General features: G+C 46.0%; 3 protein-coding genes, 1 long non-coding RNA gene and 1 pseudogene across 9 annotated transcripts; 4 read left to right on the top strand and 1 right to left on the bottom strand.

The window, feature by feature from the left end:
- Positions 1-53,177: 53,177 nt before the first annotated feature.
- On the top strand, positions 53,178-56,224 carry LOC123063338 (uncharacterized). Of its 3 annotated transcripts, XR_006430258.1 has the most exons (6): positions 53,178-53,609; positions 53,709-53,813; positions 54,430-54,486; positions 54,876-54,946; positions 55,074-55,175; positions 55,909-56,224. It is a non-coding gene; the product is annotated as an uncharacterized lncRNA (long non-coding RNA). The 3 variants fall into 3 exon arrangements; XR_006430257.1 differs by lacking the exon at positions 54,876-54,946; XR_006430256.1 differs by lacking the exons at positions 53,709-53,813; positions 54,876-54,946.
- A 16,194-nt stretch (positions 56,225-72,418) lies between these two features.
- On the bottom strand, positions 72,419-84,148 carry LOC123059250 (uncharacterized). The gene is made up of 2 exons (XM_044481859.1): positions 83,658-84,148; positions 72,419-72,619 (listed from the first exon to the last, which is right to left on the bottom strand). Exons 1-2 carry the CDS (start codon positions 84,033-84,035, stop codon positions 72,488-72,490), a joined length of 510 nt encoding a protein of 169 aa, XP_044337794.1. The 5' UTR covers positions 84,036-84,148; the 3' UTR covers positions 72,419-72,487.
- A 4,268-nt stretch (positions 84,149-88,416) lies between these two features.
- Positions 88,417-99,017, top strand: LOC123063337 (E3 ubiquitin-protein ligase BRE1-like 2). Of its 4 annotated transcripts, XM_044487096.1 has the most exons (20): positions 88,434-88,541; positions 89,343-89,403; positions 89,495-89,656; positions 89,741-89,828; positions 89,937-90,167; positions 90,272-90,439; positions 91,883-92,076; positions 92,176-92,259; positions 92,366-92,485; positions 92,565-92,751; positions 92,851-93,011; positions 94,081-94,152; positions 94,986-95,062; positions 95,872-96,066; positions 96,902-96,974; positions 97,063-97,149; positions 97,617-97,754; positions 97,930-98,132; positions 98,229-98,391; positions 98,596-99,017. In XM_044487096.1, exons 3-20 carry the CDS (start codon positions 89,495-89,497, stop codon positions 98,725-98,727), a joined length of 2,535 nt encoding a protein of 844 aa, XP_044343031.1. In that variant the 5' UTR covers positions 88,434-88,541; positions 89,343-89,403; the 3' UTR covers positions 98,728-99,017. The 4 variants fall into 4 exon arrangements, with proteins under 4 accessions (XP_044343032.1, XP_044343031.1, XP_044343033.1 ...); XM_044487097.1 differs by lacking the exon at positions 89,343-89,403 and having other exon boundaries at positions 88,417-88,541; XM_044487098.1 differs by lacking the exon at positions 88,434-88,541 and having other exon boundaries at positions 89,340-89,403.
- Positions 99,018-101,008: 1,991 nt separating this feature from the next.
- Positions 101,009-103,066, top strand: LOC123063336 (F-box/LRR-repeat protein At2g43260). The gene is made up of 2 exons (XM_044487095.1): positions 101,009-102,349; positions 102,507-103,066. The coding sequence occupies exon 1, from the start codon at positions 101,104-101,106 to the stop codon at positions 102,247-102,249; it is 1,146 nt and encodes a 381-aa protein (XP_044343030.1). The 5' UTR covers positions 101,009-101,103; the 3' UTR covers positions 102,250-102,349; positions 102,507-103,066.
- Positions 103,067-114,860: 11,794 nt separating this feature from the next.
- On the top strand, positions 114,861-121,192 carry LOC123057203 (L-type lectin-domain containing receptor kinase IX.1-like; annotated as a pseudogene).
- The last annotated feature ends 22,987 nt before the right edge of the window (positions 121,193-144,179 follow it).

Below are 144,179 nucleotides of genomic sequence, written 5' to 3'. Positions count from 1 at the left end.
GATTGTCCGAGGATTGCTATTTTGTAATAAAGCTCTCTGAATTGCCCGCAAAGAAAAAACAATGAAAACTGTGGTCCCACTCCACGAAATCAAAGATCATCTCTAGTTTCTCTAGTCGGCGTTCAGTGCAGTCCCAGTCTTTTCTAGAAGAATACCACTACTAACTCCTCACCAAAAATAAATCTAAAAAGAAATACAACTACAACTCCTGGAAGGAGACAAATATAATTATGTCCTATTCTTGCTATAGTTCTGACCTACCTAACAAGATGCAATAGATGCATGAAGAAAACAGAACTATAAGTAGAACACTTTTATTGAGAAGTTGACTATTATGATGCAACATGGAAGCATTTAATTTAACAAGTAGTGCTCCAAGATCTTTTAGAAGTCAAGTGCAAGTTGCAGGTCAGGAAGGAGGAAAATTTTCCTCTTTTCACTGCCAGCTGCAACAATGGGTCAGAACAGGAAACTCGCTACAACTGACTATTAGGAAGGCCATTAGATTAAGTGGTAAACTCAATTCTTTGGTCCAAGAGATAGGGATATATATGATCCAGCCCACTCATATACCTGCCAGGAAAGATCCAATCCACTCATACGATACTCTGGACAGATTATAGCGACAGTACTGTACAACACCTGCCCTACAGAAATATGTTAACATCAGAATCTACACAACACAGCTGAAGTCATTAACCGAAATTGTGCTACAAATTGTGTTTCTGCAGTAGCGCAAAGCAAGAATTACAAAAATAGACGCATCATTACGCTTGCATCTTGTTCTAAGCCCCACTGCAGCATACATCAGTGATCACAACTAAGAAAAATCCAAAACCTGTTTCTCGCCTAGAACAAGACATTGCAAAATGAACAAAGCCAACATGGAAGAACAAGGCACAGTGTCAAAGATTCAACTGCAGATTCAGAATTCAGAAAGGGAAAAAGTGATCCAACACTTTCTAATGCACAAATAAACAGCAGACTGCATTGCTAAGAGGCAGGCAATACAAGGGAAGAACAAGCTGATAGACAGACAAAAGGAAGAATCAAGCAGTGAAATTGATAGAGCATTAGGTTATTGATATTATTGCCCTAATTAAGACAACAAACAGTAGTTCCACTTCCGCCACAGGTGATCTCACCTAGAGTGAACCTGTTTCTTGCTTGCTCGGAACAAGTCAAGGTATAGGAAATTAACAAAACAAAGGACCAGAGTCAAAACAGGAACAGTTTTGCTAATGAAAAGCCTAATTATACAGAACACTAACCAGATGCACCAGATGCATGAAGAAAACATAATTATTTTCGAAACGGGGCAGTAGCCCATTGGCTAGGGTCACAGTGTGCGCCCGGAACCAGAGTTCGACTCCTGTGTGAAGCGAATGTCTCGGATTCTCACTAAGGACGCGCATATGTCGGCTCTTTCCTGTCCGTTCAACAACATTTTCACCTACCTGACCGTTTCGAAGAAAACATAATTATAACAGAACACTTCATTGAAAAGTTGACTATTATGATGCAATACGGAAGCATTTAATTAACCAGTAGTGCTCCAAGGTCTTCCAGAAGTCTGGTGCAACCTGCAAATCAGGAAGGAGGAGAATCTGCCTCTTTTTGTTGCCAGCTACAACAAAGGGTCGAAACAGGAAACAACTAAAAAACTGACTATTAAGAAGGCCAGCGGATAAAGTGGTAAAATCAATTCTTCAGTTCAAGAGATAGGGATATATATGAGGAATATATAGATAGCAAAAAATTGAGTACTGAGAAGACCACTAGAAAATAGAGACATGCGGCAGAACAGTTGGAAAATACTTCAAAAGCAGATCCAAATGTCATGGTAATTTTAACATCAACATAAACAGTTGTCACTTTATCCCAAAAGGATATCGGAACAAGCATAGATTTCATGCAACCACATAACAAAAGTCACTTCAGATCATAACTTTTTATACAACAACACAAAAGGAAGAAATCAGCAGGCTCATACTTGATCCAATTACTAGACATTGTAACTCATCAGGATATTAAGAACCTCGCCAAACATCCGTCAGATGAAAGGTGAAGCATCCACGGCATAGCCTTCCAGTGTCATGAAGAAATCATGCGGGACAAGAGTTTGTTTGAGCCGATGTTCACCAACATGTAAGTATCGGAAGCTAGCAACCAGTTCGCCACCAGTGTCAACAAAAAACAGTCTATTACCAAAACTGACCAGCAAGAGCACGACACCATCACCTGAAACAACGGTCACATACCAATAGCTATCAGCATCAATGCCTTCAAACTTCCCCCAGATTTCTGCGGTTGGCAATTCAACCCGGTACTTTAAGTCCCAAACCTCACTTTCATAGTTCTGCAGCACCCATATATCGACAATTTTCTTCGCCTTGTTGCGGCTATAGATACCAAGCATGTCATCCATCTCAAAGATACTTGAGTTGGTGGGAACAAGGGGAGCACGGATCTGCCGAAACGACTCAGCCATTGTGTCGAATACTATTACAAATTTGTATTCAGTCTCAAAAAATTCAGTGTCTTCCTCCACCTGGGTATAATACACTGGGCGCCAATGGAAGCTATCAAGCACCCGGACAGGTGCCTTGAAGATCGCCGAACCCAATTTGGTCTTGGAGCACCCAACGTACTCCGTCACTAGAGAAATAGCAGGTGCCTTGTCGGAGCGAAGCTTAAAGACATAACAGCCAGTTCGGTCACTAGACGAGTCCATGAAGCTCGTTCCTTGCAGTAACAGCCGGTACCCACCGGTAGGGCGGTGTTGGTACATTCCCAAGATGTTGAAGTCCCAGTCCCACAGTGGCTGCGTGAGGGATACATCACTAGTAAAAAACAGGGCTTTGGTCCAGGCCGGGTCAGCCCATTAGTCCCGGTTCTGGACTGAACCGGGACCAATGAGGGCATTGGACCCGATTCGTGAGCCCAGGGGGCCGGCCGGGCCACGTGGGCCATTGGTCCCAGTTCATTTGGATCTTTTGGTCCCGGTTGGTGGGACGAACCGGGACCAATGGGCCTCGCTCCTGACCCACCACCATTGGTCCCGGTTGGTGGCTTGAACCGGGATCAAAGGCTCCCCTTTAGTCCCGGTTCATGCTACCAACCGGGACCAATGAGGTGCCTATATATACCCTCTCGCATAAGAGCAGAGCACACTACTCTGTTTTTTTCTGGCCGAGGGGGAGAGGGCTTGGTGATGCTCTAGGTCATCTCCTATGCACACAAGGTATTCGATGGAATGCCCGAGCCACACTACTTAAGCTTTCTCCTCTCCAAGCTCGACCTCCAAGCTCCATTTTCCTTAATATTTGTCTAGATTTAGCGGTACGTCACGCCCCGTCCCCGTCTTCACCGCCGTCGATCACCCGCGCCGAGCTCATCGCCGGCACCATCGTGGTGAGCCTCTTGTTCTTATCTTCTTTCTGAAAGGAAAAATATTCTTAGTTGTATGTTTACATAGATACTTGTATTATTTTCTTACTTTTATTATTGCATTTTATATAGTGCGATGGTTTTGGTATCCGCCCCCGTCGGCCCTCGTCCTGTCTATGATTCGGATGTGGTATATATATTATCTTTATAACTATTGGTTCATTTATTGTTTATGAAAATTATGCCAACCAACATGACATAGATTTTATTTATGTAGGATGTATGTGAATGGGAAATGCCAACCGACCCTATTGTCGAGAGGTTAAATTTAGTTGAAGAAGAAAACAATTTGTTGAAGGAAAAAATAAAAAAAATTGAGGAGGAGAAGATGATATTGGAGTTGCATGTTGCGGATGTCGTCGATGATCACAAGATTAAGATGGATCCAATGCGCTTGAAGATTAGAAATATTAGAAAATATGCCATTCATACCGAGGCTTGGTATCATTATGCCGTTGGATCAATTGTTATCTTGGTTGCGATTATGATCGCATTTGTTTTCGCATTGAAATGTTTTACATAGTTTCAATGTATGGTTTAATTAATTAGATGCTCTGAAGAGCTATATGTTGTTAGATGAGAACTATGTATGCACTTTGGTTTTAATGTGATGATGAACTTCTATTAATTTGGACACTTAATTATATATAATGCACGCAGATGAACCGGCAATGGATGTACGGTGACAGACACACCTCCGAGTACATTAAGGGCGTGCATGAGTTTCTCGATACGGCTGAGGCAAACAAGCAGAATGGTTTTATGTGGTGTCCATGCACTGAATGTGGGAATACGAGGTCTTACTCTAACCGGAAAATCCTTCACTCCCACCTGCTTTACAAGGGTTTCATGCCACACTATAATGTTTGGACGAGGCACGGAGAAATAGGGGTTATGATGGAAGACGGCGAAGAAGAAGAGTACGATGACAACTATGTGCCCCCTGAATACGGTGATGCTGCAACGGGGGGAGCTGGTGAAGATCAAGAGGAACCAGACGATGTGCCCAATGATGCTGCAACGGGTGAAGCTGCTAAAGATCAAGAGGAACCAGACGATGTGCCCGATGATGATGATCTCGACCGGGTCATTGTCGATGCAAGGACGCAATGCGAAAGTCAAAAGGAGAAGCTGAAGTTCGATCGCATGTTAGAGGATCACAAAAAAGGGTTGTACCCCAATTGCGAAGATGGCAACACAAAGCTCGGTACCGTACTGGAATTGCTGCAGTGGAAGGCAGAGAATGCTGTGGCGGACAAAGGATTTGAGAAGCTACTAAAAATATTGAAGAAGAAGCTTCCAAAGGATAACGAATTGCCCAACAGTACATACGCAGCAAAGAAGGTCGTACGCCCTCTAGGATTGGAGGTGGAGAAGATACATGCATGCCCTAATGACTGCATCCTCTACCGTGGTGCATACAAGGATCTGAATGCATGCCCGGTATGCGGTGCATTGCGGTATAAGATCAGACGAGATGACCCTGGTGATGTTGACAGCGAGCCCCCAGGAAGAGGGTTCCTGCAAAGGTGATGTGGTATGCTCCTATAATACCATGGTTGAAACGTCTGTTCAGAAATGAAGAGCATGCCAAGTTGATGCGATGGCACAGTGAGAACCGAAAGAAAGATGGGAAGTTGAGAGCACCCGCTGACGGGTCGCAGTGGAGAAAAATCGAGAGAAAGTACTGGGATGAGTTTGCAAAGGACCCAAGGAATGTATGGTTTGCTTTAAGCGCGGATGGTATTAATCCTTTCGGGGAGCAGAGCAGCAATCACAGCACCTGGCCCGTGACTCTATGTATGTATAACCTTCCTCCTTGGATGTGCATGAAGCGGAAGTTCATTATGATGCCAGTTCTCATCCAAGGCCCTAAGCAACCCGGCAACGACATTGATGTGTACCTAAGGCCATTAGTTGAAGAACTTTTACAGCTGTGGAATGGAAACGGTGTACGTACATGGGATGAGCACAGACAGGAGGAATTTAACCTAAAGGCGTTGTTGTTCGTGACCATCAACGATTGGCCCGCTCTCAGTAACCTTTCAGGACAGACAAACAAAGGATACCACGCATGCACACACTGTTTAGATGACACTGAAAGTATATACCTAGACAAATGCAGGAAGAATGTGTACCTGGGACATCGTCGATTTCTTCCGACCAACCATCAATGTCGAAAGAAAGGCAAGCATTTCAAAGGCGAGGCAGATCACCGGAAGAAGCCCGCCATGCATACTGGTGATCACGTACTTGCTATGGTCAATGATTTACACGTAATCTTTGGAAAGGGTCCCGGCGGACTAGCTGTTCCGAATGACGCTGAGGGACACACACCCATGTGAAAGAAGAAATCTATATTTTGGGACCTACCCTACTGGAAAGACCTAGAGGTCCGCTCTTCAATCGACGTGATGCACGTGACAAAGAACCTTTGCGTGAACCTGCTAGGCTTCTTGGGCGTGTATGGGAAGACAAAAGATACACCTAAGGCATGGGAGGACCTGCAACGTTTGCACGAAAAAGACGGCATGCCTCCGAAGCAGTATAAATGTCCTGCCAGCTACGCTCTTACGAAAGAAGAGAAAGAAATCTTCTTTGAATGCTTGCTCAGTATGAAGGTCACGACTGGCTTCTCGTCGAATATAAAGGGAATAATAAATATGCCAGAGAAAAAGTTTCAGAACCTAAAGTCTCATGACTGCCACGTGATTATGACGCAACTGCTTCCGGTTGCATTGAGGGGGCTTCTACCGGAAAACGCCCGATTAGCCATTGTGAAGCTATGTGCATTCCTCAATGCAATCTCTCAGAAGGTGATCGATCCAGAAATCGTACCAAGGCTAAGGAGTGATATGGCGCAATGTCTTGTCAGTTTCGAGCTGGTGTTCCCACCATCCTTCTTCAATATCATGACGCATGTCGTAGTTCATCTAGTCAACGAGATTGTCATCCTGGGGCCCGTATTTCTACACAATATGTTCCCCTTTGAGAGGTTCATGGGAGTCCTAAAGAAATATGTCCGTAACCGCGCTAGGCCAGAAGGAAGCATCTCCATGGGCCATCAAACAGAGGATGTTATCAGGTTTTGTGTTGACTTCATTCCTGGCCTTAAGAAGATAGGTCGCCCTAAATCGCGGTATGAGGGAGACTGACTGGAAAAGGCACTCTTGGAAGTGACTCAATAATATGCAGGGACGGATATTCTTGGTCTCAAGCACACTACACAGTTCTACAGAACTCTACCTTGGTGACCCCGTATGTCGATGAACACAAGAACAGTCTGCGCTCCAAACACCCAGAGCAGTGCGACGACTGGATTAAATGTGAACACATCAGGACTTTCTGCAGTTGGTTGTAAACACGTCTCAGAGGTGACAACACTGTTTGTGATGAGTTGTACTTGTTGTCCAGGGGACCATCTTTGACTGTATTGACTTACAAAGTATACGAGATAAATGGGAATACATTTTACACGATCGCCCAAGACCAAAAGAGAACCAACCAAAACAGCGGTGTCCGCTTTGATGCAGCAACCGAGAGCGGAAAGGACACATATTATGGTTACATAGTGGACATATGGGAACTTGACTACTGACCTGATTTTAAGGTCCCTTTGTTTAAGTGCAAATTGGTCAATCTGTCAGGCGGCGGGGTACAGGTAGACCCACAGTATGAAATGACAACAGTGGATCTGAAAAATCTTGGGTACACTGACGAACCGTTCGTCCTAGCCAATGATGTGGCACATGTTATTTATGTGAAGGACATGTCTACCAAACCGAGAAAAAGAAAAGATAAGGAAGCGAATACATCATACGATGAGCCAAAGCGCCACATAGTTCTTTCAGGAAAAAGGGACATCCTGGGAGTGGACGGCAAGACAGACATGTCTGAAGATTATGAAAAGTTTCATGAAATTCCTCCCTTCAATGTCAAGGCTGACCCAAGCATCCTGATAAACGATGAAGATTATCCATGGTTACGGCGCAATAAGCAAATGACACAAGTGAAGAAAAAGTGAAGACTTTCTCCCACAACTATTATGATGATACCATGCCAACTTTGTAACACACGAGTATGCTATGCCAACTTTTTCAGAGTTCATTTGAAAACTATGAATTTAGGTCGAATTTTCTCTATAGGTGCATCTATGTTCATTTTTTAGTAAAGTTAATCACAAACTTGTGATTCACACAAATTTCAAAGAATTCAAATTTTAACTATTCAAATTTCAAAACTAATGGCACTAACAAAAAGTTTATAATTTTTCTAAAACTAATGGCACTAACAGAAAGTTTATAATTTTGCTGACCTAAAAGCAAAAGGAAATAAAAAATAAAGCAAAAAACAAAAGAAAATAAATAATGTAGAAAACAAAACAAAAAATCTGGAAAACAAAAAATAACAACAATAAGTTTTTTTTTGTAAATAGAAACAAAATAAAGTAAATAAAGCAACAAAGAAAACAAAAAAAACTAAAAAAGTGTTTGCAAATTTGAAAACTAATGGCACTAACAGAAAGTTTATAATTTTTCTAAAACTAAAAGCAAAAAGAATAAAAAAATAAAGCAAAAAATAAAAGAAAATAAATAATGCAGAAAACAAAACAAAAAACTGGAGAAAAATAGCAACAATAAGTATTTTGTTGTAAGTAGAAACAAAATAAAATAAATAAAGCAAGAAAGAAAACAAAAAAACAAAAAAAGTGTTTTCAAATTTGAAAGCTAATGGCATTAACAAAAAGTTTATAATTTTTCTAAAACTAAAAGCATAAAGAATTAAAAAATAAAGCAAAAAAGAAAATAAAATAAAATAAATAAAGCAACAAAAAAAGAAAAAAGTGCCACCTACTGGGCCCCCACGGCCTGAATACGACTAGAAACCCATCCAAGGGCCAGGATTCAGGCCCGCAGGAGGCCCAGTAGGCCCACAGGCATAGCAGTGACAATTAGGCCCGTAAGCCTGCAATGGAGAGAAGCTCGAGAGGGGTGCGGCAGTGAGGCTTATAAACCACTGCGCACCCCTCTCAACTAGCGAGGTGGGACTAAACTTTTGACGCCATAGCAGCACAAGGCCTTTGGTCCCGGTTGGTAGCACCAACCGAGACTAAAGGGGGCATTGGTCACGGTTCGTAGCACAAACCGTGACCAATGCCCCACTTTAGTCCCGGTTGGTGCTACCAACCGGGACCAAAGGTCGCCGCTTCCCGCCCTTTGGGCTGCTGAAAAGAGGCCTTTGGTCCCGGTTGGTGGCACCAACCGAGACTAGAAGAGGCCGTTGGTCCCGGTTTGTGCCACGAACCATGACCAATGCCTTTGCTATATAACTAGCACTTGTGAAAATTTCCATTCAGCTCGTCTTCCCCGCCCGACGCCGCCAGGCTGCCCCTCTGTGCCTCGCCGTCGCCGTCGCCGCCCCTGCCTCCGACGTCGTCCCGCGCCGCCCAGACGCTGTCGCCAGCCCGCGCCGCCCCGACTCCGTCGCCGCGCGCCACCCCACGCCGTCGCGGTCACCTCCCCGCGCCGCCCCGACGCCGTCGCCGCCCCGCGTCGCGCCCCTACACCGTCGCCGCCCCGCGTCGCCACCCCAACGCCATCGCCGCCCCGCCTCTGCCTCGCTGTCGCCGCCCCGCGCCGCCGTCGCTTCTCGCTTTGGTCAGGGCCGGCACCGCCCCCCTCTTCCACCCTGTTTTTAATTTTTTTGCAAATTCATATATGTTTTTTCCTGATTATATCTATATGTATAGTATATGTATGTGTCTATATGTATGCAAAAGATAGATTAACAGAAAAAATAGTATTTTCTTCTTTTTTTTTCTTCGACACATGGGGGGGTCGATATACCCCCTCCCGATAACTTCAACACGAGGGGGGGGGTTGATATACCTCCTCCTCGATAATATTATTTTCCCATGTACGTATGTCGTGTCGATATAAACTCCCGATAACTTCAACATGAGGGGGTCGATATATATACCCCCTCCCCGATAATATTATTTCCCCGCATGTACGTATGTCGTGTCGATATAAACTCCTGATAACTTCAATATGTGGGGTGGGGTCGATATACCCCCTCCCGGTAACTTCAACACGTGGGGTGGTTGATATACCCCCTCCCGATAACTTCAACACGAGGGGGGTCGAACATGAGAGGAAGAAGAGGATAAAAAAAGAAGAGGAAGAAGAAAAAAAAGAGGAGAAGAAAGAATAGAGGAGTTCTTCTCCTCTATTCTTTCTTCTCCTCTTTTTCTTTTCTTCTTCTTCCTCTTTTTTTATCAGGAACGAGGGTCGTCGAGGGTTGCCGAGCGGTAGAGGAAACCCTAAATAGCAAGTATCATCGGTGTGAGATACATGTGGCCGTCGGTGTCGGACAGTAGTTACACCCACGATACTTGCTATTTAGGGTTTCCTCTACCGTTCGGCGACCCTCGACGACCCTCGTTCCCGATAAAAAAAGAGGAAGAAGAAGAAAAAAAAGAGGAGAAGAAAGATTTCTTCTTCTCTTTTTTTTCTTCTTCTTCCTCTTTATTTTATCGGGAACGAGGGTCGTCGAGGGTCAGGGTCGCAGAGCGGTAGAGGAAACCCTAAATAGCAAGTATTGTCAATGTGAGATACATGTGGCCGTCGGTGTCGGACAGTACATCCACGTCCCACAAGTGACGCGGGCTTCGACGCCCACGTCACTTGTGGGACGTGGATGTAGTGTCCGACACTGACGGCCACATGTATCTCACACCCACGATACTTGCTATTTAGAGTTTCCTCTACCGCTCGGTGACCCTCAACGACCCTCGTTCCCGATAAAAAAAAGAGGAAGAAGAAGAAAAAAAGAGGAGAAGAATTAAAGAATAGAGGAGTTCTTACTCCTCTATTCTTTCCTCTCCTCTTTTTTTTCTTCTTCCTCTTCTTTTTTTATCCTTGAAGCGTTGTCGAGGCCACCCCAAACCCTAGAGAAGCAGCGTCGAGGCCACCCCAAACCCTAGAGAAGCAGCGTCGAGGCCACTAATTAATATTAGTTCTACGTTTGCCACTAATATATCCATCTGTCATGTTTGAATAATAATTGCCATGTTGTAAATATTTGTAGAAACTATGGGCACCGCCCGAGACGAAGTACAAGAAGAATTGTTGGGGGACATAATCGCACGAGGAAGTGATGCCGTCTGCTCGTTGTTTCTCAACGACACCGATGGTCTGGAAGCAGCTGGCTATGGTTATGATGGCTCCGGTGACCTAATGCCGGTGCAAGAAGGAGACCGCGAGGATGGCTCCGGTGACCCAATGCCGGTGCAAGAAGGAGACCGTGATGAAGTCTCCGGTGACCGAACCGAGTCCGGCCAGGTATATATATTAGTTAAGCTTCTGCTGACTAGCTAATTGATGCATTCATCGTTTTGGTATGTACACATATTAATTAAGTCTTTGTTCTTTTTTCTAGCCCTCCGGATCAAGCACAACTTCGGTAAAGAGACGAGGCCCAAAGAAAAAGTTGAGCTCGGATGAAAAGTTTGAGATCATAGCAATCGCGCCCGACGGCCAACCGATTGAACCCCTCCGGACAAAGAGCGCATTTGTTGCTCAGTGCGGGGTTTTGGTTAGGGACAAGATCCCGATCAGCATCCAGCAATGGTTAAAGCCGGCTATAGAAGACCTTGAGGTGTCTTATGTTAATGATATGCAAAAAAATGATCTTTGGACTGAGCTGAAGTCAAATTTCACCCTACCGCCAGACGATGATCCGGAGAAGCCAGTTAAAGAGCAATTAATCAAGTCTTTTGCTCTTAAGAGGATGGCAGAACTATTCAGGAGGTGGAAGAAAGAGCTGAATAAGTTTGTCGAAAATAAAGAGACACCAGAGTTCAAGGGCAGATATGAGAAGATCAGAGATCACTGGCCCGCATTTGTGGCCCACAAGACATCAGAAAAGAGTAAGAAGATGTCGGTGACAAACAAGCAAAATGCTGCGAAGAAGAAGCATCACCATCGCACGGGGTCAGGTGGCTACCTCGTAGACCGGCCTAAGTGGGCCAAGACTGAGAATGATCTGGTTGATAAAGGGATCGAACGAGAGACAATTAACTGGCCAGACCATTGCCAGACTTGGTTCTTCAGGGCTGGCGGAACCTTGGACCCTGTATCGGGGAAGTGCATTTGGACGAACGATCAAATGGACATACCAGTCAAGAAGCTTCAGCAGTATATCGAAGCAGCGCATCAAGGGACGTTCTTTCCAGACAGAGAGAACGACGAGCTCACAATGGCCCTCGGGAATCCTGAGCACCCTGGACGGACACGAGGCACGCCAGGCTCCATTCCGTGGAAGGTTGGGTTTCCGGGCGCAGGCGGTTACAAATGCCAGGAGAGGAGGAAAAAAGTGCAGCAGACCCAAATGCAGGCGCTGCAAGCAAGGGTACAAGCGATAGAGGAACGAGAAGCAAATTGCAGCAAACGAACTGCCGAAGCTTCCCCCGAAGCTACCCCGCCATCTCAGCGGAGAAGCAGCGTGGCTTCCACCGAGCTGCTTCAGCCAGAGCATGTCTTGACGGCTCCTGCCAGCTATGCCATGGATGCTATCATGGAGTCTCAAAATTGCCACCTTATGACGCAATGGATGAATTTGAAGGTCAAGGCGGCTGTTGGCTCTGTTTATCCTACTGAACCCGGCGCAACTTTTCACTGCCGACCGATTCTAGAAGGATATGCTAGGGTGATGATGGATGAAATAACGGAGGGATTTGAGGACCTCCAGCTTGACCACTGAGGGAGTCCTGGATTAGGGGGTGTCCGGATGGCCGGACTATACCTTCAGCCGGACTCCTGGACTATGAAGATACAAGATTGAAGACTTCGTCCCGTGTCCGGAAGGGACTTTCCTTGGCGTGGAAGGCAAGCTTGACGATACGGATATACAAATCCCCTACCATTGTAACCGACTTTGTGTAACCCTAACCCTCTCCGGTGTCTATATAAACCGGAGGGTTTTAGTCTGTAGGACAACATAGATAACAACAATCATACCATAGGCTAGCTTCTAAGGTTTAGCCTCTCCAATCTCGTGGTAGATCTACTCTTGTACTACCCATATCATAAATATTAATCAAGCAGGATGTAGGGTTTTACCTCCATCGAGAGGGCCCAAACCTGGGTAAAACTTCGTGTCCCTTGCCTCCTGTTACCATCCGGCCTAGACGCACAGTTCGGGACCCCCTACCCGAGATCCACCGGTTTTGACACCGACATTGGTGCTTTCATTGAGAGTTCCTCTGTGTCGTCGTCGTCAGGCTCGATGGCTCCTACGATCATCAATGGCTAAGCCTTTATCTGAGTCGTTTCATTATCCCACCTCAGCGCGTTATGCGAGGCGGTTTCCTTGGCATGTCTTGTCAAAGCAGAGATTGTGTCCCCTTATTCCGGGATTCTCATCAATACGGGCGTGGGTAACCCAACCGCGCCATTGATTACGGCGCTTGGAGATAAGCGAGTTTTACCAGGCTGGTGGGGACATGTAGTTGCGTCCACCCATATAAGGGGATAAGGATCCACCTTTTCACCTACGCCTTCTTCCTCCTTTGCCTATCCATTCTTGTGCACTTGAGCTCCAACGCCCAAGTCCGCACTCACACCTCAACCTTCTCCAGCCATGTCCGGAGCGGGAGGCAAGTGGATAGTCTCCTCCGTCACGGAGGGTCACATCAAAAAGCTAAGGAAGGCCGGATACCTGTCTAACGACATCGCGTACCGGCTTCCCGAAAAGGGGCAGCTCATCCCCACCCCTAGGCCCCATGAGAGGGTGGTGTTCCTCCCCCATTTCCTCCACGGACTGGGCTTCCCTCTTCACCCATTTGTCCGGGGGCTCATGTTCTACTACGGCCTGGATTTCCACGATCTGGCCCCGAACTTTGTCCTCAACATCTCGGCGTTTATCATCGTGTGCGAGGCTTTCCTCCGCATCCGCCCACATTTCGGCCTATGGCTCAAGACTTTCAACGTCAAGTCAAAGGTGGTGCGCGGCAACCAGGGAGGCAGACAAGCCACGCCGCATTACGGAACTCACAGGTGGTCTCTATCACGAGCAGTATACCTGTTTCACATACTATTCCGCAGCTTGCCCCTGGAGCAGACATGTTAAATAGTCCAACTTTTTGTCGCATTATTTGTATCGTTCTGCTTTGATCGCAGCTATTTTTAATAAACAATGCATAGCTTTTGTCTATTTTTGCATTACCTTTTTATAAATATATGTTCCTTAACGACATGTTGCACCCGTACAATTTGGTACGGCCAAAATATGCCAGGGGCTTTAGTACCCCTCAATATGGTGTGAGAAGTCCGAACACTTTAACAAGTGCGGCACCCTGAACTTATAGCATTATATGCATCGGCTCCGAATCATGTCTTGGGTCAATAGTTGGGTTTGCCCGGCTCCTATGTTTTGGTGCCTTACATTCCGCTATATCGGCTAAGGTAGCACTAGGAGAACCACTGCGATTGTGCCCCAGTTGAGCTGGGCCGAGCACCTCAGTGGAGAAAGCTAAAACTGACTGTCATGATGAGGCGAGAGTTGGTCGCTGTTCGAGTCCCTAAAGACTTATGCCGCTTAGGGCGAGGAGCCAGCTCTGTCCGCCCAACGCGTGGATCGCTCCCCGAACTCGGTCTTCCGAATACCAGGGGCTTCGCTAAAATTTAAAATTATAGAATTCTATGGCTAAGTGAGAGTGTTCACGCATTATAGTCCGATTGCCTTGTTCGTTGGGCTGAGCGCCTCCCTCGAAGGACCCAAACATGGGAAAAAGAGCGCTCAGGTTTATTCCCGAACACCCCAGCACTAGCGGCACGGGGGCAGAAGCCGACGACTTGCCATCTCTCAGAATTGATAAACAGCCGCACAGAAGGTAATATTTTAAATTACAAATAGCATTGCTTAGCGCATATGAACAAGTTTCCAGCGCATAGGACAAAACGAGCAAGTTTCAATCAAAAATTACATCCCTAGAACATTCATCCGCCACAAGGCAGGCACACTTCAGAACATCCTTATAGTAATTCTTGGGCTTGCGATGCTCTTTCCCCGGCGGTGGCCCGTCCTTCACAAGCTTCTCGGCATCCAGCTTGCCCCAGTGCACCTTAGCACGGGCAAGGGCCCTATGGGCACCTTCAATGCAGACGGAGCACTTGATGACTTCGAGCCTTGGACAGGTCTCCACCAGCCGCCGCACCAGCCCGAAATAGTTCCCAGGCGAAGCCTCTCCAGGCCACAGTCGGACCAAGAGGCCCTTCATGGCCTGTTCGGCCGCCTTGTGGAGCTCGACTAGCTGTTTCAGCTGGTCTCTTGGGGGTACGGGGTGTCCGGCCTCAGCATAGTGAGACCAGAACACCTTCTCTGTCGAGCTGCCCTCCTCGGCTCGATAGAATGCGGCGGCATCGGACACACTCCGGGGAAGATCTGCGAACGCTCCTGGAGAGCTCCGGATTTGGGTAAGTAACAAGTAACTCACGTTTATATGTTTGCTTTGCATAAAGAATGCCTTACCCGCCGCTATCTTCTTCACCTCATCCAACTCCTGGAGGGTCTTCTGGGATTCGGTCTTGGCATACTTGGCATTTTCAATAGCCGCCGCAAGCTCGGACGCTCGCGTCTTCGAGTCAAGCTCCAAACTCTCATGTTTCTTCATGAGAACCTGGAGCTCTTGCCGCACTTTGCCAACCTCGGCCTCATACTTCTCCCGCTCGGTGCGCTCTGTGGCCGCCCTCTTCTCGGCCTCGGCCAGCGCCTGCTTCAGGGTCACCACCTCAGACGTGGCCCCTACAATAGCCATGATAGTCCTGTCATTTTTTGCAATTGCACCTTTTTTATACATATTCAGACAAGGTATTTCTTACCTTCCTTCTCCTCGAGCTGCTTCTTGGCACGCCCGAGCTCTTGCTCGGACTTCTCGAGGCTCTGCTTCAGCGTGTCCACTTCTACAGTCAGTGCGGCGGACGCCAGCAGAGAAGCCTGCATACGCATATTGACTCCTTTTGTTAGACTCCTGTGAATTCTTTGATCCTCTGTTCGGCTTTTCTTCCCGAACGCCCAACAGAGCATCAAGGGCTACTGTCTATGTGGTAATATTATTTACACATTCTTTACTTACCTCAAAGCCTGTTAAGAGGCTAATACAAGCTTCAGTCAGTCCACACTTGGCGGACTGAACCATCTGGACCACCGCACTCATAATAGTGCGGTGCTCCTCGTCGATGGAGGCGCCTTGGAGTGCCTCCAACATATTATCCGGCGCCTCCGGTTGGACGGGGGTCACCTGCACGGTGCGCTTGCTCCTCTTAGAAGGAGGTCCCCCGCCGGACTCTGGAACCTTTGAAGGTTCCGGAGTGGTGTCCGGCCTGGAGCCGGACTTGGAGCCCTGGGGGGTTTCATCCCCTTTACTCTGGGGTCCGGGAGGTCGCCTTGCGACGCCTCCAGGACCACCTCCTCCTGGCTTGGGACCTGTCGGGACAACACTTCGGTGTCGTCCATAGGGCGGGGGAGGAAGTCGTCGGAAGCGAGTTCACATCCGACGAATCCAGTGAGCCGCTCGATGATGCGTCGAGCCGGTCTTTGGGCGGGCTGCATAAACGTATTCGGCGTAAGGGAAAGCTGTGCAATAAACGAATACTATAAATTACTCCGGTATCCGGATACTTACGAGTTTGCCAGGGGCTTGGCCCTGGGCTGCCACTCCTCTTCGCCGTCGTCGGCATCGGTGGAGTAGTCCGGAGGAAGGGTTTTCCCCTTCTTGGACCCTCCGGCCTCCCCAGAGAGGGCGGCCTTCCTTTTCTTCTCTCCTTCCGCTGGAGGGGGAGAGGTCTCTTCTTCTTCCTCCTCGTCTTCACGAGAGGAATGCGCCTCGGAACCGCCGGATGATGGATCCGACACCTCCTGGCGCCGGGCACTCTTTCGAGTCCCCGTGGCCTTTTTTGCGGCCTTCTTCTCCGGCACCACATAGGGTGCCGGAACCAGCAGCTTCGCCAAGCGAGCGTCCGCTGGGCCTTCGGGCAAAGGAGCCGGACAGTTGATCTGTCCGGACGTCACCTGCCAATCCTGTCAAAGGTAAGGGAGCTTAGACCCCGCATGGAGTCAAACTATGAAAAACTGATACCCTGTAAAAGGAAAAAAAAATAGCTTACCACGAGAGCGTGACGCTGCGCACTGAATCCGCGATCCTCGGCAGCGGATGCGGGAGCCTCAGCGCCTTTGAAAAGCACCTTCTAGGCATCTTCGTACGTCGTGTCGAAGAGCCTACTCAGAGTTTGGTGACGCGCCGGGTCGAACTCCCACAGGTTGAAAGCCCGTTGTTGACACGGGAGGATCAGGCGGATGAGCATAACCTGGACTACGTTGACAAGTTTGAGCTTCTTGTCCGCCAGGGTTTGGATGCATGTTTGGAGTCCGGTCAGCTCTCCTTTTTTACCCCAAGACAGGCCTGTCTCCTTCCAGGAGGTGAGCCGCGTAGGGGGTCCGGATCGAAACTCAGGGGGTGCGACCCATTCGGCGTTGCGTGGCTCAGTGATGTAAAACCACCCCGATTGCCACCCCTTCAAGGTCTCCACAAAGGAGCCCTCAAGCCATAAGACGTTGGCCATCTTGCCAACCATGGCGCCTCCGCACTCCGCCTGGTTGCCACACACCACCTTCGGCTTGACGTTGAAAGTCTTGAGCCATAGGCCGAAATGGGGGCGGATGCGGAGGAAAGCCTCGCACACGACGATAAACGCTGAGATGTTGAGGACGAAGTTCGGGGCCAGATCGTGGAAATCTAGGCCGTAGTAGAACATGAGCCCCCGAACAAATGGGTGAAGAGGGAAGCCCAGTCCGCGGAGGAAATGGGGGAGGAACACCACCCTCTCATGGGGCCTAGGGGTGGGGATGAGCTGCCCCTTTTCGGGAAGCCGGTACACGATGTCGTTAGACAGGTATCCGGCCTTCCTCAGCTTTTTGATGTGACCCTCCGTGACGGAGGAGACCATCCACTTGCCTCGCGCTCCGGACATGGCTGGAGAAGGTTGAGGTGTGAGTGCGGACTTGGGTGTTGGAGCTCGAGTGCGCAAGAATGGATAGGCAAAGGAGGAAGAAGGCGTAGGTGGAAAGGTGGATCCTTATCCCCTTATATGGGTGGAAGCAACTACATGTCCCCACCAGCCTGGTAAAACTCGCTTATCTCCAAGCACCGTAATCAATGGTGCGGTTGGGTTACCCACGCCCGTATTGATGAGAATCCCGGAATAAGGGGACACGATCTCTGCTTTGACAAGACGTGCCAAGGAAACCGCCTCGCATAACGCGCTGAAGTGGGATAATGAAACGACTCGGATAAAGGCTTAGCCGTGGTGTGTCGCACTACGGAATACGTCAGCAGATTAGATTTGTGTAAATATTGTTCTCTCTATGGCAACATGTGGAAACTTATTTTGCAGAGCCGGACACTATCTTTGTGTTCAAAATCTTATATGAAGTACTTGGAGGAGGAACCCACCTTGCAATGCCGAAGACAAACTGCGCCGGACTCGTCGTCATTGAAGCCTGGTTCAGGGGCTACTGAGGGAGTCCTGGATTAGGGGGTGTCCGGATGGCTGGACTATACCTTCAGCCGGACTCCTGGACTATGAAGATACAATATTGAAGACTTCGTCCCGTGTCCGGAAGGGACTTTCCTTGGTGTGGAAGGCAAGGTTGACGATACGGATATACAGATCTCCTACCATTGTAACCGACTTTGTGTAACCCTAACCTTCTCCGGTGTCTATATAAACCGGAGGGTTTTAGTCCGTAGGACAACATAGATAACAACAATCATACCATAGGCTAGCTTCTAGGGTTTAGCCTCTCCGATCTCGTGGTAGATCTACTCCTGTACTACCCATATCATCAATATTAATCAAGCAGGACGTAGGGATTTACCTCCATCAAGAGGGCCCGAACCTGGGTAAAACTTCGTGTCCCTTGCCTCCTGTTACCATCCGGCCTAGACGCACAGTTCGGGACCCCCTACCCAATATCCGCTGGTTTTGACACCGACAACCACCCTACCGGTGAAGGGGAGACTAGGCTGGGTTCTGCTCTGAAGACTCCATGCCTATGGCGGAAGGAGCTCATCAACCTTCCGAACTGGAAGCCTCCGCCTCCTCCTCCTCCTCCGGCGAGTCAGGGCACTCCGCCTCCTCCACCGCCTCCTCCTCCGGCGAGTGACGATCAGGGCACTCGGCCGGCTCCTTCTCCAGCGCGTGGCGGCACTCCGCCTCCTTCTCCGCCTGCGCCGGCGCGCCCGAGCAGCCAGCCTCCTCCTTCTCCACCTCGTCAGCAAGGGAGGAAGAGACCTGCCGCCGCTCCGGCTACTCCGGCGCGTCGTAGTCTTTCTCCTCTGCCTCGTAAGCAAGTAAAGAAGACAACCGCTCCATCTGCTCTGCCGGCGTCTAGCAGTACAGCCAGAGGCGGGAGGACATACAGATTCGGTCCTTCTCTGAAGACTCCAGAGAAGTTACCATATGAGAGGACCCCGGAGGAGAATGCCAAGATCACGCGAGAAGAAGTGAGGAACTTCTTTGAAGGGGTGAAAGCAAAGAACATCCACCTCCGGAGGAGAAGGTAGATCCAGTGAAAGCGAAGCGCACTCTGGCAGCCCTGACAAAACCACCCAAGTCTCCGCCGAAAGGAAACTATGAGCGCATTATTGGAAAGGAATTTGTCGAAGCGGAGCGGTCGGGAAGTACTGTCAGTGATCAAAGGCTGAAAGAACGACGAGCTGGGAAACAAATTGCACAGCTCGGCGAACAAGCAAAGCAATCGTGCCCCCCGCTCAAGGTGCCTAGCGACATTGCCGCTAATGATCCGAGGATGGTGCCCGGTTATAGCAATCTTGGAGATTACCTGCCCGACGATGTACATTATGATTTCATGGAGGTGCAGATACAAAGATACGAGTACGGGAAGCCTCTCGTCAAAGATGAAAGATCTCTATCAACGATGATGCGAAGATTGCATGATTGGTACTTGAAAATCTGCAGAGAGTTTGGGGGGAGGAGTACTTTGTATGTGAGAGTTAAAAAGGAGCATGACCTCGTTGGAATTGATCTGTTGCCTGTTCCATTTGAGGAGTTCTTTCAGTTTTTCAATCAATTGGCCCTCGAAAAAGCAATAGTCACCTGCTACTATCTGTAAGTAGTACTACTTCTGTCATTAAGTCTCTCTATATAGCTCAACTCTTTCATTGCATGTATTTATAATTATCCTCACTATATTATGCAGATTGAAGATCGTCGAATTGAAGAAAAGACAAGTCGGTGATATTGGGTTCATTAACACATATCTCATAGATGAAACTGAGGTTAAATTTCATCCCGCAGATACCGAGGCCAACTTGCTACGATCGTTGGTAACAAATGAAACTAAAGATATAATATTCCTTCCTTACAACTTCAAGTGAGTGTTACTGTCTTGTGCATATTCGGTTTCCCTTATATATTAGTCAAGGTTATAGTAATGTAATTGATGAGTTATGCATGCGTGTGAAGTTTCCACTATATTCTCCTAGAGATTAAGTTTGAGCAGGGACTAGTAACCATCTTAGACTCAAGACGAAAAGATCCCCAGGACTATGCGGACATGACTCAAATGCTCGAGAAGTAAGTTAAATCGATCATTATCCACCACATCAGCAACTTTGTTCATTTCCTGATATATCAAGTAATTGTTTTCTTTGTCTGGCAGGGTTTGGAAAAAATTCACCAAAAAAGCTCCAGGACTCCCGAAGAAGCTGCAATTTAGACACCTGAAAGTAAGTACTATAGTAGCATGTTCTGCGCATCTCCCATTGATTCAAGTGCTAGTTTCATCAATACCATTTGGCATTCTTGCTTATCAGTTTGATTAACCTCTATTTCTTGTAAAGTGGTTGTGGTAGGAACAAGGGAATAATTTCTGTGGATACTACATTTGCGAGTCCATCCGCCACACGACCTGTGAGCGGGGCTACTCTGACGAACAATATGAAGTGCGTAAATAACAACATTCACAATTTTATTTTATTACCATCATTTGTGTTGAGTTTCATTCATTCATATATATATATATGTATTGACCCCCTTCTTCAAATTAGATGTTTCGGAAGCGGGATGAACTCCTAGCACCAGCTCGCATGCGAGCAATTCAAGAGGAATTGGCGGCATTCTTTCTTGACCACGTGATCGCTGAAGACGGAGAATACTATGTGGACCATGAGTCCGTATGTTAGGAGATTATATTTGTAAGAGATAATTATTGTATATATGTAGCCGGTAGTGTCGGATAGATATACGAGAACTTGTTGTTCGACCAATCTCTTGGAGAAGGAGAGGTGGTCGATATCACTTCTCTCTGTATGCATATATGTTCATGACGATCTTCTGTTTCCTTCGTTTGCTTACTAGCTAGCTAGCATGTCTAGTCCTCTCTATACGTACGTATAGTACGTAGCATCAACCAAGCACGGACATAAGAGAGGACACTTCTCTCTATTAATTATAGCTAGCTAACACAATATATGAAACACCTAAATTAACCCCCCCCCAAACCCCAAACCTCCCCCCCTTTCAAAAAAAAAACAAAAACCCCAGCCACAGAAATGCTGACGCGTGGATGCCTATTGGTCCCGGTTGGTGCCACCAACCGGGACCAAAGGGTCTCCTGCCCGGGCTCCGCGCACAGGCCACGTGGAGGCCCATCTGTCCCGGTTCTGGATTGAACTGGGACTAAAGGGACAGGGCATTAGTACCGACCCTTTAGTCCCGGTTCAGGAACCGGGACAAAAGGCCCTTACGAACCGGGACAACATGCCCTTTTTCTACTAGTGAAATTTGTAATATATAAGTATCAAAAAAATATTCATACCATGTTTAACTTACTCGCTTTTGCGCAATGTTTCGCATGTTTTCTCGGAGTCTTTTTAACATAAGGAGATTTCTGCCACTTTGACGCACTCCGCTTTCGCTTCCCTGGAACACCTCCATCTTCTCTTCTATCTCGCTATTACCATCTGACACGCCCTGTGACACTTCTTGCTTATTTTGTTGCACTTGCCATCTTGTTGCTTCTATTTTATAGGTTTTTAGAGATGATACTTCTTTTTTTCCAAATGCTCTGGGACATCTATAGGATCATCCCTCTCACCTTTATAGCTACTCAAGTGACCAGTACTTAGTTTGAACGAACCCCCTCCTTCAGAATCCAAATCATAATGCCCACTGCCATTTCGGCCATTAGGTGTGTGTATGCCATCATATTGAAATTCTTTTTTAGGATACTTGTTTTCATACCTGGACTCACTATTCTGTCCAAACAGATTTTCTTCCTCCTCTGCCATTGTGCCTGGTTTGTACCGTACACCTGTTTTATTCATTTTCTCTAATAATCTCTGCAAAAGTAAGCCCAGTTACATGTTATATTTTTTTGTCAATTTATGGAGTTTAATAGAGTGCATAACAGAATTGCTACATTTTTACTTGTGCGCATAACTCCGGCATACGAAAAATTCCTTGCGAATTTCCTTCATATCATTCATAACTCGGTCCATAAAAGTCTTTAGGTTAGCAGGGACCTCGGACACACAGTCCACTTTTTTCTTTCCCGTAACGGATGACTTTCGGCTGCTATGTTTCTTACTGCTTTCAGCTTGTTCATCTGCAAGTTTTTTCATTCTATACTCTTTCGTAATGCAGTCATCTATCTGAAAAGTGAGTATGCAATGAAAACATGAGTACATGACATTCTCAATAGATAATTAATGTATTGTTAAATAAACATTACAATATTACCAATCCATGACCACGACCATTTTCCAGGTCGTACTTGTCTCGTTTCTCCGCTTTAGATTCAGTCCAGTTTTTTATTAGGGGAACTTGCAACGGCAACGGGTCATTTTTCGGGCCGATGGTTGGTTGCACCTTCTCCCAATACAAGTACTACAAAACAAATCACATAATAAATTACTAACGCATAACATGAAGGAATATTAAATAGCATCAATTAATACCATACCTGGAGTAGGGCTAGGTTACCACATGGCCATTGCCTCACACGGCCGTCCTGCTTGAGTTTACCAATCTTCGTCAAACAAGTTCGCAAAGTGAACACGTTAAAATTCAACGTGCTTATCCGCTTCACGTCATGCACCAACGCGTAGTACTCCTTTGGTATGGAGACAGCCGACATCGGTGCAATAATAGTCCCCAACAAAACAAGAACAGTCATCCGAAGAAACTCATCGTCGATCGGTGGATTTATTCCTCACAATTTTTTGAATCAAGTCATCTATCATTATCTGACCATTTTTTTGTGAACGTACTAAATAGGAATTTTCTTTATTAACTCTTTTCCTTCCGTCGCAAGAATGCCAAAAACATCCTCACCTTCATTCTTAAACCCAAATATTGAAAACACGGCGTGCGGTCTAAGTGAAATAAGGCCTTTACTGCCACTATCTTCTTGTACCATGAATTCTTTGTTGTTTGGGTTGTAACCTAACATCATAAAATGCAGCAAAAATCCCTCATTTGTACTGACGGAATGATCAACATCTCTTGCAAGTTTGTTTCGTAGAACCTAAATCGCTGAGCGGTTGTTAATTTCTCAACAAGACTTATCCACTTCTCTATGGAACATGGAACCACACCATCAATGTCCATACTGCATGTTAAATTTTTCCTATTAATAAATTTAATTATGCCATAGCGTCCGAAGAAATTACACGAGACGGGAAAATGTGACCTTAATCCGGGCGGCAGCCGCCGAAACAATGGCTGTGGCGGAAGGTAAGCAAGCAGCCGAGCGTCGGCGATCTGCGCCGGCGGACTCGGGGGCCCAATGCGGCAACGTGCGGTCTTGATGTCGACAGCAATGGACGGCGATGGACGGTGCTACGCAAACGGGGCGATCATGGTAGGGCGTCTTGGGGGCACGGGGCGGCGTACGGGGGCGACTGGTGGGGTTGGGTAGGGTTCCGCCCGTGCGTGGCGGTATACGGCGATGGAGAGGGAAAACGGGCGTCGGGCGCCGATTGGGCCAGGCCCAATACCGCCCAACCTATCTGTGCAACGGCGGCCACCGCCCGACCTGCTAATGTTTAGTCTTGTTTATTTATTTTTTATGTTTCCATGAAACGTCACAATTTTTTTATACTTCAGTAGGTGTTCCCTTTCGCAAAGCCACGAAACGTCGGGATTATTTTTTCACACGCTACAGTATGGCACACAAGCACGCCTGCAAAATTTGTGTGCGTTTCGACACTCGATGTATTTACTACGATTTTCTCCGTGAAAATACCCAGAAAACGTCTCCCGACATGACGCAACTTCCGTTCGTACTCCGATTCCATCATAATCTGGCGTGGAAGACCGTGGGGGTCACTGACACGCGCACGCAAAAGTTGGGTGTGTTTCGTCCATGTTGACATGTAGTCACAGTACAAACCAATGATATCGGTTTGGGGTGTGACATGCGTTCAGTAAGTGTTCCCTTTCGCAAAGCCGTGAAACGTCGCCATTTTTTTCACACGCTACAGTGTGGCACACAAGCACGCCTGCAAAATTTGGGTGCGTTTGAACACTCGATGCATTTACTACGATTTTCTTCATGAAAATACCCAGAAAACGTCTCCCGACGTGACACAACTTCCGTTCGTACTCCGGTTCCGTCGTAATTTGGCGTGCGAGACCATGGGGGTCACTCACACGCGCACGCAAAAATTGGGTGCGTTTCGTCCATGTTGATATGTAGTCACAATACAAACCTCTGATATCGGTTTGGGGTGTGACATGCATTCAGTAGGTGTTCCCTTTCGCAATGCCATGAAATGTCGCCATTTTTTTCACACGCTATAGTGTGGCACACAAGCACGCCTGCAAAATTTGGGTGCGTTTCGACACTCGATGCATTTACTACGATTTTCTCCGTGAAAATACCCAGAAAACGTCTCCCGACGTGACGCAACTTCCGTTCGTACTCCGATTCCGTCGGAATCTGGCGTTGAAGACCGTGGGGGTCACTGACACGCGCACGCAAAAGTTGGGTGTGTTTCGTCCATGTTGACATGTAGTCACAGTACAAACCGATGATATCGATTTGGGGTGTGACATGCATTCAGTAGGTGTTCCCTTTCGCAAAGCCATGAAACGTCGCCATTTTTTTCACATGCTACAGTGTGGCACACAAGCACGCCTGCAAAATTTGGGTGCGTTTCGACACTCGATGCAATTACTGCGATTTTCTTCGTAAAAATACGCAGAAAACGTCTCCCGATGTGAGCAACTTCCGTTCGTACTCAGATTCCGTCGTAATCTGGTGTGCGAGACCGTGGGGGCCACTCACACGCGCATGCAAAAGTTGGGTGTGTTTCGTCCATGTTGAATACAAAATATAAATTAGTGCATGAAAAATACAAAATATGCAATGATTTTTTTAACAGCCGGCGCGCGCGGCGCAAACTGCCGGGCTAGGCAGGCGACCCACGGCGGCCACTTGGGCGCCGTTTGCGGCGCACACGTTACGGCCCATGAAAGCCGAAAATCCACGGCGGCCACCGCCCAACCTGTTAATTGTTTAGTCCCACATTGCTTTTGAACACGCTTATTCACCTGTTTATATATCGTTCTCTGCATACCGTATTAATTCGTTTAATGTTGCGGTCTTTCCTCATGAGGATAATGTGAATGATGCTCTAGCACTCCATAATCATGGAGTGTCACAGCAAAAATTCACATTAATCTTCGGTGGTAAATCCGTCAACACTACAGGAATTTTTATTCTATTTTTTAATATTTACAAATACAGTACTTTTTAGACACATTATTTTTATATTTATTAAAAAAAAGTTCGCCCATAATGGCCTAAAAGGCACGCAGGCGCGACCCACGGCGCGCATGGGCCAAAGCAGGGGCGGCCCACGGCGCACATGGGCGAAGAGGTGGCGGCCGGCCGTGTGTGCGCCTCTAGTGGCGCCAACCGCCCACAGTGTTGTGTTTTTAGTCCCACATTGCTTGTTTTCACGGCTAATAATGTGTTAAATAGCTGCATCCGTCTACAACATCAAATCTTTAATCGTGGTGGCCATACCTCATTATGCTTATGTACGTCCTGCTATGTCACTTCACAATTATTATGGACTGATATAGCATGACCTGTATAAGTGTTGTAAGGTATGACTATCCGCGCTTAAAGATTTTTTTTTGTACGTCCCGACGGAGAATTTTGTTACATCCTTCAAATTGCGTATGGTTATTCTGTGTGGGAGTGCTCTTCGTATGGGAGTGGGCATACTAACTCACATGCAAAATTTCAAGCCATTCTGAATATGTCAAAAAATTGACCTCCTTCTCCGTAGATCGTTCGGGTAGGAGCAAAGGCCCTGTCCGAAAACGAGGTATTTTTTGACATCCTTCAAATGAACCCAATTTTTTTCCATATTCTTGTAGCATCATGAATATGATGCATGACATGTTTCGTGGCTTTTTGCCATTTTATGAATTTTCTATAATTTTTTCGGTCGAAACACTTATAACGCTGACCGGACATGACGCAACGTGCTCTTCATATCGAAATACCATAAATTTTTGGATTCTGTGTGGGAGTGGGCATACTAACTCACATGCAAAATTTCAGGCCATTCTGAAGATGTCAAAATTGACCTCCTTCTCCTAGACCGTTCGGGTAGGAGAAAAGGCCCTGTCCGAAAACGAGGTATTTTTTGACATCCTTCAAATGAACCCAATTTTTTTCCATAGTCTTGTACCATCATGAATAGGATGCATGACAAGTTTCGTGGCTTTTTGCCATTTTATGAATTTTCTATAATTTTTTCGGTCGAAACACTTTAAATGCTGACTAGATGTGACGCAACGTACTCTTCGTATCGAAATACCATAAATTTTTGGATTCTGTGTGGGAGTGGGCATACTAACTCACATGCAAAATTTTATGACATTCTGAAGATGTCAATAAATTGACCTCCTTCTCCGTAGACCGTTCGGGTAGGAGAAAAGGCCCTGTCCGAAAACGAGGTATTTTTCGACATCCTTCAAATGAACCCATTTTTTCCATAGTCTTGTACCATCATGAATAGGATGCATGACAAGTTTCGTGGCTTTTTGCCATTTTATGAATTTTCTATAATTTTTTCGGTCGAAACACTTTAAATGCTGACCGGACGTGATGCAACATGCTCTTCATATCGAAATACCATAAATTTTTGGATTCTGTGTGGGAGTGGGCATACTAATTCACATGCAAAATTTCAGGCCATTCTGAATATGTCAAAAAATTGACCTCCTTCTCCGTAGACCGTTCGAGTAAGGAGCAAAGGCCCTGTCCGAAAACGAGGTATTTTTCGACATCCTTCAAATGAACCCAATTTTTTTCCATAGTCTTGTACCATCATGAATAGGATGCATGATGAGTTTCGTGGCTTTTTGGCATTTTATGAATTTTCTATAATTTTTTCGGTCAAAACACTTTAAATGCTGACCGGATGTGACGCAACGTGCTCTTCGTATCGAAATACCATAAATTTTTGGATTCTGTGTGGGGGTGGGCATACTAAATCACATGCAAAATTTCAGGCCATTCTGAAGATGTCAAAAAATTGACCTCCTTCTCCGTAGACCGTTCGGGTAGGAGCAAAGGCCTTGTCCGAAAACGAGTTATTTTTCGACATCCTTCAAATGAACCCAAATTTTTTCCATAGTCTTGCACCATCATGAATATGATGCATGACAAGTTTCGTGGCTTTTTGCCATTTTATGAATTTTCTATAATTTTTTCGGTCGAAACACTTATAACGCTGACCGGACATGACGCAACGTGCTCTTCATATCGAAATACCATAAATTTTTGGATTCTGTGTGGGAGTGGGCATACTAACTCACATGCAAAATTTCAGGCCATTCTGAAGATGTCAAAATTGACCTCCTTCTCCTAGACCGTTCGGGTAGGAGAAAAGGCCCTGTCCGAAAACGAGGTATTTTTTGACATCCTTCAAATGAACCCAATTTTTTTCCATAGTCTTGTACCATCATGAATAGGATGCATGACAAGTTTCGTGGCTTTTTGCCATTTTATGAATTTTCTATAATTTTTTCGGTCGAAACACTTTAAATGCTGACTAGATGTGACGCAACGTACTCTTCGTATCGAAATACCATAAATTTTTGGATTCTGTGTGGGAGTGGGCATACTAACTCACATGCAAAATTTTATGACATTCTGAAGATGTCAATAAATTGACCTCCTTCTCCGTAGACCGTTCGGGTAGGAGAAAAGGCCCTGTCCGAAAACGAGGTATTTTTCGACATCCTTCAAATGAACCCATTTTTTCCATAGTCTTGTACCATCATGAATAGGATGCATGACAAGTTTTGTGGCTTTTTGCCATTTTATGAATTTTCTATAATTTTTTCGGTCGAAACACTTTAAATGCTGACCGGACGTGATGCAACATGCTCTTCATATCGAAATACCATAAATTTTTGGATTCTGTGTGGGAGTGGGCATACTAATTCACATGCAAAATTTCAGGCCATTCTGAATATGTCAAAAAATTGACCTCCTTCTCCGTAGACCGTTCGAGTAGGAGCAAAGGCCCTGTCCGAAAACGAGGTATTTTTCGACATCCTTCAAATGAACCCAATTTTTTTCCATAGTCTTGTACCATCATGAATAAGATGCATGACGAGTTTCGTGGCTTTTTGGCATTTTATGAATTTTCTATAATTTTTTCGGTCGAAACACTTTAAATGCTGACCGGATGTGACGCAACGTGCTCTTCGTATCGAAATACCATAAATTTTTGGATTCTGTGTGGGGGTGGGCATACTAAATCACATGCAAAATTTCAGGCCATTCTGAAGATGTCAAAAAATTGACCTCCTTCTCCCTAGACCGTTCGGGTAGGAGCAAAGGCCTTGTCCGAAAACGAGTTATTTTTCGACATCCTTCAAATGAACCCAAATTTTTTCCATAGTCTTGCACCATCATGAATATGATGCATGACAAGTTTCGTGGCTTTTTGCCATTTTATGAATTTCTATAATTTTTTCGATCAAAACACTTATAACGCTGACCGGGCGTGACACAACGTGCTCTTCGTATCGAAATACCTTAATGGTGTGTTTGGTTGCGGTCACAGACTGGAATGTCATGGGTCCAACCCGTTCCCGAGCCTCGTTCTCGCGTTTAGTTCACATATGGAACCGGAACCCACCGATTCCCTGGAATGGCATATTCCCTCAATATGCGGCATGGGGTCATACCTCCGAATCGGCAGAACGATGCGGAACGGCTTGCTCTCACCCTCCCGACGCACTCATCCCGCAACTCCCTCGTCTCTCCCCCCTCTCGATATGCGACTCCGGCAGCCACTCCCACCTCTCTCCCTCTCCGGCGCGGCCTCTCCCTCTCCGGCGGGGCGACGGCGAGGTACCAACAGGGCGAGCGAGCGGCGAGCTGCCATATGAGGAAGCTACTCTCCACAGCCGCTCTCCCCTCTCTCAATCCGCGGTGGCGCTGCTGCCATGGAAGCAGTGGCAGCTGCCACGCGAATGACGGGAGGTGGCGAGTGTTGGAAATATGCCCTAGAGGCAATAATAAATTAGTTATTATTATATTTCCTTGTTCATGATAATCGTTTATTATCCATGCTAGAATTGTATTGATAGGAAACTCAGATACATGTGTGGATACATAGACAACACCATGTCCCTAGTAAGCCTCTAGTTGACTAGCTCATTGATCAATAGATGGTTACGGTTTCCTGACCATGGACATTGGATGTCATTGATAACGGGGTCACATCATTAGGAGAATGATGTGATGGACAAAGACCCAATCCTAAGCCTAGCACAAGATCATGTAGTTCGTATGCTAAAGCTTTTCTAATGTCAAGTATCATTTCCTTAGACCATGAGATTGTGCAACTCCCGGATACCGTAGGAGTGCTTTGGGTGTGCCAAATGTCACAACGTAACTGGGTGGCTATAAAGGTACACTACAGGTATCTCCGAAAGTGTCTGTTGGGTTGGCACGAATCGAGACTGGGATTTGTCACTCCGTGTAAACGGAGAGGTATCTCTGGGCCCACTCGGTAGGACATCATCATAATGTGCACAATGTGATCAAGGAGTTGATCACGGGATGATGTGTTACGAAACGAGTAAAGAGACTTGCCGGTAACGAGATTGAACAAGGTATCGGGATACCGACGATCGAATCTCGGGCAAGTATCGTACCGCTAGACAAAGGGAATTGTATACGAGATTGATTAAGTCCTTGACATCGTGGTTCATCCGATGAGATCATCGTGGAACATGTGGGAGCCAACATGGGTATCCAGATCCCGCTGTTGGTTATTGACCGGAGAGTCATCTCGGTCATGTCTGCATGTCTCCCGAACCCGTAGGGTCTACACACTTAAGGTTCGGTGACGCTAGGGTTATAGAGATATTAGTATGCGGTAACCCGAAAGTTGTTCGGAGTCCCGGATGAGATCCCGGACGTCACGAGGAGTTCCGGAATGGTCCGGAGGTAAAGATTTATATATGGGAAGTCCTATTTTGGTCACCGGAAAAGTTTCGGGTTTTATCGGTAACGTACCGGGACCACCGGAAGGGTCCCGGGGGTCCACCGGGTGGGGCCACCTGCCCCGGGGGGCACATGGGCTGTAGGGGGTGCGCCTTGGCCTATATGGGCCAAGGGCACCAGTCCCAAGAGGCCCATGCGCCAAGAGAAGAGGGAAAGGAAGAGTCCTAAAGGGGGAAGGCACCTCCGAGGTGCCTTGGGGAGGAGGGACTCCTCCTTGGCCGCACCCTTCCTTGGAGGAAGGGCCAAGGCTGCGCCTCCCCCCTCTCCCTTGGCCCTATATATAGTGGGGGGAAGGGAGGGAAGCCCAACCTAGAGCCCTGGCGCCTCCCTCTCCCTCCCATGACACATCTCCCTCCTCCCACAGCGCTTGGCGAAGCCCTGTTCGAATCCCGCTACTTCCACCACCACGCTGTCGTGCTGCTGGATCTCCATCAACCTCTCCTTCCCCCTTGCTGGATCAAGAAGGAGGAGACGTCGCTGCTCCGTACGTGTGTTGAACGCGGAGGTGCCGTCCGTTCGGCGCTAGGATCATCGGTGATTTGGATCACGACGAGTACGACTCCATCAACCCCGTTCTCTTGAACGCTTCCGCGCGCGATCTACAAGGGTATGTAGATCCACTCCTCCCTCGTTGCTAGATGACTCCATAGATAGATCTTGGTGACACGTAGGAAAATTTTGAATTTATGCTACGTTCCCCAACAGTGGCATCATGAGCTAGGTCTATGCGTAGTTTCTATGCACGAGTAGAACACAAAGTAGTTGTGGGCGTTGATTTTGTTCAATATGCTTACCGTTACTAGTCCAATCTTGATTCGGTGGCATTGTGGGATGAAGCGGCCCGGACCGACCTTACACGTACTCTTACGTGAGACTGGTTCCACCGACTGACATGCACTAGTTGCATAAGGTGGCTAGCGGGTGTCTGTCTCTCCCACTTTAGTCGGATCGGATTCGATGAAAAGGGTCCTTATGAAGGGTAAATAGCAATTGGCATATCACGTTGTGGTTCTTGCGTAGGTAAGAAACGTTCTTGCTAGAAACCCATAGCAGCCACGTAAAACATGCAAACAACAATTAGAGGACGTCTAACTTGTTTTTGCAGGGCATGCTATGTGATGTGATATGGCCAAAAGGATGTGATGAATGATATATGTGATGTATGAGATTGATCATGTTATTGTAATAGGAATCACGGCTTGCATGTCGATGAGTATGACAACCGGCAGGAGCCATAGGAGTTGTCTTTATTTATTTATGACCTGCGTGTCAACATAAATGTCATGTAATTACTTTACTTTATTACTAACCGTTAGCTGTAGAAGTAGAAGTAATAGCTGGCGAGACAACTTCATGAAGACACGATGATGGAGATCATGATGATGGAGATCATGGTGTCATGCCGGTGATGATGATGATCATGGAGCCCCGAAGATGGAGATCAAAAGGAGCAAAGTGATGATGTCCATATCATGTCACTATTTGATTGCATGTGATGTTTATCATGTTTATACATCTTATTTGCTTAGAACGACGGTAGTAAATAAGATGATCCCTCATTAAAATTTCAAGAAGGTGTTCCCCCTAACTGTGCACCGTTGCGAAAGTTCGTCGTTTCGAAGCAGCACGTGATGATCGGGTGTGATAGATTCTTACGTTCGAATACAACGGGTGTTGACGAGCCTAGCATGTACAGACATGGCCTCGGAACACATGCAAAACACTTAGGTTGACTGGACGAGCCTAGCATGTACAGACATGGCCCCGGAACACAAGAGACCGAAAGGTCGAGCATGAGTCGTATGGTAGATACGATCAACATGAAGATGTTCACCGATGTTGACTAGTCCATCTCACATGATGATCGGACACGGCCTAGTTGACTCGGATCATGTAATCACTTAGATGACTAGAGGGATGTCTATCTGAGTGGGAGTTCATAAGATGAACTTAATTATCCTAAACATAGTCAAAAGGTCTTTGCAAATTATGTCGTAGCTCGCGCTTCAGTTCTACTGTTTAGTTATGTTCCTAGAGAAAATTTAGTTGAAAGTTGATAGTAGCAATTATGCGGACTAGGTCCGTAAACTGAGGATTGTCCTCATTGCTTCATAGAAGGCTTATGTCCTTAATGCACCGCTCAGTGTGCTGAACCTCGAACATTGTCTGTGGATGTTGCGAACATCTGACATACACATTTTGATAACTATGTGATAGTTCAGTTAAACGGCTTAGAGTTGAGGCACCGAAGAAGTTTTGAAACGTCGCGAAACATATGAGATGTTTCGAGGGCTGAAATTGGGATTTCAGGCTCGTGCCCACGTCAAGAGGTATAAGACCTCCGACGATTTTCTTAGCCTGCAAACTAAGGGAGAAAAGCTCAATTGTTGAACTTGTGCTCAGATTGTCTGAGTACAACAATCGCTTGAATCGAGTGGGAGTTGATCTTCCAGATGAAATAGTGATGGTTCTCCGAAGTCATTACCACCAAGATGCTTGAGCTTCATGATGAACTATAATATATCAGGGAGATATATGATGATCCTTGAGATATTCGCGACGTTTGACACCACAAAAGTAGAGATCAAGAAGGAGCATCAATTGTTGATGGTTGGTGAAACCACTAGTTTCAAGAAGGGCAAGGGCAAAAAGGGATGCTTCATGAAACGGCAAATCAGCTGCTGCTCTAGTGAAGAAACCCAAGGTTGAACCCAAACCCGAGACTAAGTGCTTCTGTAATAAAGGGAATAGCCACTGGAGCAGAATTGCCCTAGATACTTGGTAGATGAGAAGGCTGGCAAGGTCGATAGAAGTATATTGGATATACATTGTGTTAATGTGTACTTTACTAGTACTCCTAGTAGCACCATGGTATTAGATACCAGTTCGGTTGCTAAGTGTTAGTAACTCGAAATAAAAGGCTGCGGAGTAAACGGAGACTAGCTAAAGGTGAGCTGGCAATATGTGTTGGAAGTTTTTCCAAGCTTGATGTGATCAAGCATCGCACACTCCCTCTACCATCGAGATTGGTGTTTGCGTTGAGCATAGACATGATTGGATTATGTCTATCGCAATACGGTTATTCATTTAAGGAGAATAATGGTTACTCTGTTTATTTGAATAATACCTTCAATGGTCTTGCACCTAAAATGAATGGTTTATTGAATCTCGATCGTAGTGATACACATGTTCATGCCAAAAGATATAAGATAGTAATGATAGTACCACCTACTTGTGGCACTGCCACGTAAGTCATATCGGTATAAAACGCATGAAGAAGCTCCATGTTGATGGATCTTTGGGCTCACTCGTTTTGAAAAGTTTGAGACATGCGAACCATGTCTATTGGTGTATATGCATGAAGAAACTCCATGCAAATGGACCGTTTGGACTCACTTGATTTTGAATCACTTGAGACATGCAAATCATACCACATGGGCAAGATGACTGAAAGCCTCGTTTTCAGTAAAATGGAACTAGAAAGCAACTTGTTGGAAGTAATACATTTTGATGTGTGCAGTCCAATGAGTGCTGAGGCGTGTAGTGGATATCGTTATGTTCTTACTTCACAGATGATTTGAGTAGATGTTGAGTATATTTACTTGATGAATCACGAGTCTGAATTATTGAAAGGTTCAAGTAATTTCAGGGTGAAGTTGAAAGATCGTCGTGACAAGAGGATAAAATATCTATGATATGATCATAGAGATGAATATCTGAATTACGAGTTTGGCACAGAATTAAGACATTGTGGAAATTGTTTCACAACTAATACAGCCTGGAACACCATAGTGTGATGGTGTGTCCGAACATCATAACTGCACCCTATTGGATATGATGCATACCATGATGTCTCTTATCGAATTACCACGATAGTTTATGGGTTAGGCATTAGAGACAACCACATTCACTTTAAATAGGGCACCACGTAATTCCGATGAGATGACACCGTATGAACTATGGTTTAGAGAAACCTAAGCTGTCATTTCTTAAAAGTTTGGGGCTGCGACGCTTATGTGAAAAAGTTTCAGGCTGATAAGCTCGAACCCAAAGCGGATAAATGCATCTTCATAGGACACCCAAAACAGTTGGGTATACCTCCTGTCTCAGATCCGAAAGCAATAAGGGATTGTTTCTAGAATCGGGTCCTTTCTCGAGGAAAAGTTTCTCTCGAAAGAATTGAGTGGGAGGATGGTGGAGACTTGATGAGGTTATTGAACCGTCTCTTCAACTAGTGTGTGGCAGGGCACAGGAAGTTGTTCCTGTGGCACCTACACCAATTGAAGTGGAAGCTTATGATAGTGATCATGAAACTTCAGATCAAGTCACTACCAAACCTCGTGGGATGACAAGGATGCGTACTACTTCAGAGTGGTACGTAATCCTGTCTTGGAAGTCATGTTGCTAGACAACAATGAACCTACGAGCTATGGAGAAGCGATGGTGGGCCCGGATTCCGATAAATGGCTCGAGGCCATAAAATCCGAGAGAGGATCCATGTATGAAAACAAAGTGTAGACTTTGGCAGAACGGCTCGATGGTCGTAAGGCTGTTGAGTACAGATGGATTTTAAAAGGAAGACGGACAATGATGGTAAGTATCACCATTAAGAAAGCTCGACTTGTCGTTAAGATGTTTTCCGACAAGTTCAAGGAGTTGACTACGATGAGACTTTCTCACTCGTAGCGATGCTAAGAGTCTGTTGGAATTATATTAGCGATTACTGCATTATTTATGAAATCTTGCAGATAGGATGTCAAAACATTGTTTCCTCGATGTTTTTTTGAGGAAAGGTTGTATGTGATACAACCGGAAGGTTTTGTCAATCCTGAAAGATGCTAATAAGTATGCAAAGCTCCAGCAATCCTTCTAGGGACTGGAGTAAGCATCTCGGAGTTGGAATGTATGCTTTGATGATGATCAAAGATTTTGGGTTTATACAAAGTTTATGAGAAACTTGTATTTCCAAAGAAGTGAGTGGGAGCACTATAGAATTTCTGATGAGTATATGTTGTTAACATATTGTTGATCCGAAATGATGTAGAATTTCTAGAAAGCATGCAGAGTTATTTGAAAAGTGTTTTTCAATGGAAAGCCTGGATTAAGCTACTTGAACGTTGAGCATCAAGATCTATAAGGATAGATCAAAACGCTTAATGGTACTTTCAAATGAGCACATACCTTGACATGATCTTGAAGGTGTTCAAGATGGATCAGTCAAAGAAGGAGTTCTTGCCTGAGTTGTAAGGTATGAAGTTAAGACTTAAAGCTCGACCACGGCAGAAGAAAGAGGAAGGACGAAGGTCGTCCCCTATGCTTTTGTCATAGGCTCTATACGGTATGCCATGCTGAGTACCGCACCTGATGTGTGCCTTGCCACATATCTGGCAAGAGGGTACAAAGGTAATCTAGGAGTAGATCACCAGATAGCGGTCTAAATTATCCTTAGAGGAATAAGGATATGTTTCTCGGTTATGGAGGTGGTAAAAGAGTTCGACGTAAAGAGTTACGTCGATGCAAGCTTAACACCTATCCGGATAGCTCTGAGTAGAGATACCGGATACGTATAATGGAGCAACAATTTAGAATAGCTCCAAGTAGAACAGTTATTTGAAATGGCTCCAAATATAGCGTAGTAGCTGCATCTACAAGATGACATAGAGATTTGCGAAGTACATACGGATCTGAAAGATTCAGACCCGTTGACTATAACATCTCTCACAAGCATAACATGTTCAAACCCAGAACTCATCGAGTGTTAATCACATGGTAATGTGAACTAGATTATTGACTCTAGTAAACTCTTTGGGTGTTAGTCACATGGGGATGTGACCTTGAGTGTTAATCACATATCGATGTGAACTGGATTATTGACTCTAGTGCAAGTGGGAGACTGTTGGAAATATGCCCTAGAGGCAATAATAAATTAGTTATTATTATATTTCCTTGTTCATGATAATCGTTTATTATCCATGCTAGAATTGTATTGATAGGAAACTCAGATACATGTGTGGATACATAGACAACACCATGTCCCTAGTAAGCCTCTAGTTGACTAGCTCGTTGATCAATAGATGGTTACGGTTTCCTGACCATGGACATTGGATGTCATTGATAACGGGATCACATCATTAGGAGAATGATGTGATGGACAAAGACCCAATCCTAAGCCTAGCACAAGATCATGTAGTTCGTATGCTAAAGCTTTTCTAATGTCAAGTATCATTTCCTTAGACCATGAGATTGTGCAACTCCCGGATACCGTAGGAGTGCTTTGGGTGTGCCAAACGTCACAACGTAACTGGGTGGCTATAAAGGTACACTACAGGTATCTCCGAAAGTGTCTGTTGGGTTGGCACGAATCGAGACTGGGATTTGTCACTCCGTGTAAACGGAGAGGTATCTCTGGGCCCACTCGGTAGGACATCATCATAATGTGCACAATGTGATCAAGGAGTTGATCACGGGATGATGTGTTACGAAACGAGTAAAGAGACTTGCCGGTAACGAGATTGAACAAGGTATCGGGATACCGACGATCGAATCTCGGGCAAGTATCGTACCGCTAGACAAAGGGAATTGTATACGGGATTGATTAAGTCCTTGACATCGTGGTTCATCCGATGAGATCATCGTGGAACATGTGGGAGCCAACATGGGTATCCAGATCCCGCTGTTGGTTATTGACCGGAGAGTCATCTCGGTCATGTCTGCATGTCTCCCGAACCCGTAGGGTCTACACACTTAAGGTTCGGTGACGCTAGGGTTATAGAGATATTAGTATGCGGTAACCCGAAAGTTGTTTGGAGTCCCGGATGAGATCCCGTACGTCACGAGGAGTTCCGGAATGGTCCGGAGGTAAAGATTTATATATGGGAAGTCCTATTTTGGTCACCGGAAAAGTTTCGGGTTTTATCGGTAACGTACCGGGACCACCGGAAGGGTCCCGGGGGTCCACCGGGTGGGGCCACCTGCCCCAGGGGGCCACATGGGCTGTAGGGGGTGCGCCTTGGCCTATATGGGCCAAGGGCACCAGCCCCAAGAGGCCCATGCGCCAAGAGAAGAGGGAAAGGAAGAGTCCTAAAGGGGGAAGGCACCTCCGAGGTGCCTTGGGGAGGAGGGACTCCTCCTTGGCCGCACCCTTCCTTGGAGGAAGGGCCAAGGCTGCGCCTCCCCCCTCTCCCTTGGCCCTATATATAGTGGGGGGAAGGGAGGGCAGCCCAACCTAGAGCCCTGGCGCCTCCCTCTCCCTCCCATGACACATCTCCCTCCTCCCGCAGCGCTTGGCGAAGCCCTGTTGGAATCCCGCTACTTCCACCACCACGCCGTCGTGCTGCTGGATCTCCATCAACCTCTCCTTCCCCCTTGCTGGATCAAGAAGGAGGAGACGTCGCTGCTCCGTACGTGTGTTGAACACGGAGGTGTCGTCCGTTCGGCGCTAGGATCATCGGTGATTTGGATCACGACGAGTACGACTCCATCAACCCCGTTCTCTTGAACGCTTCCGCGCGCGATCTACAAGGGTATGTAGATCCACTCCTCCCTCGTTGCTAGATGACTCCATAGATAGATCTTGGTGACACGTAGGAAAATTTTGAATTTATGCTACGTTCCCCAACAGCGAGCAGCGGAGTGGGGAGGCAAGCAGCGCATCGGCCATCCTTGCGTGGATCATGGGGTCAAACATCATGCGGATCCACAGGGTCGTCAGGCTCGGAGGCTAGCGAACCGGCGATGGATCTGCCAACCTTCATCCCGCCGTCCATGCTCCACATCATCTCGTCTCGCACTTGGCGCCGCCGGTGGGAGGCCCTCGCCTGTTGGTTAAGGCACTGGATCGATTCATACAGAGGAGAGAGATGTACGTTCAAACCTAGCTCAAAGCACCTTGGTTGATTGACCCAGTAGCTTGATGTGAAGCCGGCATGGGCTGCCTTGCTCACATCGATCCGGTCGATCAAATTCAATGTTTATCAAAGAAGGAAATCTTTCGTGATTTTGTTTGATGCTGGTCGATGTTTTTTAAAATCTTTGTATGTGTTTTGCTTGTTTCATGTCGAAATTCAATTCAATGTAAATATTCAGTCGAAAATGCCGTTCAAACTATAGTTATAACTGTTCATATTATGCATAGTGTTAATGTCACTATTTCTATACACAAGATAAGCTGAACTAAATCCATTCCATTCCATCTCCAACCAAACACTAAGACGTAATCATTCCATTCCACTCAATTTTCCCAACTAAACACAGGAACGGAACCAACCCATTCTCGTGGAATGGAACCATGACATTCCATCCTACTTCGTTCTCAAACCAAACACACCATAAATTTTTGGATTCTCTGTGGGAGTGGGCATACTTGTTGGGGAACATAGTAATTCCAGAAAAAATTCCTACGCACACGCAAGATCATGGTGATGCATAGCAACGGGAGGGGAGAGTGTTGTCTACGTACCCTCGTAGACCGGCAATGGAAGCATTGACACAACATAGAGGAAGTAGTCGTATGTCTTCCCGATCCGATCGATCCAAGTACCGAACGTACGGCACCTCCGAGTTCTGCACACGTTCAACTCGGTGACATCCCTCGAGCTCCGATCCATCCGAGTGTTGAGGGAGAGTTTCGTCAGCACGACGACGTGATGACGGTGATGATGTTCTACTGACGCAGGGCTTCGCCTAAGCACCGCTACGATATGACCGAGGTGGAATATGGTGGAAGGGGACACCACACCCGGCTAAGGAACGATCACGAAGATCAACTTGTGTGTCATGGGGTACCCCCTGCCCCCGTATATAAAGGAGGGAGGGGGGAGGTGCGGCCGGCCCCTAGGGGTGCGCCTGGAGGAGTCCTACTCCCACCGGGAGTAGGACTCCCCCCTCTTGCCTTATTGGAGAAGGAAAGGGGAAGGGGGAAAGAGGAAAGGGGGGCATTGCCCCCCCCCTTCCTTGTCCTATTCGGACTAGGGGGGAGGGGCGTGCGGCCTGCCCTGGCCGGCCCTCCTCTTCTCGCTTAGGGCCCATGTAGGCCCATTCACCTGCGGGGGGTTCCGGTAACCCCCCCCCCCCGGTACTCCGGTAAAATCCTGATTTCACCCGGAACAATTTCGATATCCAAATATAGGCTTCCAATATATCAATCTTTATATCTCGACCATTTCGAGACTTCTCGTCATGTCCGTGATCACAACCGGGACTCCGAACAACCTTCGGTACATCAAAACACAAAAACCCTAATTACGATCGTCACCGAACTTTAAGCGTGCGGACCCTAGGGGTTCGAGAACTATGTAGACATGACCGAGACACGTCTCCGGTCAATAACCAATAGCGGAACCTGGATGCTCATATTGGTTCCTACATATTCTACAAAGATCTTTATCGGTCAAACTGCATAATAACATACGCTGTTCCCTTTTTCATCGGTATGTTACTTGCCCGAGATTCGATCGTCGGTATTCCAATACCTAGTTCAATCTCGTTACCAGCAAGTCTCTTTACTCATTCCGTAATACATCATTCTGCAACTAACTCATTAGTTGCAATGCTTGCAAGGCTTAAGTGATGTGCATTACCGAGTGGGCCCAGAGATACCTCTCCGACAATTGGATTGACAAATCCTAATCTCGAAATACGCCAACCCAACAAGTACCTTCGGAGACATCTGTAGAGTGCCTTTATAATCACCCAGTTACGTTGTGACGTTTGGTAGCACAAAAAGTGTTCCTCCGGTAAATGGGAGTTGCATAATCTCATAGTCATAGGAACATGTATAAGTCATGAAGAAAGCAATAGCAACAAACTAAACGATCAAGTGCTATGCTAACGGAATGGGTCAAGTCAATCACATCATTTTCTAATGATATGACCCCGTTAATCAAATGAAAACTCATGTCTATGGCTAGGAAACTTAACCATCTTTGATTCAACAAGCTAGTCAAGTAAAGGCATACTAGTGACACTCTGTTTGTCTATGTATTCACACATGTATTATGTTTCCGGTTAATACAATTCTAGCATGAATAATAAACATTTATCATGAAATAAGGAAATAAATAATAACTTTATTATTGCCTCTAGGGCATATTTCCTTCAGTCTCCCACTTGCACTAGAGTCAATAATCTAGTTCACATCGCCATGTGATTTAACATCAATAGTTCACATCACTATGTGATTAACACCCATAGTTCACATCGTCATGTGACCAACACCCAAAGGGTTTACTAGATTCAATAATCTAGTTCACATCACTATGTGATTAACACCCAAAGAGTACTAAGGTGTGATCATGTTTTGCTTGTGAGAGAAGTTTAGTCAACGGGCCTGTCAAATTCAGATCCGTAAGTATTTTGCAAATTTCCATGTCAACAATGCTCTGCACGGAGGTACTCTAGCAAATTGCTCCCACTTTCAATATGTATCCAGATTGAGACTTTGAGTCATCTGGATCAGTGTCAAAACTTGCATCGACGTAACCCTTTACGACGAACCTTTTGTCACCTCCATAATCGAGAAACATATCCTTATTCCACTAAGGATAATTTTGACCAATGTCTAGTGATTTACTCCTAGATCACTATTGTACTCCCTTGCCAAACACAGGGCAGGGTATACAATAGGTCTGGTACACAGCATGGCATACTTTATAGAACCTATGGCTGAGGCATAGGGAATGCCTTCCATTCTTTCTCTATCTTCTGCCGTGGTCGGGTTTTGAGTCTTACTCAGTTTCACACCTTGTAACACAGGCAAGAACTCTTTCTTTGACTGTTCCATTTTGAACTACTTCAAAATCTTGTCAAGGTATGTACTCATTGAAAAACTTATCAAGCGTCTTGATCTATCTCTATAGATCTTGATGCTCAATATGTAAGCAGCTTCACCGAGGTCTTTCTTTGAAAAACTACTTTCAAACATTCCTTTATGCTTTCCAAAATAATTCTACATTATCTCTGATCAACAATATGTCATTCACATATACTTATCAGAAATGTTGTAGTGCTCCCACTCACTTTCTTGTAAATACAGGCTTCACCGCAAGTCTGTATAAAACTATATGCTTTGATCAACTTAGTGTATATTCCAACTCCGAGATGCTTGCACCAGTCCATAGATGGATCGCTAGAGCTTGCATATTTTGTTAGTACCTTTAGGATTGACAAAACCTTCTGGTTGCATCATATACAACTCTTCTTTAATAAATCCATTAAAGAATGCAGTTTTGTTTATCCATTTGCCAAATTTCATAAAATGCGGCAATTGCTAACATGATTCGGACAGACTTAAGCATAGATACGAGTGAGAAACTCTCCTCGTAGTCAACACCTTGAACTTGTCGAAACCCTTTTTGCGACAATTCTATCTTTGTAGATAGTAACACTACTATCAGCGTCCATCTTCTCTTGAAGATCCATTTAATATCAATGGCTCGCCGATCATTGGGCAAGTCAATCAAAGTCCATACTTTGTTCTCATACATGGATCTCATCTCAGATTTCATGGCCTCAAGCCATTTCGCGGAACCTGGGCTCATCATCGCTTCCTGATAGTTCGTAGGCTTATCATGGTCAAGTAACATGACCTCCAGAACAGGATTACCGTACCACTCTAGTGCGGATCTCACTCTGGTTTACCTACGAGGTTCGGTAGTAACTTGATCTGAAGTTACATGATCATCATCATTAGCTTCCTCACTAATTAGTGTAGTAGTCACAGGAACAGATTTCTGTGATGAACTACTTTCCAATAAGGGAGCAGGTATAGTTACCTCATCAAGTTCTACTTTCCTCTCACTCACTTCTTTCGAGAGAAACTCCTTCTCAAGAAAGGATCCATTCTCAGTAATGAATATCTTGCCTTCGGATCTGTGATAGAAGGTGTACCCAACATTTTATTTTGGGTATCCTATGAAGACGCACTTCTCCGATTTGGGTTTGAGCTTATCAGGTTGAAACTTTTTCACATAAGCATTGCAACCTCAAACTTTAAGAAACGACAGCTTAGGTTTCTTGCCAAACCATAGTTCATACGGTGTCGTCTCAACGGATTTAGATGGTGCCCTATTTAACGTGAATGTAGCTGTCTCTAATGCATAACCTCAAAACTATAGTGGTTAATCGGTAAGAAACATCATATATTGCACTATATCCAATAATAGTACGGTTATGACGTTCGGACACACCATTATGTTGTGGTGTTCCAGGTGGCACGATTTTGTGAAACTATTCCACATTGTTTTAATTGAAGACCAAACTCGTAACTCAAATATTTGTCTCTGCGATCAGATCGTAGAAACTTTATTTTCTTGGCACGATGATTTTCCACTTCACTCTAAAGTTTTTTGAACTTTTCAAATGTTTCAGACTTATGTTTCATCAAGTACCCATATCTACTCACATCATCTATGAAGGTCAGAAAATAACGATACCCTCCGCGAGCCTCAACATTCATCGGACTGCATACATCAGTATGTATTATTTCCAATAAGTCAGTTGCTTGCTCCATTGTTCCGGAGAACGGAGTCTTAGTCATCTTGCCCATGAGGCACGGCTCGCAAGCATCAACTGATTCATAATCAAGTGATTCCAAAAGCCCATCAACATGGATTTTCTTCATGCGCTTTACACCAATATGACCTAAACGGCAGTGCCACAAATTAGTTTCACTATCATTATTAACTTTGCATCTTTTGGCTTCAATATTATTAGAATGTCACTACTAGGGAAAACCTTATACACAGAATCTTACCAGCAGCGCGGTATAAAAACAAACGCTACTGCTAATTAGCAGCAACGAGCTTTAGAAAAGAGCGCTGCTAATGACTGAGTAGCAGTAGCGCTCTAGGTGAAAACAGCGCTACTACTATAATTGTCACGGTGTTGCCTCCAGGCTAGATATAGTAGTAGCGCCCTTCCCGTGGACGCGCTAGTGCTAAAGAACTTAGTAGCAGCGGTTTTGCTCAAAACTCACTGATGGTAAGTATGACCGCAACTAATTAAGTTTAGTCCCATACTGCTAAGCGAACAAGGTGTTTACCACCTTAAATATGTTGCTTCTCAACCTATCTCGAGCACTTGGTCTTCATTGAACTATATGTGTATGATTTGTGGTTGCAATATGAATCCTCGCCTGTACCTATACAGGTACAGTGAGGATTCATGTTGACTATTTAGATTATACACAAAAAGATCAATGATGACCAATGTATATTTTTGATGTTTTTACTAAACAAAAGAAATAACTGCTTCCATTAGCAGTAGCGGTTTTTCCCAAAACGCGCTGTAGATAAGTTAGCTATAGCGCGTTTTCTGTATGTGCGCTATTGCTGGTTCGAGTTAACCACCCCCGCATCAAAATTTTGCTAAGTCCTCCTTTCCCCCCACCGGCATGTTCCCCTACTCCCTGTCGCCGCCGCCCGAGCCCGAGCGCGCCTGCGCCCTCACCGCCGCCGCCGCCGCCCGCCCTCAACCTCACCGCCGTCGCTCTCGACCACACTGTCACCGCCCTCGACCTCACTGCCGCCGCCCTCGACCGAGCCCGCCGCCCTCCCGATCCCGAGCCCGCCCTCGCCGCCCCTCCGTCGCCGAGCACCTCCCCGCCACCATCTCTCCCTCTGTAAGCCCCCCACCCCTCCCCAACCCCCTCTCTCTTTGCTTAGTTAGTAGATGATTTTAGCAGTAGTAGATGTTAATTTAGGGTTCATAGATAATGATTTTTAGAAGTAGTGGATAGATGTTAATTAGTAGTAGATGTATAATTAGCAGTAGTACATGTTAATTAGTAGTAGATGTAGTAGTTAGATGTAATTAGTAGTAGTAGATGTGCTAGTTTCTTCCTATTTATAGTAAGTTTATATTTAGTAAGAACTAGTTGAATTAATAGAACTAGTTTAGTTTTAGTTGAACTAGTTAAGTTTTAGTTGAACTAGTATAGTAAGTAAATTAATAACTAGTTGAACTACTTCATTTTTAGAAAGAACTAGTTTTTTCTTTTATACTAAGTTTATATTTAGTAAGAACTAGTTGAATTAATAGAACTAGTTGAACATGCCATATTTGGTGTTATTTTTTAGTTTAAGCAATTATTTCATGTTTTGGTTACACCTCCGAGTGACCTATGTTTTGCCGGAGTGTTGATTAATTTCCGTTCCGGCAAATTTCAGGCGCTCGATATGTCCTTTTTTAGCAAAGGTCATGCCGGATTTTTCCGTGAATTCTGGCATAACTTGTGCTAGAATATGTGGGAAATATCGAGTGGCCTGGATTTTCTTTGAAAAATAATGATCTAATTTAGGTTTTTTAGTACATATATTTAATTGTACAAGTTTAATCTTTGAATTATGAACGTAGGAAATGTCGTACTCGGATGACGACAGTCTCCCGGGGGAGTGCAGCTGGTGCCACGACGATCGGGGTATGTGCGACAGGTTCGTTGAGCTGGACGAAGATCGGCGCTTCAGCATTAAGATCGAGGAGACCTTCGATGTTGAAACGGTACGCAACAACGACAAGTGTTTTTTTCGTAATTAAGCATGACTTCAACTATTTGAACGTCTAATTTTCATCTTTTACCATTCGACTAGCTTATCCCATGCCATGCAAGACGCTATGTCTTGGAGAGGATGGGTTTTGAAGACCATGAAAATTTTCAAACAAAGAAAATACACCTAAGGACCCATCATGATATCGATTTTGAAGTAAATCTGTATAATTCTCAGAGCGTAACCCATTTTGGTTGTCAAAATTGGGAAGCACTTTGCAAAATGTATGGTTTTTATGAGGGTATGATTGTCACCATGGATCTTGGTCATCCTGACATCAAGCAAGACAATATGGACATTTGGGTCCTTGTTGATACGCTTCCGATTCTACCGCAATGTGAGTTTCTCAAACGTAGTTATTAACTAATTTATATTGTTTATTTCAAAATAGTTGACAGCTTATTTCCATTGACAGCTTATTATGAATCTTCAAAGAATGTGCAGAAGATGGTAGACAAAACCCACTACACTGATGGCTCCGAATTAACTTATAAGGAGAAAAATCATCTGATTGCTTATTATACTTTTTTTGAGAATTACAATACCTATTAATGAACTCCTCCAAATTATGGTGAATACGTGCCACTAGTGCACGTGTTGAACCACGATAACTTCTATGGAGATACCCTGGTAAGATATTTTACTATTACGACATCCGTGCATCTTTTGCATACTTCTAAAACTAGTACATCATTGCTAACTACGAAGTTATTACTATGTTTTTCAACAGAAAATCCTGATGGATTGTGTGCCTCATCTGATGTATTACAATGGTCGCCTTGAAGTTCTGAACCTACAGCCAGGTCATCCTACGGATCTCACCTGTGCATATCGAATTTCTGAAACCGGTGAACACATGCTAATCAAAGAGTGGAAAAAATGTTTGGACATTCGTAAGGAGGTTCTTGGAAGCAACATTAAGCGGAAGGCAAGAATTGGAGACAGGATAATCTGCATTCTCCATAATGGAGAGGGAGGGGCTATCTTGTTTTTTGCTATTTTACCTTGGAGAATATAGTAGGTCCTAAGAGAATATAGTAGGTCCTATGAGGTACAATATGTTTATTATGTGATACAATGTGTTAGAGTTGAAGATGTCAGGAGTACTTGTGATTACGACTAGTGACCAATGATATGATGATGATGATAAGTTGTTAATGATGATGATGATATTTATTATATCATTGGGTGAAAGAACCGCGGATTAGTTTCAAGTGGATGTCCGTCCACTTGAAACTAGTTCACACGGTTCTTTCACCCCGTGATGTAATAACTCATTATGATGTAAAAACAATTTGTAAATTCCTGTTGTATGAAAATTTGTGTAAAGGTGTACGAATACAACAAAGGTATACGAATACAACATGAAATAAAAAAGAAATAAAATACAAAATAATAGTAGCAGCGCGGGTAGAGAGAAGCGCTACTACTAATTACCAGCAGCGCTCCTCCTGGAACTCGCTGCTACTAAGTCGATTTAGCCGTAGCGTGGGTGGAGGCACGCTACTGCTATTCGTTAGCTGTAGCGCCTTATCAGTAGCGCACCACCCCGCGCTACTGATAGGTCTAAAACCCGCGCTGCTGCTAGCCTTTTCCCTAGTAGTGTGTGTATCACCACGATCGAGATCCAACAAACCATTTTCATTGGGTGTATGACCATAGAAGGTTTTATTCATGTAAACAGAACAACAATTTATTCTCTTACTTAAATGGATAACCGTATTGCAATAAACATGATCAAATCATATTCATGCTCAACGCAAACACCAAATAACACTTATTTAGGTTCAACACTAATCCTGAAAGTATAGGGAGTGTGCGATGATGATCATATCAATCTTGGAACCACTTCCAACACACATCGTCACTTCACCCTTAACTAGTCTCTGTTCATTCTGCAACTCCTGTTTCGAGTTACTACTCTTAGCAACTGAACCAGTATCAAATACCGAGGGGTTGCTACAAACACTAGTAAAATACACATCAATAATCTGTATATCAAATATACCTTTGTTCACTTTGCCATCCTTCTTATCCGCCAAATACTTGGGGCAGTTCCGCTTCCAGTGACAAGTCCGTTTGCAGTAGAAGCACTTAGTCTCAGGCTTAGGACCAGACTTGGGCTTCTTCACTTGAGCAGCAACTTGCTTGCCGTTCTTCTTGAAGTTCCCTTTCTTTCCCTTTGCCCTTTTCTTGAAACTAGTGGTCTTGTTAATCATCAACACTTAATGCTCTTTCTTGATTTCTACCTTCATCGATTTCATCATCATGAAAAGCTCGGGAATCGTTTTCATCATCCCTTGCATACTATAGTTCATCACGAAGTTCTACTAACTTGGTGATGGTACCTAGAGAATTCTGTCAATCACTATTTTATCTGGAAGATTAACTCCCACTTGATTCAAGCGATTGTAGTACCCAGACAATCTGAACACATGCTCACTGCTTGAGCTATTCTCCTCCATCTTTTAGCTATAGAACTTGTTGGAGACTTCATATCTCTCAACTCGGGTATTTGCTTGAAATATTAACTTCAACTCCTGGAACATCCATATGATCCATGACGTTCAAAACGTCTTTGAAGTCCCGATTCTAAGTTGTTAAGCATGGTGCACTAAACTATCAAGTAGTCATTATATTGAGCTAGCCAAACGTTCATGACGTCTGCATCTGCTCCTGCAATAGGTCTGTCACCTAGCAGTGCATTAAGGACATAATTCTTCTGTGCAGCAATGAGGATAAATCTCAGATCACGGATCCAATCCGCATCATTGCTACTAACATCTTTCAACTTAGTTTTCTCTAGGAACATATCAAAAATAAAACATGGGAGCTAAACGCGAGCTATTGATCTACAACATAGATATGCTAATACTACCAGGACTAAGTTCATGATAAATTTAAGTTCAATTAATCATATTACTTAAGAACTCCCACTTAGAAAGACATCCCTCTAATCTTCTAAGTGATCACATGATCCAAATTAACTAAACCATAACCGATCATCACGTGAAATGGAGTAGTTTTCAATGGTGAACATCACTATGTTGATCATATCTACTATATGATTCACGCTCGACCTTTCGGTCTCAATGTTCCGAGGCCATATCTACATATGCTAGGCTCGTCAAGTTTAACCTGAGTATTCTGCGTGTGCAAAACTGGCTTGCACCCGTTGTAGATGGACGTAGAGCTTATCACACCCGATCATCACGTGGTGTCTGAGCACGACGAACTTTGGCAACAGTGCATACTCAGGGAGAACACTTTTATCTTGAAATTTAGTGAGAGATCATCTTATAATGCTACCGTCAAATAAAGCAAGATAGGATGCATAAAAGATAAACATCACATGCAATCAAAATATGTGACATGATATGGCCATCATCATCTTGTGCCTTTGATCTCCATCTCCAAAACATCGTCATGATTTCCATCGTCACCGGCATGACACCATGATCTCCATCATCTTGATCTATATCAATGTGTCGTCACATGGTCGTCTCGCCAACTATTGCTCTTGCAACTATTGCTATCGCATAGCGATAATTGTAAAGCAATTATTTGGCGCTTGCATCTTATGCAATAAAGAGACTACCACAAGGCTTCTGCCAGTTGCCGATAACTTCAACAAAACATGATCATCTTATACAACAACTTATATCTCATCATGTCTTGACCATATCACATCACAACATCCCTGCAAAAACAAGTTAGACGTCTTCTACTTTGTTGTTGCAAGTTTTACGTGGCTGCTACGGGCTTAGCAAGAACCGTTCTTACCTACGCATCAAAACCACAATGATAGTTTGTCAAGTTGGTGTTGTTTTAACCTTCTCAAGGACTGGGTGTAACCACACTCGGTTCAACTAAAGTTAGAGAAACTGACACCCGCTAGCCACCTGTGTGCATAGCATGGCGGTAAAAACTAGTCTCCCATAAGCGTACGCATAATCTCGGTCCGGGCCGCTTCATCCAACAATACTGCCGAACCAAAGTGTGACATGTTGGTAAGCAGTATGACTTATATCGCCCACAACTCACTTGTGTTCTACTCGTGCATATTACATCAACGCATAAAACCTGGCTCGGATGCCACTGTTGGGGAACGTAGTAATTCCAAAAAAAATCCTACGCACACGCAAGATCATGATGATGCATAGCAACGAGAGGGGAGAGTGTTGTCTACGTACCCTCATAGACCGGCAACGAAAGTGTTGACACAACGTAGAGGAAGTAGTCGTACGTCTTCCCGATCCGACCGATCCAAGTACCGAATGTACGGCACCTCCGAGTTCTGCACACGTTCAACTCGGTGACGTCCCTCGAGCTCCGATCCAGCCGAGTGTTGAGGGAGAGTTTCGTCAGCACGACGGCGTGATTATGGTGATGATGTTCTACCGACGCAGGGCTTCGCCTAAGCACCGCTACGATATGACCGAGGTAGAATATGGTGGAAGGGGACACCGCACACGGCTAAGGAACGATCACGAAGATCAACTTGTGTGTCATGGGGTGCCCCCTGCCCCCGTATATAAAGGAGGGAGGGGGAGGTGAGGCCGGCCCCTAGGGGTGCGCCTGGAGGAGTCCTACTCCCATCCGGAGTAGGACTCCCCCCTCTTTCCTTGTTGGAGAAGGAAAGGGGAAGGGGGAAAGAGGAAAGGGCCCCCTTCCTTGTCCTATTTGGACTAGGGCGGAGGGGGCGCGCGGCCTACCCTGGCCGGCCCTCCTCTTCTCCCTTAGGGCCCATGTAGGCCCATTAACCCCTGGGGGGTCCGGTAACCCCCCGGTACTCCGGTAAAATCCCGATTTCACCCGGAACGATTCCGATATCCAAATATAGGCGTCCAATATATCAATCTTTATGTCTCGGCCATTTCAAGACTCCTCGTCATGTCCGTGATCACATCCGGGACTCCGAAAAACCTTCGGTACATCAAAACACAAAAACCCTAATTACGATCATCATCGAACTTTAAGCGTGCGGACCCTACGGGTTCGAGAACTATGTAGACATGACCGAGACACGTCTCCGGTCAATAACCAATAGCGAAACCTGGATGCTCATATTGGTTCCTACATATTCTACGAAGATCTTTATCGGTCAAACCGCATAACAACATACGTTGTTCCCTTTGTCATAGGTATGTTACTTGCCCGAGATTCAATCGTTGGTATTCCAATACCTAGTTCAATCTCGTTACCGGCAAGTCTCTTTACTTGTTCCGTAATACATCATTCTGCAACTAACTCATTAGTTGCAGTGCTTGCAAGGCTTAAGTGATGTGCATTACCGAGTGGGCCCAGAGATACCTCTCCGACAATCGGAGTGACAAATCCTAATCTCGAAATACGCCAACCCAACAAGTACCTTCGGAGACACCTGTAGAGCACCTTTATAATCACCCAGTTACATTGTGACGTTTGGTAGCACACAAAGTGTTCCTCCGATAAACGGGAGTTGCATAATCTCATAGTCATAGGAACATGTATAAGTCATGAAGAAAGCAATAGCAACAAACTAAACGATCAAGTGCTATGCTAACGGAATGGGTCAAGTCAATCACATCATTGTCTAATGATATGACCCCGTTAATCAAATGACAACTCATGTCTATGGCTAGGAACTTAACCATCTTTGATTCAACAAGCTAGTCAAGTAGAGGCATACTAGTGACACTCTGTTTGTCTATGTATTCACACATGTATTATGTTTCCGGTTAATACAATTCTAGCATGAATAATAAACATTTATCATGAAATAAGGAAATAAATAATAAATTTATTATTGCCTCTAGGGCATATTTCCTTCAATACTAACTCACATGCAAAATTTTAGGCCATTCTGAAGATGTCAAAAAATTGACCTCCTTCTCCGTAGACCGTTCGGGTAGGAGCAAAGGCCCTGTCCGAAAACGAGTTATTTTTCGACATCCTTCAAATGAACCCAAATTTTTTCCATAGTCTTGTACCATCATGAATATGATGCATGACAAGTTTCGTGGCTTTTTGCCATTATGAATTTGAAACAAGTAAAACGCTGACCGGACAAAAATATTACAAAACTTTATGTATTAATAAAACAAACTTTGCGTAAAGTGCTAAACTATCAAAAATAAGATACATAATAATGATGTGATCTGAGTTTACAATGCACTAGCAGCACTACCACGGCTGCCCGGATAGGCAGAGCTGCCCGGGCAGTGCAAGGTCAAATCACATTATCACTATCTATCTTATCTCCTAGGGTGCATGAATCCGCCTATTTAAGCCGGTCTAGGCGTCCTTCGGCACGCGAGGTGGGACTAAATGAAACCATCCATCGTACCAACCCCCGCCCCTGCGCCCTCGGTCGCTCGCAGGCGCGCCTTCCAACGGCCCACTAGGCCTACTGAAATCGGTCCACCTTGCCAGTCAACGCGCAGCGCCGCGAGAGGCCGCTCGCACGCGCGCCTTACAGCGGCCCACAGAAATCGGCCCACCTAGGCGGTCCACGCGCAGCGCCGTGACAGGCGAGCTCTACCTTTAGTCCCACCTCGCCTGCCGGAGCTCGCCCGCACCAGCTTAAACAGCGCGCCCCACCCTACACCAACATGATCCGAAGAAAAGTAAATAGACCGCCTACTTTCTCTACGCCACCTGGTTGGGCCGGTGGGCCTTGCGGGGCCGAAAAGCGTTCCCTTTCGCCGATCGGCTTGATCGGGATCGACTTACTAAGCCTCGCTCAGCTCCGGGGCAGCGTTCTTTTTAAAAAAAATCTTCTAACTTGTTTTGCGAATATTATGTCAATTTTTTATTGTTTGGTTTTATATTTACTTTTCTAGTTTTCATAGGTTTTTTTCAATTCAAGTTTAATTCTTTTCTGATTTTTTTATTTTTTGCAATAGAATTTTTTTTAAAAAAATCTTCTAACTTGTTTTGCGAATATTATGTCAATTTTTTATTGTTTGGTTTTATATTTACTTTTCTAGTTTTCATAGGTTTTTTCCAATTCAAGTTTAATTCTTTTCTGATTTTTTATTTTTTTACAATACAACTCTTTTTAAAACTAAAAATAACAGTATCGATTCAAACACTTGATTGCTCAACAACATTTAAAAACCATCAATTCAAACACTCGATAATTTCATTATAGTTTTCATAGCTATTTTACATAGTACTAGAAATAAAACTTAACTAAACAACATTACGAAAATAATTAAATATTACTAAATGACATTTTGGAAGTAACCCTAAACTACTCGTCCTCCACGCCGCCGAAGTCTGCCTCGTCATAGAGCCCGTCGCCGTTGTCGCTGTCGTCGCTGCTGCTGCTGTCGTCGAGGGGCACCACGGGCACGGCCGGCGCAGCCATCGAGTCCTCGAGCGCGGCGTGATACCAGGGAAAGTCCTTCGGGTCCTCCGGCGCCCGGGGCGACCTGAATGTACTCCTGAACGAGCGACGACGGCTGCGGCATGTTCTCCGACTCCCGGAGCGCCGTCAGGTAGCCCAGCATGCCGTCCGGGTTGCCGGCCTCCGCCGCCAGCCACCTGTACTCCGCCACCAATGCCGGCTCAGGCTGCTGCTGCGGCTCGGGCGGAGGGGCGCGACTGGACCCGGCGTCGTTCCTGCCTGCGGTACGGCTGGACCAGGCATCGTTCCTGCCCGCCATACGACGATCGCCGGGGCCGAGGCGGACAGCGCCGCGGTCACCGCCTGGGCCTCCGCGGGGCGCGGGCGGGTGCATGGCGCCGAAGTCGACGCGGGCGCGGGTCGAGCGCGCCTCGCTGCGGCGGTACAGCTCAAAGTCGTACCCCGGCAGAGCTGGCACGGCGCCGGCGACCGCCTGCGCGCGGTACGGCGCGACCACCTCCTCAAAGGTGCACCCATCCCAGAGTTGATGCAGCCGCGCGCGGTTGTGCTTCGTGGGCGGGCGCGGGCCGGCATAGTTGTGGAGGCGGCGCAGGTGATCGTCGGCGAGGCGGTCCGCCCAGTCGGGGTTGTTGGGGCGTACTGGGGGTCGACGAGCTCCTCCGGCGACAGGCGAGCCCTGTACAGGCCGATGGCGCGGGCGAAGAGGTGGGTGCCGACCTCAGGCACCGGCGCCACAGGCACGCCGTCGACGCTCAGGCGCCACCTCGCCAGCAGGTGCACGTCGGGCGCGGCGGGGATGACGAAGTGGGCGAGCTCCTCCGCCTCCTCAAGCGTCAAGTTGGGGCGTGCCATCGCCGGCGAGAGGGAAAGGTACGACGCGCGAGGGGGGAAGGGCGCAAGAGGGCGACGCCAGCGACAGGGGGAGAAGGAGAGGCGAGGCGCGGGTGGTGTGCGAGCCGACGGAGGGCGCGAGGCGCTCTTTATAGGGCGTAGTGGTGGGTGGGGTGCCGGCGATCAATGCCGGGGGCAGCCGAGCGGGCGGTCAACACTACAGGAAACCTGTTAATCCATGACGGATTTCTCATGATATTTTTGAAATCTGTCATGGACGGCCTGGCACAGCCCCGTAAGCCCGCTCAAGCCCGCCTAACGGTTTCCATATAAAATGCTAACCCTAAATCCTCCTCCCCTCCCCTCCTCTCTCCATCCGCAGCCCCCTCCCTCATCTCCCACCGCACGCCGCCACCCTCCACCTCTTCGCGTCCTTCCTCCCACAGCTCGCCGCCGGCCCTCCCCTCCCTTCCCCTCACCTCGCAGCTCCGACAACTACCAGATCCGCCGCATACCCCACCCATCCATCCCTCTCGCAATGCATCTATTCCTCCCCGGCACTCGCTTGTGACCCCTAGCAATGGCTAGGGTTTCGGCTGCGGCATCGTGTCCAACACTGCACATCTCCGGCGGCTCCCCTCCATCCGCACATCGCGTCTTCGGTAGCTCCTCTCCGTCCACACCGCTCTTCCTTGAGCCCACCTTGCCGGCTGTGCGGTGATGCCGCTGTGCAACGTCCAGTGGCGAGCGACCAACTCCTGGGCCGCCGTCGGCGACACCTCTTCTCCACCAAGGTTAGCCCCCCGTCCGACCAAGATCACTATAACCCCGTCCCTGATGTCCCCTGACCTGCCTCTCGTGATTTGGCCTGATCCCCTGATGTGTGCGTGCAGGAATTGTTTGAGAGTCCTGCAATTCGTGAACAGTTTCTGTGTACTTAGCATTCAAGGAGCAGCTTGTTGATGACCAGTCTGTCTCAGGATTAAATTTTAGAAGTTGTAGGTTTCCATTCTACTTGTAGTGAATAACCTTATGGATTCATTCTCTCTGTCTTGACAACAGTTCCAGCAGCAAATTTGTGCTTCATCTTGATTCACCCACTACTTTGTATACTGTCTTTGGGTTCAGAGTGTGTTGTCTACTCGTCCAATTGATGGCCTTTTTTCAATCGTTGATGTATCATGTATCTTAGGGAGGGAGGCAGGAAGTGATATGCCAAGTTACAATATTATTGATGAGTTTTTTTTCAATGCTATATAGTATAGTGCTTATTTCACTTGCAATGTTAAATTGTTTGGTGCCCATCAGTTTAGTCAATCTGTTAATCCCCTTGCTTACTATATAGATAGTACTTAATGATGCATGCGTATTTGGACAGTCGAGACACCTCTGTTCCTATATAGATTCATAACAAAGGTCCAACACTGTCAGTGTCGATTACCTAGCGTGGCTACTGCCCTCTCTAACTATAAGGGTGTGTTGTCTGTGCATGCTGACAAGGTGCCGGCAGCTAGGGCTCTGGTGCAGCAGCCGGTGTGTTGTGTGTGCGTGCTTCCTCTCTGAATGTTTAACACTAAATTTTCTCTGAATTTTTCTGTATCTTGTACACTGTAGGGTACCAAGTAGAGACAAACAGCAGGGTACAGAGCAGAGACAAACCACCGCACTGCAGTATGTGGCCTTTTATCAATTTCTGATTCACTTTAGAATATTTCCCTAGGTCTTGGAGACATGATTTCGGTTACTGTATTAACATGTCGACATGTTCTGTTTAGTGATTTCTCCCTAGGTATTTTTCTTTTTCTGTCCTTGTTGTCTCCTGCAGCCAGCCAGGTGAATATGTATTCCAGAAATATGTTTAATCTGAACCTAAGAAGAAAATTACATTGTTACATTGTGGCAGTCCTACAGTAGTATTGTAGAGGTTTAAACCTGTTAATTTGTCTACTAAGCACATCTATTAGCGAGTCAATTTAGAGTAGCAGTACTACTTTTAGTTGTGCACCTGCTACTAGTACCAAGGCCAAGTGTTCGCTCACTTTCTCTCAACCTTGAGGCAGACACCGAGCTAGCACTTGCCATCACAGTGACACAACGCGTTGCTTCTTCAACTCCGTTGCTCCATCACTAGGTCGCCCTCCTGAATAGTGCTCGTGACAAGTGATCTTAAATCTTTTTTATTCATGTTATTCCTCTTTTTATTTCGATCACTTAACACTCTAATTGTCTTCTTATGATTTCTTGTTTTTGGGATGCAGGTCTAGGTAGCTCTGTAACAGTGGTGCCACTGCATGGCGCACAATAGAGCTTGAGAGGGCAACCATGATGGCCGTTGGGAGCTGCACCACGATCAACCAAGGGTTAGTTCTCCACTGCCACTCCTATGATTTCTCCGCTATTTTCATTCCCCAGCTCAACTGCTACTGAACTACACCTATTTAGTTGATCTAGTTCAGAGTTGCGCATTTTCACCAGGGTGTGATTTTGAACTAATTTCTTTGTGCCCCATGGATCTTGGTGGTTAAATTTATCATCTCATGCACTCGAATCAAAGTAATCCTATACATCCTAACCACTATCTCAGTATCTCTTTAACAGAACCAGTTGCCACTTCTATAGATCCGGCCATGGCTCTTAGTTATTTTGCATGCCATTTGGAGTTCACTTGGCAAGCAAGTGTTGTCCATTATTGTCGGTGCCTTGATAATTTTTTAGGTTCATGTGTAAACTTGTTGAGACATGAACATTTGAAGCTTACATCAGCCAGCTCGACGAGCACTGGCTTTGTGTCATGGATATTGTTTGTTAGTGATGCCATTTTTGGTGGATTTATATGGCCTCAACTGCTGCTGCTATAGTAACTTGACTTCTGCAATGTATGTTCTATCAGCAGTGTACTTTGTTATTCTCATTTGGATGGCCTCAACTGCTGCTGCTATTATTGTTGTTGTATAATAGATGCCTTGTTATTGTCATTTATACGCACAATAAAATTTAAGGATTTTGGAAAGCGTGTAATTTATTTATTTTAAGTTTCTTCTTCTACTATCTATTCACTTCAACAAATGTCTAATGTTGTTGTAAATATGGTAGGTATGATTGGGTCGCGAGCTACTTGGTGTTGTCCATCAGAATCTGCCATGACATGTAGTTGCCACCAGGAGGATCGACGACAAGCACATGAGTGGCACCCTTAGTAGTTTATATGTCTTGTTAACATAAATTGGATTGTACTGGTTCCTATCATTGCCGTGTGATATATTTTGACAATATATGTTGTATATTATCATTTCCTGGAGGATATTATAAACTGCTAGGTTGTATAGATACCTATGGATGGCTACATATTGAGTGATTTATGTAACGTATGGCACTTTGGAAATATTGTCCTGGTCCAAAATTGGCATTATGATTTGCGGAACTCATTATGCTAGAATTATGCTGAATCAAAATTGGGCTGAAAAGAAATGGACGGGGTCAAATTTAAATTGAATCATAAATCCATGACGGTTTCTGTGACGAAAATAGTGTCCATGTAGGTAGCCACGTCATTTTCAGTTGGTGTATTGAAAATCCTACGTGGCATTGGTCCATGACGGTTTGTTCCGTCATGGCCAGTTTGGGCTTGGCTGGGCCTGAGGCAAATCCATGACGGCCAAGAACCGTCATGGAAGATACGATGTCAAATTATGACGCGATATACATGACAGATTTCAAATCCATCATGTATAGGCACGCATGACAGTTTTTGGCTGATCTGTGACGACTTAGGACTGTCACGTATTAACATATTTCTTGTAGTGCAAGGGCGCAGAAGGGCACGCGGCGGCGTGTGAATCGGCGCCGGTGATTAATGCTTGGTAGGCGAGGGGGGCGGCATGCGCGGGCGGTCAAGCGGTGGCGTGCGCAGGCGCGCGGCAGGCGGTCATGCGGTGGCGTGTGAATCCGCGCCGCCCGCGGACCAACACCGGCGACGGGACGTCTCACTGCGTCGGCGTTAATGGATTCGCCTAATCCGCGCCGAATTAATGGATTATGGTTTAGTACGTGTGGGCCCGCCCTCCTCCTCACGCGGCGTACACCGCCCACATACGGGCGTACAGCGGGCCGTACGGACACGCGCCTCACTACGCCGCGATACGCCTCCCCCACCTAAATTTCTTATCCTACCCCTACTCACTTATCCTCACGAAAAGGTATCTTTTAATCTGGACCGTTGATGTGTCCAGGGGGTTGTACCGAAGAAGAAGTGGCCACGGAATCCCTGCCGGCGACCATGGCGACGCCTCACGGCCGTGGCCTCCCGGAGGAGATCATCATCTGGGAGATCCTCGTCCGTCTCCCCCCCCCAAATCCCTCCTATGTTGCCGTGACGTCTGCCATGTCTGGCGCCATGCCACCTCCCATCGCCAATTCCTTCTCGCCCACCACGTCCGCCAGCCCTCGCTCTCCATCGTCTTCAGCTACGGCAAAGAAATCGCCAAAAATATCGCCACCTTGGACCACCGTGCCGGCGCCCATGACGCCCAGCTCCAACCTATTGGCCTGCTTGACCAGATTTTTCTAGTGGCCTCCTGCGATGGCCTCCTCGTCCTCTACAAATATGGCACCGATGCCAGCCGCTGCTTCTTCGTATATAACCCGACCATGCGACAGCACTCTCCCATCCAGCAACTGTTGGGCTTTAACATCATGGGGATGTACCCACACCGACCTACCGGTGAGTACCGACTGTTGCTAAAAAACTGTCTCAAGATCAAATTGGCTGCTATGTCTTTGCGTTGGGCTCCGACCAACCACTGAGGTACATTGGGTGGCTGGAGAAAGCATCGGAGTGGTTCATTGTACCTGTCCGGGTGCATGATAGCCTGCATTGGTACCCAATTTATCTTTCCAAGCAGACTGAACCGGTAATGGTATTCGACACCATGTCAGAGTCGTTCCGGCAGATGCATGCTCCAATTATTCCCACCAAGGCATGTATGTTTGAGATGGATGACACGCTTGGCATCTATAGTTGTAACACGACCTTGGAAAATGTTAATATATGGGTGTTGCAGAACTACGAAAGTGAGGTCTGAAACCTAAAGTATCGGGTTGCATTGCCGATCGCAGAAATCAGGGAGAAGTTTGACGACCATGATGCCTATTGGAATGCGAATGTTGCTTCGGGGGAATGGTGATGTGCTCTTGTTGGTTAGTTTTAAGCATTGGTTGTTTTACGTTGACACTGATGGCAAACTGGTTGCTAGCTTCCAAGGCTTCTATGCCTCTCGTTTTCACCACAAACAAACTCTTGTTCCACATACCTTCTTTATGACACTAGATGTTAATGATGCAAGAACTTTGAATCTTATGTCTCATCCGAAGGCTTTTTAGTGAGGCGGGGCTTCCTAATGGTGTATTTTCCGTGTCCTTTTGACCTACGATGTCTATGAATTGGATCAATCTTTAAGAATTGGACCAAGTATGAGCCTGTTGATTTCTTCTTTTTGTTTAGATATATATGAAGTTATGTTCAGAAGTGACATTTATATAGTTTCATGAAATATTTGCTTGTTTTCATGCACCCTTCCTGTTTTACATCTCATGTTGACTCTAAAATCAACACATTTTGCTCTGCTTTTCAAGCATTTTCCAACTGATCTGCATTATGTCTTTATTTTTTCAATGAAGTGTCCTTCATAGATCAGTTTTCTTCACGCGTATATTGCATCTGGTCAGGTAGGTCGTGATTGGAGACTACCCCAAATGTGGTGGTTCTGAGTAATTTACCATACACACAGCCCTTGTGGCATTGCAGTGGTGCACAAGTCTTATTACTAATTTACTGTGTCCACTCTGCTGCATTGATGATGCATGCAGTCGATCAGTAGGCTTAGCGCTGGTTGAGCAGCAACTATGCACCCAAGAGCGCAGACTGAATGTGCAGCCAAGGACGACTAACATGCCTTTCGATTGCCGGTTTCGTAGCACAGATACACTGGACTATTTAGCAATCTAGATGTTGAACTTGTATGCTGCCTATCGATGGTGTAAAACCTGGCCAAACACTCCAAAAGGATTGTGGAGTAGATGAGTGATTGTTGATCTGTAGCCTAAATTTGAGAAGCCGAGTAATTGACTGCAACCACAATGACACATATAAATGTAACAAATTACCAGTTATCTTCTGATCGCTCATAAATGCATGCAGCAAGTGCTAAGAGCGAGCTTTTAAGTTTCAATTTTGCCTGTACAATTGTATTGCCACATAATTCCAAACGGTGTCATCTGCTCGAGAAAAGATAATATAATGGTGAAATGAACATGGCTCATGGATGGCAATTCTGCAGTTTTGCAAGATGAACACGGTGAGAATTCTGAGCCTGGACATAAAAATGGCAAAACTACATGAAGCATTCCTGTTTGGATACTCTAACTAAGTTAGAGGTTAGAGTTATATTCTAACCTTGAACTAACTCTAACCAAAGAGCTGTTTGGATGGTAGGGTTAGATAGACAATAAATATTCTTTCTCAATCATTTCACAACTTTGGACCCTATTTGGATGGAAGAGGTAACTTTTTTTACTATTTTTTTAGTGGGCCCAAGAGAACTAACCCAAATAAGCTCCTCTAGTGTGGGCTAGTTTTTTGGGGTGGTTAGATCCAACTAACCCAAACTAACCCATCATGTTTGGATACTTTTGGGTTATTTGAGCCCCAACTAACTAAAACTAACTCTAACTTAGGGATCCAAACAGGGCCATTGTATAAAATGGTTAGCAGCTGAGTTGAACTGACGGAGACAGTTCCAAAAAAGGAAGAATAAAGACACAAGGAAGCAAGGCTCTTCCCATTAATTAGATCTGTCAATGGATCGACAGATGTCGCAAGGGGGCAAATATAACCATGTATGTTAGCATGGACTCTGATGCAATGGTTTAACTTAAGGAATAGTGCTCCAAGCTCTTCTAAGAATTAGAACTTGCAAGTCAAAGGAGTATCTGCCGCATTTCATCATTAGCTTGAAGAAAACAAATAAACAGGAAAGACATGTAGATTGCTAACTACTGATTTTCAAGAGAGACACCATGACTCAGAAGTTCATTGCTAACTATTGATTTCCAGGAGATACCATGACATGCAATTAGATTGCTAACTACTCTCTCTGTAAACTAATATAAGAGCATTTAGATTACTAAAGTAGTGATTTAAATGCTCTTATATTAATTTACGGAGGGAGTAGTAAGTAAGTGGCAAAAAGACCACCAAATAAAAAAGCAAAAGGTCGCCATGATTTAAGAGATTAATTAGCACATAACTCCATTTCATACACAGTCTGGCTTGGCAACTTTAGCATCAATGCACATGGTAATCTTTCCAGCCTGAAATCATTACAAAGCAAGTCCTGCACTGACAATTTAATTTTTTGTATCGAGTCTACTACTATGGTTTGGCAATCAGTTGCAACTTCATTAAAATGTTCATTTGGATTAATTTGGTTTCATACTATATGATCCAATCAACAGATGCATTATCTGAACAACACATGTATTATCCACACACCGGTGAAGCACGGACAACACACAATCGAAGATGCTCATGGATCGAGTGCCGCAAGTCAAGGTCAGATGTGCGGATGTTATCGCACACCAACCGGTTCCTGGACTTCCAGACTACCCAGAGGAGAGAGTACATCGCCAGGCTAGGAGAGGACGGCTCCAGGATGGGTGACAGGCAGAGAAAGCGCCCAAACATTTTCCACCGTGCAATCTAGAAAGAGAGGTGCGGGATTGACTCCGAATGCCCCGGGCAGAAAGGGCAGTCATCATAATCAAGACAACCAATTCGATGAAGGAAGGCCCGCGTACGAATGTTGCCATGTCACAGAATCCAGGCGTACACCGTACCTTGGCCTTGAGGGGCATGAAGCCATCCCAGTTGAGGCCATGGCGGAAATATGTAAAGAGAGTCGATCTACAGTATCCCTTTAGAAACAGAAACTGCAAAAAACGACACAATATTTATATGGAGAGAACATCTTTGTTCTTTGTGCGTTCAGGGCACTGATGATTGCATTCATTTTCTCAAATAACACTAGTACGGATAGCTAAATAGGACTGAAAACAGTGATCTCCAGGAGACTATAACACCATGGCTTTCAGTAGTGTTGACACAGTATGCAGCATCTTCAGCAAGGTGGGTTCTTCAGCGAATATATGCCGTGGACGCAGATTTTTTGAGCATATGCACCCAGGCCCATCTATCTTAGCTCTTCAATATTGCTTTGAGATCTGTGCTATACAGCTAACATTTTACATGTAAATTTCTCTTTTTTGTTTCTCTCATATAGAACATGTCTTGAATCTCAATTTTTGCAGCACAATAAACCTTCCTAACTAGAATGTGAGATAAAACTTTCATATTTTTTGGTCCGACATAGATTCTAAAAATAAGATTTTTTAACCAAAAAAAAAAATCTTATTTCGTATGTATATTGGATGAAAAAACCTGAAAGTTTTATCACATATTCTAGATAGAAAGCTTTGCCGTGCTGTGGAAGTTTGAAGTTCAAAACATATTCTATGTGAGAGAAACATAGCTAAATAGGACTGAAAATAGTGATCTCCAGGAGACTATAAGACCATGGCTTTCAGTAGTGTTGACACAGTATGCAACATCTTCAGCCAGGTGGGTTCTTCAGCGAATATATGCCGTGGTGGATACGGCCGGTGGCTCGGCAAACTTTCAGAGAGGGGGCACTGGGCCCGGGTGTCCAAAGAGAGGGCCGCAGCAATCTTGGAGTAGGCAGCAGCAGCGGAGGAGGTAGAAGCTGCAGAAGAACCATTCATTCAGAGTTTCAGCTTCAGAACTCAATTGTAGTCAAATAAAAAAACTTCAGAACTCAATCAGAAAGAACTAAACAAACATGATGCAGCAGTTTGAGGTGAAGAAGAATTTATGGAGGTACCTGCTGACTGCTGTTCAATAGCTCACCCACTGTTCTCTGTTACTTTCAGCTACTCTTCTCTTATTACTAACATGACCATGGAATGATAAACTGAAACAGTGCCCGCAGGGGCAGAGTCACTGTTTGATGACTTGTTTCAGAGAATGTAAAATATCCCTTTTTTAAGTCAGTAGCTCTTTTTAGGAAAAACCATCCAACAGCTGATCTATCATAAACTTTTTGAAAAAAAAACAAATTTGGGCTGCCCTAAAATGCGTCAGCCGATGCTGTAAAATATACAACACGTGGGTGACTGCTGCAAAAACAAAATGGCTAGCAGATCGCCCACGCCGCCGCCTCCAGATCCGCGACCGCACCCTCCGTCGTCGGATCCACACACCACACCTACCAACCGTCCGCGGGACCGACTAAATCTTGCTGCTGCTGCCGGAATGCGCCGAAATCTGTCGTGCACCCGCAGCCAAAATCCACCACCGCCGCATCCGCATCTCCTCTCCTCCTCCTTCTCTAGAGTCATCGCCTCCTTCCCTGGCATCGCTGCATCCTCGTCATGCCGCCGAAGGGCAAAGGCAACGCCGACTTCTAGGGGGTGCGACCGCGACCGTTTGACCGGTTCGGCGTCGTGTTCTAGCACGACGGTCAGAGGTATTGGCTCGGCACCTACCCGACGGCCAACATTGCCGCCCGTGCCTACAATGTTGCGCCATGTAGGCTCGACCTGCCGTGCGAGAGGCTCAACTTTCTGGAGATCAAGTCTCGGGCGGTGGCGGAGCACGTCGAGTCTCGGTGACCATTGATTCTAGCTCGATCCCATGACCCTCATTGTTATCGATGAGTGGGACACCAGTCGAGAGAGAAGACGAGGAGGCAATGCCGAGGTTTGCGAGGAAGCACCCGAAGTACACGCAGAACGAGATGGAGTTGTACTGGAAGAGGGATCTCGAGAAGTCCAAGTGCAAGAACGACGCCGAGGCAGGGCCATCATCTGGGGCAAGAAGGAGGAGGATTCCGACGATGATGACATTGATTGGGATAACCTATAGTGTGTTTGTAGTTTGCATGGCGTAGTTTAAGTTTACATGTTGTAGTGAACTATGTTGCATGTATAAACTTTGAATGTGGTCGAAGTAGTTCTGAAGTATGAAATATGGTTGACGTAGTTATAATGTTCCATTTTGAGAGAAATATATGGTTTCGCTGTTTTGGGTGCCCTATTATAGGGCAGTTGTTGGAGACGGTACTCTCTCGTATCAAAAAAATGCATTTTTATGCCCTAAATTTTACTCCAAATCCAAAATCTTGCCCTAAAATAGGCAGCTATTGGAGATGCTCTTAATACAAAGAACAGGATCAACTTTAAAACAAAAAAAACTGGCGGAACAAATCGCAAGTGCCCTAGAACAAAGGCTACCATTAAAACTTTAACTTCCCTACTAGTAGCAACTCATTACATTCATGTGGCATGTGCGACAATTACAAGCACACAAAAAATCACACCCACTAGAAATAAGCATCGGATTTGAGGCCGCGTGCATGCATATCATGCACTAGGCTCCAATAAGGTTTGACGCGTGCAAGAGTCAAGTCACGTTCATGAACCACAAGAATCTCAATGAGTTGTTCCCCCAAGTCGTAGATGCACAGATCCCCATCATCCTCGACGAAGTTCTTCATGAAGTAGATGCGGTTTCCCTGCAGGTTGCAGGCGCCCGCTGGGCAAGAAACCGCATTGCCTCCGCGAGCCAACATGAAGACCCTGTCTCCAATGTCATGCACCATGCGCCAGCAGCGCCCATGGTCGAAATCCATCTTAAAGACAAGGACGGCGCCGATGTCGTCGGGGTTGAATTCCCGAAAGCAAACGCAGACCCGGAACAGCTCCCCGAGGGAGTCCAGCAGCCAAGACACGCCGGAGCACATGCCTTCCGGTAGAGTGATGGCGGCGTCCACGTCCTCGAGCGTATGAAGCTCAGCAGTGGGAGAAGGAGGGGTGCCGAAGTCGAGCTGAACGATGCCCATCTTGTATTGGTTTGATTCCGAGAAGATGAAGTGCAGCTTCCCTCCCTGCGCGGCGACGAGGGTGGGGATGACTCGCTTGGTGGGGGGAGTAGAAGTGGAGTCGCCGTCGCCGTCACTGACGTCCTCTGGCTCTGGGTCTGGGAGAGTGTACTCACCAACATCGTATGTGTGCTGCCCCCATGCCCTCCTGCTTCCGCCGTTGACTCGGCAGAACCACATTTCGGGGTCCTCGACGTCGAACAGGACGACGGCGCAGTCGGGGTGCGCGACGGAGCTATGGGTCAGGAGGCAGGTGCAGCTGGTGGGGACATAGTGGTCGTCTTTTATGGGCGGGAGGGGTATGGTCTCTCCGGTGATCGGATGCCACAACCAGGTCTCCCACGGGGAGGCGCCGTGGATGATGAAGATCCAGCCCTGCGGGGTGGCGAAGCAGATCTGGTTGTCCTGCGGGGATAGCATGGCCGGTGTCGCCTCCATGCATGTTCTCTCTTCCGATATGCTGAACATGAGCATCTCGGGGATAACTTCTTGATCATCGCCTCCGACTCCGATCGCTGTCGTCGACTCGTTCCGTGTGGGCTGGTGCTCGAAGACGAGCAGTGGCAATGACTGGAGGGCGCCGGTGCTGCTGCACGCCATTCCTGATCGATCGTCGTTGAAACTGAATTCAATCTCCGGCCGGTACGTGCGCGCCGTCGTCGTCGGTGGACGCGAAGAAATCCCCAATGACTCCTTTTTTTTTGCCGAGAAATCCCCAATGACTCTGCCTCTGCTCTCAGCTTATTTTCGCTCCGTGGTTAATAATTGATCTACGGACGGCAGATACGAATATGACTCTTTTTTTTTGAACGATACGAATATGACTTTATAGGAGAAGCTAAGTTGACTAGAGTCCGAGTCGACCATGTATTGTTTTACCGAATCTAAATTGGACTCTTTTTTTTATAAAGCATCTAAATTAGACTCTGATTGTCCTAGTCAGTATGCGAATAGAGTTTTCTGTGCGCAAAAAAAAAGGAGTATTCCTTGTTTTCAAAAAAATATGCAGAATATACACTAAAATGCCATATACGGCGACACTTTCCTCATGGCCTGCACACTAGTAGCGTGGTTTTATTTGATGTTTTTCTTTTTATTTTCTGTTTTATTTTTTATTTTTCGATTTTTCAGAAAACTTCTGATCTATTCATCTTTAACCATGGCAGTGCAACAATCATCAGAAATAATTAAAATTCATTGACCATTTAGCAACGACTACAAGCACTGAAGCGAGCCGAAGGTGCGTCGCCGTCATCGCCCCTCCCTCGCCGGAGCCGGGCACAACTTATTGTAGCAGACTACTAAAGCCCCATAGGACCGACGCACCAGAATAGCAACCGCCGCCGATGAAGAGAAATTTATATCGGAAGGATCTAACCCGAAGACACATGACACAAATACAAACAAAGATTGGATCCGAGTAGATCCACCAAAGACAATCATAGACCGAATGCCGCGAGATTCGCCGGAGACGCACCTCCACACTCCCTTCAACGATGCTAGATGCACCACCGTGATGGGGGCTAGGCGGGAAGAACCTTATTCCATCTTCGTCGAGCCGCCATCGTCTTGTCTGTGGACTTAAACCTTGTGTATTCGTCATTTTAGTCTTAGCAGAAAATAAACGCTGCATAGTCAGCTGAGTAGATAAGTTTGTTAGAAAGTTTTTTCCCTTAGAAGTAGTCCACACCTCGCACGAGCTGGATCGTGGGATGGCGCGATCGTTGTGGCTCGGCGTGGCTGTTTTCTCGGGCCGTTAGTGGCCTCGTTTCCTTTCTGTAACAGAATAAGAGGTGAAGAAGAAATGCAGAAAAGTTGCAAGTGTTCGCAACGCAAAACCACTGTCATCTGAGCATTCTTGTGTGTGTGTGTGTGATCGGTGCTTACAATTGGCATCAGAGCCGTTAGTACGATCCGCCGGTCATGGCGGGAAGCAAGGAGCCCCGGAAGGGCTCCGGCGAGGGGTCGCGAAAGGACTCCGCTGGCGGGTCCCGGACTCCGTCGCCGACGCGTGGGCGCACACTCTCGCGGTCTCCCAGGGCTAGGCATAGCCGCACCATGCGCGGGCACGAGGTCGCCGCGCCGGTGGTGCAGAGACGCGAGGTGGCCCTCCCAACGGTGTTCCCAACACTGACCCGGAGCAACTACGGCAGCTGGTCTCTCCTGATGAGAGCCATCCTGCAGACTCGCGGGCTGTGGGACGCCGTCACCACTGGAATCGCCGACTACCACGACGACCGCACCGTCCTGGAGGCCGTCCTCCGGGCGGTGCCAGAGGAGATGCTCGCGGTCCTCTCCACGAAGGAGACGGCGAAGCAAGCTGGGATGCCGTCAAGACCATGCGGATGGGATCGGCCGTCGTGCGCGAGGCCAAGGCCCAGGGCCTTCGTCGAGAATTCGAGGATATCCGCTTCAAGCCCAGCGAGAACGTCGACGACTTTGCGATGAGGCTCACCGGGCTCGTCAACAACCTCTCCATCCATGGTGATCCTGTCGGGGACGCACGTGTGGTACGTAAGTTCCTTCGAGTTGTGCCCCGCAAATACGCTCAGGTGGCACTCTCCATCGAGACGTTGGTCGACCTCGACACCCTGACGGTGGAGGAGCTCACCGGACGGCTCAAGGTGGTGGAGGAACGCCTCGACCAAGACGGCGGAGGCGAGGATGCCGGTCGCCTTCTGATGACCCTGGAGGACTGGCGCGCGTACGAGAAGCGTACGGCGAACAACGGCGCAAGCGGCAGCAACTCATCAGGTGCACAGACGCGCGGACGAGGGCGTGGCCGCGGACGTGGCCGCGGCGGTGGACGCGGCGGAAAAGGCAAGTCCCCTGTTGGCACTGACGCCGGTGGTGGGAAGAACGGCGGCGGCGACGCGGATCGTGACAAGTGTCGCTACTGCGGCTTCGCAGGCCACTGGGCCCGGGACTGCCGCAAGAAGAAACGCGAGGAGGAACTGGCCCTCCTTGCACAAGGCCAAGTAGGCGAGGACGACGATCCGGGTCTACTGATGATCGAGGAGGCCTCCCTGACAGCTGCGGCCGTCGCGCCGCTTGCTGGAGCGGGCGAGGAGGTCGTCTTCCTCAACAAGTCGTGCGCCCGCGTGGAACTCCGCCGCGCTCCCGGAGATCATGACACGGCCTGGTACCTCGACACGGGTGCATCGAACCACATGACCGGCGACGAGGCGGCGTTTGCCGAGCTGGACAAGGGCATTCGTGGCTCGGTCAGGTTTGGGGACGACTCGCTCATGTCAATCCAAGGGCGGGGCACCATCCTGTCCGCCGCGGCTGACGGCGGGCACCATGCACTCACCAGCGTGTACTGGATCCCGCGGCTCAAGAGCAACATCGTGTCCATCGGGCAGCTCGACGAGAACGGCTGTCCCACGCACGTCAAAGCCGGCGTCATGACGGTGCGTGATCGCCAGCACCGCATCCTGGCCAGAGTGCCGCGCACCCGCAACAGGCTCTACATCGCCCGTCTACAGCTTGCCAACCCCGTCTATCTCGCTGCGCACTCCGGGGATGAGGCGTGGCGTTGGCACGCGCGCTTCGGGCACCAACACTTCGACGGCCTCGAGCGGCTGGCACGTCAGAACATGGTAAAGGGCATGCCCCTCTTCCACCACTCCGAGCAGGTTTGCGACGCCTGCCTAGTGGGCAAGCAGCGGCGAGCGCCTTTCCCTCAGCAGGCTAACTACCGCGCCACCGAGCCGCTTGAGCTTGTGCATGGTGATCTTTGCGGGCCTATCTCGCCGCCCACTCCGGGCGGCAAGCGTTACTTCCTGTTGCTTGTGGATGATCACAGCAGGTTCATGTGGTTGTACCTGCTCCGGAGCAAGGACGAGGCAGCCGAGGCGATCCAGCGCTTCCAGGCACACACAGAGCGCGAGACGGGGCGGAAGCTGCGCACTTTCCGCTCTGACCGAGGCAGAGAGTTCAACTCCGGCGAGTTCAGCGCACATCTTGCTGATCTTGGGGTCCAAAGGCACCTCACCGCGCCATACTCGCCCCAACAGAATGGCGTGGTGGAGAGACACAACCAAACCGTCGTCGGGACGGCCCGGTGCATGCTCAAGGCGATGGGGGTGCCGCCGCAATTTTGGGGCGAGGCCGTGTCCACGGCCGCTTTCGTGCTCAATAGGGCATACTCCAGAAGCGTACCGGGCAAGACGCTGTTCGAGGCCTGGCATGGCAGGGAGCCCTCTGTCGACTTCTTGCGCGTGTTCGGCAGTGTGGCGCACGCCAAGAACACGCGCCCACACCTCTCCAAGCTTGAGGACCGGAGCAAAGCCATGGTGATGATCGGGTACGAGCCAGGGAGCAAGGCGTACCGGCTCTACGACCCTATGGGCAAGCGAGTCCATGTCTCACGTGATGTCGTCTTCGACGAGACGGGAGCATGGGACTGGGAGAAGAGTGGCATGGACCGGGCAGGTATGAGCTTTACAATTGAGCCCATGTCAATCCTCACCGGCAGTCCGTCATCTGCGGCATGCTCCCCCTCATCGCCTGGCGCCCCGCGATCACCCGCTCAGTCCGCGTCCTCGTCAAGCACGCCATCCACAACAACAGTATCGACTGGGGGCGACGACGACACCCCAGCGACGACCACTACCGCGCCCACGACTCCCCCGGCTCCTGCGCGCACGACCGACAACCTTGCGCCGGTGCACCCGATGACGACGCGCGGCAAGGACGGCATCTTCCTCCCCAACCCTCGCTACATGGACACGCTTGAGAAGGGGGCTCGGAACGCGCCTCCTCCAGGGCTGGAGGAGTTCGACGACGCTGACGGCGAGATCGACGACAACGAACTCGTCGACGAGCTGCACCTCGCGCTGGGCGAGGAGCCCGGCTCCTTTGAGGAAGCAAAAGGTGAGACATGCTGGCAGCACGCGATGATGGAGGAGATGAACTCCATTGAAGCCAACCAAACCTGGGAGCTCGTGGACCTGCCCGCTGGTCACCATCCGATCGGCCTCAAATGGGTATACAAGACCAAGAAAGATGCTCACGGCGCGGTAGTGAAGCACAAGGCGAAGTTGGTGGCGAAGGGATATGTACAGAAGCACGACGTCGACTACGACGAGGTGTTCGCGCCGATGGCCAGGCTCGAGTCCGTCCGCCTCCTGCTCGCTCTGGCCACGCGCGCGAGCTGGACTGTGCACCACATGGACGTAAAGTCCGCCTTCCTCAACGGCGAGCTAGAAGAGGAGGTCTACGTGGTGCAGCCGCCGGGGTTCACAGCTACTGGCGAAGATTCGAAGGTACTCAAGCTCAGAAAGGCCCTGTACGGGCTAAAGCAGGCCCCGCGGGCATGGAACGCCAAGCTGGACGCGAGTCTGGGCTCGCTTGAGTTCAGCAGGTGTCCGTCTGAACACGCGGTGTACGCCAGGGGCACGGCGTCCTCGCGCCTGGTCGTCGGCGTCTACGTCGATGATCTGATCATCACTGGCTCGGACAAGGAGGAGATCGATGGCTTCAAGAAGGAGATGCAGGTACTCTTCTACATGAGAGACCTGGGACGGCTCCACTACTATCTTGGAATCGAGGTGAGGCAGCACAACGGCGGCATCGACCTTGGTCAGGCCGCGTACGCTGCCAAGATCCTCGACAAGGCGGACATGACGGGTTGCAACCCCTGTCACACGCCCATGGAGCCGCGCTTCAAGCTGAGCAGGGTGAGCTCGGCACAGCCAGTGGACGCCACCGATTACAGGAGCATCGTGGGCATGCTCCGCTACCTCGTCCACACCAGGCTGGATCTTGCTTTCTCCGTCGGGTACGTCTCCCGGTTCATGCAGGAGCCCACGACGGAGCACATGGCGGCAGTGAAACATGTTCTGCGCTATGTGGCCGGGACTTTGCACTGGGGAGTGCGGTACACGCGCGGTGACCACGATGCGCCTCTGATCGGCTACAGCGACAGCGATCTGGGCGGCGATGTGGACAACCGCAGGAGCACCACCGGCGTCGCCTTCTTCCTTGGCAGCAACCTGGTCAGCTGGCAATCACAGAAGCAGAGGGTGGTGGCCCTCTCCTCATGCGAGTCGGAGTACATGGCCGCCACCACGGCGGCATGCCAAGGTATATGGCTCGCACGGCTGCTGGGAGAAATAAAGGACGAAGAACTGAAGGCGGCGGTGCTCAACGTCGACAACAAGTCGGCCATCTCACTGAGTAAGAACCCTGTTTACCATGACCGGAGCAAACACATTGAAATCAGGTATCATTTTATCCGGGAGTGCGTGGAGAACGGGAAGATCCAGATCGAGTTCGTTCGGTCCGGAGATCAACTTGTCGATGTGCTCACCAAGGCACTTGGGCGAGTCAAGCTTCAGGAGCAGCGCATGAAGATCGGGATGGTGGAGCTGGACGAAGCACACAAGGCTTAGGGAGTGATTGTGGACTTAAACCTTGTGTATTCGTCAGTTTAGTCTTAGCAGAAAATAAACGCTGCATAGTCAGCTGAGTAGATAAGTTTGTTAGAAAGTTTTTTTTCCTTAGAAGTAGTCCACACCCCGCACGAGCTGGATCATGGGATGGCGCGATCGTTGTGGCTCGGTGTGGCTGTTTTCTCGGGCCGTTAGTGCCCTCGTTTCCTTTCTGTAACAGAATAAGAGGTCAAGAAGAAATGCAGAAAAGTTGTAAGTGTTCGCAACCCAAAACCACTATCGTCTGAGCATTCTTGTGTGTGTGTGATCGGTGCTTACATTGTCTTCCTTATTGAACAGGAGGATGACGCAGTCAAGGCGCGCGCGGCGGAGCTATGGGTCAGGAGTCAGGGTGGACACGGTCCGGGCCGGTCCAATCCAGTCCGAGCCGTTGTTTGAACCGGCCGCCGGCGGTCTGGGCCGGACCAGACCGAGCAGCACGGCAGTCCTGATCCCGGGGACCGGACCGGCGGCGACGAAGCCCGAGCCAGACCGAATGGACCGAAGGGACCGAATGGGCGGGGTCGATGTGTGCGGGTGCAGTGGCGAGCTGGGCGACATGTGCGAGTGATGGGACGACGTGCGTGAGTGATGGGACGACGTGCGCGAGTTGGGCGACGTGCGCGAGTGATGGGACGAACTGGACGACGTGCGCGAGTGAAACTGAGAACTGAATTTTCTGAAACTGACTAAACTGATTTTTCAGAAAGTTTGACAGCACGTATTTAACTGACAATCTTCGCCCTCGTCCAGAAGAAGCGCAGAAACGCCTCGAACAACAGCTGCTGCTTCACCTTCAGAGTGTTCGGGATCGTGCCCCAGTACTTCCTGGTGGTGCCTGATCGAGGCGTAGAGCGTTCGGAGTATGTCCTTTAGAGCTGGTGCCCGGTGTGCATGTTTACTGCTTAATTTTCCTTTAGTGCATAAATCACTCGCCATGCAATGTGTGCATGTCCACCTCCTCGATTAGTTTCAGGTTAGTTAGATCAGGCAGTTGTGGGAGATCGTGGCATGGCACAATTTGAGCTCATGCAGCGGCAATATAGCTGCGTACGGGTGGACGTTGGATGACACGGCCGCAATACTCGTTCCTGGCTATTCTTTCGTTCCATTATGTTGCAAGAAAAACGTCTTGACCCGCAGCTCGTGTCATGGCACAATTTCAGCTCTTGCAGCCGCAATACCCGCAGGAATTGGTGCCACGGTTGCGGTCGATGCCATGTTCGAGAACTCCAGATCGGCGGCAGTGCACGCACGACAGTGATGGCGTTCAGCGGCAAGAGGATACGGCGCATGGGGAGGAGAGGAAGGAAGGAGAGGGGAAGCTCCGAGACATCGTGGTTCACCCGGAGGTTGCCAGTGGCCGCGACGACGAAGAATGACGGCGACGGTGAGTGCATTTTCTCGCTCCGACCGAGCGGCTCGGTGAAAGACCGGACCGGACCGACATTTTTTCGGGCTGAATATTGCGGCCCGAACCGTCCAGCTTTCCTACCGGTCCTGGCCCGTCCGGTCCGGTCCTGAACGGGCCACAAGCGGGCCCAAAAGCCCGCTCGTTCCGTTCAGCCCTAGTCAGGAGGCAGGTGCAGCTGGTTGGGACATAGTGGTCGTCTTCTTTGGGCGGGAGGGATATGGTCTCTCTCGTGATCGGATGCCACAGCCAAATCTCCCACGGGAAGGCGCCATGCATGGATGATGAAGATGCAGCCCTACAGGGTGGCAAAGCAGATCTAGTTGTCCTTGGGGGATAGCATGGCGGGTGTTACCTCCATACATGTTCTCTTTTTCTGATATGTTGAACATGAGCATCTTGGGGATATGTTCTTGATCATCGCATCTGACTCTGATCGCCGTCGTCGACCGGGAAGGCTGGTGTTCGAAGACGAGCAGTGTGGCAAGGACCGGAGGGCGCTGGTGCTGGCGCTGCTGCATGCCATTGCTGGTCGATCGCTCTTGAAACTGAGTTCAATCTCCGGCTAGTACGCGTTTTTTTTTCGAAAGGGGAGACTCCCCGGTCTCTGCATCAGAACAATGCATACGGTCATCTTATTAAACCAAATAAATATGTTCCAACAAGATTTTAAAGTCTCCCACTGAAAAGTGAAAAAAGCTCACACAGAGCTAAAAAAGGGCTAGAAACATAAACTAGCCAAATAAAGGACGCCACAACCGACTGGCAAAAGAGAGATAGGTAAACTAATTGCATATCCTATTACATGATCGTCATCCAAATCGGTTGAAGATATCCGGAGTTATCATCTCCCAACGAATAGATTCAATAACCAAATGCTCCCTGGCCTCCGTCGGAGTGAGTAACGACCACGAACGGATCAACGCCGTGGCTTTGAAAATAACCTACAAAAAATGAATGTGTGTTGTCCTGTTAAAAACCAAATCATTTATGCAATTCCATAGCGCCCACACCAAGGCACAGACTCCTACACGAATATGTCTCGCTAACTCGGGCTCTACCCCGTTAAGCCATGTTCCAAATAACATGTTGACTGAACTCATGGATGTGACGCCCGGATAATTAGGCTATAGTAATCCCTCGTTAATGATGCCACGTCGCCGCAGTTACTGTTGATAATCCCGCGTTAGTTTAAAAAACCAATTCAAATTCAAAATTGAATAAAAGGCAAACATCAAAATTTTCAAAACTTTAAAACTAAAATGTTCTAAAGGTGTCAGGTAAATCATTGTTAATTGTGGTGGAGAAACCAAACTTTGATAAAGTGTTTAAAGGCTCTAAAATAAATGAAACAGTAGCTTAAACAATTAAATAAATGCCTTTTATAATTTATAAAATATTAAACTATTTTAATTAGGTGTGAACTTTTTGTGGCAGTGGTAAAACCAGTCACACATTTAGATGCTTTTGTATATATTTTGTAGAACAAAATTAAATGAGCATAAAGATAAAACAATAAAGCAAAATTACAAAAAAAATAAAAAAGGAAAACAACGTCACCCCCCCCCCCCTGACTGGGCCTTGGCCCAGTTGGCCGTGTGGCCGAGTGGCCTGCCGGCCCACCCCTGCACCCCCTGGCCTACTAGCTCCCCCACTAGTAACCGTAACCCCATGCTCTTGCCCACTCCCCCGACCCGCCTCTCCCCTTGCGTCTTCCCCCGATCTGGATCGGGGGCAACGACCTCGACGCCCAGCGCTCGCCGCCGCCCAGAGCCCCCTCATCGGACCTCGCCGCCCGTCCCCGTCATCCTTCCCGAAACCCTAGCCCTACCGATCCACCTCGCCCTCTCTCTCCCTCAAGCGCGCCCTCGCCTGGATCGGGCACAGCCTGACGCGCCCAGAGCCCGCCGCCCATCGCTGTCGCCGCTGCCCCGCCCGACGCCGTCGCCGCGTCGCCTCCGCCGACCGCCTCTTCGTCGACTTCGCCCATAGAAGCAACCTGGGACCACTATCTCATCGGGTCGGCCTCATCTTCCGCCTCTGCTCCGCCGGTCATCATCGTCGGATCCGCTGCATCGAGCCACTCCCGACCTTCCAGAGCACGCCATCGAGCTCCCCTGTGAGCCCCTCGCCGGCCCCCTCCTTCCCCTTGCCTCAGTCACTGTCGATGGCCGCGACAAGCCTTGTCCGCGCGCCGTACCTCCCGTGACTGCGCACGCGCTCACACACTCACCTGCCGCTGCCAAACCTCGTCGCCGGTCGTGCTTCCGGCCATCCCAGCACCGGCGACTCGCGCCTCTAGATGTAGCGCTCTCTCTGCTGCCCATAGCACCTCTCTGTGCAGCAACCGGTGGCCGGAGACGGGCGACCGGTCGTCGCCGGCGCACTCTGCCATTGCCGTCATTTAGTGCCAGCGTGGACATCATTAGCCTAGTGCTAATTGGGCTCTGTGCCACTAACATGTTGGGGCCATGTCGCTAAATAACCTGTGCAAACAAAATGAACTATGTTAACTAATGACCCACTGACAAGTTAGCCCCACCCACTAATTAACTAATTAAGTTTAATAAAACGGTTAGTTAGTTGGCCCTATGACTGGTGGACCCCTCCCTCTAATTGTTTAAACTATTAAAACTCGGATAGAATTATATCTCTATGACACCTGGACCCCACTTCCCTGCTTTGACTAGTCAACAGTCAATACTTTGACTGTTGACTGCTCAGTCAGCATCCCCCTGGCCCACCTACCAGCCTCTGCTGACTGGGTAGTTGACTTAGTCAACTGCCCCCACCTGTCAGCCTTTGTTGCATTGGCTGGGTACACTTCCTGTGTACCCATAGCATTTAGATATTAATTTAATTTCGAATTAAATTAAATATAGAAATAAAAAAATCAATTAAAACTTTGAAAATTAATACAAAATAAACCATAGCTCGGATGAAAATACTTTGTACATGAAAGTTGCTCAGAACGACGAGACGAATCCGGATACGTAGCCCATTCGTCCGTCACACATCCCTAGCATAGCGAACACGCAACTTTCCCCCTCCGGTTCATCTGTCCGAAAATGCGAAACACTGGGGATATTTTCCCGGATGTTTCCCCCCTTCACCGGTACCACCTCATACTGTGTTAGGGCACACCTAGCTTCACGCTTTGTCATGTCATGCATCGTCATGCATCTGTTTGCTTAATATTTATTGTTTCTTCCCCCTCTTCTCTCGCTAGACACCGAGACCGACGCCGCTACTACCCAGTACGACTACGATGTTGACGACCCCTCTCTCTTGCCCGAGCAACCAGGCAAGCCCCCCTTTGATCACCAGATATCGCCTACTCTTCTCTATACTACTTGCATTAGAGTAGTGTAGCATGTTACTGCTTTCCATTAATCCTATTCTGATGCATAGCCTGTCATTGTTGCTCCAGCTGTTGATACCTTACCTGCAATCCTAAATGCTTAGTATAGGATGCTAGATTATCATCAGTGGCCCTACACTCTTGTCCGTCTGCCATGCTATACTACTGGGTCGTGATCACTTCGGGAGGTGATCACGGGCATATGATCTATACTTATACTGTTACATTACTTATGATACTGTTCGGAGATGGGGGCTGAAGGGGCAGGTGGCTCCATCCAGGTAGTGGTGGGCCTGGGTTCCCGACGGCCCCCGATTGCTACTTTGTGGCGGAGCGACAGGGCAGGTTGAGACCACCTAGGAGAGAGGTGGGCCTGGCCCTGGTCGGCGTTCGCGGATACTTAACACGTTTAACGAGATCTTGGTATTTGATCTTAGTCTGGCCACTGGCCTATACGCACTAACCATCTACGCGGGGACAGTTATGGGCACTCGACATCGTGGTATCAGCCGAAGCCTTCGTGACGTCAGCAACTGAGCGACGCGCGCCAGGTTGGACCGCATAACGCAACTTCCTTTGTAATGGAGGTTGCTAGGTCTGCTCACCGGCCGCGTACGCAACGTGCAGGTGTGCAATGGGCAATGGGCCCAGACCCCTGCGCCATAGGATTTAGACCGGCGTGCTGACCTCTCTGTTGTGCCTAGGTAGGGCTGCGACGTGTTGATCTTCCGAGGCCAGGCATGACCCAGAAAAGTGTGTCCGGACAAAGGGGATCGAGCATGTTGGGAAATGTGATGCACCCCTGCAGGGAAGTTAGTCTATTCGAATAGCCATGATCTTCGGTAACAGGACGACTTGGAGTTGTACCTTGACCTTATGACAACTAGAACCGGATACTTAATAAAACACACCCTTCCAAGTGCCAGATACAACCGGTGGTCGCTCTCTCACAGGGCGACGAGGGGAGGATCATCGGTTAGGATTATGCTATACGATGCTACTTGGTGAACTTACCATCTACTCTCTTCTCCTACTGCAAGATGGAGGTTACCAGAAGCGTAGTCTTCGAAAGGATTAGCTATCCCCCTCTTATTCCGGCATTCTGTAGTTCAGTCCACATATGATACCATTGTTCCATTTGATACCATTGCATACATATGTAGTGTAGCTCCTTGCTTGCGAGTACTTTGGATGAGTACTCACGGTTGCTTTGCTCCCTCTTTTCCCCCTTTCTATACCCGATTGCTGCGACCAGACGATGGAGCCCAGGAGCAAGACGCCACCGTTGACGACGACTCTTACTACACCGGAGATGCCTACTACTACGTGCAGGCCGCTAACGACGACCAGGAGTAGTTTAGGAGAATCCCAGGCAGGAGGCATGTGCCTCTTTCGATCTGTATCCTAGTTTGTGCTAGCCTTCTTAAGGCAAACATGTTTAACTTATGTCTGTACTCATATATTGTTGCTTCCGCTGACTCTTCTATGATCGAGTTCTTGTATTCGAGCCTTCGAGGCCCCTGGCTTGTAATATAAAGCTTGTATTATTTTAATTTATGTCTAGAGTTGTGTTGTGATATCTTCCCGTGAGTTCCTGATCTTGGTCGTACACATTTGCATCCATGATTAGTGTACGGTCAAATCGGGGGCGTCAAGGTGGAGTAATATTAAAAGCAATATGAATCGTCCTCCATAAAACTTTAGCTAGCGGGCAATCAAGAAAAAGGTGTTTGATCGTCTCATCCCGATCACAGAAACTACACCTAATAGGTCCTGTCCAATTACGCTTTGTCAAGTTGTCCTTGGTTAAAATAACTTGTTTATGGAGAAACCACATAAACACTTCGATTTTCAAAGGGACTTTGACAGCCCAAACATGTTTGGAACTAGGGATTGAGCTTGAATTGATAACATCAACACACATTGATTTAACAGTAAAAACTCAGACCTAGTAAGCTTCCAGTGTAATTCATCGGGTTGTTGGGAAAGTTGAATGTCCATCAGTCTACTTACTAGATGTAGCCATTCTTCCCAATGATTACCCAGTAATGCCCTTCCGAACTGAATATTAAGGGGGGTCGATTGTAATACCGTTGCAACAAAAATCTCACGTCTTTGAACAATACGATACAAATACGGGTATTAGATGGCTAAGGGTGCCTCTCCGAGCCAAGTATCCTCCCAGAATCGCGTACTGGCACCGTCACCAACAATAAACTTTGTCCTATTAAACAAGGAAAGCTTTACTTTCATAAGCCCTTTCCAAAAGGGTGAATCAGTCGGTCTTACTGTCACCTGAGACAAAGTTATGGTTTAAAGATACTTGCTACGGAGGATTTGCGCCCAAGTGGTGTCAGTCCCACTTGATAACTCCCACAACCACTTGCTGAGAAGACATCTGTTCTTAACTTCAAGATTCTCAATACCAAGACCCCCTTGGTCTTTCAGTCTACAGATGATATCCCATTTGGCTAAACGGTATTTTCTTTTTAGCTCATCACCCTGCCAAAAGAAACGTGATCGATAGAAGTCCAGTCTTTTCCTAACTCCAACTGGGACTTCGAAGAAAGACAAAAGAAACATAGGCATACTCGTGAGAACCGAATTTATTAGAATTAATCTGCCTCCGTATGACATGAGCTTGCCCTTCCAGCAACTCAGTTTCTTTTCAAATCGATCCTCGATGCACTTCCACTCTCTGTTTGTTAGCTTACGATGGTGGATTGGTATTCCTAAGTAGGTGAAAGGCAAAGCGCCCAAATCACACCCAAATAATTGCCTATAAGCCTCTTGTTCATCATTGGCTCTACCAAAGAAGAACAACTCGCTTTTGTGAAAGTTAATTTTTAACCCAGTCAATTGTTCAAATAAGTATAACACCAGCTTCATATTTCTCGCTTTTGCCAAGTCATGCTCCATAAAGATGATTGTATCATCGGCGTACTGGAGGATGGACACACCGCCATCAACGAGATGAGGTACCAGGCCACCCACTTGATCAGCCTCCTTAGCCCTTCCTATCATAATTGCCAACATATCCACTACAATGTTGAACAGGATAGGGGACATCGGATCCCCTAGTCTCAGGCCCTTTTGTGTCTGGAAATAATGACCGATCTCATCATTCACTTTAATTCCAACACTCCCATTTTGCATATATGATTCAACCTCGCGTCGCCAGATTTCATCAAAGCCTTTCATACGCAACGCCTGTTGTAGGAATGGCCATTTTACTTTATCGTATGCTTTCTCGAAATCCACCTTAAAGATAACTCCATCCAATTTTTTCGAGTGGATTTCATGGAGCGTTTCATGCAGGACCACCACCCCTTCTAGGATGTTTCTGTCCGGCATGAAAGCAGTTTGGGAATGCTGCACCACAGAATGTGTAATCTGTGTGAGCCGATTAGTCCCAACCTTGGTGAAAATTTTGAAACTAACATTGAGAAGGCAGATCGGCCTAAACTGCTCGATTCTCACAGCATCCGTTTTCTTAGGAAGCAGTGTTATTGTTCCAAAATTTAAGTGAAATAACTGAAGCTGTCCAGAGAAAAGATCGTGGAACATTGGAAGTAAATCCCCCTTAATAATGTGCCAACATCTTTTGTAAAACTCCGCCGGGAATCCATCAGGCCCGGGAGCCTTATTGTTTTTCATCTGCGCTATAGCATCAAACACCTCCTTCTCCAAGAATGGGGCAACCAGAATATCATTATCATTAGCAGTTAGTTGAGGCACATCCTCAATCTTGGACTCATCGAGGGATACACAACTATCCTCCGGAGGTCCAAATAACTGCTTATAATACTCGGTGATGTAAATTTTCAGGTTGTCCTACCCCACAATCGTTCCTTCATCTTGCTCAAGCTGAAAGATTCTCTTCTTTCTGTGCTTGCCATTAGCAATCAAGTGAAAGAATTGAGTGTTTGCTTCCCCCTGGACCCTGCGAACCTTAGCCCGCAACGCCCACTTCAATTCTTCTTCGCGGAGAAGTTCTTTCAACCTCATCTCCGCATCTAGCTTAATCTGGAGCTTTGCATATTGCAAAATCGTGGATTCGGCTTTTATATCTAGGGACTGAATCAGAGAAAGGAGCCTTTCCTTTTCAATTTTATAAATCCCACTAAGGTGTTTAGCCCATCCCCGTAGGAAACTTCTCAAATGCCTAATCTTGTTCTACCAACGCTGGACAGAAGTCGTACCTCCTGCATCTTTAGCCCATTCCCTGGCAACTAGATCCAAGAAACCTTCTCGTTCAAACCATGCAAGTTCGAAAGAAAAGGTGTTTTTGTTTCCCACGTGGTTTGGCTCACCTGAGTCCACGAATAAAGGTGTGTGATCCGAGATTCCGCGCGAGAGAGCTTGGACCGTTACGAGAGGGAACTTCTGTTCCCACTCGACACTCGCGAGAACTCGATCCAGCTTCTCATACGTCGGGTTTGGCAAAGCATTAGCCTAGGTAAACTTTCTACCGGAAAGCTCTATCTCTCTCAGATCCAAGCTTTTAATAATGGTATTCAACATAAACGACCATCTGCCATCAAAATTATTGTTATTCTTTTCCTCTCTCCTCCTTATGATGTTGAAGTCACCCCCAACCAAAATTGGGAGCTGCTCGGATCCGCATATTCGAACCAGGTCCGCCAAAAACTCCGGTTTAAGCTCGGGTTGTGCGGCACCATACACCGCCACCAGAGCCCAGTTAAACCCATCAGCTTTGGACCTGACCCAAAATTTAACCGCGAAGTCACCCATCACTACACTTCGGACTTCCAGTGAATCGCATCTCATTCCAAGCAAGATCCCACCCGATCTTCCTCGCGGAGGAAGGCAATGCCAATCAAAATCGACACCACCGATAAAGTGTTGAGAAACTGGGGCGCAAAATTATCCCTACCAGTTTCTGAGAGAGCAATGAAATCTAATCGATGCTCAAGAGACGCCTCAGCAAGGAACCTTCTTTTAGCCAAGTCCTTTAGACCTCTGCTATTCTAAAAGATTCCTTTCATATGTCATCATGAAATTTTTTGGCCATTCGAATCCTAGCACTCCTACGAACCGCGGAAGCAGGATAAACCTTCCGCTTCCACTTACGCTTGGGTTTACTATGGTCCTCCACTCGGTCCTCATAACCGGGGTCAGTTGGTCTTGCTACTGCATCCTCTAGAATTACATCCTCTTCCTCAGATTCAAGAGTGGATGGTGCAAGATCCGCACAAAAACTATCGAGCACTCTTACCCCCAACGCATCAATCTCTGCATCATTCATAGGTTTTACTGCTGCTAGGTTTCGAATTGTTTATAAAGCGCGTTCCGCTTCCAAATCTAGGAGATCAATAACCGAGTTAGAAATTTCACTATTAGTACTCCCTAGCGAAACTCCTAATTGGTTGGCATTATTAGTAATCTCATCTTTAGAAAAATGCAATATAGAATTATACATGTTGACTGACATACCAGTAGTGACCTCAATGTCACGAAGCTTGGCCGCCCTCATAGCGCATCTCTGCTGCATGTCATCAACCTCCGGGTGGTCCTGGAGACGAGAACTCATCCGTCGCCGCGCAGAGACCGGGTCGGGAATCCCACCAAAGGCAATGACCTCCTCCCGAGTAATACCTCGCGCTAAAGAATCAGCCAAGGATACCGGAGGAGGCGGCGGAGGGCTCCCAAGCCCCATGGATGGGAAGCCGGGGGAGGGAGGCGCGGGCGCCGCCTGCCCGAACACTCCCCCCGCCCCAACCCTCTGGCCTGAGGGCGTCGCTGTCCTGACTGCCGAAGGAGAAGGAGGGGTCAAGGCCACCTGCCCCAGACCCCCACCCAGCACCACTGGAGGTGTGGCCACTCTAGCCGCCATCGTAGGAGAAGGAACCGGGTCCACCTGACCCAGACGGCCTCCCCCACGGCCGGCCGTCGTCGGCGTTGTCGGCGTCTCCGGCGCCAAGATAGAATGAGAAGAGGTCGAGGCCACCTGCCCTGGACTCCCCCCCCCCAGGCACAACCTCCGAAGCAGACGACATCTCCCGGCACGTGACCACTGGGGGAGCGGGGGAAAGAGAAACCACCTGAGGCTCCACCTCCCTACCCCCCACCAAGGTCGTCGCCTAGTGCGTCCCCATCAAGCCTTCCACCACAGGACTATCAGCAGCATAAAACTCCAACACCGGAAGCGTGCACTCAAAAACATCATCAGATTCCACCCGGTCGCTCCAAAGTCTGGGAGGGGCAGACGCTGGCTCAAAGGACCCAAACCGCAAAGTACTCATCGGCACCGACGAAGCTGGGGCCGGCTCTACCCCGGGCCCATCCCTAGGCAACTGAGCAACAGGTCCCGATCCGTTTGACCTCTCACGTCCAGCCTCATCAGTCGGTTCCCCACTAGCACCCGCGTTGTCGTCACCCTCGTGCATATCCACATCAGTCCCATTAACTGCCTCAGCAAACAACTCTGTATCCTCAAACTCAATCTCAAGAGGAAACACCTCTCCCCTATAAGTCCAGTTGACCACATCGAGGACGAACTCAATGTCCAGAACACTCACTAGGAGTCGGGCCACCCCATGGGCGCGGGTGAATGTCATATCCACTTTCTCAGTTTTCCCAACCATAATACCCGGGCTAGCCACAACTCGAGCATCCGTCAAAGGCTCAGAGGGAGCCCCGGAAAACCGCAGCCACACCTGAGTGAGGGGCTTTCCCTTAGGCTCCACCTTCTCCCACTCGTGAAATTCCAGAATGCATTTAGTACCAAGGACCTTGCACAACCCAAAGCTCAGCAACCTCTGCAGATTGTCCACCGTTGGGAGGTCAACCCTAAACACACTGTCCTCAATATGGACAAGCTCCCACTGAAAATCACTTGGAGCCAGTTCCTGAAGTCTCTGCACAATCTGAGCCTCAGAAACCACTCCCTGGGTAGCTTTCACAATTCCAGTAGTCAAGCTCTGCGTCTCTACCGGAATCTCTCTCGCAGCCGGGGACACAAAGAACATTAGCTAGCATAATATACTCCATACATTGTAAGAGCCGGAACCTGATCACGCAGAAGCGGGCAATCCCCCATGGCATGTGCTGGCTTACCACACGAATCGCACAGCTCCGCCACACACTTAGCAATGAAGTGACCCTTCTCACCACATCGATAGCATAGCATCTTCTCCTTCTTACGCGCCCACTTGGACGCTCTCTCAGACTCTGTCCTGTCACCTGCCTCAGCAGAAACACCAGTAGCAGGAACCTCCACGTTGGCCAATCCCGTCACTACCTCCATCGCCTGGCTAGGCAGTTCGGTCGACTGAACGGGATCGGTCGCCAGATTAGTAGCCTGATGGTCAACAACGACCGGTGGCGGAGGCTATCTGCGATACCGACCACGACCACCACGATGACCACGGTAGCCACCTCTCTGCCGGTAGTCCGGGCCTGAAGCTCCCTCGACAAAACCACCCGGAGGGCCGAGAAATGGTCTCTCAGCAGCACCATCACTCTGCCAGGCATAACCACGTCCACCTCCCGTAGAAGACAATCCACGGTGTTGGCCATCCCTATAAGTATCATATCCATCGTCCCCCACTGTCTTCGGGGCGGATCATTAGACTCTCCAGCAACCGCGTTCTGCCTCGTCTGCGTTGGGCCCGATCGTTTTTGCGTCGGCCTCGCGACGTAGTGCGGCGGTGGCGCGACACAAGGCTGCGGCGGAGCAGCACCACGCCCCACAGCCGCAGGTGTTGGTGGCCTCGGCGGAGCAATGCCTCTCCCCACAGTAGCATTAGCCGGCGCGGGAGGCCGTAGTCCACCACGCCCGACCGCCGGCGACACCCCCGCCGTCAGCACAGGTCGCGGGCCGAGCGGAGTTCCCCGTCCAGCATTCCCCGGGCCCTGAAGCGGCGGCCGAGAACCAAGGCCAGACCCGCCCCGACCCGAGGCGGCAGCAGCAACCAGAGTCGGCGGTCTCAGGCCGTTCACTCCACCACCACGACCCACAGCAAGGGGATTTGCACCAGCCAGCGCCGGTAGTCGCGGCGCAGCCTGCACCGCGCCCCCGCATCCAGCCCCAGCCGCCGGCAACGTGGCAGTGGCACGGCCGGTTCCCGGCAGCGTAGCCGCCCCACCGCGGCCAACCCCACCCGCGGCGGCGTTTTTGCCTGGCGGCGTGGCTGACCCGCAGCCAGCCATGTCCAGGAGGGAAGGATGCGCCGAGCTCTACCAGCGCCACACGCACGGAACCCCGGCTTGCCGCTTCTCGGAACCCTAGACCGACCAGACGATGGCGAACATAGAGGAGAAGCGATCGAACGCGTGCATGGGGCGGCGCAGCATGGAGGTATAGGGGTCGGGTTAGCCTGGGCCACATACCCAGCTAACCCCGGCCCGTCTATGCTCTGGCCCAACTCACACAGAGCCGGCCCAACTGCTCGCGCTCCCATCTTGTGGCCCAATAGGCAATTCAAACGCAGCGTCCGCTTAGCGGAGATCCCGATCGCCTGAACCGCCGGTGATGACGCCACAGCCGCCGGCGGCATCCTAGACGCGGTTGGCCGGCGCGCATTCCTCTTTCTCTTAACCGTGATCCACGATTCCGGCCTAATCAAATCGAAAAAAGTAAGATTTGGAAGACTTACCTTCGGGAGGGGACCTTTCCATGGTTTGATTGCCGTCGCCGCCGCTCTCCAGTGAACTACGCAACGGATCATTTCTTTCTTCTCTCCCGCGTGCAATCCAATTCTTGCCGGATCATCAGGTGGCAGTACACCATCAACCGTTGTTGCCACTTCATCTTCGTCGTACCCTGAATGAAAAAACTCACATATGAGATCTGACGGAGTCAGAGACGGTGGAGAACCCGCCGGGATCCCATCCCTGTCGTCGTCCGCATCCTCCTCATCCGGATCGGCAAGAGCCCAGAACCGGCCTCCGACTCTCTGGCCATCACCGGCGGCTAGGGACGATGCAGCCGCGGCCGTGGCCCCGGTCGCCCGCCCAGTCGCCCGTTCGCCCATCTTTTCTGTATCCTCCGGCTAGGGACGATGCAGCCGCGGCCGTGGCCCCGGTCGCCCGCCCAGTCGCCCGTTCGCCCATCTTTTCTGTATCCTCCGGCCAGTACGCGTGTGCGCTGTCGTCATCGGTGGACGCGAGAAATCCTCTCCCTCTCCTCTTATACATACATGCGAACCTGAAAACTAGACTCTGATTTTCCGAGTCAGTATGTGAATACAATTCCTCCCTTTTAGAAAAAAAGAGTACGGAAATTATACCCTAAAATGCCATGTATACCCTAATATACCAGAGGCCTTGTTTACTATTTTTACTTTAAAAAAAATGCCATAAAATAACATACTTTCCTTGCAAAGACAGAGAAAAAGTGTTGTGTAATTGGCATGCATATAAAAAAATTGAAAAATGCCATGCTACTTTATGAAAAATGCCATGTTAAATTTGTTAAAAAGGACATGGTACTTTACAAAAAAATGCTATGATGTAATTTTTTTTGCTTTGTTTTTTCCACTGCGCACAATTCATAGAAACACCATGTCAGTGAATTGTCTTTTGGCCATGGCAAAAACAAATTGCCATCCTCTTACTAAATAATTTTTTCATCCTATAGTTAATAAAAAATGTCATGAAAACAATATTAAAATGTCATGCTATCAATAATAAAACAGACACCTTCCAAATAATAAAACTGCCATCCTCATAACAATAAAAATGCCATGCTCTTTACCATAAACTGACATCCCTCTTGATAAATAGAAATGCCATGTAACTAAAAAATAAAAATGTCATGTTACTAATAATAGAACTGCCATCCTCTTAGTAATAGAAAACACCACTTTATTAAAAACATTAAATGTCATGCTCTTTATAAAAAAATGCCATGCTCTTTATCATAAACTGCCATCCCTCTTGATAAATAAAAATACCTTGTAACTAAAAAAAGTCCATGTTACTAATAAATGAAACTGCCATCCTCTTAATAATAGAAAATGCCATGTTATTAATTATTAAAATGCCATGATCTCTGCTAAAAAATGCGATGTGTGGCATCCAAAAGGACCTGAAAAATGCCACGGTCTCTGCTAAAACAAATGCAATGTGTGGCACTAAAAAGGACCTGAAAAATGACATGCACTTTACTAGAAAAAATGCCATGTGGGCTATTAAAACAAGGACCTAGAAAAAATGACATGCTACATATCATAAAAATGCACATCGCAAATTTAGGGAAAAAACTCCAAAAAATGATATTTCTTGTACCAATAATTAAAAATTTGGCATATTTATTTTTATTTTCAAATGAAACATTATATTTTTAAATAGCTTCATAAGATATATAGAAACATGTTTAAACTACAAGTGTAGACAAAACGCGCTATAGTACAGGTGGCAGGCGGTGCGCGCCATGGGCGGGAGGTCTCTGGTTAGAGACACCATGCTCGCATGTTTTTTGGGACACAAAGAACAAAATGTTGGTTGGGAAACCTAAAGCTGTGACCTCCTCGAGCTGACCTATGTTGCATCGGATGTGCGTCAAGATGCATCTGACGGTGATGGGGCCGTTCGCTGGGGTGGGCCTTTCAGCGAACGATCGCCAGATAACATTTCCATTTTATGCGAACCAACCTGTGGTTGAGATGGTTAGGTGGACAGTGGTATCCCCAACCCATCAGGGTTCAAATCCTGGTGCTCGCATTATTCCTGGATTTATTTCAGGATTTCCGGCGATGCGCTTTCAGTGGGAGGAGACGTTCCCGTCAACGACGAGGCGCCTACGGTGGCTTCGTCAATCTCAAGATGATATGCCGGCTCAGTCTCTCAGAGGTGCTCATAGGGGTAGGGTGTGCGTGTGTGCGTTCATAGGGATGAGTGTATGCGCGTGTATATGAGCGCTTGTGTCTGTACTGATGCTCAAAAAAAAAACATTTCCATTTTATTTCCTGTTTTCCTTTTCTTTTCAGGTTTACATTTCATTTTCTTTTGGTTTACTTACGGTGTTTTGGTTCATTTTTGCACTTTTCTTTGTTTTTTTCTTGTACCTTGTTTTTTTCAAAATGCTGCATAAATATTTGTAAATTTGTGTTTAGAAAAATTATTTCATCTTTTCAAAAATACAACATATTCTAAATTACACGATTTTTTATATAAATATGTGGATATTGTTTCAATTTTATGAATATACAAAAAAATCTGTTAATCACTTTTAGTTACAAGAATACAAGAATATGTTTACAAAAATACATGAACACTATTTTAAAATACATAAAATATTTAGTGCTTTGTAAACAATTTAAAATTACATGAACTATTTTTGAAAAGACAATAATATTTATCGAAACATATGAAGACTTTTTATAGATACAAAAATATCTATTAAAGTACATTAATCCCATTTGAAAATACATGGGCATTCCCTTAAATTATGGGAAAAAATCCATGACCACATATACATTTTTTACATACACATTCTTGATAATTTAGGCAAGTTTCAAAAATGATTTTTCTACCTGTGTGTCATGGTTATTACTCCCTCATTCATGTGCAAACGCACAAGTAATAATTCAACACAAGCACCGCCAGGGCCAGATCTCACCAACTAGTGGGGCACATTGCCCCACCATATCAGTATGGGACCGTCCAGATTTCTCGAATCACCTCCAAACCGATTGCGATTTGCGACATTGGGCCTGAAATATCAACATGGAAAGTTGACTCCTCTTCCTGTCCGCATTGCAAGCAGGTGGCAATCGGGTCAACATGCCGATAACATTTAAGGTCCCTAGTCCACAACCCTTTGAGCAACTTCCATACACAAATTTACATCTTTTGTGGAAGTAGGATTTTCAACATTTTCTAGACAGGTAGGTCCCCACATGGCCTCGAGCTCGTCACCACACCCCCTAGTTCTTCAAGAGGTTCGCAATAGCTAGGTGATATGCGCTTTGCACCGAGACGTCCATCCTTTTTAGTTTGCCATGCTATAAAATCATCTCGCATCTGTGTTGATTGTTTGATATCTTTCAATATTTCTTCTACATCAGGAGACATCAGGTATGGGATACTGGTTAAGCCGCTCTTCATCCCATGAACCTACATGACGAATAAATTGGGACACCCTTGTAAACCTACACTGCCATTGAGGTTTAAGAGATTTCCAGAAAGTGCCCCTCGGAATTCATGTGTCACGCCAAAACCTCACCTTCCGTCCATCACCAATTTTCCCATAGGACTCCCTTATTTAATAGCTCCAAACCATACTCAATCCCCTTCCAGATCGCCGAAGAATTCCCTGTAAACACGATATCAATAAAATTATCCCGTTGGTAATATTTTGCTTTCACCATTCTAGCGCATAAACTGTCTGGTCATTCGATTAAATTCCAAGCTTGCCTCACCAGCAAAGCTTGGTTAAAGAGGCGCATACCACGAAAACCAAGACCACCTTGATTTTTGGGAGCGTTATTTTTTCCCATGCAATTCGGTGTGTCTTGTGTCTTCCTTTCTCCACACCCCACCAGTAACTTTGAGCCATTTTATTCAAATCATCGCAGATCAGCATCGTTAGTTTGAAAAATGCTCGTCACGTATGTCGGGATAGTTTTCGCCACTTCTTTGATCAGCACTCGTTCGCGATCGAGGACATGAATCTCTCTGACCAATCAACAAGTATCTTGGCCAAACTTTATTGAAGGGATTGAAAATACCCCTTACTCCCCCCCCCCCCCCCGGTACAGGTAGTCCCAAGTATTGGTCCTCGAAATCCTGCCGCCCAATATGCAACACATTTTTAACCACCTCCTGTACTACCAAGGGCAAGGTTCTCCAAACAATATGCTGCACTTTTCCTGGTTTATTAGTTGGCCTGTCCCACGTTCATACCTATGCATCACATCACTTACAATGTTCGCCTATACCTCAGAACCTTAAAAAAATAGCAATGTATCATCACCAAACAAGAGATGAGATATTAGCAACCGATATAAGACCTGTTGTTTCAATGACATCAAGAATCAAAGACGACAAGGAATCAACCACAAATATGAATAAAAATGGTTTTAATGGGTCACCTTGGCGGAGTTCTCGTGAGGGAGAAAAACGGTCTGATAACTTCCCATTGAACTTCACCGAGGAACTAACTGTTTGCACACAAGGGCGGATCCAGCATAGGTCATGGGTGTACAGATGTACACCCAAAATTTTCTGCAAAATAAATTATATATACATATATATTGAGAATTAAAAAAATCATATTTTTTATAGAACAAAAAAAATCATATATGGGCATATGGCAGATACGCTAACAGGTCCAGTCCATCGGCAGCAGGCCAACAGCCCACTAGCTAGCCCAGGAGCAGGAACCAGCAATTTCTGCCCAGTGCCCGAGATCCACACCCCCTCACCTCAAAAAAAGAAAAAGAAAAGGAAAAAAGACCACCCACACCCAAGTACTCCAAGAACCGGACGACGGCGGCGGCGGCGGCCTCCCCCTTCACGGCGGCGGAGACCTTCAGGTAAGCTCTCCTCCCTGCCCCCTTCTCCGACGAGCTGCGCCGCCCCTCTCGGCCTGCTGCGCCTCTTCATCCCATGCTCTGACCACCCTGCGCCGTCCCCCCCCCCCCCCCCCCCCCCCCCCCCCCCCCATCCTGCTGCTCCCTGCTTCTGCTCCCGGGCAACTCCCCGCCACACACGCGCGTCTGCTCCTGTTTCTTCTCGACGCCACCCCCCTCTGCTGCTCCCCGCTTCTGCTCCCGGGCCTCTCTCCCCCCATGTCTGTCCATTCAAGTTTCTGCTCGCCTTTCTCCCCAATTCATCTTCATGGAAATATATGTTATGTGGCATGTGCGACTAGTTTTTCGACGCTGCCATTCACCATACTGCTTGTCCCACTGGGCAATTTTAGGGAACCTGTTGTTGTCTCCAATAACTGGTTCCCGAAATTCAAAGCTTTTTCCATTAATCCATATCCATTATATGCTAGTATTAAATGGCTGCTCGGATTGTTGTCTCCAATAACCGAGCTTCATACCATGGTCTCAATGATACTATCCACAGTTCCTCAAACTGGAATGGAGCAAAACATTAGTCAACATAATAACATAGTATGCATAGCAAAAGCTTATTAAATAAAGCTGTGATCAGGCATACTACCTCTATTTCTCTGTGCATTCTTAATTTTGACCTGTAGGGGGTGTCCCAGTTTAACATTTTTTTTTTGTTCTATAACTTTGATACATTTTTATTTTGAAGTTATTTAGTACATTTAGAAGTTAAATTTGTGTTACAACTAACAATCTGGTTCGGAATTTTAGCAGACCGACAAGACTGACTGAATACTTGCATCTATAAGATTGGTCAATTAGTTTGGAAAGTTTGGTTAGTGGACATTAATCTGGTTGCAAACCTGTTAATTTTTTGGTGCCCTGTTGTGGGACCTAACTTTCTGTTTTTTATTTATTTAAAAAAGATGGATGCCACAGCCCTTCATTATGAAAACCAGAAGTTGGTGCAGCAATTGGAAGCACAGAAGTCTGAAATGCATGTGTTGGAAGCTAAGTTCAAGGAGTTGAGGAATGAACAATCTTCTTATGACAATACTTTGATTTCCCTGGATAAGATGTGGAATCAGGTTCTTTCCTCTGAGCTGTGTAAACTCTATTTTATGGTTCTTTTCCGATTCGTAATGCTTCTTACTAATATATGTTAATTATAGCTTGTTGATGATTTAATCTTGCTTGGAGTTCGATTTGGTGGCGGTTTGAATAATTTGCCTGCACTTGACCATGAAGAGTTGTCAGAAGGTTGCTGGCTTATTTGTTTAACTGTTCAATGTTGCTTTCTGAGATGTGCTTTTTTGTTTCAGTAGCCATGTTGCCTTAGCTGATTGTATTTTCTTTTTTGTTGCTCAGAATCTATCGAGTCATGTCCTTCTGAGGAAATTTTTCTCTTCATGCTCTTGAAGTCCAACAATTATGGAAAAAAGGACGACAATAGCTTGTTGGAATTCGCTGAAGAAGCTCTTGCTTTGCGCCGTTCGGCAACTCTTGCTCTGATGAGGTCCCTTCAAGAGGCTATTGCTGCACAACAGGCTAGAAGTGAATATTTGTCATTAGCTTTAAATGGAGAGAAGTCAAATGAAGGTAAAGACAAAAAGTAATATCTGGCTTTTCCCCTCCATTTTTTTCAGTGCACCTTTATTATTTGCTAACCACCCATCTGCTTGAACTTTCATTATTTAATTTAGATGTTGTTGTTGCCCTCCAAAACCACAATGATCACTTGAAAGAGGTGGTTGGCAATGTCCGTGAAGCTATTTCTATCGTCAATGGGAAGCATAAAAGGTATCTGGATGAGATTGAGGCTTTCAAAAGCAGCTACTCAAAAGAATTGCAGGAAATCAAGCATCTTTCAGGTGTTAAAAAATGTCACTCCTTTCCTCATTTGATATATTTGTTAAATTCTTTTATCTCGTGTGCATATCTGGGCATTCACAGTTATTATCTTCTCCGTAGTTACCAGATTCACTAAACCACCCTCCGAACCCCAAAACCCCAATCTCGATTGGGGTTCGAGTTTGGTGCCAATCGGTAAGGATGTGGTGACCGATCATTCAGGTGGACCATTAGATTCCGACCAAGGAGATTGAGAGAAAAATGGAAGGAATTGCAATGCAGCTATCTCATGTCGAGTAGATCGAGTTGACACCATTGGGTGCTCTCGAGTAGGTTGACATGGTATGGGCTGCGGCTGCAGCCATAGCCGTGAACCATGTGTGGATGAGGTGAGGGAGATGGAGTCGATAGAATCCCTAAGGAAAGCTTTTTGCAAGCAGATCAAACAAACTGGAGGGGTGGCGCTCCATGCTCGGTAGGGTAGGCAGTCATGATGCTTATTAGGGATGGGAGTTGGTAGTTGGGACCCAGGATCGTTTATGGGCTGTGTGGGCTGACTAGGCCCGTTTCTTGCTTTGCCTATTTTCCAATGCTTCTGTGTGCAGAACCATGTGCTACTTTAGTGTTTGTGCCTAAGATCTATTGTTCACGAACCCCAACCTTCGATTTGCCGAACCCTGATCTCTGATTTGCCGAACCCGACCTTCGATTCGCCGAACCCCAATCTCTGATTTGAGATCTGCCAAACCTGACCTTTGATTCGCCAAATCCCGATCTCTGATTCGCCAAACGCGACCTTAGATTCGCCGAACCCCAATCTCTGGTTTGCCGAACCCATTCTCCGATTCGTGAATCGGAGATGTACAACGCCTATTGAACCCGATACGGGCTGAGGTAGCGAATCGTGAAGCCGAACAGCAAATCGCGAATCAGGTAAGAATACGCTAATGCATTTGGCTTAATTTTAAAACATACCATTTCCTTCTGTCATCTGGATGATTAAAAGTTGTCCCCGCCCCCCTTTTTTTAGAACAAAGCACTGTTCTGTTGGCAAGGCGCGCAGATGCGCAGCCAGCCCAACCACATTCGAGTCTCGGCTCGCACGCATGGTGCTTAAGGTTGCCTCTTCTATTAAAGAATGCCGCCAAGGACTATAGTCCTGGCTGGTCCCTTTTTCTTTAAAGCTGCCCCTTTTCATAACAAACTCGGCTTTGCATTCTTGACAAGATTGACCTTGCATCACAGTTTGCATATTTCATATGGAAATAATTTGTGGGATTAATTGTGCTAAAACTTGCTGCCAATACAATTGGAAGAAATGTACTAAGATATGTTAACAGACCCTTGCCAAAAAAAAAACAAAAAAAAACCTTATCTTGTTCAGTGCTTCCAAATTTTGAGCTATAAAACTGGTCAAGCTTTGATTCTAAAGCAAAGCAATCCATATTCATGTGCTTATGCAGGAGAGCTAGAGGAAACCATGGCAGAGCTTGAGGAAAGTCGACGGAAGTTGGTTATTCTCCAGTTGCAGAGGCATGGAAGTTCGCTAATGAACATGTCTGGTCCAAACGCTGTGAATGGTGCTGTTTCGGCTGATAAATCTTCAGATGAAAACATGGGCTGGGGAGATCTTAAAGATGCTGTTGACGAAGCTAAGGTACTTTTAACCAGACCGAATTCCATTGCATATATGCTTTTTATATGCCTTATCTGCTCAGCATTCATCTTATGGTATAATTTGTCCAATGGAGGGCAGACCCTTGCAGGAAACCGCCTGCTTGAACTCCATGAGACTCAAGAGGATAATCTAATACTGTCTAACCAGTTAGAAGATCTGCAGGTTGGCACCTTCTTTGTAATGGATGGCTGACATATTTGTTGTACTTTCAAGTTGTATCCTGGGTCTTCTTATTCCTATAATTTGCATTCTGGTGCTATGTGTGCAGGCTCAGTTAAAAGATGATAACTATATTTTCACATCAAAACCATATACAATTCTTAGCGACAAGTTACATCATATGAATGCTGAGATAGAACGATACAAGGGTTTGGTTGAAGTATTACAGGTAATATGCTTTTCCTCTGTTGTGCTGTTGTTTTGCAAGGTATTTTCTCTTGACCAGCTTTTCCTTTCTTTGACTTTAGAATGATAAGAACCAGTTCTTGCAAAGGGAGAAAGAAATGTGTGCAAAAGGAGAATCCGTCGACAATATTGAACAATCCATTACCGCTTATGAGGCCAAAATCGAAGAACTGGAACATCAGATTCTGAAATCCATGGCTGAGAAGAATGATCTTGAGATCAAAGTTGAGGAATCATTGCAAGATTCAGGTATTGAGGCCTGACTCAGTGGCTTGCTAAATCGAGATCTGGGTTTACCTCCTTCTGCAGTGTAATATATACTTTGTTCTCAATTCCACCACTGTTTAGGTAAAAAAGACTTCAAGGATGAGATTCATGTCATGGCTGCAGCACTCTCTAAAGAGATGGAAATGATGGAGAATCAATTGAATAGATCAAAGGATGCGGCTTCTGAAGCACTTGCATTACGTGAAGAAGCTGAATCGTTGAGAACCTTGTTAGCTAAGAAGGTATGTCATTGATCTGGATCTATTGATGTTTCCAAACTGGATCTCAGTCTGCATCTGTTGCCATGTCTGTGAATGTCACTGAAACTTAACATGTTTGTACTTGGTAGTGAGATTGCCACACAGTGTGTAATGAAAAATAAATCATTTATGTTTCTTCATCGTGATCCCTGTACACATTTACTCACTTTGCATTGATTTTATCTGATAGGATATTTTCTGCATTCATATATCTGACATATAGATTAAGTACAAAGAGCAAGCACCACATACCTGAACTAGTCCATTCTTACCGTGTCATGAGCTGAGTTGAACAAGGGGTTGGAAATGGAATAAGATGGATTAAGGTAGAATGGCATTAGATTGAAGGGGTTACCAGTTGGGGTAGTAACACTAAAATAGCTGGTCAAGGGAAGTTTGTTTACTGATCGCCTTCTACAAAGAAGCAAAGTCATCACTTAAATAGTCGACTGCTAGCACATAACCAACTCAATTTCAACCAACCAAATCTAAAATATAGCATGTTCTAACAGATGCACATATGTGACTTTTTTGAGAAGTTTTCCAGATGCACAAGTATCTAAAACCTAGCTCAAGCAACCACCTCTGTATGTACGTTTACTTTTCCCAATATAGTATGCAGAAGTGTTTATGTTTGTCACTCAAAATATATTTGTCATAAAATTTATTCTATGTCATTTTTCTGAACATTTTATCTCTAAAGTATACGAAAAGTAATAGTTAATTAGGTGTATCAGAGACCGTGTCTGATCTCCAAAATGAGAAGTGAAGAGAAAGGTTATATTATCTTCAGGCTATTCTGCTTTATTAAAGCTGGGTGATTATTTACAAAAAACAGGATTAACTCAATACTCTAGGGTATACTCATGTGTACTTTGATGCTGTTACATGCTTGCATTGTTACATGTTTTTAGGATCATTGTTAGATCTTCAAACAATATTATTTACAAACTATTTCTGTAGAGTTTTATCTTCTGAACTATACCTGAGAAATTGTGAATAGACCTCTAGCATAATCGAAACATCTGACGGAAGTATCTCCAATTTTCAGATCAGTGAGCAGAAGGAAATATCTGATAGATACAACGCACAAGTCTCTGAGATCAAGTCCCTCAAAGAATTGGTATGGTATCATGAAAATCTCTCATCTTCTAATTGTGCTGACAGCCTGAGATATATTTGCGTTATCTGAAGATGTTTGCTTTTCCCTCCACCATGGTTCTCTCAGCTCAGAGAAATTTTTGAGTTATTACACAAGCAATTATATCTGATTGGTTATTACTTATTAGCGTAGACTCACCCCATAGATGGCCAAAGGAGCAACTTGGAGAGCAAGTAGCTTGGGCCTTAAGCCAATTATATAAAAGGAAATATAAAATTAGTTACGTTAGGGTGAGATATGATCAAATAAGGTTAGATCTGTCAAGATTAGTCTACATGTCCGTTAGGCTACATGCTACCTGTGAAGATTTAGTCCTTGCTCTATAACAAAGCCATTCTTTAAAAAGAGACAGCATGCACCATTAGGTTATCTCTACTTGTCATTAAATAAGGTCAGATCTGTCAAGATTAGACCTTGCTTGATACCTGGTTTCTGAAAATATATTATGGATTAACAGTTAGTTCTTAGTCTTTCAAGCATTGGTGTATATTCAGCTTTTGCAACTAGCTACCTGAAATTGTTGTTATTTTCCGACTGTGGGCAAACAAACATCTGGTAGTGAATATGCAACTAACAGTATGTGCCCTTAAATTTTAAACATTTGTGGGCAAACAAACATCTGGTAGTGAATATGCAACTAAGAGAGGTTACATATATGAGCATAAATATAAAAATCTTCCATTTTCTTAAGAAAAACAAGGAAGTATTGCCCTTCAATGGTCCGAAGCCAAGCTCTTGCAATTTTGCACTGTGTCTGGATTGCCATTCATGTTTTCTGAATGAAATTTCAACAGATTGAGACGTTGGAAAAGGAAAATCAGGAGTTGGAATTTATTGTGGATATGTATGGGAAAGAATGTTCTGAGTCGAGGTATGACTTGATTGTTATCGTTATCACTTATCAGTTGTGTTGATTTTTTATGACTGTGACTTATGTTGTTCTCTTAGATGATCACGTAGTCCACCAGATTCTTGAAAGTCTCTGTTAGAAAATGTTTTCTACTTACTTGGGATTTACAGTTTACCACACCTTGGGAACAAGAGATAAAGTTGACACATCCCTTACACATGTTCAATGCATTTTTTAAAGTTCTACTATCATTCAATGCATTTTTTTCTTCTGAATAAACCTGTTCTACTGTATGCCTAAAAGAAGTCCATCTTTACTCTAATCCTCAATTTCAGCTATATACTTTACATATGAAAATTTGCGGTCAGGTTAAATCTATCAAGTTGTTAAAACATGTGATTGTTAAGCTTCATGCACTAGCCAACTCAACCAGAAGTCCAAACTGATGGAAAGGGCTAAGCAATCCACATATACACTTCAACAGTGATGAGAGTGTTAATTTGGATGCAATCTGCTAACACTAGCTGACATAGGTGCTATGTGACATTTGTAAATGCCGAAAGAAAAATATACTAGTTTAGATCGCTGAAAATAAAATGTTCAAAACGGCAAGGAATAAAAATCTTAGTTCATATAGGCTAAGAACTCAAAAAATGGAAAAAAAACCATAAGTTGGTTACCTCTACGCTTTCCTCCATTACCAAATGCCCATTGATTTCCCCTTTGAAAACGATCCATAGAATGATTGTCAATTCACAGCTTTCATCAATTTTGCATACTAAATATTTTTGCTTCATTTGTTAGATTCTTATTTTACTCTGTGAATCTAGGACAATTACAGAGATCAAGGAATCAGAAAATCGAGCTCGCAAGCAGGCTGAATATTTGAGAACTAGTCTAGAGGAGCATAGTCTTGAGCTTCGTGTAAAAGCAGCAAATGAAGCCGAAACTGCATGCCAGAGAAGGCTTTGCATTGCTGAAGCAGAACTGGAAGAGTTAAGGACCGATGTAGATGCATCTGAAAGGTCAGTTATCTTCTCCTAGTGACAATTCGATATGTGTTCTCCAGTTTACTGCACTGAAATAGTTCTCCAGTTTACTTGGATTGCTATTTCAAACGAGTTTTCCATTGAGGGGATCAGGAACTTAATTATTGCAGTTGTTTCATCCTGGTTGCTGCTATTAATGACGTGAAAAATGTTGAGTGTGTTAAATACATACTTTCTCCGTCCGGAATTAGTTGATGTTGTTCAAACGGATGTATCTAGCATCGAAATACGTCTAGATACATCCGTTTGAGCGTCAATTAATAATGTATGGAGTACTATTTAATAACGGTTAACATAGTCCTTTATAGGTTTCAAAACCGCCCATTTTGCCGCTCAATGGCCAATACACTCCCTTAACCCCCCATACTTGATGACAACTTCCATTGGAAATCCGAGCATATACACCTTGTTCCTAAATTCCATTTACTAAATTCTTAATAAACTCATAGGCTCAAAATGCACAAACAAACTGGATTTTTTTTTGCAGCTGTTAATCAGCCCAGGTGAGATCAGAACTGGCTAGGTTCCAGTTTAACTCCTGCAACTGGTTCCTGCACCAGCTAGTAATACATATATTTTGTGCCTTACTGTCCTGTTTGGCCAACTAGGTTAAAACCTAATTCGAACTCAATAATCCTAAAAAGATTTATATTTAGGAACAGAGGGAGTATTATCCAACTAATTCTACTGATCAGTAGTTTAAACGAGATTTTATATTTTCCTACAGCTGGCACTATATGTTATGTTTGTGAACCGGTAGATATTTTATTGTTCAATGAAATATAAATCCCTTGTATGATCTGTTTTGCAGAGATGTTCTGGAACTCAAGGAGGCAATAAGAATTAAAGAAGCGGAAGGAGATGCTTATATCTCTGAAATTGAGGTTAGCTCATTTTTAGTTTTCTTATCAGCAGTGTTTTTTTTTGTGTGCGTGCGAGTGTGTTTGAAAGCAAATGATGCTGTCACTGCAGACAATTGGTCAAGCATATGAAGACATGCAGACACAAAACCAGCATCTTCTTCAACAGGTTGCCGACAGAGATGATTTTAACATAAAGGTGCGTATCTGATACCAGGGCAGCTCTTCGCTGCCAGCTTGCTGGGCTTTATGTGGTGGAATCCGTGCTTCTATCTCACCGGTGTTTCCTCTTTGCTGGCGGCATGGCACCCCCCTCAATATAGCAACACACCACTAGGATCCTGTTACATGCTCCATGTGCACAAGCATGGTGACAGCTGCGGCTGTTGGGCTAGGTGGCCTGGTGTATTTCTCTTTTCCCTTTTCCATCTCTATCTATTAGAAGTTACTCCAGTTGCTGCTACTTGTTGATTCATATAGTGTGTCCTTGCAGCACGTCTCTAGCACTTCAGATGCTGGGGCAGTAGTCCAGTGCATCACCTTGCCTTATCGCCTTATTAGCCAGGCACTTTAACCCCACATCATTTATACTCTGTTGAATTGCCAGAAGAAACACTGTTTGTTTTTCTTATTGGTTCCATCAGTAACTTGTTTCTCATCTAACAGCTAGTATCAGATAGTGTGAAGACAAAGCAAGCCTCTGCTTCCCTTCTCTCTGAAAAGCATTTGTTACAGAAGCAACTCCATCAGGTTAACAGTTCACTGGAGTCATCTAAACAAAAACTCTCCCGTGGTGAAGAGCAGGTAATCTCTGACTCATGCCCTGTGTGTTATTTATGGTTCAGTTTGCTGTCTGCCAACAGTAATTGAAAATCACGTCAAAGCAGATATTATATTGTATTAATATATATATTCTGTGTGTGTCTGTGTTTACCACTGAGCTGGTTTTGAAGTGTCTTTATTTGAATAAACCTTACAGATGAAAGCCTATGTCGCACAAGCTATAAAAACTTCTTCAGAGAACAGGCATCATGCAATTACCATTGAAAAGACTCTGCTGGAGGTATCTGAAGCAGAGAAGGAGCTCAAGTGGCTTCGGTCCGCCGTTGGATCCTCTGAGAAAGAATATGAGCAAAACCAGAAAAAAATAGCTGAGCTCAGAACGGAGCTGGAGCGTGAGAGGTTAGGCTTGCTGGTGTGGTGTTAATTTTTGGTTCCAAGTTGGCCTTGCTGTAATGCCACCCGGGCTTGTTACATTCTCTTGCTATCTTATTATAGAAGCGAGAAGAGAAAGCTCGAGGAAGAATACGAGGAGGTGAAGAATGAAGTCGCGGAGCTGACCTCCGAGAACGAAGAGGCTACTATCCAGAAGCTCCAGGACGAGATAAAAGAATGCAAGGCTATTCTCAAGTGTGGCGTGTGCTTTGACCGACCCAAAGAGGTAATTTGCTGTTCATTGAATTGCACAACCTTATTTTTGGATGATGCAGATTTGTATGTGACTCGAGATGGTAGAAGCTGAGTTATACAGCTATTTTTATTTCCATGTGACCGAAGTTCCTGTTTCTCTGTTATGCTCTTTAACCTGTGACCATGTACTGCTGAATGCTGATTAGCTTTCTGTTACTTGTTTGGTTGCTGGCAGGTTGTGATCACCAAATGCTTCCATCTATTCTGCTCAACATGTATCCAGAGGAACCTTGAGCTACGCCACCGGAAGTGCCCAGGCTGTGGCACCCCTTTCGGGCAAAACGACGTGCGAGAGGTGAAGATCTGAAGTCTCGGCGAGTTTGCCTTGGATGACCTGGTAGTAGGTCGTTGGTGCCTCTGGACATCATCATCCATCTGCTGTCCGTGCCTTAGATCCAGCAAAGAAGTCATAAAACCTAAGTAAGATAAATGAGCACGTAACAAAGAAGTGGAAAAAAAGTTTGTTGTAACTTTACCACCTGTGATGTTTGATTGCTGGGTGATCTCTTGCCTCTACTCGAGGCCATTCCAATGATGGTTTGAACTGAGTTAGGAGTAAATAAGAAATAACGTGAAGATTGTTTCTGCCTTCAAAAAGCTTGGTCCGCTAGGATATGATGAACAGGGACGTCCTGCATTGTGTGTTTCTGTAGATCATTAGCAACAGTTGTTTCTGCCGAGCTGCTCTTGCTAGAGTTGAGAAGCTCCTGTCCTGCTGCAGAACAAATATACATGAAGATGAGCAAGCTTGACGGGCAATTCTTTCATAATTATTTTGTCAGCCATTACAGTCAAATTATGCATAATCAAACTAGTAGCCTTCTCCTTATTTAGACACCACTGACGATCGAGTGTCACCTATGTATTACCCTGAGTAGTGACCAGAGTACAAAACTGCGCACGTAGTTCCCTTCAGGAGGCTTTCGTCGCAATTTGTATTAAGCTTTGAAGAACTATAAGCAGGAGGCGACCAACCACTTCTATCCAGATGATGCTTCTTGTTTGTTTGGCTCCTTCCAGTATTTGTGATATCTCCTCTTTTCAGTTTATATTTTCTCCTATTCTCTATTTTGTTTTTTCTTTCATTCTTTACCCCCTTCTACTTATTGCTTTAATTTTTCATGGGTTCTACCAGTACATAGTCTGTTGATGTTGTTTTATCAAATGTTCAAGTAATATATTTTTTCACAGGTGTATATATTTTTTGAAAAGTGAAATAATTTTAACACAAATAACTTTGTCATATTTGGCATGCAACAAATAACGTTTTGAATGATTGCCACACTTTTTTCAGAAGTAAAGTTCAATAGCTTATCATAGTACTTGAAATAAGAAGGAAAAAAAGTCACTTTGTGTGTTGGAATGATTTTTACAAGTCGCATGAACATTTTATAGATGCACAAGACCATTTTTGTTGGTGTAAAATAACATATTGTTCATATCTGTCAACACATACTTTAGAAGTTGCATGAACACTTTATTTGGCATACATGGCCATTTTTCGTACATGGTGCAGAGTTTTTTTTCTGTAGTTGGCAAAAAAAAAATTAAAGTCATGCAATCAATTTATTTGACATACCAATATTATGTTTTGAACATATGAATATTTTTCTAAGAGACAAAGTTGTCAAAAGAAAGCAAAGAGCTACGTACAAAACATTTTAGCTATTGACATATCTTTGGGTTTTTGCACGAACATTTTATTTGACACACAAGAACCTTTTTAGTATATGTTAAAAATATTTTTTAATTACTTTTGAACAAAGTATTTTTTTAAAACTCTTATAACATTTGAAAACAATAATATATAGAACATGATATATTTTTATTCAGTATCATAAATTGCTCGCTAGTTCTTACCAGGCATACCATCGTTGATGGTAATCCCTAGGGGAAAGAAGGTGTCGATCATCCAACCCTAAGATAGCAGTTGAGCCGTGGTGAGCTGGCACTAACAAAGCCTCATAATTAAGGGAAGGGGCACGAGGCTTCTTTGTGTGACCTATTTCTATTGTGTTTTTGGTAACTTCTATACATGTCATGCTAATTTTGGCATTGTAAGAAATGTCTACCCCCTCCCCTGTGTGAAATCCTAAATCAGCCACTGCCCACTGGTTGCGGTAGCCGATGGTGTAGGGTTGGGGCGGCGAATGCGAAGCAACACACGTGGAGTCGTTGTTGGTGTGGCACGCGCGGGGGGAAGAGGTGGGGATGCTGCTACCCGTCGTCCGTCTTTTGGTGGCTATGCACACAGACACGGGTTACTGGGGATGAACTCCGCTTCCATGGATTGTTTCAGAAGGGACCATGCATACAATATTTTGGAGTTGGGTTATTGTAGACGTGAATCTCTGCAACGTAGACCGTTGGATCGACATCAATCGATGGTTGATATCACGTTTCAGTTTAAGGATTTAAATTTCAGAATTGGCAAGATAAGTTTGACAACCCCTCGGTGAGAGGAAGGGTTTTTTTTTCGAGCATAGAGGTTTCTGGGTAAATTTAGAGTTTGCAAAGGAACCTGAGCCCGGCCCAGCCGGTTTCATCTCAACGAGGTACGCTAAGCCCAGCCCAAATGCATTTCTGTTCGTTTCCACGAGATAGGAAAACCTACCACTCCGCCGCCGCCGCCGCCGCCGTCACTACCACACACACACACACACACACACACAAGCAGAGCAGGATGAGCTCCCAACCGGCGGCCGCACGAGCAGCAGCGACGCATCTCCTCCCTGGCCTCCCGGATGAGGTCGTGGTCTGGGAGATCCTCGTCCGCCTGCCCCCCAAAGCCCTCCTCCGCTGCCGCGCCGTCCGCCGCGCCTGGCGCCTTGCCACCTCCACCCGCGACTTCCTCCTCGCCCACCACGCCCGCCAGCCCACCGCCCCCCTCCTCCACGGCTACAACTGCGCCGGCGACGTCGTTGATTCCCTAGACATCATTCCGTTGGACAACGTAGCAGGGGCCGACGCCGCCGACCAGCTCCAGTACAGCGCGCGACCTGGCATTCGCAGCGTTTACGGCCACGGCCTCGTGCTCCACGACTCCTGCGATGGGCTCCTCCTCCTCTCCCTCTACAGCACGCACTCCGTCTACAACCCGGCAACTCGTCAGTATGCTCCCCTCCAGCAGCTTAATGGCTTTATGCCCTTGGGGATGTACCGGCACGGCCCTACCGGCGAGTACCGATTGCTGCTGCACCCGTTCCGGAGGTCGGTGGCGCCTGACGCTCAAGATGGCGCCCACGTCTTCTCTTTAGGCTCCGGCCAGCTGCCAAGGTACATAGGGTGCTCTGATACACAGGAATTGATACACATTTCAGCTGGATCTGTCCTGTTCCATGGTAGCCTGCATTGGTACATGAACCGCATTGTAATGGTATTTGACACCATTGCTGAGTCGTTCCGGTCGATGCGATGTCCGATTGTAATTGGCTGCGAGGACCTGTTTGAGATGGGTGACATGCTTGGCATGTTTAGTCTCAACTATGAAGGGACAAGCGTTGAAATCTGGGCGATGCAGGACTACGAAGCCGAGATCTGGGCCTTAAAGTACCGGGTCGAATTTCCGGTTGCGGAGATCAGCTTGCAATGTGGAAAGTTTGACCATCATTGGGAGGTGATTGTCACGTCATGGGACAGTGATGTGCTCGTGCTGCTCCGGTTTGATGATTGGCTACTTCAGGTTGGCATGGAAGGCCAGTTGGTTGCCAGTTTCCATCGCAAAGGCCTCCGTCCTACTCGACTTCGGCTCAAACAAAGTCTAGTTTCACATGCCTTCTTTCCGACACTGGAGGGTTATGTTGTGAACGGCTCGCCTTTCATCAGATGATAATGTGGTGGATACACATATCCTTTCATCTGAGGGTTGTTGGCTGTGATGGTGCTTCTTATGGCCTCACTCCGTATCCACGTCAGCTGCAGTATTGAGGGTCAGTTCGTTTCATCTTTTGGAACTATATTTATCATTTCACTTTAGCTGCTATCCATTTCAAGTAATTGACACTTCATGTGACGTTCAATCTTAACATCGGCTTGAGAAAACATGTACTGATAAACCAAAGAACGGTTTATCATGGTCTGGCTCAGGTCAAAGATTGTGCACCCCGTTGGACTGCGAGCCATGTTCATTTTTATCTGTAAGCAGTGCAAGTCCATCATGATTCATGAGTACCATTGGTTGAAAGCAGATTGCCTCAAGCAGGAGATCACGAGGAATTGTGTGTCAAGCAGATTGTGCCAAGCTCCCTCCAATTACTATTTTTTGTGGGGTTCAATTGTTTGCTTCTGGATGTATTATGTGCCATTGGTGATTGCTCAGCTACCCACATTCAGTTTTTTGCAGTATGCGCGTCTGTGTGAGTTTATTTTCCTGTGATGAATGTACATACTGGTGAATTGTGTGCGTTTGTGGGGTTACAGTTTACACTTCGATGGTATATAGTACAAGAGTAACACCCAGAATATCAGTGTTGATGTTGATGCATACAAGTCCTTTGGGCCAGCGTTTGAAATGTCTGTCAATTGCTCAGACTCGTATCTCTGTTTTCTTAAACTGAAGAATGTACTTTTCCCCCCTTAGCAAGAGTTGCCTTCTTAGTACTCAATGCTTGTTAGCAGTTCAACCTGCCTCTTGTCTCTTTTTATTTAATTGAAGAATCAACTTGTCCATTTATCAGATCTTCTTTCTCAGAGATCACCTATCTTCTTAATACTAGAATTTAGCAAATATACATGGGTTTCCTGTTTCTATATTTTGTTTTAGCTGACGATGAAATGAGACAGATCATCCTCCTTGCTGATTAGCAAGTTGTAGCCGATTTTGTATACAAGGGTTCAGAGCACTAGTTAAACTGAAAGATTGCATTATAACTCTGGCTAAGTATTGAAACATATTATAATTCTGCTTTCGTGTTGCTTCATTTGGAACTATATTTATCATTTAACTTTAGCTCCTAACAATTTCAAGGAATCAAACGTTTCATGTGATGTTGATCTCAACATCGGCTCGAGAAATGGAACTTGTACTGATAAGTGATAAGCAGAAGAAAGGTGTATCATGGTTCATCCCAGGTCCCAGATTGTGCACCCCTTTAGACTCTGTAACCACCAGCCATATGTTCATTTTTTTTTCTCTCTGAGCGGTGCAAGATCATCTTGAGTACCATTGGTCGAAAGCAGATTGCCTCAAGCAGCACATCACCAGGAATTCTGTCTCAAGCAGATTGTCTCAAGTTCACTCCAATCATTTCTTTCTGGCTGTATTATCTGACATTGGTAATTGCTCAGCTATCCACAACATTTGGAGGCTACTCACATTCAGTTTTCTGTAGCATGCACATTGGCATCTGCGTCCATGTGAGTTCCTTTTTTCCTGTTTGATAAATGTGAGGGTGGCGGCGGGGCTTGTCTCTGCGTGGCGCTAGAGCAGATCTTGCAGGAAGGCTTGTCAGGCTCTGGCGAGCGCGCTGGCGCGACTCCGGTGCCGGCTGGCACGGATCTGGTGGCCCGGGGGCAGGGGCGGCACGGCGGTGGGTTCGCGGCGACCTGGTGCGATATGGACTCGGCTTGAGTGTTGCGGGCGCAGGGCGCGGTGGGCGGCGCTCGATCGGGGCCGGGCATGGAGGCTCGGCAGGCGCACTTCGTTGCTGGAGGAAGTGTGGCGATGCCTGGAGGAGACTGTCGGCCTTGTGGTGCGGTGGTGTGAGGGCGGCGGCTTCGGCCGTGAGGGGCACGACAAGACGTAGTGAGGACGCCCTAGTGATGCGCGGGTCAGGGGCCCGGTTGTCGACAAAGAGCGCCCCAACTACGAGTGTTGCGGCTCCGGTCTTTGGCGGTTGTGGTGGCGTGCATGGGGCGCGTCGGTGCTTCTGTTGCTTGGCCGCGGTTGGGAACCATGGTGGTTCTTGGCTTCGGGTGGCGCTTCTCCGTTCTCGTCGGCATGGTGCTTGGCAAGGCACGGCGGCTCATGCTGCATCCGGTGGTTGTGCGCCAGGAAGGCCATTGATGGATCTGGCACCTCGTTCTGGTGGTTGGCCGTCGATGGTCTCCGCGAGGTGCGGTTGGCTGCGGTGGATCTCGAAGCTTCTTCTTCGTCGTTGGGCAGCTTCGATGGTGGTGGTGGATGGTGGGCTCGCTGGCACCGGTGTGGGATAATGTGTGGCTGAGGTGGTGTGGGAGCTTGGGTGAAGACCCTGTCCTGGCCTTGAGCCGTGACCAGCGATGGCGCCATGACGGCGGCTGTGGCGTCGTTGATCTTCCTAGGGGCATCGTTGTTTTGCTGCCACACCCCTCCTGCACGGATCCGGCCATCTCGGCCTCTCCGGGGGAAACCCTTGATCTGTGATCAGACAATGGCAGCGCCTTGGTGTCGTATTCTCTCTTGGGGGCTTCGTCTTGGTAGCTCGGTGTCCGCGGGCGGGACTCGGGGAAGGCGGCGATTGTGGCGACCAGACTTCTATGGCAACGGTTATGGTAGGAGTGTTGTCGGCGATGCGGCAATGGTTGCGGTAGTCGGCTTCTTCAGAGTTCTCCATCAAAGTCGGAGCTGTGTTCACTGGCGGAGCTTCAGTAGCGAAGAAGGGCGGGCCAATAGAAGGAAAAGCCCAATAGTTTTGCACTCAAGGTCTAGTCTAGTCTAAATATCCTACTGCACTTGCTATGTGCTGGGCGGGCCACGGCCTCTTTTTGCAGCACGTAGCTCCGCCAGTGGCTGCGTTGTCTGGCCGTAGGTGGCTAAGCTTTGGTGCAGATCTTCATGCAGCTTAACGCGTTCGCTGCGGTGTGGGTTGAGTCGACGATCGCCTACGGCGAAGTCGGAGTTGCTTGCTCAGAGTGTAGGGATGGTGATGATGCCTCTAGGGGAGGAGTGATGACGATGACGTGTGTGTGTGCTGTCTCGCCGAGGCCCTCTTTGTAGTGGTGTGCGTGGGCTTTCTTATGTGTGCCGCTCAGCGCGTGTGTTGGTTTTCGCCCGATTCTTCATAATTAACTGGGCAATCTGGTTCTCATTCAGTTTTCCCTAATTAACCGAGCAACTCTTTTCCTTTTAATGAATGCAGGATAACTGTCATTTCGAAAAAAAACAATGGGATCTAACCGCTGGAGAGTTAACTTTTAATCCAGCTTGCATGCCCAGGAACTCATGCATAAAATTTGATTGTTTGAAAACATGGATATACAGTGACCTCAACCGAGATAACTTACATCCTTGGGAGCACATAGTCATACATTATTTTAGTTCAGTTGCACAAATACATTTTATCAGAAAAACCATGGAAAAATGTACAACCAGGAGAAAACGAAAATTATATGATACCGACATTACACACGACAGGTTGGGCTCCATATTCAGATTAACAAGACGAAGAGAAATGTCTCGTATTCCCCTGTGTTCTCACATCTTTTGAATTCACATTCTCCTCAGAACCTCTCTTTGATCAGCACCTATTTTTATGAAATGAGCTAGTGCTACCAACATGTGAAGATAGAGCTAGATGACTATTCAGTTGAAGATGAAATTGTACATATGAGAAGAGAACCTTATTCAGGCAAGTGAAGGTTAGTGTGGTATATATAATGAAAGCATTGTGCACACAAATAGAGGTTGGTGGTGTAGGTGCAGTACTCTTTACTTTGTGGCACATGCAATGCGTGCTTATCGCGGGATACAACATATCAACACAGCCATTGACCGGATGATTGAAAGAATGATAAAGGGTTGATAAAGCCATAAATATAGCTACCCCCAAAATCCTCCTCCTAATTTTTAGTTAGATGGTTAGTTGTTCAAGTATACACCTTTCAGCAATAATCAACGTGCAATATACGGAGTATATGTGAGCCACAAAGAATACACTATTTTATAACCTTTCTTCTTCTGAAGCTTTTATTTTAGACATGTACCTCTGATTCTAACTCTTGACGAATGCTTCTTCTGCATGAATTCTACCTCCTCTGCTTCTGCTAACTGCCCCAAGATTGTTGCGGCCTACTCTTCTAACACCCAGGATCGTGAGGTAGGCTGATATGACGTAGAACGAGATTTGATGCAACGCAGTTGTATTACGGGCATCTAGTGCCATATATACAATTAGGGTTAGGGTTTAAGGTTTAGGGTTTAGGATCAACATGCATGGCCCACGTCCTTATAAACAACCCTAATATGGGACTAATAGAGAGATAAGGGAGAACATGGGCTAGATAACTATTGTACATGGCACATGCGATATGTCATTCAACATATTTATTTAACATTTCGCAAAAATAATATGAAGTGGGAGTGAAAATAGAGAGCATGACATGAGAATTCCACAAGGAAAAAGTGGCACCCAAAAAAAGGGTTGGTAAATTTGCCATGGACGGCAAGCAATTTTTGCCATGGACACAAATCTACCAAAAGCACTATTTGTACGAATGGAAGAAACAGAGCGAAAAAAAAATTCTCGACTGAAATCAAAATTTGTCATGTCCATGAGAACAAATTGTACACTTTGATTCCTTTGCACGGTGACTAGAATTGCAGCAACAACACGGGAAACCCCCAACTCCACAGATCTACGGCGGCCGTAACTGCAATCGGCGTCTCCGACCAACTAAACTATGTGGTCAAACCCTACAGTGTCAGCATACCGAGCAACAAAACATAGCACAAGAACACGAAAGGGCCTCTGGTGATGACGCAAACGCCAAAAACATCACAAAACACGAAACGGACTCCAAGGACGACGCAACCGGCACGAAACCGGTTGTCTCGCCATTGCCACCGCACGACCAACTCGAGGATCTTGCGGGCAGATACAACGGAGATAACTACACACCTAGCAGATGCGGGCGGAGGGGAGGGGAAAGTGAGCGTACCTCATCCTCACGCAGTTGAACAGTGCCGGTGCGGCGGAGTCGAGGGCGACACGGCGACGACTTCCGGCGACCGACACCGACATGCGAGCCTTTAGCCGCGGAATCGCCCCAATCAGAAGAAAGCGAGAGGGGAAATGAGAGAGACTGAGCGGACTGTTTGGGAGAAAACTGAAGAGATTCGTACAGCGAAACGGACGAAGATGAACGCGTTCGCGACGGGAGCCCAACAACCTTACGTAAGATTTTTTATAAATTGATTCCGGGAGAAAAATGCTTTAGCAAAACTGAAAAAAAATACTCCATCTTCCTCCTCATTTTCCTCCCAGATCCGTTTGGTCCGTTCCTCCGTGCTTCCTCGATTTGATCCACTCCGTTGCCGCTGGTCTACTAATCTACTGACCTGGTAACTGATTTCTTGCCTGGTTCTTGATTTCTTGATCGATTGTTTCAAAGTTCCGTCCTTTTCCCTCACTCGCAATGCCCTGCCCCTTCTACCCCAGCGAGGATTAGGGCATTGGTTGATCCGGAATAGATAGAGTGTGCAGCAATGGCAACCGCGCCCGCTGAAGTTCTTCCGCCAGCCAAGAGGTGGAAGAAGGACCCCGGTTGCCTGGAAACCTCACCAGTCCTTCTGGCCACGGCGACTGCAGACTGGTCCTCGCTCCCGTACGACATCGTGGGTCACACACTGTTTTAAATAGCCCGCTATAACTCCGCTATAGCACGCTATAGCGTTTACAAAGGGTCTTACGCTAAGAGACTTTGGTCCAAACAAATGAACAAACATTTTAAATAGCGCGCTATAGCTCCGCTATAGCACGCTATAGCGTTTCGAAGAGGTCCGCCGCTAAGATGCTTAGCGCGCTATTTAAAACTTTGGGGTCACATCGCCGACTCATTCCTCGCCACCAACGACCTAGATTGGTACATGGATCTGCGCGCCGTCTGCCACAACTGGCGCTCCGCCACTGACGATCCCAGGAACAGCATCTCTGATTCCCGGTTCCGGCCTCGCCTATGGATCGTCCTCGACGAGGTCTTCGAGAGTGACACGCGCCGCCTCTTGGTCAACACCGCCACCGGCCGGTTCCTCCACAAGGAGCTCCCGCTGCTCCGTGACTACTATGTCGTCACCACCAGTCCCCATGGTTTATTCGTCCTGGCCGACAGGAGCCCTCCTCACGCGGCTTGTGTCTTCAACCCTCTCACCGGTGAGATCATCCGTTTCACGGCGGCGACTGTGCCGCTCGAGGTTCAGGTCACCGCTGCCGTCTGCTTTGACTTCTCTTCGCCCTTGCTCACATTGTACTGCCACTCGTGTTGCAAGATGTACTACATGACCAGTCCTCACAGCAGTTTTGACACCCTAGACCTAGAGTGCGCGCTTTTGGTTTATAGTTTTTTCCGGAGGGCGGCCGGAGCTGGTTTGGTTGGTCCTTGGTGGGATTTACTCAGAACAACTGGCATGGCTCTCAAGATCTACGAAGTGGGGCAGTCGCTTTGCGTTGATCTGTTGAAGTTTTTCTCCGATGATCCTACTGAGATGGGACTTGCAAACGATGCCCGGTGTTTCCCAATGGAATTCCGTGGACAGAAGCTGGTCGCCATCAAGGGACAACATTTCTTCCAGGTTTTAAGATTCGAGAGCGGCGAGCTTTTGTATGTGAAGAGCATCTTGAACCATGCCATCTTCATTGGTCATCATAGGTGCCTTGTTGTGGATGCTGATATGTTCCCATTGATTGAGGCAAACTGTATCTACTACACCGAACACCACGGGTCGTCTGCTCACATCTGGAAGTACAATATCAAGGACCGGAAAGCTGAGAGGATCTCGGAAGCTGCCGATTTTGTGAAGCGGGACAAGCATTTTCTCCTCATTGGCAACCGTCCTTTCACGATCGTCCAGCTTCTGTCAAGCTACACCATCAGCATCCGGGATTCTGAACTGGCCTTGCAGCAGACCACACAAGGCGCTGATGAACTGCATGACATTTGAGCCTATCGTATCGTATGCATTGCTAAGAAAGGGTTCCTGTTTTATAGGTTGTTATTATTTTGGTTATGCCTTGATTTGTTCTGAGCAAGACTCTAGGTGTTATCTTCTGTGATGGGATTACTGTTAGCTATCTTAATTAGGACATGATATGTACATAATGCTCCACTGCTTAGCTTGATGCTACTCCCTCTGTAACTTAATATAAGGCGTTTTTTGACACTGTCATAGACTCTAAAAACGTCTTATAAAAAGTTACAGAGGTAGTATCTTTCTGCAGTAGAGAATGTCAGCTCAACCTTTCCCCTTTTTCTATATTCAGCTCTGCAACTAAATCTATGATTATATGACGTGCCTCATTGTTCTACGGTAATTCTGCAACACCTTGTTCTAGGCAAGAAACGGGTTTTACATTTGCTTACCCGTTGCCTGTGGAACAACTCTATGCTGCAGGAGGACTTATAATGTTCATCTATTTCTTATAGTGCTCCTTGGAGTCTATGAGTCTAATATTTCCTTTTGTAGCTTGTTTGTTGTTGGATTTTCTGGACACTGCTGCAGAATGGTATAACAAAATTGGTAACACAACTGCTGTTGGGAACTTTGGCTGTGCTTTGCAGCTCGCCATGGCTGCTAAGAACTTAAGATTTGTGTTGCTTATAAAAATGATTCAGACACAATTGGTCGCTGTTTCTAGATGGATTTTGTAGATTCAGCCTTTTCACATATTTTTGCTCGAAAGGTGTTCTATTTTAGCACACATTTATATGTTGTTCCGAGGATACAGGTGTTGATTACACTAACATTAGATCATGCCATAGCATGAAATTAAATTGTGTAGAATGATCACTGGCCGGAGAATCAAGAACTCACATTTGTACTGATAATGCAAGGCAATAGTAGGCAGGGAGTTGAGAATAGCAGCTGCAACATGGAACATCGACAAGACTGACCAGTGGGTGAGGATCATACATGGAGCGGCAGGTACAGGTACATCCATGGGGGTCCAATGCCTCCTGGAGGGTCTGGGTTCCTGGGTGGCCCTGTTTCTTAGGGGCCTAGGTTTGGTGGCTTCTTCGGGTAGTGGTAAGTTGGATCTTCAGCTCAGTAAGGAATTTTTTAAAAACTTTTTGCAATGCTTGCCAGCGAAATCATCAATTTCAGTTAATATCTGAAGCATACACTAGTTCTTTTGAGAAAGGAAATCATACCCTAGTTGTTTAGGTTTCCTCTTCTGAAGCTTTTTTTTCATCTTGAGGCTGATAGTTCTGATTCTCTGAAGGAGTGCTTCGTCTGCAGCTTCTGAGCTACGACATCAATGTCCTAGATTATCAACTGGCCTTCCAGCTTCTGCTAATAAGCCGCCGACAAATCTTCTTTCAATTGTGAGGATAGTGATCTCGATGACTGACAAATGTTGATCCAATAAGGTTTCATGTTTTCTCTCTAGCCTTTCCTTTTGTTAATTTGGTGTGCCTTGACTTGTTCTCTCAAGAAATGGGCATGAATGCAGCGATGTTTCATCTATTTTGGAAGGCTCCCTTGTGTGCACGTTCCAAGAATGGTCTAACCCTGTAGCACAGCTGTAGCCTACAAGCTTAAGATGCGCTTTGCGTATCAAACATTCCAACAGATGGCGCAATTGCCATTTCTAAGTGGGATATTTAGATTCGGATACTTACATAAGTTTTCTGGACATGTCAGTGCACCCACCTGCAAGGGAGCCCGGGGAAGGGACATCCCCTCTGTTATGGCATGAATGAAATGAGTACAGAGTTCTGAATCTCATCTCCTGTCTCTCTATCTGCATCTCATTCCCTCTTCTGTGATTTCCTCTCCAGGGTCATCACACCCTGGTTCTTGTGTGTGCTGCGTTTGGTGGCTTCTTCTTTGGGACCTGGTAAGTTTGATCTTCAGCTAACCCATGAAAACTCGAACCTACCATCTGGCCACTGTAATCGTCAATTCGTTGTTTAACACCTAAAAAAGCATTTCATTCAGTTAGGGCATGGCCAACGCGCCAGGATGGACGGGTGCTCCAGCATGCCACCTCGGCTCGGATAGTTTTGCATGCCAAAAGGTAGTGCTTGCAGAGCTAGACGGGATCCTGCAGAGGAGGCTGGTTCTTCCCTGACAAAGGTATTGCGGCAGCCAATAAGGAAGGATAGGACAGCAACCAACAGGACCACAACTACTGTATTGTATATAAAAAGAAAGAGCTGTTGAACCTGGCAACAATACTGCTGCTTCCATTGGATGGAGATAAAACTAAACTGTGGCTTTAGTTATTTTTATCTATGTGAAATGCTGGGGCAGTGGTATGATGATGCCTCCATTGTTCATGCCCTTAGATGGTTCAAGGTGTCAAGTTTGCTTTCTTCCTCTGACTCTCCTTTTAGAAAAGAAACCAGTGGTAGGCTGGTACCAGTCATCTCTGGTTGACATGCTTACTAAGCAATCGCTGGACATCAATTTTCTTTTACATCTTCTATTTTGGACTATTTCGACACAGCAATAGGCCTGCTAATATTTAAGGACTGAATGACCGGTCCACGTACGAATATCAAATCAAACATTAAATAGAGCTTTGAAATCTACCCGGTCCATTTTACAAATGACAAGGATGTTGCTAAGAATTTCCAGGTTGGCCAAGCTTGTCGATCATATATATATATATAGGCATCATGATGTTTGGCCACTAAGAATTTCCCATCCATTTTCAGTATTTATTGCTTGTTTTTTGGGCTTTTATCAAGTAAAGGCGTCATGTGTTTTTCTCTAAAAAAAGGCGTCATGTGCTTAATTAAATTGTAGTACAGCGGGCTAAATTGATCGGTCTGAACTACAAGGATGTGGGACGGATCCTAAACACGGATAAATTGAGGATCCAAATGTTAAGTTTGTTCGAGTGATGTCAATTTAACTTTTATATTATGTATTAGTTGTAAACAAATTTGGGATGGGCCCAAAATGCAGCTTATTGTAGTTAACGCAAATGCATAAGATTTTGTTATCGGACCACCACCATACATGCATATTCTCTAATTAAAAAGGGTTTTATCATTTATGCCACTAGTTCCGTCCCACTACTCGTTTTTGCCATTAAAAGTTTCAACTGCTCGAAAATGCCACCCCTCTGTTAGGCGCATGCTAAAAAGTGCCACTAGACGCCATAACTATTAGCTCAAAGTCCGTTTACAATGTTATATGACCAAAATACTAATGGATAAAAATGTCAGCTCTCCATCTATCTCACTACGATAAAGTTTGGGTCCCACTAAACCACCAAATGTGTTCTTATTTTTCTCTAATACCCATGGACAATATTATTGCCTCAATTGTTTCTGTTAATGTGACAACCATGGTTCTATAATTTGGCAAATGATGATGACGATTTTTTTGTCAAAACATAACAACATGAGATGTTGTTTTCAAACCCTCATTGAGATGAACACAATGGTGAAGATGAATCGCTAATCAGATTACCTAAATCATTTTGGATTTAGCAATTCATGCTGATGTGTTCAATTCTGCATGCATCCAATCTCTTTTTGGAGGAAAATGACCACTAAAAGATGCCACACCATATGGCAATGGTGGGGAGTGTCCCAACTAGACTTGCCCTTGAATCAGACCATTAAAAGCTTTGAAATTTTCTCCGGAAAATTTGGTCCAATTTTTCATGACAAGGATGTTGCTATCAATATCAAAGTTGGCCATACTATTGGATTTGTATTGATCCTCCCATCCATTTCAGTATTTATGATTATTTGCCGTTGTACACAGCGAGTTGGATTAGACCTACTATGTTATGCTTGTTTGTGTGCATCGGTTGTCTCTTGAGAAAAGATGATCGAGTTCTCTCTGTCTCCTTTAACGGGTTTTTTTTTCGGGGTGAAAAGAAATCTCCATTAAGCTCACGGGGGCTTCAGCCGCAACCAGGTTTACAACAAAGTCCATACCGGCAGCAAGCCATAGTGCTGTACGCGGGGTGTTATGGCCATAAACGGCCAGCTCATGACTAACAATATTCTGAGAACGGCTACAGTGAATAAAAGAGATTTCCCTAGTAGCGAGACTAGCCATGCTGCGAATCTCCTCTACTAGTGCACGATGAACCGATCTATCCCGCTGACGTCCTGTAAGCATGGCCACCGCCTCTGTCGCCTTTAACGGGTTTTTTAGTAGGATATTGAATAGTGGAAACCGAGGCACCAACATAACATAGATAGAAAATGAAAATTCAAAACTAGGAGGCATATAGAAGAGATGCTCTCTTTGTTCTAAACCATTTAAGCTTTAGCTTTATCCTAACTCAAAATTCATTAAGTTTGATCAAATATACAGAAATATATATATTGCCGTCTAGAACACCAAATTAGTCATCTCGTAAGATTTTTTTTATATAAAACATAGGGAGACGCTATGCGTCCGCCAGATGATCTGTATGACACATCCGCCACCTCGACGGCTGTTCGATGTACGCGCGCGTAGCCGTCCGATCTATTCTGGCGCGCGGCTCGGTCTCCTCCCCCGACCCACTAATTACTGAAACAACGATTAAGTTGCAGAAACAAGCGTCTCGCGAGCCATTCAATGCGTGACGCGAGCCGTTCAATCCTCCTCTCTAATTTCCTGCAACAATGCTCTTGTTGCAAGATCTAGTCTTCTCTGATTTCCTGCAACAAGACCTTGTTGCGAAACCTCATCTTTTATAAATTTCCTGAAACAACAGTCGAGTTGCAGAAACAAGCGTCTAATTTTCTGTACATCTTTCACGCGTCTAATTTTCTGCAACAAGATCCTTGTTGTCAAAATTACAACAACATCTCCCGTTGCGTCCTATTTTCTGCAACAAGTCCCTTGTTACAAAAATTAAAATAAGATCTCTGCCGCATTTAAATTTCTGCAGCAGAACCCATGCGGGCATAGGGAGGCGGGGAGAGGAGTAGTTGGAGAGGACAATCAGGAGAGAAGGACTTGCAGCTCGACGGGCGACGGCGACGTTTAGAGCGCCATGGATGGAGATCTCAGAAACAAAAAGAGTTGTGGCCTGCAGCAGTCCTTGCGGTGGCGGCGGCACGCGACAAAGCGGGAGCAACGACCAGCTTGGCGTGGTGCGTCAGTACGCGGAGCAATGCTGTGAGAGAGAAAACGCGAGACAGATTGAGGAAGACGCCGGAGTTGCGTTCGGTGGGGAAAGTAACGAGTGGATGAGAACCAAAAAGAGTAGATAAGGATATGACCGTGCGATGCTATAATTGTTTGCCAGGGACACGTGTCCGATGACGGAGGCAGCGGATGCAATTGCTGGATCAGCCGGTTGATTAGGATAATTTCCCTAAAACATATCGTTATGTACTATGTGTATTTGGTATTGTAGCTGGTAGCACAGTTTTATGATATGTGTATTAGTCAATCACTACCAAAAGAAAAGGTGATTGATGTAAACATAACTTTCAGGCAAATTTCCTGCGTGGTGCAATGCAACTCCTGAAACTGGCCGGGCGAGGTGCCATTAAAACCAAAGCTAGGTAATCCATCGCTTCCCGTCTCCCCAGTTCCCATTCCCGATCCAAACAGCAACAATGGCTGCAATATGGAGCCCTCACCAACCTCTTCTCTCCGTGCCCATCTCTCTCTGCTACTCGCTGCTGTTGGTAACCAGTAGTGCACCTCTCGCTACCGCGCTCTCCTTTAGCTTCAACTTCTCCACCTCCGGGGACCTCTGCAACACGGAGCTCAGGTGCGAGCATGACACGCTCATGGACTCCGGCGTGATCGAGCTCACGAGGAACGAGATCCACGACTTCTTTAGCGTGGGCCGGGCGTCATACACGCGTCCGGTGCCGCTCTGGGACAAGGCCACCGGTGAGGTGGCCAGCTTCTCCTCCAACTTCACGTTCCAGATCAGGCCTGAAAGCGAGATGAACCAGGTCCAGCTGCGCGACCGATGTAAGGGCGACGGCATGGCTTTCTTCCTGTCGCCCTACCCGTCGAAGCTCCCCCCAACAGCTATGGCAAGAACCTCGCTCTCTTCAATGACAGCAACAACATCAGCACCACCGGCGACGACCGCGTGGTGGCGGTGGAGTTCGACACCGTCCTCGGTGACTTCGACGCGAGCAACAGTCGTGTTGGTATAGACGTCAACTCCATCAAGTCCAAGGCCTACACGAACGTGACCAGGAGCATGATCACCGATGACGCCATCATGGCCGCCGAGGTCAGCTACGACGCCGAGACGGGTGTTCTCGCCGCCCGTCTCCAGATGGAGGGCGACGAGCCGTACAACGTAAAATGGACGGTGGACATGACCACGGCCTTGCCCCAGGACGTTGCGGTTGGCTTCTCGGCGGCAACGGGTATGTGCATCGAGCTGCATCAGGTTCTGTCTTGGTCGTTTACCTCCACTCTAGATCGCGCCGGTACCAGTTCACGATGGCGACGACTAGTGGCCGTGATAGTGTCATCCGCAGTAGTAGCTTTTGTTGCGTTGCTCTGCGCCGTCGCTGTCATCCTAGTCCGTCGGCGACGCATGTGGCAGAGGCTACATGATTCCGACGACGAGGAGCATGAGCAAGCAGAGTTCGAGAGAGGGGTAGGCCCCAGATGGTACCGCTACGGCGAGCTCGCCGCTGCAACCAAGGACTTCGCCGACGAGGAGAAGCTCGGGCGAGGGGGCTTCGGCAACGTCTATCGAGGCAGCCTTAGCGACCAAGATCGCCCCGTAGTTAGCCATAAACTCTCCATGGAATCGTCTGCGCAGGGTAGGCAGGGACGAAGCTAGAAAAAATGGGTATTGGTGTCAACCGCTTCCCAGGCTAAGCCGCTAGCAGAAATTATAGTGGTGCAACAACATAGATAATGGCCGAGAGCGATATAAAAAGCAACAATATGTAGGTGATATTATTATTACATCTAAAAAAATCATACCGAGTAGCGAGTATTGGCTGAGCAAAGTCATAAAATAACACTTCTTTACATATTCCGGAAATAATAGGCAAAAGAATGACTTTGGAACGTTTCATTCGTAACTTTCTGTAAAGGATGAACAAAAGAACATATTATATTCACAACAATAGTAAGAAAGAAATAGTGCAAAAAATAAGTATCGTTAAGGAAAAAAAAGTGATACGAGACTCACATTTCATAACTTTCCTTCTCGATCTTTCATCTTCTTAAATAGATCAATCACATCGTCATTCGTTATTGTAGAAAATATGTCTTTCTCCACATAGCAAATCAAGTGCTGGTCTAACTGGCCTTGAAGGCCCTGCCACATTACTATCTAGTGCTGGTCGTTTCCTTTTCAACAAAAAATTATCCATATCTTCTTGGTCCTGGGCAAATCAAAGAAAATAAACTAAAAAAATTACTTAGCCAATAGCCATCATGAAAGCAATGCACCTGTAGAATCGTAGTCTGTAGACAGTCTAGAGATCGAGAGGCGAGAGAGAAGATGCAAATTACCTGGGATTGGAAGAGCCAACACTTGCAAATTAAAGATTATGCACTGGCGGACGGTCAGCCGATGTCAACATTCACCCGATGAAACGGTGTTGAGTTCGCCGTTGTTCGTCGCCGATTCGCTGCGGCGGCTGCGGAATTAGGGTTCGAAATGAGGAGGCGAAGAGACGAGGGCGTCTGTCTGTTCGCGTACGCGTATAGCAGCCGGATAGCGTACATCGATTAATTGATACATAGTGCGTACGCATTGGGCCTGGCCTTGTATTGTTGTTTGCTGCCGCAGGCTGTTGATTTCTTTTGGAACTTAATGGATTTTATGGGCTAAGGCTTTAGGGATTAGCTGGTCTGCTGCTGGGCTGGGGTCAATGGAATTTTTGCGCTGGGGTCATATAGTTTTTGTTAATACTATTAGCTGAAAAGCCAGAAGGCACTGGTGTCAATTGACACCAGTGAATACATGGGAGGGTAGGAGAGAGTTCGACTCGGAGGTGAAGATCATCAGCCGGCTGCGGCACCGGAACCTCGTGCAGCTACTGGGCTGGAGCGATAGCCGCAGAGGGCTCTTGCTCGTCTACGAACTTGTGTCGGAAGGCAGCCTTGACCGACACATATACATCACCACTCTGCTGCTTAGGGCATGTACAATGATGTTATCTTAGGAGTGCTACGTAGGATAAATAATAAGGTGAAGGAGAGAGAACTCATAAGAGAAGGCTTGTCTTCTCTTATTTAAGATAAGACAAGAGATGATCTCTTAGCACAATATGTCTTATCACATTTTTAGGAATTGCTAGTTATTAAAGATAAGGCTAAGAGATGACCTATTGTAGACATTTTTTTTTGTCATCTCTAAATTACATGCAAAACTTAAGATAAAACTATCTTCTTAATTATTGTACATGCCTTTACTTGGCCACAGAGATACGCACGCACGTACGCAACAAAATAATTGATCAGTAGTACGTCGATAGATGTTATTTGGTAAACGTTTGTGGCCGGACTGCCGGCCCAAGATTGGGCCGGGTGCTCGCTAGCCTTACGATCGCTCTCGATCGTGGGTCGTGAGAACGCTCCTCAATCAAATCGTTTTCTTCACGTCGTCTTCTTCTTCCCCACAACACGGGGCAACTGCTCCTTATATGCATCTCCGCCGCCACACGCAGCGTGCAGGCATGACGAGCCCTTGCTGGTAGGGCGAGCTACAGCGGGGGTGGAGAAGACAACGGCGGGGACATCTGCATAGAGGCCGTGCACGACGCACTGGAGACATCGATGCAACAATCACCATGGATGTGCCCATACAGTGATACAGAGCTTCACCGTTTTTATCGAATGCTGCAACCGCTGCGCGAGATGCTACATCCGGTGATGAGGGATGCTACAACTGATAAACATTTTTGCTGGAATCAAACGGAGACGATGATTTTTGCTGCCACCATCACCAGATTTTGCTACAACCGGTTAGGTTTTTTTGCTACATTCATTCATGGCTGAGAGCATCTCCAGCCATTAACCCCCCAGGAGGCGCGTAAAATCACCGCCTGGGGGTGAACTGGTGCTAAACCGCGTGTTGGGATGTGATGCTCCCCAGTCGCCGCCCCTATGTTGCATTTTGTTTTTTTTAACAAAATCCGGTCCCATATTCGCACAAACAAGGCGCAAATTTAACCAAACTTCAGCGAGTTCATCAAATATTTTACAAAAAAAAGACACTACTAGACCCGCCGTCGCCCTCGCCGTTCCTCGCCGCCCGCCGTCCTGAAGCTCTACATGCCGATGAGCCTGTAGAACTGCGTGTAGTCGCCATCGTCGTCGTCGTCGCCTCCTCCGCAGCCGTCGTCCCTGCTGCTCCCCTGCCTAGGGTCGCCGACGCGGGGTGGGTTGGACGGTCCGGGGGCGTCCTCGTCCTCGTCGCTGTCGAGGATCACCACGCCGTTCTCGTCCTCGCGCCCACGCTGGCGGGCGGTTATCTCCTGCAGGGTTTGGCATTGCCGGACCATCTCGTCGCGGAGGTAGTCGTCCCGCGCCCACTTTAGGGCGGCCTCGTCGGAGAAGCCAGACCGGGCTATGGACTCGTACTCCGCGGGGAGGCTGGACTCCACCTTCGGCCTGACGAGCCAGGCAGAGGCGGCAGCTTTGGCATTGATTCCCCGTGGGAAACCGAGGTGATGAGGACGACGAAGCAACGAGAACAGCCGAGTCGCTGCCAAGGAGGGCCCACCGATTTTCGCGCCAAAAATGATTCGGCTGGCGCCCCAAGCACCCCCTCCCCCAACGCGCCGGGTTTGGCCTGGGTCAGCCGGCGCTAATTTCGGCCCAAGCCGGCGAAAAAGGGCCTTTGAGGGTGCGACTGGGCCGATTTTTCGGCGCCGGCGGCCAAAAAAATCTCCCGGGAGGGGGGGGGGCTTGTTGGGGGTGCGGCTGGAGATGCTCTGAGTTGCGACCCCGCGACAATGACGACGATTTTTTGTTGCAACTGTCATGGATTTTTGCTACGTCCGACGAATTATTTTGCTACGTCCATTCACGGCAGAGCTGTAATAATTCATGGCGGCGACATGATTTTTGCTGCATGCATCGTGATTTTTGCTCTGACTGGCAATTTTTTTTTGCTATGTCCATTCTTGGCGAGCTGCGACCCGCGGCGACTCCGATAGCACTGCTGTGATGACGAACGGCTGCCCGGGGACGACGACGACGACGCCACAGCAGTTGCGAGGCTGCAACCCGCGGATGAGGATTTTTCATGCTGGAACCGGTGAGGAGTCGTGCTACAAACTAAGCTCCATGGGTCAATTTTTTTCAAAGCGTGATGAGAAGGTTGTGTGAGGGTGGCGAGCGGCGGCGAGCCCGGGGTGTGTGGCGGTGCTTCGGACTCGGTCGCTCGTAGGGGTTGACAGCGCTGCAGTGTCCTCTCGCTCCGATGTGCAGCCCTGCAGTTTTTTCAGGAAGGCGGTTGAGAAGGAAAAAGCGAGGAGACACATTTGATGGCTAGCAATTTTTTTTAAAGGCAAAGCAATAGCTTTATAATTTAACGGTGCTTGGGCAGATCGCCCATTGCACATTCAGCCACACAGGTTGGTACATCATCCTCCCATTCAACATATAGGTTCGGGTCATACAGACGACCGACTGCGGCTAACTCGTGGGCTACAGTGTTAGCAGCGCGCCTACAGACGGAAATTACATGATAGGAAAACCACAATTTCAACCGGTATTTAGTGTCCTCTATCACTGCTGCATATGCCGACGAACCCGCCTTCTGCATTACAGGTGCTTCGAATAGCAGTTGCGAATCCGTCTGGAATTCCACCCGAATAAGACCAAGATCGGCAGCAAGCGAGACGGCCTGAGACATTGCAAAAGCTTCAGCTACAAATGGATCATTGACATTTGCCTGGCAGCCAGCACGGGCACGGATGATCTTGCCTTCTGAAGTTCTCGCCACCACGCCCCAGCCTGCTTGGTTTGTCCCTGGGAGAAAAGAACCATCAATGTTAATTTTCACCATATCACCCGCAGGAGGGCTCCATTTGTCCACCACTTTCTTCTCCAGTTGAGGGCTAAGGATTTCGATATACTCGAGGACATTGCTTCTGGTCCTCCTAGCAATCTCCTTGCCCGGCGTCGGCAGCTCCCCCTCCCTTAGCTTGTTGCGATTTGACCACCAGAGCCACCAAAAGGTGAGCAGGTCAACCGGCCAAACCGTTCCGCCGGTGCGCCGGCGTAGAGTAGTGCCCATATTCTTTTGGTTGAATTAATAACACGCACGGATGCAGATACAAGATTATCCTTGGTCTGGGATCTGCACTGCGCTATCTCCACACGAAGTAGGATCAGTGCGTGCTGCATGGCGATATCAAGCCCAGCAACATACTTTTCGACTCGTCACGCGGCACCAAACTAGCGGATTTCGGGCTGACGAGACTGGTGGAGCATGGAGCCGGGCCTCGGACGAGCAGTCATGGGCACCTTGGGATACATAGACCCGGAGTTCATCCGCATGCGTCGGCCGAGCGCTGAGTCCGACGTCTACAGCTTCGGCATCGTCCTGCTGGAGATTGTGTCGGGCCAGCGGCCGCAGATGGAGGCGGAACAATCATCTGACAAGGCCATCCCGCTGCTCAAGTGGATCTGGGAGCTGCATGAGAAGGGCGCCGTCGTCCAAGCGGTGGATGGGAGGCTCAAGGGAGACGAGCAGCACGACGACGGGCACGGCTGCAGGTGGCAACCGTGCCGCACACTGCTCGTCGGGCTCTGGTGCACGCACCCGCGCCCCAGCGCGCGGTCGTCCGTCGAGCAGGCCATGAGCGCCCTGCAGTCCGAGGACGTGGCGCTGCCGGCCCTGTCACGGCCGCCGCCCGACGTCTCCCCTGGATCACATGGCTACAGCTCGTCGTCGACCAATGTTGTTTGCAGCGATGTGTCCTGGGCCAGCAGTGGCAGATGACGAGATTTAATTGATGCAGCCTCGCTGTTGCAGCTTATTATGATGCCTGCACAAACCTGCCCATAGAATTTATCAAGACATTGTTGTTTAAGTTCTACGTACGTATAGTATTGATTGCATTCTGTTGTCTCACATGTATATTCTACTCCACATGTAGGTTTATCTAAGACCCCACATATATATGTTTTTGTTTAACTTCAGTTTTTGCTGGTCCCTAAAATACGTTTCCAAATGCCACTATCATCGTTTTAAGCATCGTGTACAATCACACATAGCTATCTCGAGTTGTCGAATGTCGCACACGCGGCGGGGCGCGTCCACGGACAGTGACCGGTCACCCCATATTTGGTCTCCCACAACCATAGTATCCATATCATGATCCATACAAAAAACATGCAACGGCATGCGTTCTCCTCGTTGAAGATGTTGGTGAAGTTCATGCCAGAGCGGTTGGCCTCATGGTCATTGGCGGCTCCTCCTCCTCCTTTCCTCCTCGTCGCCAAAGATCTCCTTGAACTCCGTGTCCGCCTCGCGGAGGATGCGGCGGTTGGCCTCCACCTTCGTCTCGGACTGGATGGCTTCGAGGATGGGCTCCTACTCCACCGGCTCCTACACTTGAGCCACCTCGAACTCCTCCAGCGCGTCGCCCATGGCGAAGGCTGCAGCCGGAGGCACCGGATTAGCCTCGCTTTTGGCCTTCACTAGTAGAAAAAGGCGCATTAGTCCCGGTTCTAGAGGGCATTTAGTCCCGGTCCTGAAAGCGGGACTAAAGGGTCGGTACTAAAGTCGCCCCCCCCCCCTCCCTCCTCCCTTTAGTCCCGGTTCTGTTACGAACCGGGACTAAAGGCCCTTCACGTGGCCGCTGTCCAACCGGGACTAAAGGAAATTTTACGATTTTTTTTTTATTTTTTTATTTTCAAATTTCTGAATTATTTTACAATTTAATCTCTAATCACCCCTCATCACTGCTCAATTTAACCTCTAATCTCTAATCACCCCTCATCATTCCAAATCATCCAACTTCCCGGCCGATCACCCATCCTCTCACTACTCCAGCCTGAGCACGCTTAACTTCCGGGTTCTATCCCCCCTCGTTTTCAAGTCTGCACTTGTTGTTTTCCTAACAATAGTAAGATGTCAATCGTATTAACCCTCAGGAGTTTAGCTTAAGCATGCATGAAGTCACACGTTTCACTGTTTGAGTTTGAAACTATTATTCTAAAAAACAATAATTATTTAGTAACACTAATATTTCTTGAATAAGTAGTTTGACCATTGTTTGACCACAGTTTGATCAGATTTGACCAAAATTCAAAAAAATGAAATAATTATTTAGTAACAGTAATATTCTTGAATAATTATTTAGTAACACTAATACTTCTTTAATAAGTAGTTTGAGCATAGTTTAACCTGATTTAACCAAAATTCAGAAAAACTAAAATTTGAGCATTTTTTTCCTTTAAGAATTTGAGGATTCTAAAAATTTGCAAACAGGTCGTAGATGCGGATTTTCGTGCTGAACATTTTGATATATTATACGTTTTTTCCGACATCGTATGCAAAAGCTATAGCCGTTTTACTTTTTCATAACACTTTTTTGCAAAACATGTCCAAATTTAAGTTTTTTAATTTTCCTAACTAGTAGATGTAGTAATATAATTACATATCGAAGGATTTTATTTTTTGAAGTTTTTATCATTTTCTTTTGTTTTTTTGAAAACTAAAATCGCGATACAACGGGGGGAGGGGGGTAGAGTTTGAGAAATGGTGCCCTTTAGTCCCGGTTTGAGACACAAACCGGGACTAAAGGGTGCGATGTGCTTTAGTCCCGGTTCGTGTCTCAAACCGGGACTAAAGGGCCCATATGAACCGGGACTAATGCCTTTAGCCACTCGAACCGGGACTAATGCTCACATTAGTCCTGGTTTTGTAATGCAACCGGGACTAATGTGTATATTGCGCTGTGACCAAAGTCCTATTTTCTACTAGTGCCCTTCCTCCTCTGCCACCTCTAGTGAATCCGGAGGCAGGCCGATTGCGATCCAAACTTCGTGCCTGGCCCGGATATCCTCTAGTCCGAAGTGAGAAAGCCGTAGATGGTTATCCTTTGTTAGGTGATACGTCTCCAACGTATCTATAATTTATGAAGTATTCATGCTATTATATTATCTGTTTTGGATGTTTATGGGCTTTACTAAACACTTTTATATTATTTTTAGGACTAACCTATTAACCGGAGGCCCAACCCAAATTGTTGTTTTCTTGCCTATTTCAGTGTTTCAAATAAAAGGAATATCAAACAGAGTCCAAACGGAATGAAACCTTGGGGAGAGTTATTTTTGAAACGGAAGCAATCCAGGAGACCTATAGTAGACGTCAGGGAAGCTTCGAGGAAGCCACGAGGCAGGGAGGTGCGCCCTACCCTCCTAGGCACGCCCCCACCCTCGTGGGCCCCTCGTGGTTCCCCTGACCGACTTCTTTCGTCTATATATGTCCATATACCCTAAAAACATCGAGAAGCAGAATAGATCGGGAGTTCCGCCGCCAGAAGCCTCCGTAGCCACCGAAAACCAATCTAGACCTGTTCCGGCACCCTGCCGGAGGGGGGAATCCCTCTCCGGTGGCCATCTTCATCATCCCAGCACTCTCCATGACGAGGAGGGGGTAGTTCACCCTCGGGGCTGAGGGTATTACCAGTAGCTATGTGTTTGATCTCTCTCTCGTGTTCTTGAGGTGGTACGATCTTAATGTATCGCGAGCTTTGTTATGATAGTTGGATCTTATGATGTTTCTCCCCCTCTAATCTCTTGTGGTGAATTGAGTTTTCCTTTGAAGTTATCTTATCGGATTGAGTCTTTAAGGATTTGAGAACACTTGATGTATGTCTTGCACGTGCTTATCTGTGGTGACAATGGGATATCATGTGATCCACTTGATGTATGTTTTGGTGATCAACTTGTGAGTTCCGTGACCTCGTGAACTTATGCATAGGGGTTGGCACACGTTTTCGTCTTGACTCTTCGGTAGAAACTTTGGGGCACTCTTTGAAGTTCTTTGTGTTGGTTGAATAGATGAATCTGAGATTGTGTGATGCATATCGTACAATCATACCCATGGATACTTGAGGTGACATTGAAGTATCTAGGTGACATTAGGGTTTTGGTTGATTTGTGTTTTAAGGTGTTATTCTAGTACGAACTCTAGGATAGATTGAACGGAAAGAATAGCTTCGTGTTATTTTACTATGGACTCTTGAATAGATCAATCAGAAAGAATAACTTTGAGGTGGTTTCGTACCCTACCATAATCTCTTCGTTCGTTCTCCGCTATTAGTGACTTTGGAGTGACTCTTTGTTGCATGTTGAGGGATAGTTATATGATCCAATTATGTTATTACTGTTGAGAGAACTTGCAGTAGTGAAAGTATGAACCCTAGGCCTTGTGTGACGCCCCCGATTTGACCGTACACTAATCATTCACGCAAATGTGTATGATCAAGATCAGGGACTCACGGGAAGATATCACAACACAACTCTACAAATAAAATAAGTCATACAAGCATCATATTACAAGCCAGGGGGCTCGAGGGCTCGAATACAAGAGCTCGATCATAGACGAGTCAGCAGAAGCAACAATATCTGAGTACAGACATAAGTTAAACAAGTTTTCCTTAAGAAGGCTAGCACAAACTGGGATACAGATCGAAAGAGGCGAAGGCCACCTGCCTGGGATCCTCCTAATCTACTCCTGGTCGTCGTCAGCGGGCTGCACGTAGTAGTAGGCACCTCCAGTGTAGTAGGAGTCGTCGTCGATGGTGGCGTCTGGCTCCTGGGCTCCATCGTCTGGTCATAGCAATCGAGTATAGAAAGGGGAAAAAGGGGGAGCAAAGCAACCATGAGTACTCATCCAAAGTACTCGCAAGCAAGGAGCTACACTACATATGTATGCATTGGTATCAAATGGAAAAGAGGTATCATATGTGGACTGAACTGCAGAATGCCGGAATAAGAGGGGGGATAGCTAGTCCTATCAAAGACTATGCTTCTGGCAACCTCCATCTTGCAGCATGTAGAAGAAAGTCGACGATAAGTTCACCAAGTATCATCGCATAGCATAATCCTACCCGGTGATCCTCTCCTCGTCGCCCTGTTAGAGAGCGATCACTGGGTTGTATCTGGCACTTGGAAGGGTGTGTTTTATTAAGTATCCGGTTCGAGTTGTCATAAGGTCAAGGTACAACTCCAAGTTGTCATGTTACCGAAGATCATGACTATTCGAATAGATAAACTTCCCTGCAGGGGTGCACCACATTTCCCAACATGCTCGATCCCCTTTGTCCGGACACACTTGTCGGGGTCATGCCCGGCCTCGGAAGATCAACACGTCGCAGCCCTACCTAGGCACAAAAGAGAGGTCAGCACACCGGTCTAAATCCTATGGCGCAGGGGTCTGGGCCCATCGCCCATTGCACACCTGCACGTTGCGTACGCGGCCGTGAGCAGACCTGGCAACCTCCATTACAAAGGAAGTTACGTTACGCGTTCCAACTCGGCGCGCGCCGCTCAGTCGCTAACGTCACAAAGGCTTCGGCTGATACCACGATGTCGAGTGCCCATAACAGTCCCCACGTAGTTGGTTAGTGTGTATAGGCCAGTAGCAAGACTCGGATCAAATACCCAGATCTCGTTAAGTGTGTTATTTTGAAGTAACCGCGAACGCCGACCAGGGCCAGGCCCACCTCTCTCCTAGGTGGTCTCAACCTGCCATGTCGCTCCGCCACAAAGTAACAGTCAGGGGTCGTCAGGAACCCAGGCCCACCTCTACCGGGATGGAGCCACCTGTCCTTTCAGCCCCCTCATCAGAATCACTTGCGGGTACTCAACGAGCCGACCCGACTTTAGTCACCACCTGTATAGTATGTATATATGTATGTAAATACCCGTGATCACCTCCCGAGTGATCACGGCCTGATAGTATAGCACGGCAGATAGACAAGAATGTAGGGCCACTGACGATAAACTAGCATCCTATACTAAGCATTTAGGATTGCAGGTAAGGTATTAACAGTTGTAGCAACAATGACAGGCTATGCATCAAAATAGGATTAACGGAAAGTAGTAACATGCTACACTACTATAATGCAAGCAGTATAGAGAAGAGTAGGCGATATCTGGTGATCAGGGGGGGCTTGCCTGGTTGCTCTGGCAAGAGAGAGGGGTCGTCAACACCGTAGTCGTACTGGGTAGCAGTGGCATCGGTCTCGGTGTCTAGCGAGAGAAGAGGGGGAGAAACAATAAATATTAAGCAAACAGATGCATAGCGATGCATGACATGACAAGTAGCGGTGCTAGGGGTGCCCTAACGCGGTATGAGGTGGTACCGGTGAAGGGGGAAACATCCGAGAAAATATCCCCGGTGTTTCGCGTTTCCGGACAGATAAACCGGAGGGGGAAAGTTGCGTGTTCGCTATGCTAGGGATGCGTGGCGGACGAACGGGCTACGTATCCGGGTTCGTCTCGTCGTTCTGAGCAACTTTCATGTAGAAAATATTTTCATCTGAGCTACGATTTATTTTATATGATTTTCTAAAGTTTTAAATCATTTTTAGATTTTATTTAATTTATTTAATTCAACATTATCCACAATAGTGTTCGCTGATGTCATCATAACGTCAGCAGTCAACAGAGGTGTTGACTGGTCAAACTGACGTGTGGGTCCTGCTTGTCATTAACTGTCTAATTATTTAATAGTTGTTAATTAGGTTAATTAGTTATTATGTTAATTAATCTTAATTAGTTAATTTAAATAGAATTAATTAAGTTAATTATTTAGTTAGTTAATTGATTATTTAGTATTTAATTTTATTTAGTATTATTTTTTTAAATCGTTCTCGGGCGCTGGGGCCCCCTTGTCATTTGCCCTAGGGGCCAACCGGGGCGGCTGCGGCTTAACGGGCAGCGAGCGCGGGTGTAACGGGCAACGGGCGCCCGTAGCCTGCCCGGGGCGGGGCGTGGCTGTGGCCACGATGGGGGTTGCCGTAGCGGGGCACGAGGGCCACGATGGGCGGAGGCGGGGCGAGCGGCGAACGCCGTGCGGGGCCGCCGTGGAGCGGCAGCAACGCAGCAGCCAGCCACAGCACGGGCGCGAGCGCACGAGGTGACACGTCGGGCGGGGCGAGGTCGCGATGACCGGGCGGAGCAGCGGCGAGGAGGGCAAGGCCAGGTGCGGCCAGAGCGCGGGGCAGCGGGACGACGCAGGCGACGAGCTTGGACGCGACCGGGGGCATGAGCGGGGTAGCAGGGCAAGTGCGGCAGCAGCAGGAGATGCAGCATGCAAGGGGAGCGAGTAGCCAGAGCGGGGACCGAACCGGGCGGCGGCTACGGTGAGCGCGCACGGGGCGCGGCCAGGTGCTACGAGGCGACGGGAGAGGAGGACCGGGGTGGGCTCAGGGAGGAGCCAAGGAGGTCCGGCGAGGCGGCACCGGCGACGGAGAGGAGGCAGTCCAGCGGGATCCGGCAACGGCGCGGTCGTGGATGGGGCGACGAGGCCCCGGTCGACGACGTCGAAGTGGCGGGGCGCCGCCTCTGGTCGGGGAGGCGACGGGCGTCAGTGGTCAGTGAGGTGGCGGGATCGGCAACGGGGACGCAGGGGCGAGCGTCGGGGTTGGCCCTGGTGTCCGATCCGATCCAGACGGGAACATGGGAGAGAGGGGGTGGGGTAGTGGGTGGATTAGGGTTTAGGGAGTGGGGGTGGCCTAAGTAGGCCAGGGGGTGGGCCGGCAGGCCACTCGGCCACACGACCAACTAGGCCAAGACCCAGTCGGTGGGGAGGGGTAAAGTTGTTTTCCTTTCCTTTTATTTTTGTTTTATTTTATATTTCTGTTTTATTGTTTTTATTTAAGTTTCCTTTTGAATTTGGTTTTATAAACTACACCACTGGTTCCTAATTTAGTTTTAATAAGTGTGCCACTGCTCCAAAAGTTTTTGGCAATAAAACAAATAGTTTAATATTTTATCAAATTGAAAAGGGTAGTTAGTTAAATGTTTTGCTGCTGTTTTAAATATTTTAGTGCACCTAAACCTTTTATAAAATTGGCGCTTCTCCATAATAATTACCTATGCATTATTTGGCAATGATACGTCTCCAACGTATCTATAATTTTTGATTGCTCCATGCTATATTATCTACTGTTTTGGACTATATTGGGCTTTATTTTCCACTTTTATATTATTTTTGGGACTAACCTATTAATCGGAGGCCCAGGCCAGAATTGCTGTTTTTTTGCCTATTTCAGTGTTTTGGATAAATAGAATATCAAACGGAGTCCAAACGGAATAAAATCTTCGAAAACGTGATTTTCTCACCGAACGTGATCCAGGAGACTTGGACCCTACTGCAAGGGATCAAAGAGGTGGTCACGAGGGTGGGGGGCGGCCCCCCTAGGGCGCGCCCCAATGCCTCGTGGGCCCCTCGGTGCTCCACCGACATACTCCTTCCTCCTATATATACACATGTACCCCCAAACGATCAGAACAGGAGCCAAAACCCTAATTCCACCGCCGCAACTTTCTGTATCCACGAGATCCCATCTTAGGGCCTGTTCCGGAGCTCCGCCGGAAGAGGGTCGTCATCACGGAGGGCTTCTACATCATCCTAGCCCCTCCGAGGAAGTGTGAGTAGTTTACCTCAGACCTTCAGGTCCATAGTTAGTAGCTAGATGGCTTCTTCTCTCTCTTTGAATCTCAATACAAAGTTCTCCGCCTCTCTCATGGAGATCTATTCGATGTAATCTTCTTTTTGCGGTGTGTTTGCTGAGACCAATGAATTGTGGGTTTATGATCAAGTCTATCTATGAATAATATTTGAATCTTCTCTGAATTCTTTTATGCATGATTGGTTTTCTTTGCAAGTCTCTTCGAATTATCCATTTGGTTTGGCCAACTAGATTGGTAGTTCTTGCCATGGGAGAAGTGCTTAGCTTTGGGTTCGATCTTGCGGTGTCCTTACCCAGTGACAGAAGGGGCAGCAAGGCACATATTGTATCGTTGCCATCGAGGATAACAAGATGGGGTTTATTTCATATTGCATGAATTTATCTCTCTACATCATGTCATCTTGCTTAAGGCGTTACTCTGTTTTTAACTTAATACTCTAGATGCATGCTGGATAGCGGTCGATGAGTGGAGTAATAGTAGTATATGCAGAATCGTTTCGATTTACTTGTCACAGACGTGATGCCTATATACATGATCATGTCTAGATATTCTCATAATTATGCACAATTCTATCAATTGCTCAACAGTAATTTGTTCACCCACCGTAGAATACTTATGCTCTTGAGAGAAGCCACTAGTGAAACCTATGGCCCCCGGGTCTATTCTCACAATATCAATCTCCATCACTTTTATATTGCTTTGCTATTTACTTTGCTTTTACTTTTTACTTTGCATCTTTATATGAAAAATACCAAAAATATTCTATCTATCAGATCTCACTCTCGTAAGTGACCGTGAAGGGCTTGACAACCCCTAATCGCATTGGTTGCGAGTAGCTATCGCTTTGTGCAGGTACGAGGGACTTGAGCGTGGGCTCCTACTGGATTGATACCTTGGTTCTCAAAAACTGAGGGAAATACTTACGCTACTCTACTGCATCATCCCTTCCTCTTCGGGGAAAACCAACGCAAGCTCAAGACGTAGCAAGAAGGATTTCTGGCGCCGTTGCTGGGGAGTCTACGCAAAAAGTCAATATACCGAGTACTCATCACAATCCCTATCTCTCGCATTACATTATTTGCCATTTGCCTCTCGTTTTCCTCTCCCCCAATTCACCCTTGTCGTTTTATTCGCCCTCTCTCTCCATCCTCCCTCTCTATTTGCCTCTTTTTTTCCGCTTGCTTTTTGTTTGCCCGTGTGTTAGATTGCTTGTTTGTCGTGATGGCTCAATATGCTACCAAATTGTGTGACTTCACCAATACCAATAATAATGATTTCCTTAGCACTCCGATTGCTCCTCTTACTGATGCTGAATCTTGTGAAATTAATACTGCTTCGTTGAATCTTGTTAAGAAAGATCAATTCGCCAGCCTTCCTAGTGAAGATGCCACTACTCATCTGAATAGCTTCGTTGATTTATGTGGCATGCAAAAGAAAAAAGATGTCAATAGTGATGTCGTTAAATTGAAGCTATTTCCTTTTTCGCTTGGAGATTGTGCTAAAGCTTGGTTTTCATCTTTGCCTAAGAATAGTATTGATTCATGGAACAAATGCAAAGATGCTTTTATCTCTAAGTATTTTCCTCCCGCTAAGATCATCTCTCTTAGAAATGATATAATGAACTTTAAACAACTTGATCATGAACATGTTGCAAAAGCTTGGGAGAGAATGAAATTAATCATACGTAATTGCCCTACTCATGGTTTGAATTTGTGGATAATTATACAAAAAATTTATGCTGGATTGAATTTTGCTTCTAGAAATCTTTTAGATTCGGCCGCGGGAGGCACTTTTATGGAAATCACTTTAGGAGATGCTACTAAGCTCCTAGATAATATTATGGTTAATTATTCTCAATGGCATACTGAAAGAACTTCTAATAAAAAAGTGCATGCGATAGAAGAAATTAATGTGTTGAGTGGAAAGATGGATGAACTTATGAAATTATTTGCTACTAAGAGTGTTTCTTCTGATCCTAATGATATGCCTTTGTCTACTTTGATTGAGAATAATAATGAATCTATGGATGTGAATTTTGTTGGTAGGAATAATTTTGGTAAGAACGCTTATAGAGGGAATTTTAATCCTAGGCCATATCCTAGTAATCCTTCTAATAATTATGGGAATTCCTACAACAACTCTTATGGAAATTATAATAAGATGCCCTCTGATTTTGAATCTAATATTAAAGAATTTATTTCTTCGCAAAAGAATTTTAATGCTATGATTGAAGAAAAATTGCTTAAGATTGATGATTTGGCTAGGAACGTTGATAGAATTGCTCTTGATGTTGATGCTTTGAAACTTAGATCTATTCCACCTAAGCATGATATTAATGACTCTCTAAAAGCCATGAGAATTTCAATTGATGAGTGTAAAGAAAGAGACGCTAGGATGCGTGCTTCCAAAGATGACTTTATTAAAGCTTGTTCTTCCAATACCTATGAAAATCAAGATGAAGATCTAAAAGTTATTGATGTGTCTCTAATTAAATCTTTATTTTGCAATATGAATCTTTATGAAACTGAATATGATCTTCCTTTACCTAGAAGGCGTTCTAAAAATTCGGAGTGTTTAGATCTTAATGATGAAATTGATGAAAAAGTGGGATTGAAAGAAATAAAAATCTAGATGTTGCTAAACCCACTATATTGGATTTCAAGGAATTTAATTATGAAAATTGCTCTTTGATTGATTGTATTTCCTTGTTGCAATCCGTGCTAAATTCTCCACATGCTTATAGTCGAAATAAAGCCTTCACCGAACATATTGTTGATGCCTTGATGCAATCTTATGAAGAAAAACTTGAGCTGAAAGTTTCTATCCCTAGAAAACTCTATGATGAGTGGGAACCAACTATTAAAATTAAAATTAAAGATCATGAGTTTTATGCTTTGTGTGATTTGGGTGCTAGTGTCTCTTCTATTCCCAAGACTTTGTGTGATTAATTAGATTTCCGTAATTTTGATGATTGCTCTCTAAACTTGCGTCTTGCAGATTCCACTATTAAGAAACCTATGGTAAGAATTAATGATTTTCTTATTGTTGCAAATAGGAATTATGTGCCCATAGATTTCATTGTTCTTGATATAGATTGCAATCCTTCTTGCCCTATTATTCTTGGTAGACCTTTCCTTAGAACGGTTGGTGCGATTATTGATATGAAGGAAGGGAATATTAGATTTCAATTTCCATTAAAAAAGGGCATGGAACACTTTCCAAGAAAAAAAATAAAATTACCATATGAAACTATCATGAGAGCCACTTATGGATTACATACCAAAGATGGCAATACCTAGATCTATCCTTTTTTGTTATGCCTAGCTAGGGGCGTTAAACGATAGCGCTTGTTGGGAGGCAACCCAATTTTATTTTTATTCCTTGATTTTTGCTCCTGTTTAGTAATAAATAAATTATTTATCCTCTGTTTTGGTTGTGTTTTTTGTGTTTAATTAGTGTTTGTGCCAAGTAGAACCGTTGGGAAGACTTGGGGAAAGTCTTGTTGAACTTGCTGTAAAAAACAGAAACTTTAGCGCTCACGAGAACTGCTGTCATTTTTATTTGAAGAGCGCTATTTAGTTAATTCTTTTTGAAGATGATTAATAGATAAATTCCTCACGTCCAGCAATTTATTTTAGAATTTTTTGGGTTCCAGATCTTGCGCTAGCTACAGATTACTACATACTGTTCTGTTTTTGACAGATTTTGTTTTTCGTGTGTTGTTTGCTTATTTTGATGAATCTATGGCTAGTAAAATAGTTTATAATCAATAGAGAAGTTGGAATACAGTAGGTTTAACACCAATATAAATAAAGAATAAGTTCATTACAGTACCTTGAAGTGGTCTTTTGTTTTCTTTCGCTAATGGAGCTCACGAGTTTTCTATTTTGAGTTTTGTGTTGTGAAGTTTTCAAGTTTTGGGTGAATTCTTTTGATGGATCATGGAACAAGGAGTGGCAAGAGCCTAAGCTTGGGGATGCCCATGGCACCCCCAAGATAATCCAAGGACACCAAAAAGTCAAAGCTTGGGGATGCCCCGGAAGGCATCCCCTCTTTCGTCCACTTCCATCGGTAATTTACTTGGAGCTATATTTTTATTCACCAACATGATATGTGTTTTGCTTGGAGCGTCTTGTATTATTTGTGTCTTTGTTTGTTAGTATGCCACAATCATCCTTGCTGTACACACCTTTTGAGAGAGCCATACATGAATTAAAATTTGATAGAATGCTCTATGTGCTTCACTTATATCTTTTGAGCTAGATAATTTTGCTCTATGTGCTTCACTTATATCCTTTGAGCTAGATAATTTTGCTCTATGTGCTTCACTTATATCCTTTGAGCTAGATAATTTTGCTCTATGTGCTTCACTTATATCCTTTGAGCTAGATAATTTTGCTCTATGTGCTTCACTTAGATCTTTTAGAGCACGGTGGTGGATATGTTTTAAAGAAACTATTGATCTCTCATGCTTCACTTAAATTAATTTGAGAGTCTCTTAATAGCATGGTAATTTGCCTAATAATAATATGCTTGGTATTCAAGATTTGTGAAACTTTCTTTTGAGTGTGTTGAATACTAAGAAAAGATTGAAGCATGATAATTGTTTTAAGATATGGAGGTGATAATATTGAAGTCATGCTAGTTGAGTAGTTGTGAATTTAAAGAATACTTGTGCTGAAATTTGTGATTCCCGTAGCATGCACGTATGGTGAACCGTTATGTGATGAATTCGGAGCATGATTTATTTATTGATTGTCTTCCTTATGAGTGGCGGCCGGGGACGAGCGATGGTCTTTTCCTACCAATCTATCCCCCTAGGAGCATGCGCATAATACTTTGCTTTGATAACTTCTAAATTTTTGCAATAAGTATATGAGTTCTTTATGACTAATGTTGAGTCCATGGATTATACGCACTCCCACCCTTCCACCCTTGCTAGCATCTCTAATACCGCGCAACTTTCGCCGGTATCATACACCTACCATATACCTCCCTCAAAACAGCCACCATACCTACCTATTATGGCATTTCCATAGCCATTCCGAGATATATTGTCATGCAACTTTCCACCATCTAGTTCATCATGACATATCCATCATTGTCATATTGCTTAGCATGATCATGTATTTGACATAGTATTTGTGGTAAAGCCACCGTTCATAATTCTTTCATACTTTTCACTCGTGATTCATTGCATATCCCGGTACACCGCCGGAGGCATTCATATAGAGTCATACTTTGTTTTAGTATCGAGTTGTAATCATTGAGTTGTAAATAAATAGAAGTGTGATGATCATCATTCAATAGAGCATTGACCAAAAAAAAGGCCAAAGAAAAAAAAGGAAGGCCTAAAAAAAGGGGTAATGCTACTATCCTTCTTTTTCATACTTGTGCTTCAAAGTAGCACCATGGTATAGCAAGTCTCATATATTGTGCTTCAAAGTAGCACCATGTTCTTCATATAGAGAGTCTCATATGTTGTCACTTTCATATACTAGAGGGAATTTGATGTTATAGAACTTGGCTTGTATATTCCAATGATGGGATTCCTCAAATTGCCCTAGGTCTTCGTGAGCAAGCAAGTTGGATGCACACCCACTAGTTCCTTTTGATTGGGCTTTCACACATTTATAGCTCTAGTGCATCCGTTGCATGGCAATCCCTACTCACTCACATTATATCTATTGATGGGCATCTCCATGGCCCATTGATACGCCTAGTTGATGTGAGACTATCTTCTCCTTTTTGTCTTCTCCACAACCACGATTCTATTCCACCTATAGTGCTATATCCATGGCTCACGCTCATGTATTGCGTGAAGATTGAATTTTTTTTGAAAAAGTTAGAGTATGAAACAATTGATTGGCTTGCCATCGGGGTTGTGCATGATGTAAATACTCTGTGTGGGGAAGATGGGGCATAGCCAGACTATATGATTTGGTAGGGATAACTTTCTTTGGCCATGTTATTTTGAGAAGACATAATTGCTTTGTTAGTATTCTTGAAGTATTATTTTCTATGTCAATATAAAATTTTGTCTTCAATCTTTCTAATCTGAATATTCATACCATAATTAAGAAGATTTACATTGAAATTATGCCAAGTAGCACTCTGCATCAAAAATTCTCTTTTTATCATTTACCTACTCGAGGACGAGCAGGAATTAAGCTTGGGGATGCCTGATACATCTCCAACGTATCTATAATTTTTGATTGCTCCATGCTATATTATCTACTGTTTTGGACTATATTGGGCTTTATTTTCCACTTTTATATTATTTTTGGGACTAACCTATTAACCGGAGGCCCAGCCCAGAATTGCTGCTTTTTGCCTATTTAAGTGTTTCGGATAAAAAGAATATCAAACAGAGTCCAAACGGAATAAAATCTTCGGAAACGTGATTTTCTCACCGAACGTGATCCAGGAGACTTGGACCCTACAGCAAGGGATCAAGGAGGTGGTCACGTGGGTGGGGGGCGGCCCCCCTAGGGCGCGCCCCAATGCCTCGTGGGCCCCTCAGTGCTCCACCGATGTACTCCTTCCTCCTATATATACACACGTACCCCCAAACGATCAGAACAGGAGCCAAAACCTTAATTCCACCGCCGCAACTTTCTGTATCCACGAGATCCCATCTTAGGGCCTGTTCCGGAGCTCCGTCGGAAGAGGGCCGTCATCACGGAGGGCTTCTACATCATCCTAGCCCCTCCGATGAAATGTGAGTAGTTTACCTCAGACCTTCGGGTCGATAGTTAGTAGCTAGATGGCTTCTTCTCTCTCTCTTTGAATCTCAATACAAAGTTCTCCCCCTCTCTTGTGGAGATCTATTCGATGTAATCTTCTTTTTGCAGTGTGTTTGTTGAGACCGATGAATTGTGGGTTTATGATCAAGTCTATCTATGAATAATATTTGAATCTTCTCTGAATTCTTTTATGCATGATTGGTTATCTTTGCAAGTCTCTTCGAATTATCCGTTTGGTTTGGCCAACTAGATTGGTAGTTCTTGCCATGGGAGAAGTGCTTAGCTTTGGGTTCGATCCTGCGGTGTCCTTACCCAGTGACAGAAGGGGCAGCAAGTCACGTATTGTATCATTGCCATCGAGGATAACAAGATGGGGTTTATTTCATATTGCATGAATTTATCTCTCTACATCATGTCATCTTGCTTAAGGCGTTACTCTGTTTTTAACTTAATACTCTAGATGCATGCTGGATAGCGGTCGATGAGTGGAGTAATAGTAGTAGATGCAGAATCATTTCGATCTACTTGTCACGGACATGATGCCTATATACATGATCATGCCTAGATATTCTCATAATTATGCACAATTCTATCAATTGCTCAACAGTAATTTGTTAACCCACCGTAGAATACTTATGCTCTTGAGAGAAGCCACTAGTGAAACCTATGGCCCCCGGGTCTATTCTCATAAAATCAATCTCCATCACTTTTATATTGCTTTGCTATTTACTTTGCTTTTACTTTTTACTTTGCATTTACTTTTTACTTTGCATCTTTATATCAAAAATACCAAAAATATTCTATCTATCAGATCTCACTCTCGTAAGTGACCGTGAAGGGCTTGACAACCCCTAATCGCGTTGGTTGCGAGTAGCTATCGCTTTGTGCAGGTACGAGGGACTTGAGCGTGGGCTCCTACTGGATTGATACCTTGGTTCTCAAAAACTGAGGGAAATACTTACGCTACTCTGCTGCATCATCCCTTCCTCTTCGGGGAAAACCAACGCAAGCTCACGACGTAGCAGGCAACACTCCAACATTTTAGTTGTAATATTTGAAAATATTTTATTGTTTGCTTGATTTTGAATTTGAATTCGAACCGGTTTCGAACTAACGCGAGATTAGCAACAGTAATCGAGGTGACGTGGCATCATTAACGTGGGATTAATGTAGCCTAATTATCCGGGCGTCACAATTCTCCTCCACTACAAGAAATCTCATCCTGAGATTTAAGAGGTAGTGAAAAGGGGGAAGGTTTAGTTACGAAATTCTAATGGATCTTCTCGGCCTTGGTTACTCTTCTCGAAGAGGTCGATCCATTAAGTTGATGCATTTATTCCTCTTCTCCAGGTCATCATGATGAAGTTGCCTTCCTTCCTTCAGGATCTTCACCGTACTTACGAAAGGTTAAGAGGGGAAAACTCTATAAGGACGGATTCTAATAGGATTGAGCATCAGACGGTTAACTCGGGGGAAGAAGCATAAGTATCTCTCGAATTGAAACTTAAGAAGATATCGAGAGCAAAGTAAGAAGGTACCATGAGAAGTTTCAAATGGATAGGCAATGGTTTGATGTCTAAAACCAAGTGTGGAAGGGGTACAGAGCAACGAGATTAAGTATTGCGTCTGTTATGAAAATAGATCACTAGGAAGGTGGGCCGTGAATTACATACGAGGCCACGCGCGAGGAACAACCTTGGGAACAGGGGGTGTACAGGAGAGTCAGGTTTTGATCTCGTGGAACTGTGGGTTATGGGCCCACCATGTGGGTTAAAAGTAGGAAGAGGGGTGACGTCTTGCACGATCATGTAAGCAAGGCATGTCAGAGAATAACCGTCCAGTTATGTTGGCAGCATCGTTGGTACCAAGGGCGAGGGACGAAGAGAACTATTTTCCTGCTCGTTGAAACAAGGCGGACCAATAGGCAAAGTTCTCATCCATCGGTGGTTACTGAAATGTCATCAACAATAGTAACACAGTCTTACTGACACAGTTGTACACCAAGGTGTTTACATAAGCAGAGAATATTACTACTTAGGTCATATAGATCACAAGGAAGGTTAAACAAATCAATGGAAGGAAAATGTGATCATCAGATCAAACAGAACAATGGAAAGGAAAAAGTGTTTGACACATATACCAGGGGTATACCCTTCCCAAGGATAAGCAGAGCATGATATCCATGACAGGATATAATGTAGAAAACTTTTTAGGTAGAGGAGAGAAATTTTATGACATTACCCATACAACGGTGTTTGGATAATTGAGCAGGAAACATTTAGCATTGGGCTTCAAATGTTCTTGTTGAAAATTGGAGTACCATAGACATGCTTCGAGATAGCATTGACATGGTCTTCAAGCAAAGGTCATACTTTGGATACACAAAGGATTCATCGGGAACAACCTATATAATAAGTCTTACAGTTTCCACATGGAAGAATGGATACCATTGCTAAAGGGAACTATAACAATAGGGCCTCTGGCCAGGTGGGCTAGGTATGACACCACCTTACCGGGTCATATAAAGATCATCGTTATAACTCTTGGAACTATGTTACAACCATCATATCAGACTGAGATTCAGATCTGATTGGTGTCAGGATACCACAGACTCAGGATGCCTGAGAAAGGAAAGGTGCAACGCAATTGACGAGATGACATTATAAGATTCTCGGGCAATGAACTATGGAAGCAAGTTCTGAAATAAGAGTTCATCATTAAAACCAATGAGAGGATGAAAAGGTGGCTGATGGACTCATCGACAATTCATCGAGGTTTCCAAAAAGATGGATTCCCACAATTACGAGAGTAAGGAGAAAACATTTGTCAGATCAAATGTTATATTGATGTATGCTCGAGGAAAACATACACAATTAAACATTGGTTAAAAGGGGTACGCGAGATATGGGTTTAGGTAGCATGATCAATGCTAGTATGGTGATTCAATAAATAATAGTCTAAGAATGAACTGTTGACCATTAACTCCAAAGCAATAGGGTTGATAGAAGTTTTGAAGTCGCACATTGATACGTCTCCAACGTATCTATAATTTTTGATTGCTCCATGCTATATTATCTACTGTTTTGGACTATATTGGGCTTTATTTTCCACTTTTATATTATTTTTGGGACTAACCTATTAACCGGAGGCCCAGCCCAGAATTGCTGTTTTTTGCCTATTTCAGTGTTTCGAAGAAACGGAATATCAAACGGAGTCCAAACGGAATAAACCTTTTTGGAACGTGATTTTCTTCCCGAATATGACCCAGGAGACTTGAACCCTACGCCAAGGAAGCTTCGAGGTGGGCACGAGGTAGGGGGCGCGCCCTATACCCCCAGGCGCGCCCCCACCCTCGTGGGCCCACCGAAGCTCCACCGACGTACTTCTTCCTCCTATATATACCTACGTACCCCCAAACGAACAAAGACGGAGCCAAAAACCTAATTCCACCGCCGCAACTTTCTGTATCCACGAGATCCCATCTTGGGGCCTGTTTCGGAGCTTCGCCGGAGAGGGCCGTCATCACGGAGGGCTTCTACATCATCATAGCCTCTCCGATGAAGTATGAGTAGTTTACCTCAGACCTTCGGGGCCATAGTTAGTAGCTAGATGGCTTCTTCTCTCTTTTTGGATCTCAATACAAAGTTCTCCCCCTCTCTTGGGGAGATCTATTCGATGTAATCTTCTTCTTTTTTGCGGTGTGTTTGTTGAGACCGATGAATTGTGGGTTTATGATCAAGTCTATCTATGAATAATATTTGAATCTTCTCTGAATTCTTTTATGTATGATTGGTTATCTTTGCAAGTCTCTTCGAATTATCAGTTTGGTTTGGCCTACTAGATTGGTTTTTCTTGCCATGGGAGAAGTGCTTAGCTTTGGGTTCGATCTTGCGTGTCCTTTCCCAGTGACAGAAGGGGCAGCAAGGCACGTATTGCATCGTTGCCATTGAGGATAACAAGATGGGGTTTTTTCATATTGCATGAATTTATCTCTCTACATCATGTCCTCTTGCTTAAAGCGTTACTCTGTTTTTAACTTAATACTCTAGATGCATGCTGGATAGCGGTCGATGAGTGGAGTAATAGTAGTAGATGCAGAATCGTCTCGGTCTACTTGTCACGGACATGATGCCTATATACATGATCATGCCTAGATATTCTCATAATTATGCTCAATTCTGTCAATTGCTCAACAGTAATTTGTTCACCCACCGTAGAATACTTATGCTCTTGAGAGAAGCCACTAGTGAAACCTATGGCCCCCGGGTCTATTCTCATCATATCAAACTCCATCACTTTAATCTTGCTTTGCTTTTTACTTTGCCTTTTACTTTTCACTTTGCATCTCTATACCAAAAATACCAAAAATATTATATCTATCAGATCTCACTCTCGTAAGTGACCGTGAAGCGATTGACAACCCCTAATCGCGTTGGTTGCGAGTAGCTACCATTTTGTGCAGGTACGAGGGACTTGAGCGTGGCCTCCTACTTGATTGATACCTTGGTTCTCAAAAACTGAGGGAAATACTTACGCTACTCTGCTGCATCATCCTTTCCTCTTCGAGGAAATCCAACGCAAGCTCAAGAGGTAGCAAGAAGAATTTCTGGCGCCGTTGCCGGGGAGTCTACGCAAAAAGTCAACATACCAAGTACCCATCACAATCCCTATCTCTCGCATTACATTAGTTGCCATTTGCCTCTCGTTTTCCTCTCCCCCACTTCACCCTTGCCATTTTATTTGCCCTCTCTTTCTCAATCTCCTTCTCCTTCTCTTTCTCCGTTTGCCTTTTTCTCGCTTGCCCTTTTGTTTGCTCGTGTGTTGGATTGCTTATTTGTCGCGATGGCTCAATCGAGATTTGGTGATCTTCACCTTAAAAGGTTAGAGGAGATCGAAAGCAATGTTAGGAAGTTTACAATTTTGCAATTTGAGCATAATAATTTCTTTAGAAACGGGCTTAAGGAACAAAAAAGTTTTATGAGTTATATGAATAAAGAGCTTGATGATATGTCTAAACAATTTGATGATATAAGATCCCAAATTGCTCGTCTAGAAAAGATGACTGCTGAAATTTTGGATATGCAAGCCACATTAGTCAATAAGATGGCCGCTAAACCGAATTCCTATGAAAATCAAGATGAAGATCTAAAAGTTATTGATGTGTCTCCTATTAAATCTTTGTTTTGCAATATGAATCTTGATGAAACTGAATATGATTTTCCTTTACCTAGAAGGCGTTCTAAAAATTCGGAGTATTTAGATCTTTATGATGAAATTGATGAAAGTGGGATTGAAAGAAATAAAAATCTAGGTTGCTAAACCCACTATATTGGATTTCAAGGAATTTAATTATGAAAGTTGCTCTTTAATTGATTGTATTTCCTTGTTGCAATCCGTGCTAAATTCTCCACATGCTTATAGTCAAAAGAAAGCCTTCACCGAACATTTTGTTGATGCCTTGATGCAATCCTATGAAGAAAAACTTGAGTTGAAAGTTTCTATCCCTAGAAAACTCTATGATGAGTGGGAACCAACTATTAAAATTAAAATTAAAGATCATGAGTTTTATGCTTTATGTGATTTGGGTGCTAGTGTCTCCACTATCCCCAAAACTTTGTGTGATTTGCTAGATTTCCGCGATTTTGATGATTGCTCTCTAAACTTGCATCTTGCGGATCCTACTATTAACAAACCTATGGGAAGGATTAATGATGTTCTTATTGTTGCAAATAGGAATTATGTGCCCGTAGATTTCATTGTTCTTGATATAGATCGCAATTCTTCTTGCCCTATTATTCTTGGTAGACCTTTCCTTAGAACGGTTGGTGCGATTATTGATATGAAGGAAGGGAATGTTAGATTTCAATTTCCATTAAAAAAGGGCATGGAACACTTTCCAAGAAAGAAAATAAAATTGCCATATGAAACTATCATGAGAGCCACTTATGGATTGCCTACCAAAGATGGCAATACCTAGATCTATCCTTGCTTTTATGCCTAGCTAGGGGCGTTAAATGATAGCATTTGTTGGGAGGCAACCCAATTTTATTTTTAGTTTTTTGTGTTTTTCTTCTGTTAGGGAATAAATAACCCATCTGCCTTCTGTTTGGATGTGGTTTTGTGTTTTAATTAGTGTTTGTGCAAGTTAGACCTATTGGATCTTCTTGGATGATAGTTATTTGATCTTGCTGTAATTTCCAGAAACTTTGCGTTCAGTGGCCGAATTGTTAAAACTCAACAGAAGGCGATAAAATACTGATTCGAATTGCTGCTGATCAATAAACAAATTTTCTAGGTCGTACAATTTTGGTAGATTTTTTGGAGTTCCAGAAGTTTGCGTTATTTACAGATTACTACAGAATGTTCTGTTTTTGACAGATTCTGTTTTTTGTGTGTTGTTTGCTTATTTTGATGAATCTATGGTTAGTAAAATAGTTTATAATCCATAGAGAAGTTGGAATACAGTAGGTTTAACACCAATATAAATAAAGAATAAGTTCATTACAGTACCTTGAAGTGGTCTTTTGTTTTCTTTCGCTAATGGAGCTCACGAGTTTTCTATTTTGAGTTTTGTGTTGTGAAGTTTTCAAGTTTTGGGTGAATTCTTTTGATGGATCATGGAACAAGGAGTGGCAAGAGCCTAAGCTTGGGGATGCCCATGGCACCCCCAAGATAATCCAAGGACACCAAAAAGTCAAAGCTTGGGGATGCCCCGGAAGGCATCCCCTCTTTCGTCCACTTCCATCGGTAATTTACTTGGAGCTATATTTTTATTCACCAACATGATATGTGTTTTGCTTGGAGCGTCTTGTATTATTTGTGTCTTTGGTTGTTAGTGTGCCACAATCATCCTTGCTGTACACACCTTTTGAGAGAGCCATACATGAATTAAAATTTGATAGAATGCTCTATGTGCTTCACTTATATCTTTTTGAGCTAAGTAGTTTTGCTCTATGTGCTTCATTTATATCTTTTGAGCGCTATAATTTTGCTCTATTCGCTTCACTTAGATCTTTTAGAGCACGGTGGTGGATTTGTTTTAAAGAAACTATTGATCTCTCATGCTTCACTTAAATTATTTTGAGAGTCTTAATAGCATGGTAATTTTCTTAATAATAACATGCTTGGTATTCAAGATTTGTGAAACTTTCTTTTGAGTGTGTTGAATACTAAGAAAAGTTGGATGCTTGATAATTGTTTTGAGATATGGAGGTAGTAATATCAAAGTCATGCTAGTAGAGTAATTGTGAATTTGAGAAGTGCTTGAGTTAAAGTTTGCAAGTCCCGTAGCATGCACGTATGGTAAACGTTATGCAACAAATTTGAAACATGAGGTGTTATTTGATTGTCCTCCTTATGAGTGGCGGTCGGGGATGAGCGATGGTCTTTTCCTACCAATCTATCACCCTAGGAGCATGCACGTAATACTTTGGTTTTTGATGGCTTGTAGATTTTTGCAATAAGTATATGAGTTCTTTATGACTAATGTTGAGTCCATGGATTATACGCACTCTCACCCTTCCATGATTGCTAGCCTCTACGGTACCGTGCATTGCCCTTTCTCACATCGATAGTTGGTGCAAAATTCGCCAGTGCATCCAAACCCTGTGATATGATACGCTCTTTCACACATAAACCTCCTTATATCTTCCTCAAAACAGCCACCATACCTACCTATTATGGCATTTCCATAGCCATTCTGAGATATATTGCCATCCAACTTTCCACCATCCAGTTTATCATGACACATTCATCATTGTCATATTGCTTAGCATGATCATGTAGTTGACATAGTATTTGTGGCAAAGCCACCGTTCATAATTTTTTTCATACTTGTCACTCTTGATTCATTGCATATCCCGGTACACCGTCGGAGGCATCCATATAGAGTCATACTTTGTTCTAGTATCGAGTTGTAATCATTGAGTTGTAAATAAATAGAAGTGTGATGATCATCATTCAATAGAGCATTGTCCCAAAAAAAAAGAGAAAGGCCAAAGAAAAAAAAGAAGGCCCAAAAAAGAGAAAATAAATAAAAAGGGGCAATGCTACTATCCTTTTTTTCCACACTTGTGCTTCAAAGTAGCACCATGTTCTTCATCTAGAGAGTCTCTTGAGTTATCACTTTCATATACTAGTGGGAATTTTCATTATAGAACTTGGCTTGTATATTCCAACAATGGGCCTCCACAAGTGCCCTAGGTCTTCGTGAGCAAGCAAGTTGTATGCACACCCACTTAGTTTCTTTTGTTGAGCTTTCATACATTTATAGCTCTAGTGCATCCGTTGCATGGCAATCCCTACTCCTTGCATTAACATCAATCGATGGGCATCTCCATAGCCCATTGATTACCCTCGTTGATGTGAGACTTTCTCCTTTTTGTCTTCTCCACATAACCCCCATCATTATATTCTATTCCACTCATAGTGCTATATCCATGGCTCACGCTCATGTATTGCGTGAAAGTTTATGAGTTTGAAATTATTAAGGTATGAAACAATTTCTTGGCTTGTCATCGGGGTTGT

Source organism: Triticum aestivum, chromosome 3A, assembly GCF_018294505.1.
Source record: "Triticum aestivum cultivar Chinese Spring chromosome 3A, IWGSC CS RefSeq v2.1, whole genome shotgun sequence".
Taxonomy (NCBI): domain Eukaryota; kingdom Viridiplantae; phylum Streptophyta; class Magnoliopsida; order Poales; family Poaceae; genus Triticum; species Triticum aestivum.
This window is presented reverse-complemented; position numbering and strand designations above follow the sequence as displayed.

Excerpts from the sequence above, each read along its gene's own strand:
- LOC123059250 (XM_044481859.1), bottom strand. The coding sequence starts at position 84,035 with ATGGGCGAACGGGCGACTGGGCGGGCGACCGGGGCCACGGCCGCGGCT. Across the intron at positions 72,620-83,657 it reads GGAAAGGTCCCCTCCCGAAG|GTTATTTTCAAAGCCACGGC; the intron begins GTAAGTCTTCCA and ends CATTTTTTGTAG.
- LOC123063337 (XM_044487097.1), top strand. The coding sequence starts at position 89,495 with ATGGATGCCACAGCCCTTCATTATGAAAACCAGAAGTTGGTGCAGCAA. Across the intron at positions 92,486-92,564 it reads GTTTGGTTGAAGTATTACAG|AATGATAAGAACCAGTTCTT; the intron begins GTAATATGCTTT and ends CTTTGACTTTAG. Across the intron at positions 98,392-98,595 it reads GCTTTGACCGACCCAAAGAG|GTTGTGATCACCAAATGCTT; the intron begins GTAATTTGCTGT and ends GGTTGCTGGCAG.
- LOC123063336 (XM_044487095.1), top strand. The coding sequence starts at position 101,104 with ATGAGCTCCCAACCGGCGGCCGCACGAGCAGCAGCGACGCATCTCCTC.